Source organism: Neoarius graeffei, chromosome 22 (genome assembly GCF_027579695.1).
Source record: "Neoarius graeffei isolate fNeoGra1 chromosome 22, fNeoGra1.pri, whole genome shotgun sequence".
Classification (NCBI taxonomy): domain Eukaryota; kingdom Metazoa; phylum Chordata; class Actinopteri; order Siluriformes; family Ariidae; genus Neoarius; species Neoarius graeffei.
This window is the reverse complement of record NC_083590.1, coordinates 27,434,083-27,578,261: the sequence shown is the minus strand read 5'-3', so window position 1 is coordinate 27,578,261 and position 144,179 is coordinate 27,434,083. Positions and strand designations below refer to the sequence as shown.

At 42.3% G+C, this 144,179-nt stretch overlaps 1 protein-coding gene across 3 annotated transcripts; it reads left to right on the top strand.

Moving 5' to 3' along the window:
- Positions 1-67,500: 67,500 nt before the first annotated feature.
- Positions 67,501-138,869, top strand: kpna6 (karyopherin alpha 6 (importin alpha 7)). 3 transcript variants are annotated; one of them, XM_060904701.1, is made up of 15 exons: positions 67,501-67,599; positions 82,503-82,636; positions 95,033-95,128; positions 95,292-95,391; positions 98,374-98,468; positions 98,561-98,692; positions 111,545-111,633; positions 111,757-111,856; positions 118,748-118,911; positions 119,025-119,103; positions 119,195-119,320; positions 119,459-119,586; positions 121,644-121,822; positions 132,674-132,792; positions 138,510-138,869. In XM_060904701.1, the coding sequence occupies exons 1-15, from the start codon at positions 67,596-67,598 to the stop codon at positions 138,540-138,542; spliced, it is 1,578 nt and encodes a 525-aa protein (XP_060760684.1). In that variant the 5' UTR covers positions 67,501-67,595; the 3' UTR covers positions 138,543-138,869. The 3 variants fall into 3 exon arrangements, with proteins under 3 accessions (XP_060760684.1, XP_060760683.1, XP_060760682.1); XM_060904700.1 differs by having other exon boundaries at positions 132,674-132,879; XM_060904699.1 differs by lacking the exon at positions 138,510-138,869 and having other exon boundaries at positions 132,674-133,378.
- Positions 138,870-144,179: the final 5,310 nt, after the last annotated feature.

Here is a 144,179-nt window from a genome sequence, read left to right as displayed (position 1 = left end):
CATAAAAACACAACTTGGTGGATTTTAAAGACCCTACAGAAATTCCAGTCTGAGACAAAAGGCCTTGCATCCAAAGAATAACTTTAGTACTTATCTCCAATAAAAATGTTCTTTATTTCATTTACTTTATCTCACATAATAACACTTCTGATCAACAACTCAATTGATCCAAATGTAAATTACAGTTTAAGACATAATTTAATAAATGTACTTCCAAAATAAACGCTGATATATGCTATACATTAATTTTCAGTCAAGCTCAATGGCATTTGGAAGAATTGAAACAAACGTCTTTCTTTGTATTTTCATGTAAATATACTTATTTGCTATATCAGATAAATGACATGCTATCAATTCATTAGTGATTTCAACCTCTCTAATTTGATGCCCCTTAACTTTATATATACCTGTATTTAATTGAAACGTTATTCGAGTAGATGTTAAACGTTGAAATATACAGTACAATTCTTTTTTACAGTTACATATATCATCTTCACATTCATTTTTACGGGCGGCATGGTGGTGTAGTGGTTAGCGCTGTCGGCTCACAGCAAGAAGGTCCTGGGTTCGAGCCCCGTGGCCGGCGAGGGCCTTTCTGTGTGGAGTTTGCATGTTCTCCCCGTGTCCGCGTGGGTTTCCTCCGGGTGCTCCGGTTTCCCCCACAGTCCAAAGACATGCAGGTTAGGTTAACTGAGTGTGAATGGTTGTCTGTGTCTATGTGTCAGCCCTGTGATGACCTGGCGACTTGTCCGGGGTGTACCCCGCCTTTCGCCCGTAGTCAGCTGGGATAGGCTCCAGCTTGCCTGCGACCCTGTAGAAGGATAAAGCGGCTAGAGATGATGAGATGAGATGAGATTCATTTTTACACACTGCAACCACTAACTGCAGGGTCCCAATCTGACCATCTCTTAAGTGAAAGCAGGAATTATTTCTTTCTTGTTTCTTATGCTTTAAATGTTCAGATACGAAATATAAACCATTCTCAAGAACCAATCGTTCTGTTGACTTTCTATAGGAATTCTATAAGATTTCTATTAAAACTCTATAACATTTCTATTAAAACTCTATAAAATTTCTATTAAAACTCTATAAAATTTCTATTAAAACACTATAAAATTTCTACAAAAAGTCTATAAAAATTCTATAAAATTTCATTTAGAAATTTTATAGAATTTTTATAGATTTTTTTTCTATAGAAATCTATAGAAAATTTTACCAAGGGACGTGTGACAAATAAAATCTTCTTCTTCTTCTTCTTCTGTATAGGGACTCTAAAAGCTCAGTCATGGTTGATGGTGAGATGTGTGACTACTGGAGTTCTACAAGGGGATACTTTGGCACCCTTCTTGTTTGTCTTAAGCAGAGCAAGATAGAAGATCATGGCTTCACCTTACTATAGCACCTAGAAGATCCAAGCCCAACTTAGAAGTGAAGCTTGGTGACATGGAATACATAGATGACATTGTGCTGCTCGAAAATAAATAATATCCAAGATGCACAAGAACAATGAGATTCACTTGCCATTTCAGCTAAGCAGGTTGGCCTAGTCATCAGTACAACTAAAACTGTGAGGTATTTAGCAAAAGTATCCACCGTAACCCAAAACTCCAAATCAATGGTGTGGAACTGCGCTTTGTTGATGATTTCAAGTACCTTGGTTTGTCTGTATCAAGCAGTCTGGCAGGTCAGAACAGTGGTGTAGTGGTTAGCACTTTTGCCTCACAGCAAGAAGGTTCTTGGTTTGAGCCCAGTGGCTGACAGGGGCCTTTCTGTGTAGAGTTTGCATGTTCTCCTTGTGTCTGCATGGATTTCCTCCAGGTGCTCCGGTTTCCCCCACAGTCCAAAGACATGCAGGTTAGATTAATTGGTGGCTCTAAATTGACTGTAGGTGTGAATGGTTATTTGTGTCAGCCCTGTGATGATCTGGCGACTTGTCCAGGGTGTACCCCGCCTCTCACCCATAGTCAGTTGGGATAGGCTCCAGCTTGCCCGCGACCCTGCACAGGATAAGTGGCTACAGATAATGGATGGAAAATTGTACATGGGGAAAGAACATTTATTTATTTATTCATTATTTCCTATTTTTTCTGCATTGTTCCTTGATTTCCATATTTTTTTCACGTGATTCATTTATTTTCATGTGTGTTTTTCCCTCAACATTTATTTATTTTTACATATATTTTTTCATGTGATTCCTTTTCATTTACTTTCACATGACTTTTTCTTCCATGATTAATTTATTTTAAAATGTGATATTTTATTCCATGATTATCATTTTTTATTTTATTTCATTTTATTTATGTATTTATTTTTGTTATTTTTAATACATAAATCCTTGATTTCTACATTTTTACACATGATTCATTTATATTTCCCATGAGACAGGTTTTTTTTTGTGCGTGTGTGAATTTTTTTCCACACATGACCTTTATTTTATTTTATTGATTTTGTCCACATGATTCATTTATTTTTATGTAATTTTTTTTTTGTCTGTATGAATCATTTATTTTCACATGATCACATGTGAACTGCCTGTGAATATTCCTGTATGGGATTGTATATGTGATTTCTGTACTGGATTGTGTTGGACCTTAGATAATACCTCCTACCTCTGATTCTGTTTACAGCTACAGATCCCACATGGTGACCTGTGTGTCTATTTTGTTGTTGAGAGGATGGGCTGTAGCTCGCAGAGTTTCCCTCAGTGTCAGTGCAGGCTTTTGATTAACACTGACAGGTTCATCTCAGCTCCTGTGGGCACACTGACCAAACAGCAAGAACAGCAGTACAGTCATTTTTATTCTCAGCTGTGCAGCCATGAAAATTCACTCGTTCCCTTCAAAACCCAAGCACATTTTCTAACAGTCATTTCGACGCATGGTATCCAGTCTACTTTAAGTGGTTTGCTTGAAAAGTTCTGTGTGTGATGTGTGACCTCATTATTCGAGCATGCATGGTTGATTACATTCAGCTTGTCAAATCAGGTTCTCTCTGGGCACGATGCTGAAAGGCAAATGAACTTAAGTGGAAGTAAAATTGCAGAGTCTTTGTATTGTATAGAGACCTAAATGTACTGCGAGTGACATGTTTTCTTGTTCCAAGGAAATTGTATCTGATCGCTAAGCACCAGTGGCTAGCGGGTGATGCCACTCTTCACACTGGCCTCCTTCCAGTATTGTTTTCAGCACTCAGTCTTTGACTTCCATTTATGTCTGGGAAGTGTGTATTACACACTGCGGTAGAAGAATGGTGTGTGTACCAGGGTAATTACATTACATTAGTAAACTAGTTAGCATACTAAAACATTTGCGTTGCTTTATAGCTAGCTTGCAAATAAATCATGATTTATGTTTCAGTGAGCCTGTAGCCACTGCAGCTGTAATAGTTTATATTTAGTAGTAATGTTTATGAGGTAGGTGGCATGGCAGTGTAGTGGTTAGCACTGTCGCCTCACAACAAGAAGGTCCGGGGTTCGAGCCCAGCAGCTGACGAGGGCCTTTCTGTGTGGAGTTTGCATGTTCTCCCCGTGCCAGCGTGGGTTTCCTTCAGGGTGCTCCGGTTTCCCCCAAAGACATGCAGGATAGGTTAATTGGTGGCTCTAAATTGACCATAGGTGTGAACGTGAGTGTGAATGGTTGTCTGTGTCTATGTGTCAGCCCTACGATGATCTGGTGACTTGTCCAGGGTGTACCCCGCCTCTCGCCCATAGTCAGCTGGGATAGGCTCCAGCTTGCCCATGACAGGATAAGCGGCTACAGAAAATGGATGGATGGATGTTTATGAGGTGCACCGTTTTGGTAAACGGTGGATAAAATTCATTACTTGCATCTCATCTCATCTCATTATCTCTAGCCGCTTTATCCTGTTCTACAGGGTTGCAGGCAAGCTGGAGCCTATCCCAGCTGACTACGGGCGAAAGGCGGGGTACACCCTGGACAAGTCACCAGGTCATCACAGGGCTGACACATAGACACAGACAACCATTCACACTCACATTCACACCTACGGTCAATTTAGAGTCACCAGTTAACCTAACCTGCATGTCTTTGGACTGTGGGGGAAACCGGAGCACCCGGAGGAAACCCACGCGGACACGGGGAGAACATGCAAACTCCGCACAGAAAGGCCCTCGCCGGCCACGGGGCTCGAACCCAGGACCTTCTTGCTGTAAGGCGACAGCGCTAACGACTACACCCCCGTGCCGCCCCCATTACTTGCATGTGATTCATTATTTTATTTCATGTCTACAGTTAAAATAAATGTTCAAAATGGAGCAAAGGGAGTCGTTCTTGGACCAAACAGAAACACGCATACACTCTTAGAAAATAAAGTATGTTATTGTACCTTTAGAGGTACAGTGGCTTGTCACTGGGGGCAGGACCCTCTTAGGTCCTTCTTTGTATCCTGCTTGGGAACACATATATATATATATATATATTACATTTAGCAGACACTCTTATCCAGAGATATGTACAGCATCACTTGCTCAACAGCACTTCAGCCATTCCAGGGAACTGAACTGCCAACCTTTTGGTCCCAATGCTGCTTCTCTAACCATTAGGCCACAGCTTCCCTATATAGATACCTATCTGGCCCTAAAAAGGTACACATAGTTACCTTGAAGTCCAATAATGAGCCCTAGCAGGTACATTAGTGTAGATTGTACCTTGGGGGATAGAAATGGACTCTTACTGTACCCCTGTTTCTGACAGTGTAGGAACATGCGGCAGCCACATGGTTCCTTTCTTTGATTTAGTTTATTAAGAAAATCCTAAATCCTTACAGCAGCTTCGGTTTTCTTTTCTCGGCTGACAGAAGTGGACGTGGTCTTCTCCTGTTGTAGCCCATCCACCTCAAGATTGCTTTTCTTTCTTGCACCATTCTGTGTAAACTCTAGAGACTTGTGTGTGAAAATACCAGGAGATCAGCAGTTATAGAAATACTCAAACCAGCCCATCTGGTACCAACAATTATGCCACAGTCAAAGTCACTGAGATCACGTTTTGGGTTTTGTTTTGGGGGTTTTTCTGATGGTTGATGTGAACACTACCCGGAGCTGCTGGCCGTATCTGCATGATTTTATGCATTGTGCAATATGCAGGAGATTTTTGCATGAATGTGTAGGTGTACAGGTGTTCCTAATAAAGTGCTCAGTGAGAGCACATGGGTATTTACTTTTGTATTTATGTTTGTCTTAGGAACATATTTCAGCTTTAAGCCTTTACTGAAATGTTTTGGTAAATACTGAATTTCATGTGTATATCAGCTTTTGACTGGTAATTACCAGTAATATAACTCAGCGGATATTAACAGACCGAAAATATGCTAAATGAATTCATAGTACCAATGTTTTTCAGCTTTCCATTTTCATTACATTACAACATTAGCTGCTGTACTAATTCACTCTTATGCAAGCTACTCACTTCTTTCCACATTTTTCTCGTTGCAGTTTACATTCCTCACCACACGACCTGATTTTTTTACCCTGACAAATTTGTCCTAGCAGGTTCCACATGGTGTAATTAAACGCAGTATAATGTGTATAAATCACATATCAAGCCTTAAAGGTAGACTACCTTTCAGATTTTACAAGTGAAGGTCATAAAAATAATTTTCCGCGACACCCATTATTTTTGTTTAGTGGACCGAAAGCTACTGAATTCAAATCACAGACTTCCAATTTTATTAGTTTTTTTTTTTTAATGGAACAATTAATGAATTTAGAGCCACGTGGCCCTAAAGTCTCTGCTATTTTTTCCTGCTTCACCATGACTCAATACAAGAGACTACGTCATGCATCACGTGGTGGGCTTTCCCTGTCTGCACAAGGCATTGTGGGATACAAATTTGAAACTGGAGAGGAAAATGAAGGACGCGAATGAAACATGGAAGATCGAAATGGAAAGTGAGAAGAAAAGACGTTATGTAATATACGAAGGAAAGGAAACGCAGGACCAAACTAATAAATATCGGCAGTCAGCGAGCACCTCGGTGTGATCAGCTGTTTGTTTAGCGACAGAATGATGGAACTGTCAGTGCACAAAGGTAAACCTGTAGATGGCAGTAATGCAACACTGTGGATGCCAGCTGCCATAAAACCCAAAAGAAGAAGGAAAAGAAGAAGCAGGTAAACCTGCGTATGCGCACACAGACTTCTTCTGTCTGCTTGACTGCGTGAAGCGAGTGATTTCATGCACATTATTTGTTTTAATCCCTTCAAATTAAATAACTTCCCAGCCACAGAATGGCCTGGTTTTTTTAGATCTTACAGAAATAAACATATATCACAATGACCAAATTTCAGATTCAACTAAATTTCACCAATTTTATGAAATTGAAAGGCCGTCTCGCTTTAAGAGTTGAATAGCAAAACTAGAAGGACACTCGGTAGAGTTCATACCTCCGCCAAGCCACATATTCGGATTTGCATCAAAATCTACTTAATTGTTCTTTGACCCATGGCTCACCTTTCCTCAAATTTTCATCAAAATCCGTTCACTACTTTTTGAGTTACGTTGGGAACAGACAAACAAACAAATGGAGGTGAAAACATAACGTCATCCAACAAAGTTGGCAGAGGTAAATATATGTTCTACAGTAATGACCATATATTAATATACCCCTTATTTTCACTGTTAATGAGCAACACCAACTTTTAAATTAACAGAGTAATATATTTTATTGGAGTTTGTGTCGAAGCTGAATGAGAACCTGCACTGGGTGGTAAGTGATGACCTTGATGCTCGATTCGTCTAATTATCAAGTGTCACAAACCAGCAGGCTGGTAATTAGCACCTTTAGTCTCTTATTCGGATTGTGTGTGTGTGTGGGTGTGGGTGTACTCCTCTCGCTACTAAGAGGCAGGAACATATTTTTCACCTGTGGTGAAAATTATAGAGCAATTCTTGAGCACTAAGAGAATTTGTACTTTTTTTCTCTCCAAATGGTATATGACAGAGAACCTACTGACTGAACTGCAGCAGATTCTGAAACAATAATGGTCTGTTTTGTCATTGTGATTCAGCTTAAATTTAAATCTAGATCTAGAGTGCGAACAGGATTCAACTACAGTTGTTTGGAGTATGGATGAGATGATAGATGATATACCTGTGTGAGGGTTTACCAACAAGGTGATTCCACGAGATACAAAGCGGCGGCCAAATTAATCCTGAATGGTCCTCCTCTTCTGATGCACTCAAAGAACTCAAGTGGCTGGACCAACCTCAATGAAGAGAACTCCATCACTGTGTCTACATGTATAACAAAGTGTCTGAAGATAAATGAATAAACTCCACTGAAACATACACTCACTGGCCATTCTATTAGGAACACCCATCCACCTGCTGTTTTATGCCGTTCTCTAATCAGCCGATCTGTTTACAGCAGCCCAATGTATAAAATCATGCAGATACAAATCAAGAGCTTCAGTTAATGTTCACTTCAAACATCAGACATTGTGATCTCAAAGTGTGACTTTCTTTGATTGTGGCATGGGTGTTGGTTTGAGCCAGATGGACTGGTTTACACACACTAGAGTTTACACAGAATGGTGCGAAAAACAAAAAACACTGAGTGAGCGACAGTTCTGTGGGTGGAAACAAACGCCTTGTTGATAAGAGAGGTCAGAGGAAAATGGACAGATTGGTTGGAGCTGCCAGGAAGGATATAATAACTCATAGCAACTCTTTACAACAGTGGTGAGCAAAAAAGCATCTCAGCATGCAACAGCAGAAGAACACATTGGGTTCCAGTCCTGCAGCCAAGAACAGGAATCTTAGAATCAAGAACAAGTTCCTATTAAAGTGTCCAGTGAGTGTATTCTAGAAAGTTCTTTCAGTCAATGATTTTATTGGCTGTTTATACTTTTTAATGTAAGCTGCAAAGTTCGCCTGTTTACAGAATAAAGCACTTGGGCTTGATCTGTTATAGGAAAATAAATCATGACATGGTGATGTAATGTGTCCCGAGGGCAAGCAGAGATACTGTTACGACATTAAAGTTGATTATTTTCATATAACTGTATGTCCTGAAGTGTTTTTTTTAATGCTACAGCAATTTGTTGATGATTACAATTTTTAAATAATTAATGAAAGAACGACATTTCTAGTTATGTTTAATGTTGTGGAACATCCACGAGAGAAGTTAGTTCCTGTTTTTGCTTATGTTATAGCAGCTGTAAATAGTGAGTCCCTGCACCAGCCTCTCTTTCTTTCTCTTCAAGTTAATAAGATGAGAGAGAGAGAGAACTTCTGTGTCTTGAATATTCTCCCCTGGTACAAGAGCTGATACTGGAGACTCCTTACATACAGTGGTGCTTGAAAGTTTGTGAACTCTTTAGAATTTTCTATATTTCTGCATAAATATGACCTAAAACATCATCAGATTTTCACACAAGTCCTAAAAATAGATAAAGAGAACCCAGTTAAACAAATGAGACAAAAATATTATACTTGGTCATTTATTTATTGAGGAAAATGATCCAATATTACATATCTGTGAGTGGCAAAAGTATGTGAACCTCTAGGATTAGCAGTTAATTTGAAGGTGAAATTAGAGTCAGGTGTTTTCAATCAATGGGATGACAATCAGGTGTGAGTGGGCACCCTGTTTTATTTAAAGAACAGGGATCTATCAAAGTCTGATCTTCACAACACATGTTTGTGGAAGTGTATCATGGCACAAACAAAGGAGATTTCTGAGGACCTCAGAAAAAGTGTTGTTGATGCTGATCAGGCTGGAAAAGGTCACAAAACCATCTCTAAAGTGTTTGGACTCCACCAATCCACAGTCAGACAGATTGTGTACAAATGGAGGAAATTCAAGACCATTGTTGCCCTCCCCAGGAGTGGTCAACCAACAAATATCACTCCATGAGCAAAGCGTGTAATAGTCGGCGAGGTCACAAAGGACCCCAGGGTAACTTCTGAGCAACTGAAGGCCTCTCTCACATTGGCTAATGTTAATGTTCATGAGTCCACCATCAGGAGAACACTGAACAACAATGCTGTGCATGGCAGGGTTGCAAGGACAAAGCCACTGCTCTCCAAAAAGAACATTGCTGCTCGTCTGCAGTTTGCTAAAGATCACGTGAACAAGCCAGAAGTCTATTGGAAAAATGTTTTGTGGACAGATGAGACCAAAATAGAACTTTTTGGTTTAAATGAGAAGCGTTATGTTTGGAGAAAGGAAAACACTGCATTCCAGCATAAGAACCTTATCCCATCTGTGAAACATGGTGGTGGTAGTATCATGGTTTGGGCCTGTTTTGCTGCATCTGGGCCAGGACGGCTTGCCATCATGGATGGAACAATGAATTCTGAATTATACCAGCAAATTCTAAAGGAAAATGTCAGGACATCTGTCCATGAACTGAATCTCAAGAGAAGGCGGGTCATGCAGCAAGACAATGACCCTAAGCACAAAAGTCATTCTACCAAAGAATGGTTAAAGAAGAATAAAGTTAATGTTTTGGAATGGCCAAATCAAAGTCCTGACCTTAATCCAATCAAAATGTTGTGGAAGGACCTGAAGCGAGCAGTTCATGTGAGGAAACCCACCAACATCCCAGAGTTGAAGCTGTTCTGTACAGAGGAACGGGCTAAAATTCCCCCAAGCCGGTGTGCAGGACTGATCAACAGTTACCGCAAACGTTTAGTTGCAGTTATTGCTGCACAAGGGGGTCACACCAGATACTGAAAGCAAAGGGTCACATACTTTTGCCACTCACAGATATGTAATATTGGATCATTTTCCTCAATAAATAAATGACCAAGTATAATATTTTTGTCTCATTTGTTTAACTGGGTTCTCTTCATCTACTTTTAGGACTTGCGTGAAAATCTGATGATGTTTTAGGTCACATTTATGCAGAAATATAGAAAATTCTCAAGGGTTCACAAACTTTCAAGCACCACTGTACATGTCACTAAATATTAAAAAGTCTCCCTACAGAAAGCTTCATCATATTTTGCTTGTTTTTATTAATTTGTTATTCGCCTTAGATTCTATAGCTTGTCCTCCACACCAGTCCCTGTGTATGTTCTTACTATAGAAACGATGACATATTCAAATGAGTGCATGAATATAAACTTATGATTTGCCTTACAGCCTGAGCTGCTGTTACACAGTAGAAAATTAATCAACACCTTCCAATCAGAGTTGTCATCACTGTGGTATAAAAATAAATGTGTACTGTATACACTGGGTCATGGGTCACTGGGTCTTGAATCTTGAATATTAATCACAGTTATCATCGCTTTCATTTTTAAATAAGTATCAGTCTTTTAAATATAATCCAGTGTGAATTTGTGTTGTGAGTCTCAGCACTAGGAAGCTTTTCCCTCATACATTTCTTTCATTTAGCCCCGAAGCAACAATACAAATGTGCCGCACGTGCACACACACACACACACAGGTGTGAGAGTGTTTGGTTTTGCCAGAGGCCTTCCACTAGATAAAAACGCTGCCTGACTCTTTAAATGGAGAAAGGAAATGGCTTGAAGGATGACATCTTCTTTATCTTTCCTCCACTTCCTGAGGCTTTCATACGCAGTGGTCATCATTCTTCATCTTATCAACTTTCTTCCTTCTCTTTTCTTCCTTTTACTCGCACTCTTTCACCCACTGAGTGTGAAGAATAGAGACATTAGGGGAATGTGGAATGTGACCACTAAATCATAACAGGTAAATAAGTAAATAAATAAATTATTCTATTCTATTCTATTATTTTTTATTCTAGGTAATTCTACTCTGTTCTCTTCTGCTGTATCCTATTCTATTCTCTTCTATTCTATCCTGTTCTATTCTCTTCTCTTCTCCTTTCTTGTCTTCTATTATATTATATTGTTCTATTCTATCCTGTTCTATTTTAACCTATTCTATTCTATTATACTCTGTCCTGTTCGATTCTATTCTATCCTGTTCTGTTCTCTTATCTCAGCTCATTATCTTTAGCTGCGTTATCCTGTTCTACAGGGTCGCAGGCAAGCTGGAGCCTATCCCAGCTGACTACAGGCGAAAGGCGGGGTACACCCTGGACAAGTCACCAGGTCATCACAGGGCTGACACATAGACACACAACCATTCACACTCACATTCACACCTACGGTCAATTTAGAGTCACCAGTTAGCCTAACCTGCATGTCTTTGGACTGTGGGGGAAACCGGAGCACCTGGAGGAAACCCACACGGACACAGGGAGAACATGCAAACTCCACACAGAAAGGCCCTCGCCGGCCACGGTGCTCGAACCCGGGCCTTCTTGCTGTGAGGCGACAGTGCTAACCACTACACCACCGTGCCGCCCCTGTTCTCTTATATTATATATATATATATATTATATTATGTTATATCCTTATCTCATCTCATTATCTCTAGCCGCTTTATCCTTCTACAGGGTCGCAGGCAAGCTGGAGCCTATCCCAGCTGACTACGGGCGAAAGGCGGGGTACACCCTGGACAAGTCGCCAGGTCATCACAGGGCTGACACATAGACACAGACAACCATTCACACCCACATTCACACCTACAGTCAATTTAGAGTCACCAGTTAACCTAACCTGCATGTCTTTGGACTGTGGGGGAAACCGGAGCACCCGGAGGAAACCCACGCGGACACGGGGAGAACATGCAAACTCCACACAGAAAGGCCCTCGCCGGCCACGGGGCTCGAACCCAGGACCTTCTTGCTGTGAGGCGACAGCACTAACCACTACACCACCGTGCCGCCCCTGTTCTCTTATATTATATATATATTATGTTATATCCTGTTCTATTCTATTCTATTCTGTCCTGTTCTATTTTATTCTATCCTGTTCTGTTCTATTTTATTCTGTTCTGTTCTATTCTATTCTACTGTATCCTATTCTATTCTCTTCAATCCTATTCTGTTCTTTTCTGTTCTATTGTATCCTGTTCCGTTCTCTTCTACTCTATTGTACTCTATCCTGTTCTATTTTATTCTATTCTGTTCTGTTCTCTTTTACTCTACTCTATCCTGTTCTATTCTATTCTCGTCTACCCTTCTCTATTCTATTCTATTCTATTCTATTCTATTCTACTCTTCTCTACCCTGTTCTGTTTTCTTCTGCACTGCCCTGGGTTGGGTTTCCCAAAAGCTTCTTAACGCTAAGAGCATCTTAATTAGGAGAGAGAGTATTCATTGTGATGCTCGCTCTACCATTTAATGATGATCTTTGCGCTATGATGCTTTTGGGAAACCCACCCCTGTTCTATTCTATTGTATTCTGTTACCACAAACATCTTGCGCTGTTGACTTGTACTATAAAACTTTTTTTATTGACCTTTAACGTTTTTTTTTTTTTTTTTTGCCTGACCCATTAAAACTGGACCTATGGAGATTCGTTGTTATTGTTGCTGTTTTATTCAGCAGGCCATAAATTGCCTGTATCCTATACTGTACAACAATCCCTGAGAATGTCATCTATTTAGCATGAATAGTTCAAAAATAAACACTAATGGAGCTTTGTAACTTTTTCGATAGCAACTGTTTTCACAGTAAAATTAAGACCACACCCTGTTTTTAAAGCCAAATACAATCCTGAAGTTTTGCACACTGTTTATTAGCAATAGTGACATTATTTCTATAAAGTATGAAGCAATTCTGAGATGGTCAGTTTTTAAAATCTGAAGATTTGTCTTAAATTGAATGTACCCTAAAATACATTGTTACTAAATTAAGCTATATTATAATTAAAATAATTAAAAATGATTCTGACCGGGGCGGCACGGTGGTGTAGTGGTTAGCGCTGTCGCCTCACAGCAAGAAGGTCCTGGGTTCGAGCCCAGCGGCCGGCGAGGGCCTTTCTGTGCGGAGTTTGCATGTTCTCCCTGTGTCCGTGTGGGTTTCCTCCGGGTGCTCCAGTTTCCCCCACAGTCCAAAGACATGCAGGTTAGGCTAACTGGTGACTCTAAATTGACCGTAGGTGTGAATGTGAGTGTGAATGGTTGTGTGTCTATGTGTCAGCCCTGTGATGACCTGGCGACTTGTCCAGAGTGTACCCTGCCTTTCGCCCGTAGTCAGCTGGGATAGGCTCCAGCTTGCCTGCGACCCTGTAGAAGGATAAAGCGGCTAGAGATAATGAGATGAGATGAGATGATTCTGACTGTAACCTTAACATGCAGATTTTTCACATACACATATACTGAGAGAGAGAGATTAAAGGGGAAAAGAGCAGGGCTTCACACACACACACATATTCTGGTTTGAAATTTGCACACCCAAAACTGACACATGTACCCAAACAGGTTGAGAAAGATTGTACTGAGAAAAGTCATTCTTTCTTCTTAGATATGTTCTTCACTTTTGATGATAGAAATGTCAGAGATTGTGTGTGTGTGTGTGTGTGTGTGTGTGTGTACAGTACGGTCAGGGCTTGGTATAAATGCACTAACAGGGCTAAGCCAGAGATGTTATAAGGAAGGAGACAAACCACCCTGAATAGAAATCTATGAGAAAAGTCCAGGAACCAGGAAATATATTAAGGGCAAGCACACAGTTACACGTATAATAGACGTATAGCCTGTGTGGAAAAAAAGAGTAATGTCACCAAATATTTAAGGCGGTTTTTAACAGATTTGACTGATGAGTCTATATATCATACGCTTCAAGGCGACACACTGGCCCCATATCTGTTCATCATTGTACCTGACTATTGCTTCAGGTCTGCAATCAGTGTGAAGAGGAGAGATTGGGATTCACAATCATACCTAGATAAAGCTGCAGAGTTGGTCCATTGAACATAACAGACCTCGATTTTGCAGACGATACTGCACTTTTGTCAGACACTGCTGCACAAGCGCAAGAACTGTTCAGGGGTGGGTTTCCCGAAAGCCTCTTAAGGCCAAGACTGTCTTTAATTACCTCCTAAGATCCATTGTCAAGCTAACGTGGTGTCTCCGAACAACATCGTAGCTCAAGTAGTCCTTTATTATGGCCCTTTTCCACTACCCTTTTTCAGCTCACTTCAGCTCGCGTCAGCTCACTTCAGCCCAACATGGCTCGCGTTTCGACTATCTCAAAACAGCATGACTCAGCTCGCTTCAGCCCTGCTTAGCACCCAAAACTCGCACGGTTTTGGAGTGGGGCTGAAGCGAGCCAAACCGAGCTGAGTGAGGCTGGGGGCGTGAGCAGACACTCCCCTGTGCACTGATTGGTGAGGAGGAGTGTCCTCACATGCCCACACACGCCCCGCGAGCACGCTGGGATCTGTAAACACCGTAAACCCGGAAGAAGAATAATTACGAATTACGAGAATTTCTGGAGCTTTATGCGCCTCGCCTCATATATACGCTCTTGCCAGTATCTGTTGGCATTGTCGGTGATAACAAGCCACAGCACCAAGACCAGCAACACTAACGACTCCATGTCCTCCATGTTTATTGTTTACTATCCGGGTCGTGAGACTACCGCTTAAAAGATCACTGATGTCACTGTTTGCGCCGCTTAACGACATCACGTGACGTCCACCCACTTTCGCTAACTCCACCCAATGTGTCCACCCACTTCCAGCCAGCACGGTTCAGCGCGGTGGTAGTCGAAATGCAACTCCAATAGCCCCACTCAGCTCGACTCAGCCCAACTCAGCACGGCACGGCTCCGCCCAACTCAGCCGCGTTTGTAGTGGAAAAGCGGCAATAGTTTGCTCTGAATTTACGAGAGACCCGGACCACTCGTTCAAAACAATGAGTGACTCACTCACAGCCAAATACACAGAATACGCATGCGCTTCCAAGGGACTCTCACAGTCAACGGGGGGAGACTGGTATTGAATCTGCTGCCGGTGTTCAATTATTTTTCTTGTACATTGCCAGTACATCAAGTTAATTATTAAATAATTATATGAAAAACATTATGAATATATTTCAATATGTTATGGAATCACGTATGGATATCATAATGTCACATTGATATCGCCACATTTCAACATTGTCAACTTGACACTGTGGATAACAGTTGAAATAATCCTGACTGTATGTTTGAGTAACAGTGAAATGAGCGGGCACAGGGAACACATTTACTTAGTTATTTAGTTTATTATTTGCTCATTCTTTCGTGTGAATATTTATTCATTTAATTAAAAAAATACGCTTGGAATAAAAAAAATATTGCCCAAAAATGTGAAATAGTTTCAATTATTAATTACTAGCAGACTACCTGGCATTGCCCAGGTTTTGCAAAATTCTGGGTTGCCCCCAGACTTTCATATCAAATTTGTTGAAGATCCGTCGAGAAATAGTGATGTTAAAGGGGAACTGAAGTCATTTTTAAACTTGATTTATTTCTTAATTAGCATGTGATTCAATGACATTTTCGCTTTTAGTAACCTTATATCGTGACTCGTATTGGCAACCAACTGCAATTAAATATTATACTTATCGGCCTATTCGGTTTTTAGCCGTGTTGAATTTAGTTCGTTTGGTCCACGGCAGGCGTCGCTTATCCGCGCGATCTTCACGAGACTTGTGCGAGACTTCGAAACGTGAAGTGTCAGCCAGGTGTCAGCGCCGCCATTTTGAAAACTTTTTTCCAAACGAAATATTGCACAAAAGTTAATTTAAATGACGATTACTGACGACTTTTTTCAAACTTTCCTGATTGCTATCAAAACAAACAAAACTTCCAGCTTGATTATGTCAGCATTCGAAAGAAGGCACACACGTCTTTTGACAACCCCTGTGTCCGAAATCATTCCCTACTCACTATATAGGGCACTATATAGTGAGGATGCCACTTTGTAGTGCTGTCCGAAACCTTAGTGAGGATTATTTACACCCTATATAGTGCACTCAAAGTATCCCACAATGCATCATGAAAAGTAGTGTACAACGATGGTCACTAGCCAAAGCAATATATCACATTATGCAATGCGGTCACGCTGAAAGAAATCAAATTAAAAGTCTCAAATTTGATTGAATAAAAGGCAGCGGCAAAGAAGAAAGTATTCAGCCTTGATTTAAATAGAACTGAAAGCTGCAGGTACTTTGTATTGATTAATGTGGGAAATACACTCAGTATAATATGGATTTATCACAAAAATACATGCATGTGTTTATTATTTTGAAAACCCACCAGCTGACTGATCTGGCACGTTTTAATTGTGCGACAGTAATGATGTAAATAACAGCACGACGGAGTAGTGTCAGAAAGCGTTTTTTCATTTTACCAATGAGCTCACTATAAAGTCCTGTATACAGTAATTCCCTATATAGGGAGTAGGGAGTAGTGAATGAGTGAGCGATTTCAGACACAGGGAACGTTGACAGATGTCGGTCACTTTGATTTCCGCTGTATGTTTTACTTCCGTCCTACGATGCCTCGCACAGGTCTCAATGAATCTCGTTTACGGCCATTGCTTTGACATATGGACTGATATATTACAGAGCTTATTTCAAACACTCATAACTTGCTCTAGCAGTGACAAAATAGCAATCAAAAATGCATTCCTATATTTAATAAAATTAGATAAATAGAATTTTGATAATAAAAAATTTGCCTTCAGTTCCCCTTTAACCCAAGACAAACAAAAATCCAAACATCTACCACCCAGGGGCCCACTGGGGGCCCAAATATGGAATTTCTGAGTTCTGCCAAATTGTGGCTATCTCCTGTACCTATGTGCCAAGTTTAGTGAAGATCTGTCGAGAGTTTGTGTTGATAAATGTAACGTCAAAGGCATTGAGGGAGGGGGTGGGTGGATGTTGTGCCCCCCAGGGACCTCTCTGGGGCCTGTATATGAATTTTGGTTATATCTGCAAAATTCTGGGTCATCCCCTGACCTACATGCTAAATTTCAATACAAACAAAAAACTTTGCTGCTTATTATATAGACTACATTATATATGTAATGCTTAATCACAACATGATATTTTAACATATTTTAAACATTTTATATTTAATTGGTTTTGGGGTTTTTTTTGGTAAAAAACGAATGCCATGTGCCTCGACTGGATTTAGCAACTACTCGTGCCTATATCGGGGACGTGCATTGCAAAGAAGTTCTTTGGAATGTTGCTATTAAGACTCTTTCTGACAAGTGAGTTTGGGAAAACCACAGACAGAGACAACGTTCATTGCTGAAGAGAGTCTCTCAACTCTCTCTTTAGCCTTAAAGGGCAATGTTATTGAGAAACCTTCCCCAGAAAGGTTCAGAATGCTACACTATGTGTGGGTCTACACATGAATGCCAAGAAAACTCAGCTTATGGCATACAACCAACCAAGTTGTGTCAAAATCCAAACAGTAGATGGCAGTTTTTTAAAGGAAGTAAATGACTTCAAATATTTGGGGTCATGGGTTCAGAGTACTGAACAAGATATCAAAGTTAGAAAAGCGTTGGCGTGGAAGGCATGCAACAAACTAAATAAAATATGGAAGTCTAACCTCCCAAGGCCTCTGAAAGTAAAGCTATTCCAAGCCACAGTCGAAAGCATGCTGCTATATGGTTGTGAGACCTGGACCATTACAAAGAAAATCAGGAAAGCCTTGGATGGGTGTTACACCAGAATGTTAAGAGCAGTTTTGAATGTGAGCTGGAAATCACATATGACCAACAAAGACCCATATGGTGACAGACCTCATCTCACAACTAAAATTGCTACCAGGAGATTGCTTTTGCAGGACATTGTAAAAGGGCAGAAGGGAGCGTGGTGTCAAAATTGGTTACATGGCAGCCTACACAAGGGAGAAGGGCGTCCCATGAAGACCTACATTGACCTACTACAGAATGACACCAGCTATGAGAGCCAGGAGATTGAAACCAGCATGCAGGACAGACGTTTTTGGAGAGCCACCATCAATGCCAGACAGCAAGAGTCGACGGAGTTCATTCATTCATTCTATACATGCAGTTTTTATATCCAAGTGGCCATTGAAGGTGCAGTTATGGCTCTCATCCCATTCATTTAAATAAGGTCCTGATCTTGTTACCCAGAAATAACTGCCGAGTGGCAAGACTTGCCTATAAGGACTTTGGCGAAGCTTCTTGTCTTTCAAAGTTAAAAAGACATTCATATAAGGTTCTCTTTTTTACATCCACATCAGATCATTTGATTAACGTTTTTTTAAAGTGGATTATTTTGGACTTTTGTCAAAACAAGCACCAAAAATGTTAACTTTACAGAATGGTATGAAGAAGTGAGGCTAAGGCTGATTTCTTTCTGGCCCAGACTGTAGATTCATGCAGCCTATCAGTTGCAGTCACATCATGTGATTACACAAAGTGACACACCCCCTAGACTTGATCTCCAACAAGTAATGATTGAGAAAGCGGAAGTAAAATACATTCATGCACATAATGAACATGAATGAGGTAGCTTATTTACTTTATTATATTTTTTCCCCCAAAATGCATTTGATGGAGAAACAGAAAGTTGACAGACTAAACGCACATTGTCCAATAAAAGTACAAATTACACAAGAGGCCAGAGATAGAAACTTTTTTTTTTTTACAGTAAAGTTTACAGCTTTTCTATTTGGCATTTGTATGTTTGGTATTTCGAAGAAATACGGCATGAATTCAGGACTTGAAACACTTAAAAAATTCATGAATCCAGTTGTCTATGTAAGGGAAAATGTACAGTGAGCCAGTCATTATTGCAAAATAAACCCCAACAGGGTGATGCAGGATCCCAACGGCTTCCTGTTAAAGAAATTAATAATTTGACACACAATATTGACTTTAAAATGATTTTATTGTTTCCACTAATGGTGTGGTCTGTAGCAATGGTTTGTTATACAGAAACAGCAGACCATAGAATGTCATGATTGACCAATCAGAATCGAGTATTCGACAAAGCCATGTAATAACTGTGTGTGTGTCTGTGTGTGTGTGTGTGTGTGTGTGTGTGTGTGTGTGTGTGTGTGTAATACATTGCCTGGCCAAGAAAAAAAGTCACCATTTGGATTTAAATAAGCAAATACATAAAAGCCTTTGATTGGATAATTACTGCAGTGATTAATGTGTTTCAACTGCAACAATTCTTTTAACCCAAACTGATGCAGTGAGTAGCTTCTCATTTCTTTAATAATCATATCGAAGATGTATCCTGTGCTCATGGAAAAGATGTTACTGTGTTTCAGAAGGGTTAAATTATTGGCCTGCATCAAGCAAAGAAAACAATTAAGGAGATTTGAGCTGAAATGACTGGAATTGGGTTAAGAACTGACCAACACATTATTAAAACCTGGAAGGATAGTGGGACAACATGTGTGAAAAAATGTGGTCAGAAAATAAAATCTTGACTGACCATGATCAGAGATCAGTTAAATGCTAAGTGAAGTTAAATCATTAAAAATTTGACGGTAGAGCTCACAGCTATGTTTAATAGTGAAATTAAGAACATTTCCACACTCACAATGTGATAAGAACTCACAGGATTGGAACTAAACAGCTGTGTGTCCATAAAAAAACTACTTGTTAGTGAGACTAATCAGGAGAAAAGGCTTCAGTTTGCTAGGGAGCAGAAAGATTGGACTCTGGAGCAATGGAAAAAGGTCATGTGGTCTGATGAGTCCAGATTGACCCTATTCTTGAGTGATGGGCGTGTCAAGATAAGAAGGGAAGCTCATGAAGCAATGCACCCATCATCCATAGTGTCCATTGTTCAAGCCTCTGGAGGCAGGGTTATGATCTGGGGTTGCTTCAGTTGGTCAGGTCGAGTCTCAGCAACGTTATGGGGCAATAAAATGAAGTCAGCTGACACCCTGAATGGACCGAATGACCAGGTTATCATCACATCAATGGATTTTTTTTTTCTTCCCTGATGGCACCAGCATAAAATTTGAGAGTGGTTCAGGAAGCATGAGGAATCATTTTCACACATGAATTGACCACCACAGAGTCCCAAACTTAACCCCATTGAGAATCTTTGGGATGCTGGAGAAGACTTTACAGAGTGGTTCAACTCTCCCATCGTCAATACAAGATCTCAGCAAAAAATGAATGCAACACTGGATGGAAATAAATGTTGTGACATTGTATAAGGTTGCTGAAACAATGCCACAGTGAATGTGCAACATAATCAAAGCTAAATGCAGTCCAAAGAAATATTAGTGTGTGACTATTTATTGGCCGAGCAGTGTGTTTTTCTCCACATCATTCTTATTATTCTATTCCTTATAATACATTGCTCAACCCCAACAGTTTTTCTGGTGAGCTATTGATAGATATTATTAACATTTAATAAAATTGTAAAAAAAAAAAAAAAGTCTGAATCAAGTCCTATTATTATTATTATTATTATTATCCATCCATTATCCATAACCGCTTATCCTGTGCAGGTTCGCGGGCAAGCTGGAGCCTATCCCAGCTGAGTATGAGCGAGAGGCAGGGTACACCCTGGACAAGTCACCAGATCATCGCAGGGCTGATACAGAGACAAACAACCATTCACACTCACATTCACACCTACGCTCAATTTAGAGTCACCAGTTAACCTAACCTGCATGTCTTTGGACTGTGGGAGAAACCGGAGCACCCGGAGGAAACCCACGCGGACACGGGGAGAACATGCAAACTCCACACAGAAAGGCCTTCGCCGGCCACAGGGCTCGAACCCAGAACCTTCTTGCTGTGAGGCGACAGTGCTAACCACTACACCACCCTATTACTTTTTTTTATTATTAAATTAGCTAAAAGGAATAATAATAATTCGAAAAAACTAATACAACTTTGACTAATTCTTAACTAAGTGCATAGTCACAAAATTAGTAGTGGATGTTTTTCTAAAGGCTTCCCAGTTAGTATTAGGTGTTAAGATGTCACAATGAGCGTTAAATGTGATTTAGAAAAAAAAAATTTCCAGTTGTCCAATACATTACAATTTAATACAAGTCACTACAGCTTAAAATAGACAGGATTTTAAATTTTTTTCATTTAACCTTGAAGTTAAACAGAACAAATTCATGCTTGTGGCCTACTGTGGCAAATCTACATGAATGTGATTGAAACACAAACTGGAACAGGAGGGAAAAAATTACAACAAAAGTTGAATAGAAGACAAAAATAAGGACATCATAACATGAATGGAAACCCATAAATAAAAATTGATAAAAGAGCTCATTTAGAGCTTCATAAAATTGTTTTAAAAAGTATTGATTTATAAGTATAGCTGTGCAAAAAGTATTTGATAAATAATGAAATAAAAATAGCTGTTTGGACTCAGAACTGTGGACCTTTTTATAAAAGTGTGTGCGTGTGTGTGTGTGTGTGTGTGTGTGTGTGTGTGTGTGTGTGTGTGTGTGTGTAGGAAAATGAAAGACACTTTTGAGATTTCAGAATCTCGTTTATGGCTTCAAATTATTTATTTATTACTTTTTGCTTTTTATTGCCCACTGTTGGCTTGTCTATTTTTGAGTCAGCTCCACAAGGGGAACAAGGTCAATTTCAAAGGAAGAATCAGCTCTGGGACTTTTTTCCATGTTGTTGTGGTTGATGCTTATCATTTATTTATATATTTGTCTGTTTTCTTGTTCTCTGTCTGAAGGAAGTCTGAGTGCTGGATTTATATGTTTCCTCTTCCTGAGAGACCATGGTGGGTCAAGGCATGTCTCTCTTTTTCGTGTGTGTGTGTGTGTGTGTGTGTGTGTGTGTGTGTGTGAGAGAGAGAGAGAGAGAGAGAGAGAGAGAGAGAGAGAGAGAGAGAGAGATTGATTAAAGTTCCATCCACCTGTGAATGAAAAAAAGGAAATTACAAAGAAATTAAAATAATCTAAATGTCTTCATGGCTGACATGAGAAATGTGACCCAGCATCTAAATATATTTCTTCAAGTGTTTTTTGTTTGTTTGTTTGTTTGTTTGTTTGTTTGTTTGTTTGTTTTGTTTTATTTTTAGTTTAGTTTTACAGTCTTTGATGAATGTTCCTTGTTGAATTCTATTATACAGGGATATTTTTCCATGAAATTTAAGCTGAAATCATTGGCAGTAATGGATATAGCACATAGATGCAGATTATTTCATACGTGGATGCAGTGAGGCTGGAGGCCAGGTGTTAATACTCTTCCTGTTATACAACTAAGTGCAAACAGCCCTGATTCAAATACAGTGAAAAAAGCATGCTGTGTATTTCAGGTTACAGTCAACAAATTTGAGAGGCAAGCTGCTAAACTGATCCAGTCAAACTGGGACAAACAGTGCTGGAGTGATGCAGAAGTGTACGGTGTTCTGGATATTTGGAGCAAAGAAAGAAAGAGTAGGAAGAGGTGGTGGAGGAGGAGGTTTATGAGTAGGAGGAGTAGTACTAGAAGTGGGAGTAGAGGGAGAAGGAGAAGCAGGAGGAGGAGTACAAGGAGTAGTAGGAGGAGGAGGTGGAGTATTAGACATGGGAGGAGTGGGAGAAGGAGTGAGAGTAGGAGGATGGGGGAGGAGGAGGAGTACTAGGAGTGGGAGGAGCAGAAGGAGGAGGAGTACTAGGAGTGGGAGAAGGAGTGAGAGTAGGAGTAGGACGATGGGGAGGAGGAATAGGAATAGTCGGAGTAGTAGGAGGAGGAGGAATAGTAGGAGTAGCAGCAGAAGGATGAAGAGGAGGAGTAGCAGGAGCGAAGGAGGAAGAGGAGGAGGAGAAGTAGTAGAAGTGGGAGGAGAGGAGGAGGAAAAGTGGGAGGAGTGGGAGAAACAGTAGGAGGAGGAGTAGAATGATTGGGAGGAGTGAGAGTAGGAGGATGGGGAGGAGAAGGAGGAGGAGAACTAGGAATGGGAGAAGGAGTGGGAGGAGTAGGAGTAGTAGAAGTGTGAGGAGTGGAAGGAGTGAGAGGAGGAGGAGAACTAGGAGTGGGAGTAATAGGAGTGGGAGGAGTGAGAGGAGGAGGAGGGGGATGGGGAGGAGGAATAGGAATAGAGTAGTAGTAAGAGGAGGAGGAATAGTAGGAGTAGCAGGAGGAAAGGAGGAAGAGGAGGAGGAGAAGTAGTAGAAGTGGGAGGAGTGGGAGGAGGAGGAGTAGAAAGAGTGGGAGGAGGAGGAGTGGGAGAAGCAGTAGGAGTAGGAGTGGGAGGAGGAGTAGAAGGAGTGGAAGGAGTGAGAGTAGGAGAATGGGGATGAGGAGTAGAAGTACTAGGAGGAGGAGGTGGAGTACTAGGAGCGGGAGGAGTGAGAGTAGTAGGAGGAGGAGGAGTACTAGGAGTGGGAGTAGGAGAAGGAGGATAGGGCAGAGGAATAGGAATAGTCAGAATAGTAGGAAGAGGAGGACGATGTGGATGAAGAGGAAGAGGAGGAGAAGGAGGAGGAGTACTAGGAGTGGGAGGAGTAAGAGGATGAGGAAGAGGAGTACTAGGAGTGAGAGGAGTAGGAGGAGGAGTACTAGGAGTGGGAGGAGGAGGAAGAGGAGGAGTAGGAATGGGAGGAGTGGGAGTAAGAGGAGGAAGATGGGGAGGAAGAATAGGAATAGTTGGAGTAGTAGTAGTAGGAGGAGGAGAAGTAGTAGTAAAGTAGCAATATTTGAGTCCCAATGAGATGAACTAAAGGTGCCACCTTTTTTGGTGACAAAGAATGTAGACAGACACATAACCATCAGCTCACATCCATCTTAGCCTGATATTGCTGTGCTAGTATTTTGTAATACCTGGACCTTGGAAACACACACACACACACACACACACACAAACACTCTCACACACACACACACACACTCTCTCTCTCTCACACACACACACACACACTGCAGAGTCAGCACCAAATAGCAGGGCTTTTAAACTGTGTGGCAGAGTGCATTGGTAATTTCCATAAATACACCTGACTTTGCCCTTTCCGAGTATTAGAGGAATTTTCACTGTCTTATTAATGTTTATCCCCCAGAAATGCTAACATATACAAAACACAGCATTTAAAGTTCATTTCCATTTCGTCTCCTCCCAGCCTGTATCACAAACACGAATCACAAGCATATTACATCAGCGCGACTGCTGAAACGCAGGACATTTTTAATGCAGTAACTGTGAAGATTAACAGGAACGTGTCGCCCGTTTTACGTGTGTCTTCATGCATTCAAAGAAAAACACATTTTTCACACCTTACTGGGGATATATCATCAAAGCCTTATTGCACAAATTAGAAACACAAAATAATAATCTTCTTTTCAGCAGTTTCTTATTGCGTAATCTTTTGTTATTATTTAGTAGTTTCTTTTGGCATAATCTTTCATTTTAGGACGTTTTGCTGGTGTGAAATTTTTAGTGCAACCAGTTTCTTATTGTCAAACACATTTTAGTCATTTCTTTTGTGTAACTTTTCATCCATCCATCCATTATCTGTAACCACTTATCCTGTGCAGGGTCACGGGCAAGCTGGAGCCTATCCCAGCTGACTACGGGCGAAAGGCGGGGTACACCCTGGACAAGTCGCCAGGTCATCACAGGGCTGACACATAGACACAGACAACCATTCACACTCACACCTACGGTCAATTTAGAGTCACCAGTTAACCTAACCTGCATGTCTTTGGACTGTGGGGGAAACCGGAGCACCTGGAGGAAACCCACGCGGACATGGGGAGAACATGCAAACTCCGCACAGAAAGGCCCTCGCCGGCCACGGGGCTCGAACCCATCACCTTCTTGCTGTGAGGTGACAGCGCTAACCACTACACCACCGTGCCACCCTGTGTAACTTTTCATTTTAGCTATTTCTTTTTATGATTTTTTTATTTCAGCAACTTATTTTTTTTATTTTAGTAGTTTCTTATTGTAATCTTTTTCATTTACTTTAATCTCAAGCCCCACTATCTAATTAATATCACAGAAAAAAAAGAAATTACTGCAGAAAGTAGTGATATTACCGAATATGCATGCATTATTCAGAATGTACTGATAAACAGACGTATAAATGAACACGAGGCACATGGTCCTCTGCTGAATTTGTCCGCTGGTAGACGGTTGTGGCAGAGTTCCAGACCTACAGCAGATTTACATTTACCTTGATCTTCTGTATGAGATGTAAATGTCAGTTGCTCTGCTCTGTTCCATGTTTTGTACTGTTTGGTGTTCTCAGTCTGAACGATCTCAGGGCTGCTTGACCCTCTGTGCTGTAGTGTAGCTGCGCTCACTTTGTGTAGCACTTGCGCGAATATGAGTTCAGTTTAAAACTTAATTTCCTTCTCTCGGTCTTTTCAGTAGATCTACCAATTCATAAAGTTCATCATGACTCTATTAACTGGGGTCTTCAAGAAATTTTGGATTAATTTGTTCATTCCTTAGGCATGTTTTGTTGTTGCTCTTCTTCTTCTTCATTTTTAAATGAAAATTATACTGTAAAGGGCGGCACGGTGGTGTAGTGGTTAGCGCCGTTGCCTCACAGCAAGAAGGTCCGGGTTTGAGCCCCGTGGCCGGCGAGGGCCTTTCTGTGTGGAGTTTGCATGTTCTCCCCGTGTCCGCGTGGGTTTCCTCCGGGTGCTCCGGTTTCCCCCACAGTCCAAAGACATGCAGGTTAGGTTAACTGGTGACTCTAAATTGACCGTAGGTGTGAATGTGAGTGTGAATGGTTGTCTGTGTCTATGTGTCAGCCCTGTGATGACCTGGTGACTTGTCCAGGGTGTACCCCGCCTTTCGCCCGTAGTCAGCTGGGATAGGCTCCAGCTTGCCTGCGACCCTGTAGGACAGGATAAAGTGGCTAGAGATGATGAGATGAGATGAGATTATACTGTAAAATCATATGGGCACTAACATTCATTTGTTCTCAATAATATACTGCTTTAAAGAAAAATTACAGATGTTTTTCAATCTCATGGATGTTTCCTTGGTAGGACAGGTCCTTCCAAGTTGGGTCCTTCAGAGACTTTGCAAGGCTCCTTCCCAACATCCAGAGAAAGTGTAACATTTAGCGTAAAGTTTTAAACATTAGGTGTACAGATGTGCATCTTCTTCTTCTGTTGGGTTTATTGGCAGCTTGCAGTCATAGTGCATTACCACCAGACTGAGGTGTGAATACTTTTGGGAATATGAATGCTTTAATTTAAAATTTTAAAAAGAAAAAGAAAGAAAATTCATTTCTGTTTTGCAAGACCAGTCATTCTTAGAATAACAAAACAGTTTTAGTCGTGGATTGTGTCCCAGGCGCTAAACTCAGCAGACTATTGAATTACATTACATTACATTACAGGCAATTAGCAAACGTGCAACATACCTGAGCGACATACAACATACCCAGAGAAGCCTGGCAAGCAGTTGGGGTCAGGTGCCTTGCTCAAGGGCACTTCAGCCATTCCTACTGGTCCAGGGAATCAAACCAGTGACCTTTTGGTCCCAAAGCTGCTTTTCTAACCATTAAGCCATGCCTTCCCTTTTAATATAATATAATATATTTCAGATATAATATTTAATATACACCAACGTTTAGAGGGCGGCACGGTGGTGTAGTGCTGTCGCCTCACAGTAAGAAGGTCCTGGTTTCAAGCCCCGTGGCCGGCAAGGGCCTTTCTGTGTGGAGTTTGCATGTTGTCCGCGTGGGTTTCCTCCGGGTGCTCCGGTTTCCCCCACAGTCCAAAGACATGCAGGTTAGGTTAACTGGTGACTCTAAATTGACCGTAGGTGTGAATGTGGGTGTGAATGGTTGTCTGTGTCTATGTGTCAGCCCTGTGATGACCTGGCGACTTGTCCAGGGTGTACCCCGCCTTTCGCCCGTAGTCAGCTGGGATAGGCTCCAGCTTGCCTGCGACCCTGTAGAACAGGATAAAGCGGCTAGAGATAATGAGATGAGACCAACATTTAGGCACTTTAAAGCGAGACGGACTTTCGATCTCATAAAATCTGTGAAATTTAGTTCCCTCTGAAATTTGGTCACTGTGAAATATGTTGATTTCTGTAATTTCATCTCATCTCATTATCTCTAGCCTCTTTATCCTGTTCTACAGGGTTGCAGGCAAGCTGGAGCCTATCCCAGCTGACTACGGGTGAAAGGCGGGGTACACCCTGGACAAGTCGCCAGGTCATCACAGGGCTGACACATAGACACAGACAACCATTCACACTCACATTCACACCTACGGTCAATTTAGAGTCACCAGTTAACCTAACCTGCATGTCTTTGGACTGTGGGGGAAACCGGAGCACCCGGAGGAAACCCACGCAGACATGGGGAGAACATGCAAACTCCGCACAGAAAGGCCCTCGCCGGCCACAGGGCTCAAACCCAGACCTTCTTGCTGTGAGGCGACAGCGCTAACCACTGCACCACCGTGCCGCCCTGATTTCTGTAATATCTAAAAAAAAAAAACAGGCCATTCTGTGGCTGGGAAGTTATTTCATTTGAGGGGATTCCTGAGCAAATAATGTGCATGAAATCACCTCTTCGTGCAGTCAAGCAGACAGAGGAAGTCCGTGTGCGCATGCGGAGGTTTACTTTTTTCTTCTTCTTTTGGGTTTTACAGCAGCTGGCATCCACAGTGTTGCATTACTGCCATCTACAGGTGGAAGACTCCTGTGTCACTCTTTGACCGTGCACTGACAGTTCCATCATTCTGTCGCTAAACGAACAGCTGATCACACCGAGGTGCTCGCTGATTGCCAATATTTATTAGTTTGGTCCTGCGTTTCCTTTCCTTCGCAACATAACATCTTTTCTTCTCGCTTTCTGTTACTGTAGTCAGTCTTTCATGTTTCATTCAAACACTCGTGTCCTCGATTTTTCTCTCCTGTTCCAAATTTGTATCCCACAATGCCTTGCGCAAATGGCGAAAGCCCACCACATGATGCATGATGTAGTATCTTGAATTGGGTCATGGTAAACCCACGCGGACACGGGGAGAACATGCAAACTCCGCACAGAAAGGCCCTCGTCGGCCATGGGGCTCGAACCCGGACCTTCTTGCTGTGAGGTGACAGCACTAACCACTACACCACCGTGCTGCCCCATTCTGATATCTGAAAATGCAAAGTCTTACAAACTGTATTGAAATTCTAACCCAGCCTTTCTCAACCAGGGTGCCATGACACCCTGGGGTGCCGTCTGGCTTTGTTAGGGGTGCGGTCAAAAAATTATATATTCTAACATTGAAATAAATAAAATGAATTAAAATTCCAAAAAACAAGTTACACTAATGCAGATCATCGCCGCCTCATGCATCATCAAAATTTGTCTCACGGCCCCCTTTCCCATGTCACAACGTCACTGCCGGGGTCAGCGTATGGTCAGCGTGACTGCGTATATTTTATATGAGGGTGCCTTGAGAATTTGCATACTTCTGAAGGGTGCCGTGACTGAAAAAAGGTTGAGAAACACTGTTCTTACCAAATAAAGCAAAACAACTGGATTTCCCCAGTTTGTAAATTTCCATACAATGGGGTGACTGTCTAGAAATTTGTTCATGTTGTGGATTGAACCCAAATTCATGCATCAACTCATTGCTGAGCCACACTGAATGCTGAAATCCACATTGAACGACTTGCACGTTTAATATTTATGATTAACAAACAAGCCCAAATTTTATTTTCGAATAAATGTTCCAATTTTTTGTTACTATTTTCACTTTGTTTAATGGTTTCCTACAAGAAAATGGGCGCAGCCTTGCAAAACAGATTGTCAAGTCAAGTCAATTTAAAGACTTTAAACATATGAACTAATAAATTTATCCCTAATGACCGGCGAGTGGCCTAGTGGTTAGCATGGCTGCCTCTTGATCAAGAGATAGCGAGTTCTCCTCATGGCCGGGTCATACCAAAGACCATCATAAAAATGGTGCCTTCTGGCAAGGCATGCTGCAATACAGATGTGAGTGGGGAGTCAAACTCTCACTGTAACCCTAACTATGTAATATAAGTCAGAGGCTGAGGGCTATGAAATGGAGATCAGCGCTGCCAAATGTGCCATGAATGGTGCAGGAAGGACTTTGACTTTTGAATGAGCAAGCCTGAGGCAATGGTGGTGAAGAAAAACTCCCTCAGATGACATGAGGAAGAAACCTTGAGAGGATCCAGACTCAAAAGGGAACCCATCCTTATCTGGGTGATAACAGACAATGTGATTATAAATAACTTGCTTCTATAACAGTGTCCTATATAGTCAAAAAGCATAACTGTGTAACCAGGAAATTCATTATAGTTTTAACATGAAGTTTGTTTTGTTGACGTTATCAACTGTTCATTGATGGAGACTTGAGTGCAACACTGTTCATGACAATTGCAGTCCTAAAGTTATCATGGTGATTATAGCCCTCAGCCAACATCTCATCTCATCTCATTATCTCTAGCCGCTTTATCCTTCTACAGGGTCGCAGGCAAGCTGGAGCCTATCCCAGCTGACTACAGGCGAAGGCGGGGTACACCCTGGACAAGTCACCAGGTCATCACAGGGCTGACACATAGACACACACAACCATTCACACTCACATTCACACCTACGGTCAATTTAGAGTCACCAGTTAACCTAACCTGCATGTCTTTGGACTGTGGGGGAAACCGGAGCACCCAGAGGAAACCCACGCGGACACGGGGAGAACATGCAAACTCCACACAGAAAGGCCCTCGCCAGCCACGGGGCTCGAACCCGGACCTTCTTGCTGTGAGGCGACAGCGCTAACCACTACACCACCGTGCCGCCCCCTCAGCCAACATAGCAAAAGTATCCAGAGCCACCTTCTCAGCATGTCTTTCGACTGTCCATATGAGGCCGTCCTCCACAGGAGCGAAGTGATGAGACTCCAGCCAGAAGTAGGGCATCAGGATGGATCAGTCAGGTCCAAAGAGCAGAAGAGGTCAACATCACTGGTGTCTCAGGATCGACATGTAACTTGAAAGAGAGAGAAACACAGATTATCAGGTTGTCACCTAAAGGTTAAGAAGAGGTTACGTTTAATTTTTGGAAGTTTGTCAAAACAATGTGTAAATATAGTTTTTAACATTACGGTATTATCATGTATGTTCTTTAAAAATGACATACATTTAGAGACATAACATCACTTAACAATACAACCAAATTAATGTTATTTGCATTGCTACTTAGGTATATCATTTATATTTAACAATTATTCTCTGAAGGTGAAGTGAATATCGGTGAATAATAACCGAGTCAAAGTCAAGGTTATTATTCACCAGTATTCACTGAGCCTGAGGCAGATAACTGTTTTCGTATAAAAACACATATGGTTATTTAAAAAATAAATCGTATTTTAAAAAATAATTTATTTCAAACTTGAAAAGCGGCATGCAAATGTAATAAAGGCGCGGTGCAGATTTCTGTTACTTATCTATGCCACGTCACATAAAATACTTTGTTTTGAAATCGCTAAAATAAATCACAGTTCCACCTTCCCTTTGAATAGTTTTAGACCAAACTTCGTCGCATCTTTAATGCTTTCAGGAACAGCATTTTCTTTCATAATTTGTAATTCTTCCTCACTTATGGTGACAAAGTGATCGGCCGCCATTTTGCCGAGTCGCTCGAGGTGATTATCGAGAAATAGTCCGAATTTCTCGACCAAACAGCGCACGCGATTTTCTATAATCACCTCCATATTTATACTAATATTTAATACTGTACTGTTGTGATGTTGAATTGTAAATTTATCATACCATAAGTTTCCTCCAACCCCTCCCCCCCAAAAAAAAGTTTAAAATGAATCTCATCTCATCTCATCATCTCGAGCCGCTTTATCCTGTTCTACAGGGTCGCAGGCAAGCTGGAGCCTATCCCAGCTGACTACGGGCGAAAGGCGGGGTACACCCTGGACAAGTCGCCAGGTCATCACAGGGCTGACACATAGACACAGACAACCATTCACACTCACATTCACACCTACGGTCAATTTAGAGTCACCAGTTAACCTAACCTGCATGTCTTTGGACTGTGGGGGAAACCGGAGCACCCGGAGGAAACCCACGCGGACACGGGGAGAACATGCAAACTTCACACAGAAAGGCCCTCACCGGCAACGGGGCTCAAACCCGGACCTTCTTACTGTGAGGCAACAGTGCTAACCACTACACCACCGTGCCGCCCCTTTAAAATGAGTTGAAATGCTAAATGTATTGTGTCTGTTTGTCAATGAGCAAATCCATAATAGGACCTGAGGTTTTTATTATTTCTATCTATCTATCTATCTATCTATCTATCTATCTATCTATCTATCTATCTATCTATCTATCTATCTATTTATTTTTAAGTTTTCTAGTTGAAGGTTTAATCAAGGTCAGTGAATATATAAAAAGAGAAATACTTTTAGCACTGCTCAAGAACTTTTAAAATTCATATTTGTTTTGTAGCGGCTCTCATTATGATACTGGATCACATTAAAGCTAGACGGCCTTTTGATTTCACAAATCAGTGAAATTTAGTTCTCTCTGAAATTTGGTCATTGTGATATATGTTTATTTCTGTAATATCTCACAAAATATCAGGACATTCTGTGGCTGGGAAGTTATTTAATTTGAGGGGATTAAAGCAAATAATGTGCATGAAATCGCTCACTTCGCGCAGTCAAGCAGACAGAGGAAGTCCGTGTGCGCATGCGCAGGTTTACCTTTGTGTACTGACAATTACTGTACATCATTCTGTCGCTAAACGAACAGCTGATCACACCGAGGTGCTCGCTGACCGCCGATATTTATTAGCTTGGTTCTGCGTTCCGTTTCCTTCGCAACATAACGTCTTTTCTTCCCGCTTTCCGTTACTGTAGTCGGTCTTTCACGTTTCATTCACACACTCACATCCTCCATTTTTCTCTCCTGTTACAAATTTGTATCCCACAATGCCTTGTGCGAACGGGGAAAGCCCACTATGTCATGCATGATGTAATAGCTTGAATTGGGTCATGGTGAAGCAGGAAAAAATAGCGGAGAATTTAGGGCCACGTAGCCTTAAATTCATTAATTGTTCTATTTTTAAAAAAAATTATAAAATTGGAAGTCTGTGATTCGAATTCAGTAGCTTTTGGTCCACTAAACAAAAATAATTAGGTGTCAGGGAAAATTCTTTTTATGACCTGCACTTGAAAAATCTGAAAGGCGGTCTACCTTTAAGACCCATTTACTCTTTTATTTTTAATTATTTTTCACCCACAGTATCACTCAGAGGCAGCTCTTCGTCTGAGCTGTAGTGTCGTAAATTGCACATTTGATTAATATGTAAACAAACTGCCTTTAATCAAATGTAATATATCAATTAGTACTTTATATGAATTAATTAACTGAAGAGACAAACATTTTCTTTATAGCATGTTAACTGGTGGAGAAGAGAAACTAATTATATACGCAGCAGTAATACTTTTATGATTGTAATTACCAGCCATTTGTCAGAACCAATAAGTTCTTTAATAATCAAACCCATTATCAGGGGACTGTTTTACTGCTGTGCTGTTTCTTTTGGATTGTGGATAAAATAGTCAAAGCAGAAATGGTCCTGTGGACAGTAGATATGATGGAAAACAATTACCGATTGAGACACATCATTCTGCACACATTTACTGGGGTGCTTATAAATGTTAGAGTGATAAATTATATGAAGCGTTTCTATAAATGAGAATTTTTAATCCAGTTTGCAAGTTAATTGATCTGACTGATGTTAAAACAATATTCCATCATTGTGTGTTGAGTCTGAGTTTATCCATATTGACAGTAACACATAGAGGAATGTAATAAACAATACAATATCAGGGATTTGTCATTAGGACACAACTACAGTTAGAATTGTGTGTCTTAGAGAGGTACACTCACCGGCCACTTTATTAGTATCTAATCAGCCAATCCCTTGACAGCAGCACAGTGCATCAAATCATACAGATACAAATCAAGAGCTTCAGTTAATCCATCCATCCATCCATCCATCCATTATCCATAACCACTTCTCCTGTGCAGGGTCGCGGGCAAGCTGGAGCCTATCCCAGCTGACTACGGGTGAAAGGCGGGGTACACCCTGGACAAGTCGCCAGGTCATCACAGGGGTGACACATAGAGACAAACAACCATTCACACTCACATTCACACCTACGGTCAATTTAGAGTCACCAGTTAACCTAACCTGCATGTCTTTGGACTGTTGGGGAAACCAGAGCACCCGGAGGAAACCCACGCAGACACGGGGAGAACATGCAAACTCCGCACAGAAAGGCCCTCGCCGGCCACGGGGCTCGAACCCGGACCTTCTTGCTGTGAGGTGACAGTGCTAACCACTACACCACCGTGCCGCCACACTTCAGTTAATGTTCACTTCAAACATCAGAATAGGAAAAATCATGATCTCAAAGTACGACTTTCTTTCACTGTGGCATGGGTGTTGGTTTGAGCCAGATGGACTGGTTTGAGTATTTCAGAAACTGCAGATCTCCTGGGGTTTACACACACAACAAGAACAGTATACTCAAAATGGTGCGAAAAACAAAAAAGTTCTGTGGGTGGAAACAAACGCCTTGTTGATAAGAGAGGTCAAAGGAAAATGGTCAGATTGGTTCAAACCACCAGGAAGGATATAGTAACTCATAGCAACTCTTTACAATCGTGGTGAGCAGAAAAACATCTCAGCACGCAACAGTAGAAGAACACATTGGGTTCCAGTCCTGCAGCCAAGAACAGGAATCTTAGACTCAAGAACAAGTTCCTATTAAAGTGTCCGGTGAGTGTATGTATATGAACCGTATTTGGTTTTGATGTTAAATGTTAAAAGTGCGATATAAATAAACCTGAATAGAAATGAATTATGGATGAAGTCAGAATGTCAGGTTGATATTAATATTTCTCAGACAGCTACAGTAAATCATGTATTCTTATTTGTATTACATTGCTGCTGTATTCTCCAATCTGATTGGTCAAAAATTTTATCATTACTTTTCTATGATGGTGTGATGCAGAAAGTACAATTGTTCCAGCTATGAATGAGGCAAAGCACATAAACACATTTTATTATTATTATTATTACAACCCCGATTCGGGCGGCATGGTGGTGTAGTGGTTAGCGCTGTCGCCTCACAGCAAGAAGGTCCGGGTTCGAGCCCCGGGGCCGGCGAGGGCCTTTCTGTGTGGAGTTTGCATGTTCTCCCCGTGTCCGCGTGGGTTTCCTCCGGGTGCTCTGGTTTCCCCCACAGTCCAAAGACATGCAGGTTAAGTTAACTGGTGACTCTAAATTGACCGTAGGTGTGAATGTGAGTGTGAATGGTTGTCTGTGTCTATGTGTCAGCCCTGTGATGACCTGGCGACTTGTCCAGGGTGTACCCCGCCTTTCGCCCGTAGTCAGCTGGGATAGGCTCCAGCTTGCCTGTGACCCTGTAGAAGGATAAAGCGGCTAGAGATAATGAGATGAGATGAGACAACCCCGATTCCAAAAAAGTTGGGACAAAGTACAAATTGTAAATAAAAATGGAATGCAATAATTTACAAATCTCAAAAACTGATATTGTATTCACAATAGAACATAGACAACATATCAAATGTCGAAAGTGAGACATTTTGAAATTTCATGCCAAATATTGGCTCATTTGAAATTTCATGACTGCAACACATCTCAAAAAAGTCGGGACAGGGGCAATAAGAGACTGGAAAAGTTAAAGGTACAAAAAAGAAACAGCTGGAGGACCAAACTGCAACTCATTAGGTCAATTGGCAATAGGTCATTAACATGACTGGGTATAAAAAGAGCATCTTGGAGTGGCAGCGGCTCTCAGAAGTAAAGATGGGAAGAGGATCACCAATCCCCCTAATTCTGCGCCGACAAATAGTGGAGCAATATCAGAAAGGAGTTCGACAGTGTAAAATTGCAAAGAGTTTGAACATATCATCATCTACAGTGCATAATATCATCAAAAGATTCTGAGAATCTGGAAGAATCTCTGTGCGTAAGGGTCAAGGCCGGAAAACCATACTGGGTGCCCGTGATCTTCGGGCCCTTAGACGGCACTGCATCACATACAGGCATGCTTCTGTATTGGAAATCACAAAATGGGCTCAGGAATATTTCCAGAGAACATTATCTGTGAACACAATTCACCGTGCCATCCGCCGGTGCCAGCTAAATCTCTATAGTTCAAAGAAGAAGCCGTATCTAAACATGATCCAGAAGCGCAGACGTCTTCTCTGGGCCAAGGCTCATTTAAAATGGACTGTGGCAAAGTGGAAAACTGTTCTGTGGTCAGACGAATCAAAATTTGAAGTTCTTTATGGAAATCAGGGACGCCGTGTCATTCGGACTAAAGAGGAGAAGGACGACCCAAGTTGTTATCAGCGCTCAGTTCAGAAGCCTGCATCTCTGATGGTATGGGGTTGCATTAGTGCGTGTGGCATGGGCAGCTTACACATCTGGAAAGACACCATCAATGCTGAAAGGTATATCCAGGTTGTAGAGCAACATATGCTCCCATCCAGATGACGTCTCTTTCAGGGAAGACCTTGCATTTTCCAACATGACAATGTCAAACCACATACTGCATCAATTACATCATCATGGCTGCGTAGAAGAAGGGTCCGGGTATTGAACTGGCCAGCCTGCAGTCCAGATCTTTCACCCATAGAAAACATTTGGCGCATCATAAAACGGAAGATACGACAAAAAAGACCTAAGACAGTTGAGCAACTAGAATCCTACATTAGACAAGAATGGGTTAACATTCCTATCCCTAAACTTGAGCAACTTGTCTCCTCAGTCCCCAGACGTTTACAGACTGTTGTAAAGAGAAAAGGGGATGTCTCACAGTGGTAAACATGGCCTTGTCCCAACTTTTTTGAGATGTGTTGTTGTCATGAAATTTAAAATCACCTAATTTTTCTCTTTAAATGATACATTTTCTCAGTTTAAACATTTGATATGTCATCTATGTTCTATTCTGAATAAAATATGGAATTTTGAAACTTCCACATCATTGCATTCCGTTTTTATTTACAATTTGTACTTTGTCCCAACTTTTTTGGAATCGGGGTTGTATTATTATTATTATTATTATTATTATTATTTATAATTATTGACCAGTTTTCTGTAAGGAGACATTTATTTAACATTTATGGAAAGAGTCTCCAGTGTCAAAAAAAAAAAAATCAAATAGTCAACGAAGATAAAGCTGTAAATTTGTGGTTTCTGATTTGGGAAAGTTTTCAGGATGGAAGACTTTGTGGTTTTTTTTTTCTTTTGTGTAACATGACTATCTGTATTTAATTGACTTTAGACAAAAAAAAAAGCTGATTAAAGAATTACGGTTTATAGCCGTTATGATGCAAGTTCTAACAGGAACTTCTGTAATTTGTTTTTCAGACAGCCCACAACCTAACATGTTACTAGAAATGGATTAAAAAAAACATATGACGTGACATTATTAGAAAGAAATTATTAGCATTAGCACATATCTGTAATATAAGAGAAATAAAACACTTCAGGACTTCACGGAAAATAATGAACTTCTGAGAGTTAACAGCAACTCCGCTTTGTGTTGTTGATTATTTTTCTATTACAGCACACCCCATGGAGTTTTACTCCTTAAGTTAAAAAAAATGCCATTTCATTTTCATTAGATTTTCAACAAAAGGAATAAGAGCTGTTGAACTACTTTGGTAATTCACCCAGGGTTTTGGAACCTTCTGTGCATAGCAGCTAGCATACATTATTAACATCTGTAACAGCTGGAGAAATAAAGGTCTTGCGTTAGTGATGCAATGTTAATAAGAAAGTTTCGAGGCCTGAGGAAAGACATCTACCATTGTGGAATTTTATTACACCTGGTGCATTTCGGTGGGTCTGGAGATTAGACGAGGCTTGGGTGAGATCTAGAAGGTTGATTTAGTGCAGGAGTGAGTGTGTGTCTCTGGCCCAAGGGCTCACAGTCCGCTGGTCCAGGATAACTGTGAGGATTTATGAGCACAGCAAGCTGTCCACTGGAGCTTTCTTTAATAATGAGATGAGCTTGAGGGCTGAAGCCACCTCGTCCTCTCTCACTCTTATCAGCTCGTGGGCCTTGGGGCCCGGTGATAGGACAGAGCCGCATGTTCCTTTACAACGTTATTCCGTTCCCTCTGGAGGGATTTTCCATCATGCACTAATAGTAAGTGTGCCTGCTAGTATTATAATAGCCAAACAGAACTATGACATCTTTTTAGACCCGTCTGACAGCTCAGTTAATACAACAAACACTTTTTACTCTTTATGTTCTGCACTGAAGTGCATTTTCCCCAAAAGTCAAACAATATAATGTGATATTAAATATTACATTGCAATATTATTCGTAGAAACAGAGAGGCTAGTGAGAGAGCAATTGTTTATAGCTACTATAATGTAAGTAATAACAGGAAGTAAGTTAAAATATATGACATCATTAATTTGCCCCTCTCCCATCCCTGCTGGAGATCTTCAACCAGCGTTGCATCCGCAGAGCCTCCAGCATCATCAAGGACTCCTCGCATCCTTTCCATGGACTGTTTTCCCTCCTGCCATCAGGAAAAAGGTGCAGGAGCATCTGCACCAGGATCTCCAGGTTCCTCAACAGCTTTATCCCCAAGTCTATGAAGATCTTGAACACTCTTGCCCCCATCTCCACTCCACCAATGAACTTCTCTACTAGTGCAATCCAAACCTTTACACACCACACTGTTCACTTACACTCCGCAAGTGCAATTCTGGACTTTACACTTTACATTCCACATCACACACATTTTAGTATGCATAAAAAAAGAACTACTTCAATGAAAATTGCTGCTAAATATAAATGTGTATGTAAATGTGTATGCGAATGTGTGTGTGTGTGTGTGTGTGTGTGTGTGTGTGTGTGTGTGTGTGTGTGTGTTTCAGTCCTTATTTGGAACTAACTCTTTCCATATTTATTTATGTACATTGTTTAGGCTAGGAAGAACCAATTATTTTTGTTTAGTGGACTGAACGCTACTGAATTCGAATCGCAGACTTCCAATTTTATTCATTTTTTAAAATAGAACAATTAATGAATTTAGAGCCACATGGCCTTAAATTCTCTGCTATTTTTTCCTGCTTCACCATGACCCAATTCAAGATACTACATCATGCATGACGGGCAGCACGGTGGTGTAGTGGTTAGCGCTGTCGCCTCACAGCAAGAAGGTCCTGGGTTCGAGCCCCAGGGCCGGCGAGGGCCTTTCTGTGCGGAGTTTGCATGTTCTCCCCGTGTCCGCGTGGGTTTCCTCCGGGTGCTCCGGTTTCCCCCACAGTCCAAAGACATGCAAGTTAGGTTAACTGGTGACTCTAAATTAACCGTAGGTGTGAATGTGAGTGTGAATGGTTGTCTGTGTCTATGTGTCAGCCCTGTGATGACCTGGCGACTTGTCCAGGGTGTACCCCGCCTTTCGCCCGTAGTCAGCTGGGATAGGCTCCAGCTTGCCTGCGACCCTGTAGAACAGGATAAAGCGGCTACAGATAATGAGATGAGATGAGACATCATGCATGACATGGTGGGCTTTCCCTGTTCACACAAGGCATTGTGGGATACAAATTTGAAACAGGAGAGAACGATGGAGGACGTGAGTGTGCAAATGAAAAATGAAAGACTGACTACAATAACAGAAAGCGAGAAGAAAAGACGTTATGTTGTGACGGAAAGGAAACGCAGGACCAAACTAATAAATATCTGCGGTCAGTGAGCACCTCGGTGTGATCAGCTGTTCGTTTAGCGACAGAATGATGTAAATGTCGGTGCATGGTCAAAGGTAAACCTGTAGATGGCAGTAATGCAAGACCGTGGATGCCAGCTGCCGTAAAACCCAAAAGAAGAAGAAAAAGAAGACAATGAAGGTAAACCTGCGCTTGCACAGACACACGGACTTCCTCTGTCTGCTTGAAGGTGTGAAGCGAGCGATTTCAGGCACATTATTTGCACAGGAATCCCCTCAAATTAAATAACTTCCCAGCCACAGAATGGCCTGGGGTTTTTGTTTGTTTGTTTGGGATTTTTTTTTTAGATATTGCAGAAATAAACATATATCACAATGACCAAATTTCAAAGGGAACTAAATATCACCGATTTTATGAAATCGAAAGGCCATATGACTTCAGTGGCAAATTGCTGTGGTTATATGAAGAATGAAACATTTCAGGATGTGCTAACTCTAACAGTACCTCTACTTCACGTTGGGATGCTTCACTCCACCACATAGTTGATTGTTTTCCTATAACTGCATACCCTGTCAAGTTTTATTCCTTACTTAATGTACATGTAGTAAGGCTACAGTTTAGCCAGTTTAATTAACACCATAGACACTTTATCCCTTTGGAAAATGTTCCTTCACCGACAGCTACGAGCACATGGATTTCCTCTAAGATCATTTACAAATCTATTTCATCCAATGTGAATTAAGATGTGAGAAATGAGAGTGACTTTCTACACTATATTCATCAGGTACTGTCTGTGCACAATATTATGTCCTATTGATCCCAGGGAGTTTATCTATTACCATAGCTAAATGCTTTCCAATGCTTTGTCTCTCACTTTATTGAGTAGCATCTGATTTACATCTGGTGGTGTATAACAATGGAGTACAAGATGTTTGTTACTGTAGGTATGTATGTTTGGGAATATTTCTTCTTATATAAGCATTTCTTAAAAAAGGGAAATGACACTTTTTCTTAGTTACCAAATGCTGACTTTATTTCTGAAAAAAATATATTGAAAAGATGACAAAATTATCTTCAGGTCCATATAGTCAAGTCAAGTCAAGTCAACTTTATTGTCAAATATGCTATACATGCTCGACATACAGCACAGATGAAATATCAGTCCTCTCTGACCCACGGTGCAAACAGGCAATGCAATAAATAAAAATAGAATAATTGAAATAAACAATACAAACAGTATAAACACTCTAGATAAGAACTGGACATAGACTAAACACTCATAAATAAATAGAATAATTGAAATAAACAAACACAAACAGGATAAACACTCGATAAGAACTAGACATAGACTAAACACTCATAAAAATAGAATAATTGAAATAAGCAATACAAACAGTATAAACACTCTAGATAAGAAATGGACATAGACTAAACACTCATAATACACACACACACACGCACACATAAATTGAAGCAAATAAACAGTCAAGGGCACTTGAGGTATAGCAGGTAAATATGAGATAAGCAGAATAAACAATAAACTAATAGCTGTATAAACTAATATAATGGTTGAGTTTGTGATGGACCTTTAATAAAATAAAAGCTATCAAATGGGTTTCTACTAGTTTCTTTGCAAATGGTGGAGAGTGACAGTACAGAGGTTTAACTTTGCCAGGGATATAACACAATGCCACTATCTGTATCTGTTTAGTGCTCCAAATATCCATGTCCGTATTTGGATTTAAACCCAACATAAGCATAGGCTTAACAAGAAGAGTTTATTTTTTATTGAATATGAACACGACCGGTGGTGTAGTGGTTAGCACTCTCTCCTCACAGCAAGAAGGTCCTGGGTTCGAGCCCAGCGGCCGGCAAGGGCCCTTCTGTGTGGAGTTTGCATGTTCTCCCCGTGTCCGCATGGGTTTCCTCCGGGTGCTCCGGTTTCCCCCACAGTCCAAAGACATGCAGGTTAGGTTAACTGGTGACTCTAAATTGACCGTAGGTGTGAATGTGAGTGTGAATGGTTGGTTGTCTATGTGTCAGCCCTGTAATAACCTGGCGACTTGTCCAGGGTGTACCCCGCCTCTCGCCCGTAGTCAGCTGGGATAGGCTCCAGCTTGCCTGCGACCCTGTAGAACAAGATAAGCAGCTACAGATGATGGATGGATGGATGGATGGATCACTGTTGGTGAATTACAGTAAAAAGTAAAATCTTGGGGTTTTCAAGTCTCCAAAACTACCATCAGACGCCACCTCCATGCCAAAAGATTATTTGGAAGTTAATCCAGAAAAAAGCCTTTTCTATTAGTTAACATAAACATAATCACTTGAAGTTTGCGAAACACTACTACAACTTTAACTGGAACTGTGTTCTCTGGTCTGATGGAACAGAAATGGAGCTTTTTGGCAATAAACACTCAAGGTGGGGTTGGTGTAAAAAGGACGGCTATAATGAAAAGTACCTGATCCCAACTGTAAAACATGGTGGAAGTTCTGTGATGTTATGGAGCTGTTTTTCCTCCAAAGGCCCTGGAAACTTTGCTAGGGTACATGGCATCAGGGACTCCATGAAACACAAGGACATTTTAAATCAAAGTCTGGCTGCCTCTGCCAGGAAACTAAAACTGGGTCGTCATTGGATCTTCCAGCAGGACAATGATCCGATGTCCAAATCAACACAAAAATGTTTCACTGAGCACAGAATCAAGCTTCAGTCCTGGCCATCTCAGTCCCCTGACCTGAACCCCAGTGAAAACCTGTGGGTGAGATGAACAGGACAGAGAGAGAGAGAGAGAGAGAGAGAGAGAGCACAATACAGGGTCGAGGACCCTGGATGATCTGGAGAGATTGTGTAAAGAGGAACGGTCTCAGATGTCCTGCTCTGTATCTCCAACCTTATAAAATGTTATAGGAGAGACTCAGTGCTGTTTACTGGCAAAGGGGGTTGTGCAAAGTATTAAATGCAGGGATGCCAATAATAGTGGCACGTGTTTTTGTTGAAAATAATTATTTCTTGATGAGGATTTGTTTTTCTCTGAATAAATTTATTTCAATTAAACGTTGGATTTTTCTCATTATTATCAGCGTGAGATTAAGCAACTTTGCCAAAAGGTAAAGCAAGCCAGAGGTGACTTAATTAGGATAGTTACGACAGATTACTGAATGAATGAATGAATGAATGAATGAATGAATGTGGTCCTCATTTTTCCTGCAATCGTCATATCTGACCTCTCGCTCACCTCAAGATTGTAAAAACGTCCTGCTCATGCAACTTTTTTATTTTGTCTCTTGGGATCCCAGTCTCAATGCAAAAGTGTCTCCTATTTTAAAAAAGCATGCCAGTGTGGAACATTGTTCATTTCTAAATAATGTATTCATATCTCTAATGCTTACTTTGTGTTGTTTTGTCTCTGTGCACCAGTACTGAGGCAACAACTATGAAGTTGACAAACTGTCTGTTTTCATTTAAAATGATTGCATCTCAGATCTCAGAGGGTTAACCACAATATAGACAAATCAATGACAAGCTTCAGGAACAGTCTAGATTAAAATCCAATAAGAAGTACATAAAAAAAAAACCTCTGTAAACCTCAGAGACAAAGACTTATGGACAGATGAGATTGGTTCATATCACCCGAAAAAGAGAAAAGTGTGGACCTTGTGATCTAAAGACAGCCTCTTAATCTATGAAACACATACATGTCAACCCCTTTGGGCGTCCACCTGTAGTATCAGAGGAAGAAATCCATAAAATCAACATAAAATCCTTATAGCCTTCGAATCACACCAAACTTAATGAATAAGGAAATATAGCTTGCCTGAGAACTTCGTCCAGCATGTCGAAAATCGCCTAGCCCATGCCGATATTGCATATGGGCATGTCTATGATTCTTGACTTCGCCCCTCTGTTTATGTCGAAGATCCGCACCAAAACGGCCAGTCGCTTGTCCGTCTTTTTGTCATTGGATTCGTCGATCATCAAGGAAAATGGCGACGTCCGGCAGTGCTGGATGATCGGTAGTGTAGCTTCAGGGGCCAAGCTCTTTTTGATTATTTGCGTTGTTTTGGTGAGCCTACAGCTGATAGATTTCGCAATCATACTGTACGTGCAAATTCACGGCAACAGTTCTGTCAGGTGGTCCGCAACAGCTAGCGGCAAATTGTGCTGAGCAATAAAATTACAGATCATAACTTCTGCTCTTATTACACTTGTTGGTTGATCATCGGTCTTAGGCTTTGCAAACATCGTCATTTGCGGCTGATTCTGTTTCTGGTGCAAATTTCGCTGATGTAGTTTGGACCTCATGTGTTCCCTCACATCGTAAACTACAGACGCTGCAACTTTTATATCTCGCACACAAACTGTGCAGTGCGCGTACTCATTTTTCGCCTGAACAATGACACCATTAGTCTCCTTCTATTCAGGAAGATACCGCCCGCCGTATCTCATTTTCTTTCTCGGTGTTCCCATTCTTTCACTCAGCAGACACTATTCAAAATCTCTCAGGTGTAAACAATGAGAAAATCGTTCGAACAATGACCATTTGGCTCGTTTAAATGCAGATCGTGCGCATGACCGGAACGAGCGAAGTCTCACAGTCGCGATACTGCACGAGGCTTGAGGAATAAACATCCGGTTTCACATAGTCTGGGTTATCTGCCCCTGCATACACGCTGTTCTTTGTCTATAAATCGAGCTTTTGTATGTTTTTGCGACGATCAGCTGACGATGTTCAAGTAAGATACACAAAATAAATTTAGGTCAGAAAATACTGAAAATCCATAAGACTTTGTTTATACGCCCGTACGCCCTTGAAATGAGCTAAAATCCGTATAATTTCCAGACAATCCGTATAGGGTGACATGTATGGAAACATGATCATGTTCATGATCAAACATAATCAGGAACTGGTACATCAGCAGAAACTGGCACTTTGGTAGATTTTAAGAAATTCAAATGAAAAGAATTCAGGTTTTGATTTCATATCATACTTGTCACAGTACAAGTCACTCAATCGGAGAACATCATCAGTGTTCTCAAACTGAATTGCTGAACAAGAGCACATTACTTTTTGTTTAAATGAAACATTCAAAGATACGCTATTTTATTCATTGATATTCAGGACGCAGTTTATGCTGGTCAGGGTTGTAGTGGATCCAGAGCTTATCTCAGGTACACTGGGTATGGGGAGAGACTAGACCAGGGGTCATCAAACTACGGCTCGCGGGCCGACTCCGGCCCAACCACCCCCCTTTGACCAGCCCCCCAGCCCCTCTGCCCCCCACCACTTGAACCGGCCCTATGAGGCAATCCCTAAAAGTGGTCATGGCCTATTTTTTTAAATTGCTTTTTGGCAAATAATAACATGTCTGCATCTTGTATTTTGTTGATTTTATCCATTAAAATTGATATTTAGTTATAAAATGAACTATTCATATTTTCCGAATTTTCTCGCGATCAAGCAGTGACAGGCAGCGCACGTGCAGAGAACTGTCAGTGTTCAGGACAGCAAAATGGCTAGCAGTAAGCGAAAAGCTGACAGAGAGTGCAGAGTTTTTAAAGAACAGTGGACCACCGATTATTTTTTCGTTCAGTGTAAGGACCGTGCAGTTTGTCTTGTATGTAAAGAAAGTGTGTCGGTTTTCAAAGAATATAATCTGCGTCGTCACTACGAAACCCGCCACAAAGAGTATGCTAGTTTGCGAGGGCAAACAAGAGAAGACAGGATTCGGAGGATGAAATGCGGACTGGCTGCACAACAGAATGTATTCCTTCACCAAACCCAGATCAACCAGGCTGCTGTCCGGGTTAGCTATAAGGTAGCTCACCTACTAGCTACCCATGGAAAGCCGTTTACTGATGGGGACTTTGTTAAAGTATGCATGCTTGCTGTGGCTGAGGAGGTGTGTCCCGACAAGAAGGATGCGCTCAACGCGGTGAGTCTCTCCGCACCTACTATGACCAGGCGAGCTGAAGATTTGGGGGACAACGTGTATGACCAGCTGAATGAGAGAGCGTCAGAATTCGAGTTTTTTGCTTTGGCCATGGATGAGAGCAATGACGTGCAGGACACAGCACAACTGCTGTGATCTATTGATCTATTGCTCATATTATTATAATTTCACTGTTTTTTAAATGTATTTATTTTATAGGCCTATTTATTTGACCTTTATTAAGTGCCGCACACAATTATTATTAATAATATCAATAGGCCTACCTACAATTTATAATTTTCCACTCACCTTTGCCAGTGTCAATCACCTCAACTAGGCAGATGTTTCTTACCTTGACAGCTTTGATGTTATTTTTATTAGAAAATAAATAAATGGAATATCTGTGGTATTTCAAATTAAAACAAAGTGTGAAGACTCGATTACTACTTTTGCAAACCACTAGTAAAGATAAACAAACATGTGCCAGGAATCAAGGGTTGATATAGTAGTGGGGATATAGTAGTGGGGGATACAGTAGTGGGGGATATAGTAGTGGGGATATAGTAGTGGGGGATACAGTAGTGGGGCTATAGTAGTGGGGGATACAGTAGTGGGGATATAGTAGTGGGGGATATAGTAGTGGGGGATATAGTAGTGGGGAATATAGTAGTGGGGATACAGTAGTGGGGATATAGTAGTGGGGGATACAGTAGTGGGGATATAGTAGTGGGGGATATAGTAGTGGGGGATATAGTAGTGGGGAATATAGTAGTGGGGATACAGTAGTGGGGATACAGTAGCGGGGATATAGTAGCGTGGATATAGTAGTGGGGGATATAGTAGTGGGGGATATAGTAGTGGGGAATATAGTAGTGGGGATACAGTAGTGGGGATATAGTAGTGGGGGATATAGTAGCGTGGATATAGTAGTGGGGATATAGTAGTGGGGGATATAGTAGTGGAGGATATAGTAGGGGGGATATAGTAGTGGGGGATATAGTAGTGGGGATATAGTAGTGGGGATATAGTAGTGGGGATGGCTGTGCCAGGCTAGTAATCTCTACAACACAATGAGGCCTGCTGGTGGTCATATTTGTCTGGGTCATACAATTCTATGTTATATAGCTGACCTGACCCCGGCCCCCCATCACAGTCAGGAACGACAATGTGGCCCCCAGAGAAAAAAGTTTGGTGACCCCTGGACTAGACCCTCGATGAGATGACAATCGATTCCAGGGCATTATACACACACATGCACACCTAGGGGCAATTTAGCATAGCCCGTCCACCTACGAGCATGTTTTTGGTCGGAATCCTGAAAAACACCCATATGAACACAGGGAGGGCATTAGAAATTCCACACAGAACATCATTTGACTTCAGGATCGAACTGCAAACCCTGAACTCACAACACTACCTGCTGTGCTGCCCTATATTATTTTATCCAAAATCAAATTGTAGATATTCATGACAAGATTACACAGACCAAACATTGAGATATTCTGACTGATAGAATGAGTAAAAAATCTGATATCACAATAACTTGAAAGTCAGCAGATGTTACTCTATACTTGTATGGATTGTGATATTACCAAAAGATATTTTAAAACAGGGGCAACACAGTGGTGTAGTGGTTAGCACTGTTGCCTGACAGCAAAAAGGTCCGGGTTCGAGCCCAGTGGCCAACAGGGGCCTTTCTGTGTGGAGTTTGCATGTTCTTCCCGTGTCCGCGTGGGTTTCCTCCGGGTGCTCCGGTTTCCCCCACAGTCCAAAGACATGCAGGTTAGGTTAACTGGTGTCTCTAAATTGACCGTAGGTGTGAATGTGAGTGTGAATGGTTGTTTGTCTCTATGTGTCAGCCCTGTGATGACCTGGTGACTTCTCCAGGGTGTACCCTGCCTCTTGCCCATAGTCAGCTGGGATAGGCTCCAGCTTGCCTGTGACCCTGTACAGGATAAGTGGTTACAGATGATGGATGGATATTTTAAACATAATAGACTACTTTTTTTAATGTAAAAAATCAAGAAAAGGTGTGAAGTCACTAAGAGCTATACAGTAAAACTCAGGAGCCCCGATTCACTAAGATTATAAACAAGAATGCCAATTTCCTCTGAATTTGCACATGCAGATAGTGGGCATGTTGTGAGTGATTTACAAAGAAAGATTGTGCAAATGATGTCGCATGCAAAGAGGAAGGAGGACACAGGGTTTTTTTTGTTTGTTTGTTTTCATTGTGTTAATCGCCTTGAAAGCTCTGGCGAGTTTGGATCTCAAAAAGACAAACCAAAATATGGCACATGGGGTTTTTTTTTGTTTGGTTTAGTTTGGTTTGGTTTTTTTGGAGTTGTTTTCTTTTTTAAATTAAAGAAAGGCAAGTCGAAACATTGTTCAAAATACACTCACTGGCCACTTTAATAGGAACTTGTTCTTGATTCTAAGATTCCTGTTCTTGGCTGCAGGACTGGAACCCAATGTGTTCTTCTGCTGTTGCATGCTGAGATGCTTTTCTGCTCACCACGGTTGTAAAGAGTTGCTATGAGTTACTATATCCTTCCTGGCAGCTCCAACCAATCTGTCCATTTTCCTCTGACCTCTCATCAACAAGGCGTTTGTTTCCACCCACAGAACTGTCACTCACTCATTGTTTTGTTGTTGTTGTTTTTCACACCATTCTGTTGTGTGAAAACCCCAGGAAATCAGCAGGTTCTGAAATACTCAAACCAGTCCATCTGGCATCAAATCAACACCCATGCCACAGTGAAAGAAAGTCACACTTTGAGATCAAACTTTTTCCCATTCTGATGTTTGAAGTGAACATTAACTGAAGCTCTTGATTTGTATCTACATGATTTGATGCAGCGGCACGGTGGTGTAGTGGTTAGCACTGTCGCCTCACAGCAAGAAGTTCCTGGGTTCGAGCCCAGTGGTCAACGGGGGCCTTTCTGTGTGGAGTTTGCATGTTCTCCCCGTGTCTGCGTGGGTTTCCTCCGGGTGCTCCGGTTTCCCCCACAGTCCAAAGACATGCAGGTTAGGCTAATTGGTGGCTCTAAATTGACCATAGGTGTGAATGTGAGTGTGAATAGTTGTTTGTCTCTATGTGTCAGCCCTGTGATAACCTGGCGACTTGTCCAGGGTGTACCCCACCTCTCGCCCATAGTCAGCTTGCCTGCGACCCTGTAGAACAGGATAAGAGGCTACAGATAATGGATGGATGGATGGATGGATGGATGATTTGATGCATTGTGCTGCTGTCAAGGGATCAGCTGATTAAATAACGGCATAAAACAGCAGGTGGATGGGTATGCCTAATAAAATGGCCGGTGAGTGTATTCCAGACATGAATGTAAAGCAAACTGGTGCCAACTGTCATTGCAAATTTAACATGTGTCTATCAATTGTATTAATTTGCACTAACGAGTGACTTTCCGTCTTCGTAAATTACACTGCTGGTGCTAAACTATATTTGCCTCAACACCAGCCTGAATTTTTCAAAGGCAGAAATGCCCTAAATTGCATTTTCTCTAAGGAACGTGTGTGAAAGATTCAATCTTCTGTAATCCCTGTTTAGAATCAGCAAGCACATTTGGTTTATACACACTGAAATAGTTTGAAAATTATGAATTCGAACAGCTGTGAGTAAACAACCCTGGTGTAACATTTCAAGCAAACCCCAAAACCTTGCAAGACGATCCTCAGAACTTTCTAGAGGTTTTAAAAAGAGATGGAATTGGAAAACTTCAACCACGGCTAAAACCCCAGATGAGAGTATTAAAGACTGTCCGTCAAACATGAAGACTTGAGCTGGTGGTTGTGAGTTTCCAAGTGGTGCCTTATAAGCACCAAAACCCACATCATCCATTGGTGATAGTGCTTGTGTGTGAAAATTTTCCCTCTTGCTGTCACTCAGGAATTCTTCCCACTCTCTGCTATCTCTCTCACCACCTTGCCGACTCTGTACAGAGGCAGATAAAGAGAATGGGGAAAGTGTGGGGTGTGGATTGAATTTTATATTAGTTAATAAAGACATATCAGTGTCTTCTCGCTCACACGCTTCCTCTCAATGAATGTGCCTCCCATTTCTGCTATCTAACACTTACTTTATTAGTACAACACAGACATTGGCACTCAAGGGATCCTCTTACAGGTTTCCTGTGTGCTATCTAGTCGGGTCCTATTTTTGTATTTCTTCACGACTGTTCGTTAGCATGTGTGCGTCGAGATGAGGAGGAGTGCTGGCAGGGGCGCCGCCAGAAATTTTGGGCCCCATGAAAGATTAGAATTTTGGGCCCCCCAACTTTGCCCACCCTCGTCACAATTGCACTATTGTCATTATTTGACTTTTGATAGCCCATGGACCTTGAGTTTGTGACTTTGTTATTGCATTTTATGTATAAACCTACCAGGGACTAGATGAAAACTGGTCAGTGACTAATTCTGGTGCATTTACAATCACAAATGAAAATTCAAGATTTTGCCACATGCCTTCTTGTGCTAGAACAATTGGTACAAATGTTACCCCTAAAAGACAGGAAACATCTTATTATAAATTTATTTCAAAGTGACACTGAGTGACATTTCAATTTGATCAATTACGTACGTATTTCTTCATATGTTGTAACCTCTATCCCTCTTTTATGTGTGCTGCGCTTTCTCCAGCTCCTCAATTTGAAACCAATAGTTTAGAACGTGTGAACATTCCACACACGTAACCATGTCAAACACTTGACTGGTGTCCGTTATTAGCAACACTTTAATCTAGCAAACTGTATATGGCGCTCGCTCATTAAAAACTTCAGTTCTAAAGCATTTATGGGTTGTATTGCTGCTTACCTCCTTCTCCAAAGGGGGGTTCAGTGGTTTGGTAGGGCGGAGGTCCCCCTGAGGCTGAATCTGTGCATATTTAGGGCACCCCATTAGTTATGAAACTGGTTATTAGCACTAGTTATTAGCACCAGCATAATGTAATATTTCATCTTGTTTATCACACAAGTCAGTTCAGTTATTAAAATGGAAAAAATGTCACTGTACAAACTGTAAAAGTGTTCTCTTGATAGGCTAATCCAACCACGTTCATACTGTTCATTTACCATTCGCTAATATTTTGAACACACACGTGAGCGATAGCTACCTTTCTTTGGGAAAAACTGAGTGACCAGTTGCCTGCCTCTCCGGTCCCTCTCAGCTTTCAGCTGCCTTTCTTTACGTTTTTGACAGCCACTCTTCATATTTAGCGATCATAGACTGTACGCACTCCACTGCTGGCTGGCTGGCTGCTGCACCGCGACACAGCAGCAAGTAGCGTTGCACTGATCAGCACACAGATTTAACGCATCGCGCTTCTACCAGAACTGGACCGTACCATTTCGCAAAAGGGGGAGGCTTAAATGACAATATGTTGAAGAACTCAAGAAATAGACAACCTTGTTCAATTAGCTCATTTTACCAGATGGACTATTGCATTGTTGTTATTTCAAAAGTCTTATTAAAATCATTAAAAGCATATTATCAGCCCCTTAAAGGGCCCCATGGCAGTGCTGGGCCCCTAGAATTGTTCTAACCTTTCCACCCCTGGCGGCGCCCATGAGTGCTGGTATATCCTCAGAAGTGTTTCTAATGTTTACTGTACAATTATTTTCTCTGTGATCAGTTCTCACAGGCTAATTGGTTTGCTCATATGGATTCTTTGACTGACGGAGCTGTCAGGATAATCACATCTTGTCAGTCGGAAGCAGATTAGGTTAGGTTTTGTGAAAGAATAGGGTACACCATCAAATATATGATTAACCCTAGGTCTGAGTTAGCTAATTAATCCAATTGATGTGGATGCCAAAACTAATCTACAGTATACCAAGAGTTGTCTTTTTCCTTCAATCTAACAATGGCAGTTGAACAAAAAATAGCATTTCCATTCAAAACAAGCCTGACAAAGAACCACTGTTGGACCATTGAGCGAGGCCCTAAAGCAGGTTCTTGCTTAAAGGAACAGTTTGTATTATTGAGAGCCCCCTGCTGCTCTTGACAACAAAAAACAAGGATGAGACTTGCACGGGGTTGGAGTGCTTGATGATTGAGGACGTCATAGCTGAAAAGATCGCTGGATGGCTGTGGAGGGGTGAATGTGGTCTGCAAATGCTACTTGGACGCAAATCAGTGTCTCATTAACACGTACCGGGCTGCTTGGATGAGGTCGCAAGATCTGAAACACCCAGTGACCCCAGGTTACATCACTGATGATGTGTCCAAGTTAATCAGAAGATCTACAGTACTGTACAAAAATCTTTGGCACCCTATTTTTTTTCATACAAACTTTGTTATAGATTTCTATTTTATCTCATTCTCATTATCTCTAGCCGCTTTATCCTTCTACAGGGTCGCAGGCAAGCTGGAGCCTATCCCAGCTGACTACGGGCGAAAGGCGGGGTACACCCTGGACAAGTCGCCAGGTCATCACAGGGCTGACACATAGACACAGACAACCATTCACACCTACGGTCAATTTAGAGTCACCAGTTAACCTAACCTGCATGTCTTTGGACTGTGGGGGAAACCGGAGCACCCGGAGGAAACCCACGCGGACACGGGGAGAACATGCAAACTCCACACAGAAAGGCCCTCGCCGGCCCCGGGGCTCGAACCCAGGACCTTCTTGCTGTGAGGCGACAGCACGTTCGTTCTCCAGCAGAAAAAAAAAGTTTGTATCTGAGCAGCATATTCCATAAGAGAGCACTTTTCAGATTAAAAAAGAAAACATAATGAAGGCTGCTGGGTTTCGGTGCAAAATGAAGACGCGAGTGTGACAAAGTGTCCAGAAGAACTGTGGCTGGTTCTGGAAGATGCTCAATAAAACCTACAGCTCATTTCCGCATAAAACTGCACTCACTGGACCTCAGACTACTATTTTTTTTTAAAGCAAAGGGTCGTCTCACACCAAATATTGACTTTGTTTTATTTATTATGGCTTACTGCTTACTGTTTATAGTATTTTTTTCAATGTTGAAATATTTCATTTCATTATTTTTAAGCCATTTTTGGTCGACAGCATTTCTCTACATGTGCCGAAGACTTTTGTACAGTACTGTACGTAAACAGGTGGAACTGAGGAACTCTGTTAAAGCTGCATCAGAGTTCATTTCAAAGCTAGAAAAAAAATGGAAACAGAAGCCTAAAATGAACAAACTACTCATATCCAGTGCATATAAATATTCCATCCATCCATTATCTGTAGCCGCTTATCCTGTTCTACAGGGCAAGCTGGAGCCTATCCCAGCTGACTATAGGCGAGAGGCGGGCTACACCCTGGACAAGTCACCAGGTTATCGCAGGGCTGAGCATACAATTATTATTATTATTATTATAGGGGAAGATCATGGTGCCCTGCGATGATCTGACTCGTCCAGGGTGTACCCCGCCTCTGGCCCATAGTCAGCTGGGATAGGCTCCAGCTTGCCTGCAACCCTGCACAGGCTAAGCGGTTATAGATAATGAATGAATGGAAACCATGGTCGAATGGTTCAAGAAACAGCTTTAGGACCAAAAGATTGCTGGTTCGATTCCCTGAACCAGCAGGACTGACTCAAGTGCCCTTGAGCAAGGTACCTAACCCCCAACTGCTCTGGTGAGAGTGGTGGCATACCCTGTGTCTGATTAGTCAAAGAAAAACTGATGATGTGATCATCAGTTTGGGCAGGAACCTGACCATAACTTTAAAAAAAATTATTATAGGTCAATAAACATTTTGAAGGTGGGATGGTAGTGCACTGGTTCGCAATGTCACCTCACAGCAAGAAGGTTCTGGGTTCTGACCTGTCAGTTGACTGGAACCTTTCTGTGTAGAGTTTGTATGTTCTCCTCATGCCTGCGTGGGTTTCCTCCCACAGTCCAAAGACATGTGGATGAGGTCAACTGTCTTCTCTAAATTGCCCATAGGTGTGAATGAGAATGTGAGTGGCTGTCTGTCTTTCTGCATTAGCCCTGAAATAGACTGGTGACCTGTCCAGAGTGTATCCCACATCTCACAATATCAGCTGGGACTGGCTCCAGCTCACCCATTATCCACAATGTATAAGTGATGTAGAAGATGAATGAATGAATGAAACATTTTTTATTACAAGCTGCACTTTTAACACACCTCTTTCCCACCCCACATGAATGCTGATGTGCATAAACTCATCAGCCTAATGAATCCATGTAAATGGAAGTAATAGTAAGGCATAAAACATAAACAAAATATTAAATGTTAACCTATAATATTATTTAGTCTAGATACAGAGTCTAAGGATTTACTTTAATAAACAGAGGCATTTTTGTTGCAATACAGACATTTGCAGTCACTGATATTGCACAATACAGTCCTAGAATGAAATGCTCCTCCATTTAAGGTCTCAGACGTCAGTGTCTAGCATTGACAAATAGCTAAGCGCAGATCTTCCATTTAATAAAACTGCTGAGCTACTCAAGATCATGCCTGATGGGAATTTAAATTAGGAATCGCATAGAGACTGCTGCAAAAAAAATGTTTTATTCTGCAGTATCATTTCTTTCAAATATAAATACCTTATCATAGTCCATGCCTCACTTCTGTTCCAGCACACAACCATTTGTTTTCTACAATTACCAAAGCATGCACAATTACAGTACAAAGTGCTCGAACAGAAATTTCTTAGAAGCCAGAGTAGAGCAGGTGAAATCTGGTTGGAATGAGTTGGTGGTTGTAATTCTCTGAGCTTATACAATGGCGCCCCCCAGTGTATGTGTAACACAGCTTACCAAAGCCATCCATATGGCATGAACTACTATTTACTGCACTCCTCAACATGTTGCTTAATATTTCCAACTTTCACTACTCTTAACCAGGTGACGCTCTGTGTGTGTGTGTTAGTTAGTTAGTTGACTTTATTAGTACCCAAAGGTAGATTTGGTTTGCAGTCAAGTGATCTCTGCTCATACAAAACACCCAAACATCTTGGACACACATAACATACAAACATTCCACACTAAACACAAGACATAACATACAAGCATTTCACACTAAACACAAGACAACACCAAAAGTAGTGCATCCTATTTAAAAGACATGGTATCATATAGTTAAAATACCCTAGAAATGTGCCATCACAGTCCATGTTTAGAGGCTATTTTGTTAATTTCTCTAATAGCAGAGGGGACAAAGCTTCCTCTGAAGCGCTTTGTTTTACAGGCAGGTTGGCTGTATCTATAACCAGAGGGTAAGAGCTGAAATTCCTTATTTAATGGGTGGGAGCCATCTTGTAAAATGGATTCCGCTATCCTCTGCAGTTGCCTGTTGTATAAAGATTCAGGGCTAAGCTGTGGCTCTCCAATGAGTCTGCTAGACCATTTAACTATTTGATTAAGTGAGTTTTTGTTTTTCAAAGATAGGTTGTTAAACCAGCATACCAAACAGAAAGATAAAATAGATTCAATAAAAGCACGATAAAACAGAGTCAGTAGGGTTCGGTCAATGTGGAAGTAAGACAATTTCCTCAGACAATACATACGTTGGTTGGCCTTTTTAAAAACAGCTTCACAATTTGCCTCAAAAGTGAGTTTGTTATCGATGATAGTGCCAAGATATTTATATTTGTCCACTATCTCCACACTCTGACCATGTATTTCTGTGGGAATCTGAGTCTGGGGGTACTTCCTAAAATCAACAGTCATGTCCTTGGTCCTTGGTGTGTGTGTGTGTGTGTGTGTGGTGTGGTGTGATGTGATGCTTTGGATGGGTGTATCCCTGAATGACTGTATTCAGGGACAGTTGTTAGTGTTCCTTGGATAAGTAGTAGCGTTCCCAGGATAGGCAGTAGTGTTCTTGGGAGAGTCAGTAAAGTTTAGAGGATAGGCAGAAGTGTTCCCAGGATAAGCAGCAGTGTTCCTGAGATAGGCAGTAGTGTTCCCAGGATAGGCAGTCATGTTCCTGAGATAGGCAGTAGTGTTCCCAGGATAGGCAGTCGTGTTCCTGAGATAGGCAGTAGTGTTCCTGAGATAAACAGTAATGTTCCTGGGATAGGCAGTAGTGTTTATAGGATAGGCAGTATTGTTTATAGGATAGGCAGTAGTGTTCCTGGGATAGGCAGTAGTGTTCCTGAGATAAGCAGTAGTGTTGCTGGGATATGCAGTAGTGTTTATAGGATAGGCAGTAGTGTTCCTGAGATAGGCAGTAGTGTTCCCAGGATAAACAGTAGTGTTCCTGGGATAGGCAGTAGTGTTCCTGAGATAAGCAGTAGTGTTCCCTGGATAGGCAGTATTGTTTCTAAAATATGCAGTAGTGTTTCTAAGATAGGCAGTGATGTTTCTGGGATAGATATTATTGTTTTGGGGATAAGTAGTAATGTTACTGGGATAGACGGTAGTGTTTCTATGATAGGTGGTAGTGTGTCTGGGATAGATAGTAATGTTCCTGGGATAGACATTAGTGTTTCTGGGATAGATAGTAATGTTCCTGGGATAGGCAGTAGTGTTCCTGGGATAGATGCTAGTGTTTCTGGGATATATAGTCATGTTCCTGGGATAGGCAGTAGTGTTTCTGAGATAGGCACTAGTGTTTCTGGGATAGATAGTAATGTTCCTGGGATAGGCAGTACTGTTTCTGGGCTAGGTGCTAGTGTTTCTGGGATATATAGTAATGTTCCTGGGATAGGCAGTAGTGTTTCTGGGATAGGTGGTAGTGTTTCTAGATTAGATTAGATTAGATTAGATTAGATTAGATTAGATTAGATTAGATTAGATTAGATTAGATTAGATTAGATTAGATTAGATTAGATTAGATTAGATTAGATTAGATTAGATTAGATTAGATTAGATTAGATTAGATTAGATTAGATAAGGTAAGGTAAGGTAAGGTAAGGTAAGGTAAGGTAAGATTGAACTTTATTGATCTTTTTGGGAGGGTTCCCTCAGGGAAATTAAGATTCCAGCAGCATCATTACAGGATAAACAGAGAATAGAAAATAGAGAAAAAACTTCTAGCTAAATTAAATTAAGTATTTACATATACAAATATAAAAAGAATAAGATATAGGGAAGAGAGGAACGGAGGAAAAGGGGGGCAGCAGGACAGATATTGCACTTTATATTGCACATTATATTGCACATTGTCCAGTATTGCTTATTGTTAGGCTAGGCTACTGCTCCTTCCCATCCTCTGTCTTCCTGTTACCCCCCAGAGAGGAGTTGTACAGTCTGATGGCGTGAGGGACAAAGGAGTTTTTAAGTCTGTTCATCCTGCACTTGGGAAGGAGCATTCTGTCACTGAACAGACTCCTCTGGTTGCTGATGACGGTGTGCAGAGGGTGACTGGCATCATCCATGATGTTCAATAGTTTGTCCATAGTCCTCTTCTCTGCCACAGTCACCATAGAGTCCAGCTTCATGCCGACCACAGGGCCAGCCCGCCTGATCAGTTTGTCCAGTCTGGATGTGTCCTTCTTGGATGTGCTGCCCCCCCAGCACACCACGGTGTAAAACAGGACACTGGCGACCACAGACTGATAGAACATCCACAGGAGTTTCCTGCAGATGTTAAAGGACCGCAGCCTCCTAAGGAAGTATAGCCTGCTCTGTCCCTTCCTGTACAAGTGGTCGGTGTTGCAAGTCCAGTCCAGCTTGCTGTCCAGCCACAGCCCGAGGTACCTGTAGGAATCCACAGCCTCCACCTCGACTCCCTTGATCAGAACTGGTCGTGACCTTGGTCTGGACCTCCCAAAGTCAATGACCAGCTCCTTGGTCTTCAAGGTGTTGAGCTGCAGATGGTTCCTGTTGCACCACACAGCAAAGTCCCTCACCAGGCTCCTATACTCCTCCTCTCTGTCATCACTGGTACACCCAACAATGACTGTGTCACCAGCGAGCTTCTGAATGTGACACAGCTCCAAGTTGTAGCAGAAGTCCATGGTGTACAGCGTGAAGAGAGGAGGGGCCAGCACCGTGCCCTGGGGTGCTCCGGTGCTGCTAATCACAGTGTCAGACATGATGTCCTTCATCCTGACGTACTGCGGCCTGTCGGTGAGGTAGCTGGAGATCCAGGTGACCAGGCAGGGGTCCACTCGCATCCTGTTCAGTTTGTCCTGAAGCAAAAGGGGCTGGATGGTGTTGAAGGCACTCGAGAAGTCCAAGAAGAGGATCCTCACTGTGCCATTTCCCTTATCCAGATGCGAGTGGGCTCGGTGTAGCGGGTAGAGGATGGCGTCTTCCACACCAACACCTGCCCAGTATGCAAACTGCAGACAGTCCTGGGCATGTTGTACCTGAGGTCTGAGGAGGCTGAGGAAGAGCCGCTCCAATGTCTTCATCAGATGTGAAGTGAGTGCCACCGGTCGGAAGTCGTTCAGCTCGCTGGGCCAATTCGTTTTGGGAACTGGAACGATGCATGATGTCTTCCAGAGGGTGGGCACTCTCCCCAGCTGCAGGCTGAGGTTGAAGATACTTTGGAGTGGTTCACCCAGTTCAGCAGCGCAGGTCTTCAGTAGTTGAGGACACACCTTGTCTGGGCCTGCTACTTTCATGGGGTGAAGCTTCCTCAGTTGACCTCTGACCTGATCTGCAGTAATGCTTGGAGGAGTCTGTGTTGAGGTGGGGGAGGAGGGGGCTGCTGCGATGACTGGGGGGAGGTGTGTTGAGGGAAGAAGGAGAGATGGCTGCAGTGAGGGGGAGGGTGGGGAGGACGTGGGCTGGTTGAACCGGTTGAAGAAGTCATTCAACTCGTTCGCCTTCTCCACTGTCCTCTCAACGACTTTGGTCTTTGAATTGTGGCCTGTGATGGTTTTCACACCTTCCCAGACCTCCCTCATGCTGTTCTCCTTCAGCTTCTGCTCCACCTTTCTTCTGTAGCTGTCCTTAGCTTCCCTCACGCAGCGTTTCACCTCCTGCTGTGCTGCTTTCATTGCCTCCCTGTCCCTGCTCCTGAAGGCAGCCTTCTTCCTGTTGAGGACAGCTTTGACTTCCTGTGTTACCCATGGCTTGTTATTAGGGTAACACCATACAGTCTTAGTGGGGGAAACCACGTCTGCACAGAAGTTGAGATAATCCGTCAGGCAGCGTGTCAGCCCCTCTATGCCCTCACAGTGTGGGCTAAGCAGCACATCCCAGTCCGTGATGTCATAGCTGTCTCTGAGGGCATCTTCCATTTCAGGGGACCACCTCCTGATGGAGCTAGTTGTTGCAGACTGCCTTTGAACCAGGGGTTGTACTTCGGCTGTAAACAAACCAGGTTATGGTCAGACTTCCCTAGTGGGGGGAGGGGTGTGACTCTGTATGCATCCCTCACATTAGCATACAGCAAGTCAATTGTCCTGTTGTTCCTTGTTGGACAGTCCACAACCTGGTAAAAAGCAGCCAAAATAGAGTCCAAAGTACCGTGATTAAAGTCCCCAGAAATGATCATAAATGCCTCAGGGTGGTGTGTCTGGGATAGATAGTAATGTTCCTGGGATAGGCAGTAGTGTTTCTGGGATAAATTGTAATGTTCCTAGGATAGGCAGTTGTGTTTCTGGGATAGATAGTAATGTTCCTGGGATAGGCAGTAGTGTTTCTGGGATATGAGGTAGTGTTTCTGGGGTAGATAGTAATGTTCCTGGGATAGGCATTAGTGTTTCTGGGATAGATAATAATGTTCCTGGGATAGGCTGTAGTGTTTCTGAGAGAGGTGGTCATGTTTCTGGGATAGATAGTAATGTTCCTGGGATAGGCATGAGCGTTTCTGCGATAGGTGCTAGTGTTTCTGGGATAGATAGTAATGTTCCTGGGATGGGCAGTAGTGTTTCTGTGATAGGCAGTAATATTTTTGGGATAGATATTATTGTTTTTAGAATAAATGATAATGTGCCTGGGAAAGGCAGGAGTGTTTCTGGGATATGCCGTAGTGTTTCTGGGATATGTATAATTGTTTTGGGGATAGGTAGTAATGTTCCTGGGCTAGGCAGTAGTGTTCTGCGAAGATAGGCAGTATTGTTTCTGGGATAGGCTGTAGCATTCCCAGGTTGGCAGTAATGTTCCTGGGATAGGCAGGGTGTGTTAACAGGTTGGCAGTAGTGTTCCCAAGTAGGCAGTAGTGTTCTAGGAGTATGGGTAGGCAGTATTGTTTCTGACATTGGCAGTAATGTTCCTGGCATAGGCAGTAGTGTTGCCAGATTGGCAGTAGTGTTCCCAGGCTGGCAGTAGTGTTCCGGGGGTGTGGGGTAGAGAGTATTGTTTTTGACATTGGCAGCAATGTTCCTTTGATAGGCAGTAGTGTTCTGAGAGAAAGGCACTTGTGTTCTGAGAGAAAGGCAGTAGTGTTCTGAGAGAAAGGCAATAGTGTTCTGGGAGAAAGGCAGTGGTGTTCTGAGAGAAAGGCAGTAGTGTTCTGAGAGAAAGGCAGTAGTGTTCTGCAGTAGTGTTCTGAGAGAAAGGCAATGTGTTCTGGGAGAAATGCAGTAGTGTTCTCAGAGAAGCGCAGTAGTGTTCTGGGAGAAAGGTGGTAGTATTCTGCAGAAGTGTTCTGGGAGAAAGGCAGTGTGTTCTGGGAGAAAGGCAGTAGTGTTCTGGGAGACAGGCAGTAGTGTTCTGGGAGAAAGGTGGTAGTATTCTGCAGAAGTGTTCTGGGAGAAAGGCAGTGTGTTCTGGGAGAAACGCAGTAGTGTTCTGAGAGAAACGCAGTAGTGTTCTGGGAGAAAGGCAGTAGTGTTCTGAGAGAAAGGCAGTGTGTTCTGGGAGAAAGGCAGTAGTGTTCTGGGAGAAAGGGAGTAAGTAGTGTTCTGCAGTAGTGTTCTGAAAGAAAGGCAGTGTGTTCTGGGAGAAACGCAGTAGTGTTCTGCAGTAGTGTTCTGAAAGAAAGGCAGTGTGTTCTGAGAGAAACGCTGTAGTGTTCTGAGAGAAACGCAGTAGTGTTCTGGGAGAAAGGCAGGAGTGTTCTGAGAGAAAGGCAGTAGTGAGTGAAAGGCAGTAGTGTTCTGAGAGAAAGGCAGTAGTATTCTGGGAGAAAGGCAGTACTGTTCTGGGAGAAAGGCAGTAGTGTTCTGAGAGAAAGGCAGGAGTGTTCTGAGAGAAAGGCAGTAGTGAGTGAAAGGCAGTAGTGTTCTGAGAGAAAGGCAATAGTATTCTGGGAGAAAGGCAGTACTGTTCTGGGAGAAAGGCAGTAGTGTTCTGAGAGAAAGGCAGGAGTGTTCTGAGAGAAAGGCAGTAGTGTTCTGAGAGAAATGCAGTAGTGTTCTGAGAGAAACGCAGTAGTGTTCTGGGAGAAAGGTAGTAGAGTTCTGCAGAAGTGTTCTGGAAGAAAGGCAGTGTGTTCTGGGAGAAAGGCAGTGTGTTCTGGGAGAAAGGCAGTGGTATTCTGGGAGAAAGGCAGTAGTGTTCTGAGAGAAAGGCAGTAGTGTTCTGCAGTAGTGTTCTGAGAGAAAGGCAATAGTGTTCTGAGAGAAAGGCAGTAGTGTTCTGAGAGAAAGGCAGTGTGTTCTGAGAGAAAGGTAGTAGTGTTCTGCAGAAGTGTTCTGGGAGAAAGGCAGTGGTATTCTGGGAGAAAGGCAGTAGTGTCCTGGGAGAAAGGCAGTAGTGTTCTGAGAGAAAGGCAGTAGTGTTCTGCAGTAGTGTTCTGAGAGAAAGGCAGTGTGTTCTGGGAGAAAGGCAGTAGTATTCTGGGAGAAAGGCAGTAGTGTTCTGAGAGAAAGGCAGTAGTGTTCTGAAAGAAAGGCAATAGTGTTCTGGGAGAAAGGCAGTAGTGTTCTGGGAGAAAGGTAGTGTTCTGGGAGAAAGGTAATAGTGTTCTGGGAGAAAGGCAGTAGTGTTCTAAGAGAAAGGCAATCGTGTTCTGGGAAAAAGGCAGTAGTGTTCTGGGAGAAAGGCAGTAGTGTTCTGGGAGAAAGGCAGTAGTGTTCTGGGAGAAAGGCAGTAGTGTTCTGGGAGAAAGGTAATAGTGTTCTGAGAGAAAGGCAGTAGTGTTCTGAGAGAAAGGCAATCGTGTTCTGGGAAAAAGGCAGTAGTGTTCTGGGAGAAAGGCAGTAGTGTTCTGCAGTAGTGTTCTGAGAGAAAGGCAATAGTGTTCTGAGAGAAAGGCAGTAGTGTTCTGAGAGAAAGGCAGTGTGTTCTGAGAGAAAGGTAGTACTGTTCTGCAGAAGTGTTCTGGGAGAAAGGCAGTGTGTTCTGGGAGAAAGGCAGTAGTGTCCTGGGAGAAAGGCAGTAGTGTTCTGAGAGAAAGGCAGTAGTGTTCTGAGAGAAAGGCAGTAGTGTTCTGGGAGAAAGGCAGTATTGTTCTGAGATAAAGGCAGTAGTGTTCTGGGAGAAAGGCAGTGTTTTCTGGGAGAAAGACAGTAGTGTTCTGGGAGAAAGGCGGTAGTGTTCTGGGAGAAAGGCAGTAGTGTTCTGGGAGAAAGGCAGTAGTGTTCTGAAAGAAAGGCAATAGTGTTCTGGGAGAAAGGCAGTAGTGTTCTGGGAGAAAGGTAGTGTTCTGGGAGAAAGGTAATAGTGTTCTGGGAGAAAGGCAGTAGTGTTCTAAGAGAAAGGCAATCGTGTTCTGGGAAAAAGGCAGTAGTGTTCTGGGAGAAAGGCAGTAGTGTTCTGGGAGAAAGGCAGTAGTGTTCTGGGAGAAAGGCAGTAGTGTTCTGGGAGAAAGGTAATAGTGTTCTGAGAGAAAGGCAGTAGTGTTCTGAGAGAAAGGCAATCGTGTTCTGGGAAAAAGGCAGTAGTGTTCTGGGAGAAAGGCAGTAGTGTTCTGCAGTAGTGTTCTGAGAGAAAGGCAATAGTGTTCTGAGAGAAAGGCAGTAGTGTTCTGAGAGAAAGGCAGTGTGTTCTGAGAGAAAGGTAGTACTGTTCTGCAGAAGTGTTCTGGGAGAAAGGCAGTGTGTTCTGGGAGAAAGGCAGTAGTGTCCTGGGAGAAAGGCAGTAGTGTTCTGAGAGAAAGGCAGTAGTGTTCTGCAGTAGTGTTCTGAGAGAAAGGCAATAGTGTTCTGAGAGAAAGGCAGTGTGTTCTGAGAGAAAGGTAGTAGTGTTCTGCAGAAGTGTTCTGGGAGAAAGGCAGTGTGTTCTGGGAGAAAGGCAGTGTATTCTAGGAGAAAGGCAGTAGTGTTCTGAGAGAAAGGCAGTAGTGTTCTGAGAGAAAGGCAATAGTGTTCTGGGAGAAAGGTAGGAGTGTTCTGGGAGAAAGGCAGTAGTGTTCTGGGAGAAAGGCAGTATTGTTCTGTGATAAAAGCAGTAGTGTTCTGGGAGAAAGGAAGTAGTGATCTGAGAGAAAGGCAGTAGTGTTCTGAGAGAAAGGCAGTGTGTTCTGGGAGAAAGGCAGTAGTGTCCTGGGAGAAAGGCAGTAGTGTTCTGAGAGAAAGGCAGTAGTGTTCTGCAGTAGTGTTCTGAGAGAAAGGCAATAGTGTTCTGAGAGAAAGGCAGTAGTGTTCTGAGAGAAAGGCAGTGTGTTCTGAGAGAAAGGTAGTAGTGTTCTGCAGAAGTGTTCTGGGAGAAAGGCAGTGTATTCTGGGAGAAAGGCAGTAGTGTTCTGAGAGAAAGGCAGTAGTGTTCTGAGAGAAAGGCAGTAGTGTTCTGAGAGAAAGGCAATAGTGTTCTGGGAGAAAGGCAGGAGTGTTCTGGGAGAAAGGCAGTAGTGTTCTGGTAGAAAGGCATTAGTGTTCTGGGAGAAAGGCAGTATTGTTCTGTGATAAAAGCAGTAGTGTTCTGGGAGAAAGGAAGTAGTGTTCTGAGAGAAAGGCAGTAGTGTTCTGAGAGAAAGGCAGTGTGTTCTGGGAGAAACGCAGTAGTGCTCTGGGAGAAAGGTAGTAGTGTTCTGCAGAAGTGTTCTGGGAGAAAGGCAGTGTGTTCTGGGAGAAGGGCAGTAGTATTCTGGGAGAAGGGCAGTAGTATTCTGGGAGAAAGGCAGTAGTGTTCTGAGAGAAAGGCAGTAGTGTTCTGAAAGAAAGGCAATAGTGTTCTGGGAGAAAGGCAGTAGTGTTCTGGGAGAAAGGCAGTAGTGTTCTGGGAGAAAGGTAGTGTTCTGGGAGAAAGGTAATAGTGTTCTGGGAGAAAGGCAGTAGTGTTCTGGGAGAAAGGCAGTCGTGTTCTGGGAGAAAGGTAATAGTGTTCTGAGAGAAAGGCAGTAGTGTTCTGGGAGAAAGGCAGTAGTGTTCTGAGAGAAAGGCAGTAGTGTTCTGGGAGAAAGGCAGTAGTGTTCTGGGAGAAAGGCAGTAGTGTTCTGAGAGAAAGGCAGTAATGTTCTGGGAGAAAGGCAGTAGTGTTCTGGGAGAAAGGCAGTATTGTTCTGAGATAAAGGCAGTAGTGTTCTGGGAGAAAGGCAGTGTTTTCTGGGAGAAAGACAGTAGTGTTCTGGGAGAAAGGCGGTAGTGTTCTGGGAGAAAGGCAGTAGTGTTCTGGGAGAAAGGCAGTAGTGTTCTGGGAGAAAGGCAGTAGTGTTCTGGGAGAAAGGCAATCGTGTTCTGGGAAAAAGGCAGTAGTGTTCTGGGAGAAAGGCAATCATGTTCTGGGAGAAAGGCAGTCGTGTTCTGAGAGAAAGGCAATCATGTTCTGGGAGAAAGGCAGTAGTGTTCTGGGAGAAAGGCAGTAGTGTTCTGGGAGAAAGGCAGTAGTGTTCTGGGAGAAAGGCAATCGTGTTCTGGGAAAAAGGCAGTCGTGTTCTGAGAGAAAGGCAATCATGTTCTGGGAGAAAGGCAGTAGTGTTCTGGGATAAGTAGTGTGTCTGAGATAGGCAGTAACGTTGATTACAACTAAAATCAGACTATGCCTTACTTACTTACTTATCGCCTTGTTACTCACTGGCGGAACATAGACCATCGACCACAAGCCTCCATCTTTTTTTGATTTAGGGCAGCTTTCTCCAATTTCGCCCAACTTAGACCTTCATTCCTCATCTCTGTCTCTACAGTCCTCCTCTAAGTGTTCCTGGGTCTACCACGCCGGCGCTTACCAGACGGGTTCCATGTTAGTGCCTGCCTGGTAATGTGGTCTTTCTGCTTCCTAAGCGTGTGCCCAATCCATGTCCACTTCCTTCTGCTAATTAGCCTCCCCACTGGTTCCTGGTCGGTCATCCTCCATAGGTCCTCATTGCTGATCTTTTCTGGCCACCATATCCTAAGAATCATTCTCAGACACCTATTGATGAATGCTTGAACTTTTCCGACCATGGCTTTGGTGGTCCGCCACGTTTCTGATCCATAAAGCAGTACTGACTTGACATTGGAGTTAAAAATACATAGCTTTGTTGTTGTCAAAATTTCTCTGGCTTTCCATACCTTGTGCAAGATGTTAAAAGCTGTTCTGGCTTTCCCGATTCTGGCTTTGACATCATCCTCAGTGCCTCCGCTTGTACTAACTATGCTTCCCAGATAAGTAAAAGTTGGAACTTCCTCTATAGTTCCTTTCTCCAGCAGTAGAGGGTCCTTGTTGCTGTTGTTAATCCTAATAAACTTTGTCTTATCCTTACAGACATATAACCCCAGTCTTTTGCTGTCTCCTCCAAGCACTTGTTCTTCTCTTTCATCTGACTACGACTATGTGACAGTAGGGTGATGTCATCAGCATAGTCAAGGTTGTCGAGCTGATTCCACAGAGTCCACTGTATGCCATTTGTCCTTCCTACAGTGCATTCCCTCATTATCCAATCCACAGCTACCAAAAATAAGAAGGGGGATAATAAACAACCCTGCCGAACACCTGTATTTACTTGAAACTTATCTGTTAATTTACCCTCATGTATAACCCTACAGGACATCCCATTGTATGTGTTCCTAATAAGCCTGATGAATTTTTCTGGAATTCCGTAATGCCTCAATAAGTTCCACAAAGTCTCTCTGTCAAGGCTGTCAAAAGCCTTCTGGAAGTCAATAAACGCTACATACAAGGATGAGTTCCACTCCATTGACTGCTCGATTATAATTCTGAGTGTTGCTATTTGGTCAATACATGATCTTTCCTTTCTGAAGCCTGTTTGATGATCTCTGAGCTTCTTATCCACCGCATCTTTCAAACGTTCCAACATTATCCTGTTTAGTACTTTACTGGGCACTGATAGTAACATAATACCTCTATGATTGCCACATACACTTTGATTGCCATTCTTGGGTACCTTAACAAGATAGCCTTCCTTCCAATCATCTGGGACCTCTTCCTCCTCCCAAATCTTTTCTATTAAATGCCCCAGCATTAGCGATGATGTGTCTGCTGCAGCTTTCAGGGCTTCTCCTGGAATTTCATCTGGACCAGCTGCCTTCCTATTTTTCAGTGCCAAGATGGCCCTTCGCACTTCCTGTCTGGTTGGTGTATCACAGTTTACCGGGCGTGGGCTTTCTGCAGGTAGTATCTCTGCAGCGTCTTCAGGAGCGGGTCTATTTAATAACTCCTCAAAATGTTCGGCCCATCTTTTGAGCTGATCCTCCTTATTTGTCAGCATATTTCCGTTTTTGTCTCACACTAGCCCACTATCCTGTTTGTATTTTCCAGCTAGTTTCTTGGTGGTGTCATAGAGCTCCTTCATGTTTTTTTGTGTCGCTGCCTCCTGTGCATGCTTGGCAAGATCCTCGATGTATCTCCTCTTATCCTGTCGTATACAACTTTTAACTTCTTTATGGCACTCCAAATATTGCTGTTGGGCCTGGGACTTCGCTGCTCTTGTGTGACTTCTATTAAGTGTGTCTTTCTTCATCTTTCTATCCCCAGTCTTCTTCAATGTTTCTGATGTTATCCAAGGTTTGTCATGTCGTTTCTTCTTTCCAACAATCTCTTCACAAGATTTGTTCCATACCTGTTTGATGTTTTTCCAGTCTCTTTATGATGTTACTGTCGTCGTCTTCTTCGTCATCCTGTGAATCCTGTAGCGCTTGAAACCTGTTTCGCAAAGTTACTCGGAAGGCATCTGCATACTGTAGTCTTTCTCCTGCAGTAGTCAGACGTTGTACTTGGTCCTGGTGTTTGCTGTCAGTTCGCATCTTTTGAGCTTAAACCTTAATTTCGCCACCACTAAGTGATGATCTGATCCTGCATCTGCTCCCCTTTTCACTCTAACATCCAGCATTGTTCTCCGAAATTTACTGTTGATTCCAATATGATCTATCTGGTTTTCTGTTCTGTGGTCAGGGGACACCCATGTAGCCTTGTGGACGTCTTTATGGGGAAAAATGGACCCACCGATCACTATTCTGTTATCCGTGCAAAGGTCTGCAAACAATTCCCCATTCTCGTTAATCTGTCCAAGCCCATGCTTACCCATTATCTCCTCATACCCTATGTTGTTGGAACCAATTTTGGCGTTAAAGTCTCCCATGAGTACTGTAATTTCTCTCTCCCTCTTCTGGTCTAAAATGTCCTGCAATCTATTATAGAAATCTTCCTTTGCCGTATCCTCGGCATCGTTTGTCGGGGCGTAGCACTGCACAACCCTTAACTTGATCCTATGATGTTTAGTCTTGAACTGAGCTGTGATGATTCTGGAACTGATTGGTTCCCAGCTGGTAAGGGCTTTCTGTGCCTCTCTAGATAACATAAATCCTACCCCCTCTGTATGGTGTGCATTCTCCTTCATATGGACAGAGTATAGAATTAGCTCCCCCGATGCAAGCCTCGTTTGTCCCGCTTTAGTTCATTGTGTTTCACTCAGACCAAGCACCTGCAAATTATACTCTCTCATCTCCTTAGCGAATGTAATTGCTTTACCTCCTTCATACATTGTTCTTACATTCCACGTTCCTATCCTGGTGATCGTCTTTGGTGATAGAAGACTCAGCAGTGTAGATTCCTTTCGGCTTTGTCTACCCTGTGTCATGGTTGCCCTTCCAAAAGAAGGCTCCTCCATCCCATCTTCGAATCGATTTATTCTTCTAGTCGATGTTTCAGTAATCAAAATTATACCACTGAGTGGGGGATTGGCCCGCCCAGCTTCACCAGAGCCCCTTTAGCCAGCGCGTTTCAGAGTTATTCCAGACCGGCCTTCATGGTAACGGCCCGGGTAAAGAACCACCCATCATACTTCACCCGGCCTGGCAAACCCTTACTTTGCCTGTTTCCGTCTCCCACGACAAGGACGAGGGGTTGGACTTTGGGAGACCAGACTATGTCTATATCTCATCTCATCTCATTATCTCTAGCCACTTTATCCTGTTGTACAGGGTCGCAGGCAAGCTGGAGCCTATCCCAGCTGACTATGGGCAAAAGGCGGGGTACACCCTGGACAAGTCGCCAGGTCATCACAGGGCTGACGCATAGACACAGACAACCATTCACACTCACATTCACACCTACGGTCAATTTAGAGTCACCAGTTAACCTAACCTGCATGTCTTTGGACTGTGGGGGAAACCGGAGCACCCGGAGGAAACCCACGCGGACATGGGGAGAACATGCAAACTCCGCACAGAAAGGCCCTTGCCGGCCACGGGGCTCGAACCCGGACCTTCTTGCTGTGAGGCGACAGCGCTAACCACTACACCACCGTGCCGCCCCATGTCTATATCTGTTAATTCTTTTTTTTTTTTACTGCACATTTTTACACAAGATTATGACTTGCACTTTTATTTTTTCGACCCAAATTGATTTTAGTTAAATGTACAGTCCGGAATGATTCACATTCCTCTCACATCACCTTAAGAATGTTTACTAATTTATTGGAACAGTTGTCGGGCGGCACGGTGGTGTAGTGGTTAGCGCTGTCGCCTCACAGCAAGAAGGTCCGGGTTCGAGCCCCGTGGCCGGCGAGGGCCTTTCTGTGCGGAGTTTGCATGTTCTGCCCGTGTCTGCGTGGGTTTCCTCCGGGTGCTCCGGTTTCCCCCACAGTCCAAAGACATGCAGGTTAGGTTAACTGGTGACTCTAAATTGACCGTAGGTGTGAATGTGAGTGTGAATGGTTGTCTGTGTCTATGTGTCAGCCCTGTGATGACCTGGCGACTTGTCCAGGGTGTACCCCGCCTCTCGCCCGTAGTCAGCTGGGATAGGCTCCAGCTTGCCTGCGACCCTGTAGAACAGGATAAAGCGGCTACAGATAATGAGATGAGATGAGTTGTCAAACGTAATTAGACTGCGCATGCGCAAAGTCGTTCTCGCTGTTACTCGTTTCGTTAAGTTCGTCCTTTCGGGCGCTCCGTAGTTCTCCGACATATTGTTTGTTAGGAGCGAGTTCTTGAGGAGCCTGAGGGAGCGAAGATAATTTCCTTTCGATCACCACAGGGTGTTAAAACTACTTACTTTGTAAAGCAGCACGATGGGTAAGTTAACCTATGATCTGGTTTTACACACGTTTGGGTGATTTTTATGGTTTGTAGACCTGAAGCTGACAGATAGCTAGCGCCGTTTAGCCGCCTCATTAGCAGCTACGGTTACTGCGAGCTAGCTAGCGCAGTTCGGTGGAACATCAAATGCCTCTGTGGTGGACATGAAGTCCACTATGTCGCGCGTGAAAGCTATCATTTTTTTCTTAACCTAGTGTCCCTATGTAGGGAGGAAAGGTGTTGTTTGGAATTCAGCCTCAGTGTTGTTTGTGTAGCGAGTTAGCGTCATACTGGAGATTTTTGTAAGGACGCGTGTTTTTGTTTTTTTTTTTTTTTATTATTTTTAATCCTACGGTTACTTTAGTAATTTAATGTCAAACTGTTTGCGGTCAGAATGCAAAATAATTATACGAAATCACAAGTTAATTGCCTAAATATTTGAATAGTTAGCATTGTTCCTAAATTGTTACTTAATTTAATAGTAAACATTCCTGCTATTCTTTACATTACATAACATTACATTCAGGGATTAACCTGAATCAGCAACAGGCAAAGTCTGTGTGATGAATGAAGCTGGTTTTGTGAGAAGAGAAAGTGGCTGATGCATGCTTTAAAAATGTCCCCATATGACGTCATTGCTAATCTGCGTATGAATTGAGTCTTGATTGCGTAACAACACATGAGTATTTTTCTGAAGACACTTAATAGATTATAGCTTGATCTTATGCTGATTTCACGTGGTGATTAGTCATCGTGATGACCATCGCTGACCCCTGCTCTTCTAGTTTCATCAGGGTTTTTTTTTTTTTTAAATGAAGTTGATAAAAGGTCTGAAGAGTCACTAAGTCCAGAAATACCGTTACCTGGTACTCTCATCTCATCTCATTATCTCTAGCCGCTGTATCCTGTTCTACAGGGTCGCAGGCAAGCTGGAGCCTATCCCAGCTGACTACGGGTGAGTCGCCAGGTCATCACAGGGCTGACACGTAGACACAGACAACCATTCACACTCACATTCACACCTACGCTCAATTTAGGCTACGTTTACATTAGACCGTATCTGTCTCGTTTTCTTCGCGGATGCACTGTCCGTTTACATTAAACCGCCGGGAAACGGGAATCCGCCAGCGTCCACGTATTCAATCCGGATCGTGTCAGCTCCGGTGCTGTGTAAACATTGAGAATACACGGATACGCTGTGCTGATCTCTAGCCGGCGTCGTCACTGGACAACGTCACTGTGACATCCACCTTCCTGATTCGCTGGCGTTGGTCATGTGACGCGACTGCTGAAAAACGGCGCGGACTTCCGCCTTGTATCACCTTTCATTAAAGAGTATAAAAGTATGAAAATACTGCAAATACTGATGCAAATACTGCCCATTGTGTACTTATGATTGTCTTTAGGCTTGCCATCCTTCCACTTGCAAGTGGTAAGTGATATGCGCTGGGATCACACACACAGCGGCTCAGTCCCGAATCGTGGCTTGTTCACTTCACTTGCGCGCTCTGTGAGCTGCGCAGGGCCGGAGTGCGCACCCTCCAGAGGGCACTCGCTGTTCAGGGCGGAGTGATTTGGAGCGCAGGATGCCTGCGGAGCCGGGCGTATCCATGTATTGGCGTTGCTGTGTGCACACTAATCGTTTTAAAAATGTTAATCTGATGATCCGCTGATACGGTCTAATGTAAACATGGGCTTAGAGTCACCAGTTAACCTAACCTGCATGTGTTTGGACTGTGGGGGAAACCGGAGCACCCGGAGGAAACCCACGCGGACACGGGGAGAACATGCAAACTCCACACAGAAAGGCCCTCGCCAGCCACGGGGCTCGAACCCAGGACCTTCTTGCTGTGAGGCGACAGCGCTAACCACTACACCACCGTGCCGCCCTCACCTGGTATTAACCGGGATCAAACTACACAATATTTTTCTTTCCTGATGGTCATCATGTCTGATTTGATTAGACAATCATAGTGCCATAAATTCTTGCCGTGTCTTGGTCAGGAGACTGGCACCACTACGAGTTTTGATCCTGACCAATCATCATTCACATCGTCGGGGAGGAGGGTTAAGAAATTGCCAATCAAGGAGCATGTCCGAAAGAGCTATTGAACTAGGTGATGAGAGAGAATTCTCGTACGCTAGACTTCTCATCCCAGATGCCATATCGCTGCTGTTTACTTGTATTGCACTCTGACAATACAATTTTTAGCGGCGCTCCATAAACTCTGCTAACCCATCGAGTTGATTTTTCATGGAGACACAGGGATCCCAGCCGTGTACGTCCATCCAGCCGTCCCCGCCCCTCGTGATTCTGATTGGCTGTTTGATTTTGGCGTGAACTAGAAGTGTGAGTGCGCCTGCATAACTTGTTTTTGTCTACAGATAATTTCATATTTATCAGGTTTTTCCACGAGAACAGCTCAAACAGCGCAACACAATCATCATTTTTCCAAACTTCTTTTAAAAAGATGTCGGAACAAGTTCAGCAAGGAGAGAAAGATGAAGTCAAAACTGGGAAAATAGTTTTGAACGAGGAAGAAAAGGAAAGATGACGTGAAGGAGCGAGAGAAAGGTGAAGAAATCTTTCATAAGAAAAGTGACAAGCTGAAAGAGAGAGAAAACGTGTAAAAAATGAATTAATAGAAATGATGAGTTGTAGGAATTTAATTTAATACAACCCCGATTCCAAAAAAGTTGGGACAAAGTACAAATTGTAAATAAAAACGGAATGCAATAATTTACAAATCTCAAAAACTGATATTGTATTCACAATAGAACATAGACAACATATCAAATGTCGAAAGTGAGACATTTTGAAACTTCATGCCAAATATTGGCTCATTTGAAATTTCATGACAGCAACACATCTCAAAAAAGTTGGGACAGGGGCAATAAGAGGCTGGAAAAGTTAAAGGTGCAAAAAAGGAGCAGCTGGAGGACCAAATTGCAACTCATTAGGTCAATTGGCAATAGGTCATTAACATGACTGGGTATATAAAGAGCATCTTGGGCTACGTTTACACTAGACCGTATCTGTCTCGTTTTCTTCGCGGATGCACTGTCCGTTTACATTAACCCCCCTGAAAAAGCGGGGAAACGGGAATCCGCCAGCGTCCACGTATTCAATCTAGATCGTATCAGCTCCGGTGCTGTGTAAACATTGAGAATACGCGGATACGCTGTGCTGAGCTCTAGCTGGCGTCTCATTGGACAACGTCACTGTGACATCCACCTTCCTGATTCGCCGGCGTTGGTCATGTGACGCGACTGCTGAAAAACGGCGCAGACTTCCGCCTTGTATCACCTTTCATTAAAGAGTATAAAAGTATGAAAATACTGCAAATACTGATGCAAATACTGCCCATTGTGTAGTTATGATTGTCTTTAGGCTTGCCATCCTTCCACTTGCAAGTAATAAGTGATATGCGCTGGGATCTCACACACAGCGGCTCAGTCCCGAATCGTGGCTTGTTCACTTCACTCGCGCGCTCTGTGAGCTGCGCAGGGCCGGAGTGCACACCCTCCAGAGGGCACTCGCTGTTCAGGGCGGAGTGATTTGGAGCGCAGGATGCCTGCGGAGCCGAGCGTATCCGCGTATTGGTGTTGCTGTGTGCACGGCTAACGGTTTTAGTGTAAACGCGAATCGTTTTAAGAACGTTAATCTGATGATCTGCTGATTCGACGTAATGTAAACGTAGCCTTGGAGTGGCAGCGGCTCTCAGAAGTAAAGATGGGAAGAGGATCACCAATCCCCCTAATTCTGCGCCAATAAATAGTGGAGCAATATCAGAAAGGAGTTCGACAGTGTAAAATTGCAAAGAGTTTGAACATATCATCATCTACAGTGCATAATATCATCAAAAGATTCAGAGAATCTGGAAGAATCTCTGTGCGTAAGGGTCAAGGCCGGAAAACCATACTGGGTGCCCGTGATCTTCGGGCCCTTAGATGGCACTGCATCACATACAGGCATGCTTCTGTATTGGAAATCACAAAATGGGCTCAGGAATACTTCCAGAGAACATTATCTGTGAACATAATTCACCGTGCCATCCGCCGTTGCCAGCTAAAACTCTGTAGTTCAAAGAAGAAGCCGTATCTAAACATGATCCAGAAGCGCAGACGTCTTCTCTGGGCCAAGGCTCATTTAAAATGGACTGTGGCAAAGTGGAAAACTGTTCTGTGGTCAGCCGAATCAAAATTTGAAGTTCTTTATGGAAATCAGGGACGCCGTGTCATTCGGACTAAAGAGGAGAAGGACGACCCAAGTTGTTGTCAGCGCTCAGTTCAGAAGCCTGCATCTCTGATGGTATGGGGTTGCATTGGTGCGTGTGGCATGGGCAGCTTACACATCTGGAAAGACACCATCAATGCTGAAAGGTATATCCAGGTTCTAGAGCAACATATGCTCCCATCCAGACGACGTCTCTTTCAGGGAAGACCTTGCATTTTCCAACATGACAATGCCAAACCACATACTGCATCAATTACAGCATCATGGCTGCGTAGAAGAAGGGTCCGGGTACTGAACTGGCCAGCCTGCAGTCCAGATCTTTCACCCATAGAAAACATTTGGCGCATCATAAAACGGAAGATACGACAAAAAAGACCTAAGACAGTTGAGCAACTAGAATCCTACATTAGACAAGAATGGGTTAACATTCCTATCCCTAAACTTGAGCAACTTGTCTCCTCAGTCCCCAGATGTTTACAGACTGTTGTAAAGAGAAAAGGGGATGTCTCACAGTGGTAAACATGGCCTTGTCCCAACTTTTTTGAGATGTGTCGTTGTCATGAAATTTAATCACCTAATTTTTCTCTTTAAATGATACATTTTCTCAGTTTAAACATTTGATATGTCATCTATGTTCTATTCTGAATAAAATATGGAATTTTGAAACTTCCACATCATTGCATTCCGTTTTTATTTACAATTTGTACTTTGTCCCAACTTTTTTGGAATTGGGGTTGTAACAATGTTTGATTTTGAAATCGCTGCGAAATCCTTTGGGATCTGATAAGTTGACCTGAATCCACTCGGTGTTTTCATGAATCGTGTCTTTTTTTTTTTTTTTTTATTTCAAAACATTTTGTTATAAATCCGTAAAGCACATTAGTTTATAGTAATAAGAATAATATGCATGTGAGTTTGGAGAAATTTTTCTCGTGATGAAATTGACATAAGTACATCTGTCGCGTGCGTGTGTGTTTTCATTTGAATGGAAGCTCCGCTATTAGGTGGGACCTCATTTTTATATTCTTCAGGTCTGACGATGGAAATTTGTTGCCTATAACTAAATTGTGTCAAAATCAGGCTGCGCTCATGTAGTCTGATCCTGGCATAAGTTGTCGTCTCTGAAACGCCATGTCAGCAGTTGTTCTCGTCGTGCCAGCTTTTCAGTCTGTGGTCGTGTGTGAGGGTTTTTTTTTTTTTTTTTTTAAATAAAAGCTCATCAGTTGTTCGAAAGTGAAACCACTTGACTGGTCAAATGACCAGTTGTTTTGTGTTAGTGTATATTCTGGACCAATTTATTTATTTTTATTTTTTTTTATATGAAAGTATGTCCCTTTACACACTCATCCAGAAGGGGATTTTGCACAAGGCCATCTGTCTACAGCAGAAAAAAATAAAATAAAACGCGTCTGGAAAAATCCCGAGGGAGTCTGGAGCCAGATTCGTGACGTCACCTGTGGAAGCGCCAGCAGTCTGAGAGAGCTTTGCACGGTTTCAGTGCACAGCCTGTGTAGACCAAGCGCTCCCATTTCTCTCTCATTGTCCGGTCTTTTGGGAAACGATGAGTACTAATCCCATCAAGATTGGTGTTGCTACACCCTCCTACGATACATCTGTTAACCATTTTAATAATTACGCGATAACGTTGAAGAAATTTGCAGAAAACCAGCAGGTCATTTTCTCATAAACAAACCAGCGCTGACGTAGGATTCAGAGGGAGGCGTCCCGCACACGACGTCACGAAAATCAACGTTTGCCGGGAAATCCAAATGCCAAGTTTTTTCACAGGTGGACCAATTCGCCTCAAATGGCTTGATTTCAACTGAATTTTTCTGGAAGGTTAAATTGCGCAAAATGTGACAGATATTTGACCAAAGTTTAATATAAAATAGGAGAATTACATTGATCTCGCTCCTGAATTTACCCGTGATATGCACTTTAATGTTTCACAAAGAAACAGACAACAGCGTGCAGGTCCACGATGAGGCTTCGCTCTTGCTTCATGTCTACCTAAAGGGAGCGATGCGGCAGCGCTGTAGTCCTTCAACTTTCATGCTAATATCACCAAGACGTGATCCCTTGCGCTCCACCCCACCTTTGATTTATCCTGTAGTTAATCCTCTTAGACCTTTTGTTGAGGAATAAAACACAAGGGGGGGGTGCTGTTGTAGGAAAATAATCAGTGGTACAGTAGCGCAATGCAACCATGATACTAACTAGAACAGTATGTAAACCTATTGTAGCTGGCACTACTGTCGAGAGAATTAATCAACAACTGTTGACAATCAGATTTGAGAAATTAACAGAATTGTAATAACTTGTTTACCCAGAGAGAGAGAGAGAGAGAGAGAGAGACGGATGTTTAGCTTTTCTTGTATCTGAGTCTGTTTTAAGAGCCTGACTTCAGCGGCATGGCTCCGGTGACTGAAGCCGACGCCACGCTGCTATTTTCGAGGTGCATGTGATTGTGTAACTGTAACGCTGCACTCGCTGAGCTCTTGCTTTACTGGTAAACTAAATCTGTAACGTGGAAAACCTTTTGACCCGTCTCTGTCTCTTAGGAAGGTGACTCAGCAGTCGAGTTACCAGCCGTACTTAACAGGAACGTGCTGAGTCATGATAGTCTTTAGCCACGGAGTATAGTGAGGATTATGGACAGGTCCAGAAATATTGGCACTCTTGATAATGCATGGTGGGGAAAATGTTTGTTTTTTGGAGCTCGTTTGCACGAAGTACTTTTTTCCAAATTTTAAAAAACAAGAACGTTTTGGCAAATCATAATCCGTGGCATTCCTAGTAATGTTTATCAAACCAAATGTTTCCCCCCCCCCCATTTAAGTTCATGTGATGCGCTGAGAATATTTTAAGCGGTCATCCATGGCTTCCTGTTTCATGTGACGGTCCAAAGTCATTCAGTAAAATGGTGAAGTGTGTTGAACTTCTTAAGTAAGGCAGTTGCTATAAAACGCTCGACACACCTGATGGGCTCGTGCTCCGAGGCAGTGATTTAGAAAGTTAAACTGCTCCGTTGTCATGAATCTGCCTGGAAGAGAGAACGCAGACACCACGTCGAAAGAGGAAGATGGAGCAGATATACCGAGACTGTCTGTCTGAAAGGTGACTCGGTCCGGTTGCAGTCTGAGAAAGCGAGTCGATCCTGAATCAATCCCACTGCAGGAAGTGAATCGGGCATGGTGTGTGTTGGGCTGGATTGCAGGGCACGGGTTGTTTTTTGTGTGTGGATACTCAATGCAAAAACTGAGCCAAAGTACAGCAGAAATGTGATGTTTTCAATGATGGGGGAGGGAAAATTAAAGCTGGATGTAGACGCACAGAACTAGTCAGTAAAACGAATCATGTATTGAGTGCCAGCACCATTTTGTCTTTTTTTTTTTTTTTTTTCCCCCCCTTCTATGGTTAAACCTTTTTTGTGCCTCCTGCCTCATATAGACGCAGAGCCACTATGTCGTCGTGTTATAAGAATTAGTGAGTGTAACAATCGTGCATGTGCATACAGGTGTTCTTATTAAAATGGCCAGTGAGCGTATAGAGATCTTGCAGTCACGTGACCGGAAAGTACACAACCGCCATCTTGTCGGTCAAAAACACAGCTGCATACTGCTGCACTCGTGTACAGAATGGATCAATTTCAACCGACGGACTACACGGCTCATTTTTCTAATGAACAGATAACTAGATATATGTCTAAAATAAACAATCTACAGATTTGTGACCCTTATGGATTACCGGACGGAGTTTTCACGACCGGATTTTGAACTGCCAGCGGAATACCCGGACGTGTATAATTACCTCATTAACTTTCCCTCGCTGTTCAGTGGTGAAGCACTGCGTGCTTATAAATCTCTGGACAGTTTTCTTTACAGAAATTAAGGATTTGTCAGCGACTCAGATGTGGCATCTTGTAAACAAGAATCCTCATTGGACGGGTAAGTCACTTAAGTATTGAGTATAGCACTGACCAGCCGATTATAGAATAGAATAAGGTAATTCCAGCTGTAATTCCAAATCGTCCGTCTTGTTTACATGGATCTGGCGTTGGAGAGGTAGAGGCTTAGCAGTGGAGGTTTGAGTGGCTGTTTTCTGAGCTTAGTCAACAGGCCGGCTCTGCCTGTAGCCTCGCTTTTGCTTCTGCTCTCGACGCCGCCTCCTTCGCTTTGCTTCCGATAACAATCCACGGAGACCCCGCTGGTCTCGCTATCTTGTCCGGAATGTTGTGCATGCGATGGGAACCGCTACAAACCGTCATTTTCTGCTGGAAACCAATGTCCAAAGTCCATAACGTTGTAGTGGATATTGAAGTCCGGTACAGACGAACAACACGCAAAAATACACACAAACATAAACGTGCACAGGTAGAGAGAGCTTGTAGCCGCAGCTGTTGTAGTAGAATTGTATATAGTAGGGTTTTCCAGAAGAAAAGGTAGAAGTAAAAGCAGAAGTAGAAGTAGAAGGCGGAAATATGGCGTTTGACCGACAAGATGGCGTCTGTCACAATCTGGATCGGCTGTGACGTCACATGCAAGTGCTCCATACAATTCGGTTCACCGTTCTAAATAAATGGACTAGACTAAAGAAATCGCTTTCAGACATGTTCATGCTTATTACCGAGGGAACGTGCGTTCTGGTTTGCATATTCTGGACCTTTTTTTTTTTGTTTGTTTGTCCCTTTACACACTCGTCCAGAAGGGTAATTTTGCACAAGGCCATCTGTCTACAGCAGAAAAAAATAAAATAAAACGCATCTGGAAAAATCCCAAGGGAGTCTGGAGCCAGATTCGTGACGTCACCTGCGGAAGCGCCAGCAGGCTGCGCGAGCTTTGCACGGTTTCAGTGCACAGCCTGTGTAGACCAAGCGCTCCCATTTCTCTCTCATTGTCCGGTCTTTTGGGAAACGATGAGTACTAATCCCATCAAGATTGGTGTTGCTACACCCTCCTACGATACATCTGTTAACCATTTTAATAATTACGTGATAACGTTGAAGAAATTTGCAGAAAACCACCAGGTCGTTTTCTCATAAACCAGCGCTGACGCAGGATTCAGAGGGAGGCGTCCCGCACGCGACGTCACGAAAATCAACGTTTGCTGGGAAATCCAAATGCCAAGTTTTTTCAGAGGCGGACCAATTCGCCTCAAATGGCTTGATTTCAACTGAATTTTTCTGGTATTGCGCAAGGTAAAAAAAATTGTGCAAAATGTGACGGATATTTGACAAGTTTAATATAAAATAGGTGAATTACATTGATCTCGCTCCTGAATTTACCCATGATGTGCACTTTAAAATGTACTCCAGGTCGTCCCCATTTCCTCGCCTTCTTCAGTCAGCGGTCCCATGTGTGATGGAGATGTGACGCACTTCCGAGTTGTTACAGGAAGTTGTCAAAAAGGGTATTGAGCAGGGCTCGACATTAACGGTTATCCGCTTGTCCGGGACAAGTGATCCTTTGTGTCTGACAAGTTCATCGTCTCAGTTACTTGTCCGATCGGACAAGTGCCAAAATACTCGGGTTACATATCAAATTTATCAGTTTATTCACATGATTTCTGAAGCATCTCACTCGACATATTGTTTTGATGAATCGCCGGAAGTTTCTATTCGGAAAGAGCGATGTGCACATGCGCAATATTCCGCTTGCGAAACCGGCCAATACCGCTTTGTGTATTTGAGCTGAAAAGTAAACGGTCGTTTAACAGACCCTCCAGGATTTCGCGATGTTGCGATTTGCAACTTCAACGCAAATTCAACCAATCCCTGCGAATTCAGGGCGGTGTTGCAATTATATCCAATCACCGCAACTTTTCCGCAAATTTGACCAATCGTTGACGTTGTCTTGAGGTGATGTCAACAAACTACCTTCCACCTTACTTCCGTGTATACGTTCAAGAGAAGCAGCATGTGCGAGTCAGTGTTTATGTAGGTTTAAATTCTGTTACTGAAAGTGTTATGTTTACAGTGAAGCACTGTGTGCACTTTATTTTTTTTACTTAATACAAGAAATTAATGGATGCCAACATTTTTGCCAAAATGGTATTTTATTTTCCATTGTTTAGGCAGCTTCAGCATCATACTGTGAGATTCTGTTCAAACGGTTTTTTTTTTTTCTTCTATGAAGCCTGAGCCATTTATTTAATTAGTTTATAATTATTGTTTAATTTAGTCTTCAGGAGAGACTGCCTGCACACAGTACTAGTATTAATAGTTTTTTTTTTTTCTTACATGAAAGCTGAGGCATTTATATTATATTTTAAGGTAACTTCATGTTGTGCTGTGAGGTTCTCTGCACTTTAACTTTTGAACCAACAGGTGCATTTGGATAAGTAAAGCCTATTTTTCTGCATTTTTGTAGTCCTGGTAATCTTTTATATTGGTAAAGTTGTTTATAGGACCATTTCTCAGTGTCTTGTTTTTTTAATCAATAGTTTTTCGGTAATAATATTTAACATATCACTCAATTTTAATCACAAAAAGAGAAAATCGCAACAATTTCTCGCAACTTTCACTTCCTCCCGCAATGTAATCGCAACAAAAACCTAAACACCGCAACTTTCATCGCAACCATTAAATACCATACAGGAGCCACAATGAATAATTAAACAATTAATCAGTGGAGGAGATATATTCCAAGTTGATAATTTAAAAATGAAAATACTGTATAATTTTAATTTTCTGGTTTTCAATTTCTCAAATTAATGATTGAGTCCAATTTTTTTCTGCAGTGACTAGATTGTTAAAGTAATTCTGGTGAAATTAGTTTATTACAAATAGTTTTTTTTTTTTTTTTTTTTTAAATTTTTCTTCGGACAAGTCAACTTAACTTCACATTCGGACAAGTACATTTCCTTTCAACTTGCCCGACAGGACAAGTGGTTTCAAAAGTTAATGTAGAGCCCTGTTGAGGCCACTGAGCTCTAGCGCCAGGCTATTTCTGGTAAATTAGAGTTTGGGTCATGGCGACAGCGTGTGTATGTCAGCCTCGGTTTGGAGGTTTCAGTTTTGAAAACTGTAAGGTGAGGGTAGAATAATGTAAAGAACAGACACTTGGTATATTTTACTACTTGTTAATTTTTGGATTACGTTTCATTTTTGTGGCTGCTGCCTCATAGTTAATACACATGCTATATTTACTGTATGGACATGGGATCAGAAAACTCTCTTTTATTTATAAGCAGTAGCCACATGGACACACAGGGTACCCTATTTATTTATTTATTTATTTTTCCCTTCCCCTCATATGAAACATTCAAGACTGGTCTAAAGACATAATTAATTATGAACATTACATTTTATTACGACATGACTATTGTAACGTTCTTACGATTTGAATACTAATCTTCGTTTTGAGTAATTTTGTTTTCATAACTTTTTTTTTTTTTTAATACATGCGGATGCTAATATACGTCTGCTTTTGTTAGTTTTTGTTCATATCGTTTTGTTAGAGCATTGAGACGCTGAATTGCTTTGAAACTTATGTATTTAATAGAGCTTTGTTTACTGTTTTTACACTTGTGTATTTCTGACCAGTTAAAAGTTGACGGCCTTTCAATTTCATAATACCGGTGAAATTTAGTCCCCTCTAAAAATTTGGTCATTGTGATGTACGTTTATTTGTGGGGTTTTTTTTTGTTTTTTTTTTAATTATAAAAACCCCACCCAGGCCATTCTGTGGTTGGGAAGTTATTTAATTTGAGAGGATTCCTGAGCAAATAACGTGCATGAAATCGCTCGCGTCGAGCAGACAGAGGAAGTCTGTATGCTGCGCATGCACAGGTTTACCTTTGAGCGTGCACTGACCGTTCCATCGTTCCGTCGCTAAACGAACAGCTGATCACACCGAGGTGCTCGCTGACTGCCGATATTTATTAGTTTGGTCCTGCGTTTCCTTTCCTTCGTATATAACATAACGACTTTTCTTCTCACTTTCCGTTACTGTAGTCAGTTTTTCACGTTTATTTCGCACACTCGCACCCTCCATTTTTACCTCGCCCGGGACGGAGTCCGCCAGGGGGCGAGGTATTGTTTTCGGTGGTGTGGTTTTTTTTTTGTTTTTGTTTTTTTGTTTTTTTGTTTTTTGTTAATTATGTTCCAGGAAAATGGCTGGACTAGTCTTGATGAAACTTTCAGGACAGATGGGCATTGGTATCAAATAGAATCTCCAACATTTTGGGGGTCATCCAGTCAAGGTCAAGGTTTTTGTGACTACTGCTTCATATAGAGGCGGTAGCCACTGGGTGGTCATGGTGTCGGAGTGTAACAATCGTGCAGTATGGTGTGTTCTGATTGGCTGAGAGCAGCAGAGAATCAGAACCATGTTTATTGGCCAAGTATGTTCTCACGCAAGGTCAAGGTCACCCAAAAGGTCAAAATCGTGTTTTGTTTTTGTCCCCCCTCCCCCCTTCTTCCCGCTATATCTTCCTTCATGTTCATCATAAGTGCGACTGGGTGAGGTTTGTTTTGCCTGGCAACACTTGTTCTCATTCAAATTTGTATCTCACAATGCCTTGCGCAAACGGCGAAAGCCCACCACGTGATGCATGATGTAGGATCTTGAATTGGGTCATGGTGAAGCAGGAAAAAATAATGGAGTATTTAGGGCCACGTGGCCTTAAGTTCACTAATTGTTCTATTTGAAAAAAAAACAAATAAAATTGGAAGTCTGTGATTCGAATTCAGTAGCTTTCGGTCCATTAAACAAAAAAAAAATTGGGTTTTGGGGAAGATTCTTATGACTTGCACTTGAAAAATCTGAAAGGCGGTCTAGCTTTAATGAAAAATTTAGGAGTGCTTCAATTTACATTTATATTTCTTGTATTTGGCAGAAGCTTTATCCAGTGACGTGAACTGAAGGGTGCATTTGCATTAATCTCATTTATATAACTGAGCAGTCGAGGGTTGATGGTTTGGCTCAAGGGCCCCAACAGTTACAACTTGGCGATGCTGGAATTTGAACAACTTATGACTTTCCCATCTGTATTCTGGTGTTTACTGCGAGCTGGCTAGTGGTTCACGTGCCCACCTTTCAACCAGGAGGTTGTGAGTTCTACTTGCAGCCAGGTCATGCCAAACACAGTAAAAAAAAATGGTACCTACTGCCATCTGGTGATGCACACCACAATACAGATGCTAGTAGGGAGCCAAACTCTCGCGGTTACCAAAGGACTTGCCAGGGGTTTTTCTAGAAAAATTTAGTACAAGGGCGCCCACCATGGCGAGAGAGTGACGCGACCGGGGGGGTGCCGGTTGTCTGTCCGTCCGTCCCCCCGCGAAGCCTTTGAAAAATTGAGGCTACAGTGGGACATTCTGAGGCTATCTGACAGGGAAATTGTAACAAATTGTCAACATTGAAAAAAAAGTAATCATCTTCTGCCCCGGACAGTCTTTGGCTTTCTTCCGCTTCGTGCCGAGGGATGACATCTTTAAATGCCCAAGTGTCAACAAAAACAACTCGCGAACTACTTCTGTCAAAAGCTCCTGCGCCGGTGGGTGAAAGGTCATTCAGTCTCGAGAAATCTCGCTCTACAAGTCAGCTGACCTTGTATGTAACCCATGTCAAATCTTGCGAGAGCAGCCGCGACAAGTAAACAACTAAACAACATGGCGCCTCAGTCTGGAAAACGCCAATTCGGATTGTTTTTGCACCGTCTGGCGGTGTATCTACTATGATTGGAGTAATTATAACGTATTTGATGATCAGACACATTGTCACGTGGTGTTGCTGGGATGTTTTCACGGAGAAAAGATCGTTTTGAGAAAGATTGCATGTTGTGCAGTAGCATACAAGTGCATGGCCTAAGTGTGACTTGGGGTTCAATTGGCATTTTGGTAAGAGGGCACAGCGCCCCTGTTCCCCGGTTTAGACGAAAGCCTGACTTGCCCTCACCCCACTGTAACCGTAGTTATATAATAAGCGAGAGGCCGAGGGCTGCGGAAACAGAGATTGGTGCTGCCCAGTGTTCCTTGTGACGTGGGAATACACTTCCAGGCCGGTTCATGACATTTTAAAATTTGAAGTTATTCACCTGTGACACAAGAACATCAGGTGCGTAATGGGTCCGTCCCCCCATCATCGTTAATGCCTGGCAATGACGAGATGCCGCTTTTACCCAGACCTGAAAACTGGACTTCAGTGGCTTCGATCTAATCATATCCGAGATGGTGTCTGTGTCCTTTAAACAGACTCCACCTAGATGACGCGTCTCGCAGTGGTGTGTGTGAAGTTCACAATAGAGCTGTTGTATCAGACTGAGCTCGTTCGGACCGGGTTTCCAGACTATTACTGCTAAACACTCTCTTCACACCGCTCTCGAGAGTGCTGATAAAGGATTGTTGTTCGTCCTGTAGTAGCCATTGACGTACGGGTCGACATCGCTCGCACAGCGTGTGCGTCTGTGAACAGTTACTGCTTTCGTAAGCAAAATCTCCCCGTGCGACTGATGCCCCTCTTCTGCTCCAGTTCCATTCCTGATTTAATGTTATTCAAGCATTATTAGAGTTTATAAAATGGTTACTTTCGCAGTTATAAACCCTGTTTAAAAAGCCCTTTCTTTTTTTCGATCATGTCAGGAAGGTGGGGGGGGGGGTGTTTTTTTTTTTTTTTTTTTTTTTTTGGAGATTCAGGTCACATTTCTCTCTTCTGTTCGTCAGAGCCGTCAGCAAGTCCTGCGAAGGATAACTACAGGATGAACCGCTACAAGAACAAAGCCCTTAACGTGGAGGAGATGCGCCGGAGACGAGAAGAGGAAGGCATTCAGCTGAGGAAACAGAAAAGAGAACAGCAGGTAATGCACTCGTTAGCCTTGTTTTAGACGAGAACAAGAAGCAGATCCCGTCCTGTACGTGGGTTACTCTCGGGGTTTAATTCCATACAGAGCAGGGCAATTCCATGTAAATGTCAACCTCACCATGCAAAAATAAAGCAACATGTAATGCATCAAAACCACTCCCAGAGATCTCACCTAGGCCTGTATTTTACAGATGTGAATAAGTTGAACCAATTTGTAACCAAACTAATACGTCACTGTCAGTCTTTCTTTCTTATAATGTAAACCCCAAGCTAAAATCAACTTTGATCATGTACAATTCTATATTATTGCCACAAGCCACAGAAATGTATGCTAAAATCCACAAAACAGCAAAACAATAGCCATCCTAAATATTATTTAAGAACTTTGATAGTTTTAGCTGATATTTAGAGAGTTTTTCAAAGGGTTATGGTGGTTAAATTGCTGATTTTCTAAACATATGCCATGTCTATTTCATACGCGTCACATCCATAACGGAATTTCGTCACATCCATAACGCTGACTTTTCCTTCCGAAACTCTGCATGAAATACAAAATATTTTAAACAAAGATTTTTTAATATTCACCTTGGACCCCTCTATCAAACGGATATCTCCATTTCGACATTAGGTTTACAATTTCACAGAGTTTGATAAAAATGTACAGTCACCCAAGAAAAGTGATATACTTTTTCTGTCACATCCATAACGCATCTTTTATTGGCATTTTCTGGCATGCCCTAGATGTACTATGGGAATTGTTCTTGTTCTATCACTTCTCCAGTATGGTACAGCCTTAAAATATGCAACACCTGTTTAAATACTGGGAGACAATAAAACATGCACTGGGTCATTTGTTGCCATTTTGAGTTCAAGTGTCACGTCCATAACGCTGGAATTGCTCAGCAGCAGTTTTTTTCACCCTGAGAAGAATTCAGCACAAAACGTGTCATGTTTAAGTCCTCAGGATGTGAAAGTGGCCTGTTATCTGTGGTGTCATGTTTATATGGATATGATTGTAGAATATAACACTTTATACAACGACGGTGGTCTTCAAACTTTTTGTAGCCAGGCACTGCTTTAACTCTTAAAGCAGATACGCAGAACCTTTTATTTTTTTAAATACATTTCTGAATGGATAGTATCTCCATCCTTGACTCTTGTATGCTGCATGAATGTGAAACGAATAAAACATTTTTAGAGATAAAATCGGCCGCAAAGTTGGCATTTGAGCTGAACAAGCCAGCCGAGTGCGTGACGTCACAGCGGGAACCGATGCCATAGACCAAAGCCAGACTTGACAGGCGAGACTGGTTGTAATGGCCTGTTCGTTCAGATTTACTGGAGATTCTTCAGATTCCTCAGATAGTAATACATCTGACTGTGATAGTCCTGAAATCGGAGTGTGTGTACATGCTACCGCTATCCACGAAGAACCATATCAGTTCAAACCATCGGAAAGTGAATCCGATAGTAACATGGAGGCCTCCACGTTATGAAATAAAGCTAGAGAACAAAGCCGTCTAGAGAACTGGAAGGAATTGAACTGAGAGTCTCATGTGACTCTCATTAAAACAGGATGGGTGTTATAACTTATGCAACATACATAAACATGCATGCGTTTTCACTGATAAAACCTAGAAGGCTAATTAAATAATCAGAAACTGAGAATCACATTCTGAAGCAAATTAAATAATCTCATACCGGTAACTTAAACACACAATACAAGTTACACATATTAATCTAAATGCAGGTAAACAACGTGGTGTTTTTGTGATGTACCCAAATGAGAGTCGGAGCTTATCCGTCTGTGTTCTCACTTCTTGAAGGCCAACCTTGTGGCCGGTCGTTTTGAAACAATCTGACTTTCAGTTCTTCGTTTATTCACTGCTTCTACGTAAGGGCAAGATGTTGCTGCTGAGGCGAGCATATCCAGCAGAGAAATCTGATGACTGGGCCACTCATTCTCCATACGGAGTACTCCGCCATTACTGCTCCGCTCACACTCTGGAAGACCTGGTGCAACTGAACTTGCTTTCCTTTTCTTGTTTTCTTTTCCTTTAATTGTTGGTACTGCACCCTCTTTCAATACGGGCTTATAGTCAACACTCCTCAACAGATCAGAGGTCTCGTACGAGTCTTCAGTAAAATGTGCAGAGCAGAGGAGAGACCGCTTCATAGGCGCCCAATGTGCCCGTGAACTTCTCGCAAAACGCGTCCAAATCTTTGCAGTTTGAACATTCTTGGGCCATGAATGCAACGTAAATCCACCTTCTGTCGTGTTGCTGCACCGCCAGCAACACATCTCCGTGGCATGGCAATAAACTAGCTCAAAATGGAGGATTGGAGTTGCAGTCAGCTCTGTGTTTTAGCGTAGCGGAAATAGCGACGAGACCGATAGACTTCCTGCTGTGACGTTACGGACGTCAAGGTCATTCACTCAGACCGCGACTTTAATCGTAAAAATTACTATATTAGATTTATTGTTTACGCTTAAAACTATTCCTGTGCCATTCTTGAGGTCTCAAGGCATTTATAAACGAAAAGTGAGGCCATGACTCTGCGTATACGCTTTAAATAAATTCTACAGACGCCTCAACATGGATTTATTTCGTGAGCATTATTTAGATTTTTCAGATTATTTATTTTGGAGCCGTAGAGAACTCATTAGGTCTGAGTTGACTTTGGTGCTTGGACACCAAAATGTAAGAACGTTTTGATAATGTGCTGTGTTTTCCTTGACCATTATACAACCCCTTAGCCTGGCAAGCCAGACTAAATGTGAATATTTAGTCTGGCCTCGATCCATAGACATTTCCGAAGCGGGTAGGAGGAACAAACCGCTGTCTTTCAAACTGTCTGTGCGTATAGGCCAACGCTCTGACCAATCAGCGCAACAGTGACTGTGACGTAGTCAGAGCGACAGAAAGCAGTGGGGGAGGCCTTGAAATTAATTAATTTTTCAAAATGCGTATTAATTAATAAACAGGTTCTAGATATTAAGAAGTTTGGAGATAATGACCACAAGTTTGGAGTCTGTACCACATACACATTTTTTTCCAAGTGTTTTTCAAGGGTTTGCTTAAACTGTTTGAGAGTTTTTATTTAGTGGTGTTTGGTGAAATAATTTCCCTTAAATTTAAAATAACGGGAAAATAAGAAACAATCAAAAAGTAATGTTTCAAAGCTGTTTAATTCTTCATACTGCACAAACTAGCCCCATCCTTTTGGCTACGAGCGGAGCCAGCTGGTAGATCAGACTTTTGCCATAGCCGGTCGGCAAAACAGCGAAAACGTCCTTCTTGAAAAGGAATGAGCGGAGAGCCTCTTCCTGCTCATGTTTCAATGAAAACTCCAAGTCTAATTCTTCTAAAACTGATTCCAAAGCGGAGTCAAACGAGCGCTGTTCACTAGCCGCAGCCATCTTTCCTGTTGCGCTTTCTCCAGCGTCGCGCAGCTTTGTCGTCACTCATGCAAAAGCCCGCCCAAAGAATCCAAACAAAAACCTTGTGTTGTGATTGGCGGGCACGATTTGATGCCCAGGGTGTTTTTGTTTATGTGGTGCGAGGCTAGACCCATTCGCTAGGCAAAAAATATTTTTGGCCGCTAGGGTCTAGTTTACTAGGCTAACAACCCCTGGCAAAAAGTATGGAATCACCAGTCTTGGATGAGCACTCATTCAGACATTTTATTCTATAGAACAAACTGAGATCACAAACATGATACAATAATAGTCATTCCAAAGTGCAACTTCTTGGCCTTCAGAAACACTAAAATAAACGAAGAAAATACATTGTGATAGTCAGCAAATGTTACTTTTATAGACCAAGCACAGGGGAAAAAATATGGAATCACTCAATTTTCAGGTAGAAAGTAAGGACTCGCCCAGTCAATTTCCTTTCCCTAAATTGACACCTGCCTCAGATTAGATCTGCTCGTTAGTCTGCAGTTAGAAACAGCGCAGTTATCACACCTTGGAGGGCTGCTGGACCAAGTGGATTGGCAAGAATCATGGCTCCAACAAGAGAGATGTCTCTTGAAACAAAAGAGAGGATTGTCAAACTTCTTAAAGAAGGTAACTCTTCACGCATGGTTGCCAAAGATGTGGGCTGCTCACAGTCAGCTGTATCTAAGATATGGACCAAGTACAAACAGCATGGGAAGGTTTTAAAGCCAAGCGTACTGGTAGACCAAGGAAGACATCAAAGCGTCAAGACAAAAAACTTAAGGCCATATGTCTTGAAAACCGAAAAAGTACAACAAAACAAATGAAGCATAAATGGGAGGAAGCTGGAGTCGATGTACAAGTATGTGACCGAACCGTGAGAAATCGCCTAAAGGAAATGGGATTTTCATATAGGAAAGCTAAAAGAAAACCATCATTGACACCTAAACAGAAAAGAACAAGACTACAATGGGCTAAGGAGAAGCAATCATGGACTGTGGATGACTGGATGAAGGTTATCTTCAGTGATGAATCACGAATCTGCATTGGACAAGGTGATGATGCTGGAACTTTTGTTTGGTGCCGTTCCAGTGAGATTTATGAAGAGGACTGCCTGAAGAAAACATCCAAATTTCCACAATCCTTGATGATATGGGGCTGCATGTCAGGCAAAGGCACTGGGGAGATGGCTGTGGTTACTTCAATAAATGCACAGGTTTACATTGACATTTTGGACAGTTTTCTTATCCCTTCAATTGAAAAGATGTTTGGGGATGATGAAATAATTTTCCAAGATGACACTGCATCGTGCCATAGAGCAAAAACTGTGAAAGCATTCCTTGGTGAAAGACACATCCAGTCAATGTCATGGCCTGCAAACAGTCCAGATCTCAACCCAATAGCGATCTTACAGTCACGTGACCGGAAAGTACACAGCCGCCATCTTGTCGGTAAAAAACACAGCTGAATACTGCTGCACTCGTGTACAGAATGGATCAATTTCAACCGACAGACTACACGGCTCATTTTTCTAATGAACACATAACTAGATATATGTCTAAAATAAACGATCTACAGATTAGTGACCCTTATGGCTTACCGGACGGAGTTTTCACGACCGTGTCAGTGGATTTTGAACTGCCAGCGGAATACCCGGACGTGTATAATTACCTCATTAACTTTCCCTCACTGTTCAGGGGTGAAGCACTGCGTGCTTATAAATCTCTGGACAGTTATCTTTACAGAAATTCAGGATTTGTCAGCGACTCAGATGTGGCATCTTGTAAACAAGAAAATAACAATCCTCATTGGACGAGTAAGTCACTTAAGTATTGAGTATAGCACTGACCAGCCGATTATAGAATAAGGTAATTCCAAATCGTCCGTCTTGTTTACACGGATCTGGCGTTGGAGAGGTAGCGGCTTAGAAGTGGAGGTTTGAGTGGCCGTTTTCTGAGCTTAGTCAACAGGCCGGCTCTGCCTGCAGCCTCGCTTTTGCTTCCGCTCCCGGCGCCGCCTCCTTCGCTTTGCTTCCGATAACAATCCACGGAGACCCCGCTGGTCTCGCTATCTCGTCCGGAATGTTGTGCATGCGATGGAAATTGCTACAAACCGTCATTTTCTGCTGGAAACCAATGTCCAGTAAGTCCATACAGTTGTAGTGGATATTGAAGTCCGGTACAGACGAACAACACGCAAAAATACACATTAAAAACCGTGCACAGGTAGGGAGAGCTTGTAGCTGCAGCCGTTGTAGTAGAATTGTATATAGTAGGGTTTTCCAGAAGAAAAGGCAGAAGTAGAAGGTGGAAATATGGCGTTTGACCGACAAGATGGCGTCTGTCACAATCTGGATCGGCTGTGACGTCACATGCAAGTGCTCCATAGAAAACTTGTGGTGGAAATTGAAAAAAATGGTCCACGACAAGGCTCCGGCCTGCAAAATTGATCTGGCAACTGCAATCAAAGAGAGTTGGCACCAGATTGATGAAGAATACTGTTTGTCACTCAAGTCCATGCCTAAGAGACTGCAAGCCGTTATAAAAGCCAGAGGTGGTGCAACTGTTTTTCATGATTCCATTTTTTTTTTTTCCGTCTGCTTGGTCTATAAAAGTAACATTTACTGACTTCCACAATGCTTTTTTTATTCATTTCTTTTAGTGTTTCTGAAGGCCAAGAAGTTGCACTTTGGAATGACTTTATTATTGTATCATGTTTGTGATCTGAGTTTGTTCTACAGAATAAAACGTGTGAATGAGTGCTCATCCAAGACTGGTGATTCCATACTTTTTGCCAGGGGTTGTATTACACAAGAAGCGTTCATTTTGGGAGTCGAGTTGGGAGCGTTTTAATGTCTTGGAAGGTCGTTAATATGCACGCTGTGAGGGAACGGGAGATAATTCAGCTTGTAATTTTTTTTCAGCAGAAGACTGAGGAAAACGCTGATATGGCCGAGCCGGATGGAAATAGTCACAGAGGTGCAGGAACTTTACAAAAACGGGGAATTATCCCAGGACTCTGTGTAAACTTCATCCCAACCAGATAGGGCTTGCTTTCTTCCTCCCCCAAGCACTCTGTCCTCCGTTTTTATTTTCTTCGCTCATCCTCCAAATTGCAGAGCTTGACTGGGAGATTTAAAAAAAAAAAAACCCTCTGCAAGGGCGTAGCTAGGATTTTTCGAGGGGGGGGGTGTCACGCATTGACTGGCAGCCTGAGTACATTATGTAACACAAAATAATTCCCATTGCTAGTTTTAGGCAGTTTAGAAACCGGCTCTTCCATTACTGCTGTTTCTTCCACGTTTTCTTGATGCCATGTTCTAGAAGCGACACTAAAACTTGGTTTCGAAGCCACAAAATGCAACTTTGATGGAAAAAATATATATAATAAATTACTTGCCTCTCTTCACGTCGAAAGAAGGAGGAAAGCTTTGCTTGTTTTGACATGGTGAATTATTAACACAAGGAAATACTCGTAATTCACAACTAAAAAGACTGCAGCTACACTGGCAGCTTGACCATGCTTTCTAGTGCGATCGTGGTGCGCTTGTGCAGAACTGTATCAGTCCTTGGCTCTGCACCTGAAGGCACGCCTCGGGCTGTGCATGCCTAATGAGCTCCGGCATGTGCGCCGTTAACAGAACACTTGTCTTTAATCAATGAACTATGTTTGGGCTATTTAAGGACCGCGCCCATGCAAGAACGATGCGAAGTATTGCACCACGTCTAGTGTGCCTTACTGAGCCTCGTTCCCTGCCCCTGTTCTTGTTGACCTCCTGGTTTTTCGACTCCTGTTTCTCGTCCCTTGATCTTGTATAGTTTTGCCTCCGATATTCTGTCCGGGCCTCGATTGACCTCCTGCCTGTTTCCTCGATTACGACTGTTTGCCTATTTCACACACTTTATGCTCTTATCGCTTCTTCTTTTGGCTGCTCCCGATTTGGGGTCGCGACAGCGGATCTTTCATCTCCATTGCTCCCTGTCTTCCACATCCTTCTCTACCACACCTGCCCCTTTCATGTCCTCTCTCACCACATCCATGTATCTCCTCTTTGGCCTTCCTCGTTTTCATGTGCCTGGCAGCTCCATCCTCAACATTCTCCTTCCCACATGCTCTGCATCTCTTCTCAGGATGTGCCCGTACCATCTCAGTCTCATCTCTCTTAGCTTCATTCCCAAGCTCTCCACATGTGCTGTCCCTCTGATGTGCTCGTTCCTTATCCTGTCCAACCTCCCATCGCAAACCTTAACATCCTCAAATCCGCCACCTCCAACTTTGCCTCCTGTCTCTTCGTTAAGGCTATGGTCTCCAATCCGTACATCACAGCTGGTCTCACTACTGTCTTATACATCTTACACTTTTGCTGGGACTTTCCTATCACAAATGACTCCCGAAATCCTTCTCCAACTGTTCCACCCTGCCTGCGCTCTCTTCCTCACCTCACTATCGCAGCCCCCATTTTCCTGCACAGTCGACCCCAGGTACTTGAATTCACCAACTTTCTTTACGTCTACTCCTTGCATCTTCACTACACTCTCATCCCCATTCTCCCCATTTTTAATGCACATGTATTCTGTTTTGCTCCTGCTCACCTTCATTCCTCTTCGTTCCAATGCATCCCTCCATCTCTCCAAACCCAACTCAACCTCCTTTCTACTTTCACCACATATCACAATATCATCCGCGAACATCATGTTCCATGGTGACTCTTGCCTCACTTCGTCCGTCAAGCTATCCATCACTATGGCAAACAAAGGATTCAAAGCAGATCCTTGATGGAGTCCCACCTTCACCTTGAACCATTCAGTCGTTCCAACTGCACACATCACTGCTGTTTCACTGTTCTCATACATGTCTTGCACCGCTCTAATATACGTCTCATTCACTCCACTCTTTCTCATACAATACCATATCTCATCTCTCGGCACTCTATCGTACGCCTTCTCCAGGTCTACAAACACACAATGTAGCTTTCTCTGGCCTTCCCGTTAACATTCTTGGAGCAATAATTGCATCCGACGTGCTCTTCCTTGGCATAAACCCGTACTGCTGTTCACAGATTGCTACCTCTCTTCTCAATCTCACCTCCAATACCCTTTCCTATAGCTTCATGGTGTGGTTCGTCAGTTTTATTCCTCTGTAATTACTGCAGCTCTGTACATCTCCCTTATTCTTGTATATTGGGACTAGCACACTCTTTCTCCATTCATTTGGCATTTTCTCATTCTCTAGGATCTTATTAAACAATCTCGTTAGGAACTCCACAGCCGTCTCACCCAAACACCCTCCAAGCCTCAATCGGGATACCATCCGGTCCGACTGCTTTCCCAGTCTTCGTTCTTTTCATGGCTGCCCTCACCTCATCCTTACTAACCAACTCTGCTTCCTGATTTGCTGTTTCCAACGAATCTGACCTTTTCTCTTTTGGATTCTCCTCATTTAATAAATCCTCAAAGTACTCTTTCTTTCCACCTTCTTAATACACTCTGTTTATGCTCATATCACGCTGCGTATTATTTAACACATCTGCACCTACGTCCGCCTCTCTGGAATCAATTTTGTGCCAAAATGTTCATACAATACTTTTGAAATATCAAACAAAAATGACAAATCAAAATACAAAGTCAATTTTTTTTTAGACTGGCAAACAAATTATTCGTGTAATCGTGCAAAATCCCAGTTTATTACTCTTCAGAAACCTTTTATTTTTGTTCCGTGTCTTTCTCAGTTTTGCTTGACGTCATTTATTTTGGTTGCGATTCCAGATTTCTCGTTTGCGCTCCCTGACTTTTTGCTTGCAGTTTTGGCACAAACTTCAGGGTTTTTTCTAGAAAAATTTAGTGCAAGGGAGCGAAGCGGGGGGGGATGGTGCCGGTTGTTGTCCCCCCTGTGCAAAGCCTTTTGAAAAATGCTCCAATGGGACATTCTGAGGCTATCTGAGAGGGAAATTGTAACACATTGTCTGTCAGCATTGAAAAAGAAGTAATCTTCTGCCCCGGACAGTCTTTGGCTTTCTTCCGCTTCGTGCTGCGGGATGACATCTTTAAATGCCCAAGTGTCAACAAAAACAACTCGCGAACTACTTCTGTCAAAAGCTCCCGCGCCGGTGGGTGAAAGGTCATTCAGTCTTGAGAACTCTCGCTCTACAAGTCAGCTGACCTTGTATGTAACCCATGTCAAATCTCGCGAGAGCAGCCGCGACAAGTAAACAACTAAACAACATGGCGCCTCAGTCTGGAAAACGCCAATTCGGATTGTTTTTGCACCGTCTGGCGGTGTATCTACTATGATTGGAATATTTTTGGAGCAATTATAACGTATTTGATGATCAGACACATTGTCATGTAGTGTTGCTGGGATGTTTTCACGGAGTCGGTAAGGGGGCGCACGCCGAGAGTAAGAGGGCGCAGTGCCCCTGTTCCCCCGTTTAGACGAAAGCCTGAACTTCGTGTGGGTGGGCTGTCCAGGAACGCATTCCCATTGGCTAACTTGTTTGACTGACAGCTATGCTCAGCCATTCCCTACTCGGATTCTGGCGGACTGTTTGACGAGTGACCGATCCATTGACGGTAAACAAGGATCGAGTGGACTTCAGTGGCGACTATGATATTGAAGTTACACTTCGTTGAATTAATTCAGTATCATAGTCGCCACTGAAGTCCACTCGATCCTTGTTTACCGTCAATGGATCGGTCACTCGTCAAACAGTCCGCCAGAATCCGAGTAGGGAATGGCTGAGCATAGCTGTCAGTCAAACAAGTTACCCAATGGGAATGCGTTCCTGGACAGCCCACCCACACGTGAAGTTTGTGCCGAAACTGCAAGCAAAAAGTCAGGGAGCGCAAACGAGAGCTGGAATCGCAACCAAAATAAATTACATCAAACAAAACTGAGAAAGACGCGGAACAAAAATAAGGTTTCTGAAGAGTAATAGACTGATATTTTGCACGATTACACGAATAATTTGTTTGCCAGTCTAAAAAAATTGACTTTTTGTATTTTGATTTGTCATTTTTGTTTGATATTTCAAAAGTATTGTATGAACATTTTGGCACAAAATTGATTCCATCCGCCTCTCCCACACACTCTGACAAACTGGGTTTTCACGCCCAAACCACAGGAAGTCATGGTTATAGAAACCTTAATGAGGCTGAGGTGGTGATCTAGTTTAAAAAAAAAAAAAAAAAAAATTAGGAAAATTACACTGGGCGCTTTTTATGCCTCCGCCAGTGTAAGGTGCAGGAGGCGTTATGTTTTCGGGTTGTCCGTGCGTCCGTCCCGAAACTTTGTGAACGCGATATCTCAAAGGCTAATGAAAGGAATTTCACCAAACATGAACTGATTAGATTTTGAGATCAAAAGGTCGAAGATCAAGGTCACTGTGAGGTCAGATGTCTGTCCGAAAACCTTGTGAACACACTATCTCCAAGGCTGATACAAGTAATTTCACCAGGTCACGATTACGGTGAGGTCAAATGTCCATCCCCAAATCACAACTTAAGGCATGTAGTCTACCGGGCGGAGGAATCCCCATCAACACCGTTGGCGTCGAGTTCTATCTAGTTCTCATATTTTTATGCTGCTATTGAAAAAAAAAAATGTATGGTCCGACAAAGGGTCACGGGCACCCCAGGACACACACACCCAGCTATGCCCCTGCTCTGACTCTTCGAAAGTAAAGATGTTAAACACTTTTTTTTTTTTTTTTTTTTTTTTTTTTAAATCTCCCAGTCAAGCTCTGCAATTGGGGATGAGCGAGAAAAATAAAAATGGGGGACCGAGTACTTAGGGGAGGGGAGAAAGGAAAAAAAATGATTTAAACAATGTTGAACGTCTTTACTTTGGAAGAGCCAGAGGGTTTGTTTTTTTTCCCTCCTCCCCCTTTCTCCTCCTTTAAAAGAGCAGTGAAATCAACCCCGCCTTGCAGCCACTTCCCATAAGATTACATCTGAAGGTGTGTGCTGATTGACTGGAGGAGGGGGGAGGAAACATTGTGAAGGTACTCGAAGTCTGCAGGTGTAACATCTCGCTGTATGTTCATGTATGCCACGATATCACCTTTTACTGTTCTCAATAAATGCAGATCGTCATACTTGAGAAAGTTCGTCGACTTTGATTCGTTTGCGTCTTTATCGAAGGTGAGCCGGAGATGCAAATCCATCACCTTTATAGCGCAGAGTAAACTTTTGGCCCTTTTCCACTACCCTTTTTCAGCTCACTTCAGCCCGACACGGCTCGCGTTTTCGACTATCTCAAAACAGCACGACTCGGCTTGCTTCAGCCCTGCTTAGCACCCAAAACTCGCACGGTTTTGGAGTGGGGCTGAAGCGAGCCAAACCGAGCTGAGTGAGGCTGGGGGCGTGAGCAGACACTCCCCTGTGCACTGATTGGTGAGGAGGAGTGTCCTCACATGCCCACACACACCCCGCGAGCACGCTGGGATCTGTAAACACCGTAAACCCGGAAGAATAATTACGAATTACGAGAATTTCTGGAGCCTTATGCGCCTCGCCTCATCTATACGCTCTTGCCAGTATCTGTTGGCGTTGTTGGCGACAACAAGCCACAGCACCGAGACCAGCAACACTAACGACTCCATGTCCTCCATGTTTATTGTTTACTCTCCGGGTCGTGAGACTACCGCTTAAAAGGTCACTGATGTCACTGTTTGCGCCGCTTAACGACATCATGTGACGTCCACCCACTTTCGCTAACTCCACCCAATGTGTCCACCCACTTCCAGCCAGCACGGTTCAGCGCGGTGGTAGTCGAAATGCAACTCCAACAGCCCCGCTCAGCTCGACTCAGCCCAACTCAGCATGGCACGGCTCAGCCCAACTCCGCCACGTTTGTAGTGGAAAAGCGGCATTTCTCTCTGATCCTGCACGATCAGCCACCCTGGTATGTTGCACCGCAGTTCACCCTGCTGCCTCTCTGTGCTTTCTGCAGCTGTTTAAGAGGAGAAATGTGGAGCTGCTGAATGAGGAAGGAGGAATGTTTGACAGCCCTCTCATGGACGCTTATGTCAGCTCCAGCACGGCACCGGTGAGTCCGATACATGACCCGCATAACGTCTCTTAATCATGAGCAGGACTGTTTTATAGCTACTATTGCTGCTGTTTTAAGATTCATTGTGGAGCACAAATGAACGTATCAGCATGTCCTGTGCTGATTATCCCCCCCCTCCCCCTTTCTCCCGCCTTTTCAGGAAGGAGTCATAACGAGAGACATGGTGGAAATGCTCTTCTCAGACGATCCTGAACTGCTACTGGTTACCACTCAGAAATTCAGAAAACTACTGTCCAAAGGTATCCAAGACGCACATTATTAGTTAAGACCGAGGTTGAAGTCTCGCTTCTGATTGGTCAGAAGGTGTTGATTTTAGTTTTCTAGAACAGCAGTTCGAGCAGTAGTGCTGGCCAGAATGAAAAGAAATCGTAGGTTTATATGAACGCACTTGTTCGGATATTATTTTCTATAGTACCTTCCTGTTCAGTCTTGCATGGTGGATATTTAAGTTATTCCATGAAATCGAGCCATACGTGAGCTGATAGCCGATGAGGTGCATAGCACGGAGTTGGCTATAAGCCATGTACGATGAGCTTGAGTAGAATAACTTTTAAAAAAAAAAAAAATTCTATCCACATTCACTGGATTTTGAGAAACAGAGCATCTTTTTGTGTTTTGCAAATTCAATCAATAAAAACTTTTATATAAAACGTCTGACAATTTCCGCTTAGGCGAGCGACTTAAAAACCAATCGATGGCTGCGTGACTTGACTTTAGTGGGGTTGTGTGGGGTTTTTTTTTTTTTTTTGCATTAGAAAGTGCCATCTTGCTGTCGTGGTGAGGTATAGAATAGCTTTAGACGTTTATTTAATTCTTCTTTGGACATTTCAGTTCTGTAATTTTCAAACTTCTTTTGAGCCAGTCTAAAAAAATTTTTTAAAAATTCAACAAATTTTAATGCATAAAGATGAATGTAAATGACCTGGCAAAATGACAGTAGCAATTTGTGAAAAATACGATGATGGTTCTTGAAAAATAAGATGCGTTCTTAACATCAATATATATTGTTTACCAGCTGGGAGGTCCGTATGGTGAAATACCGTGACCGAGGTCTTGAAAGTTCTGGGCCGAGGTCAATATTCAAGGCCGAGGTCACCGTATTTCACCATATGGACCGACCTTAAGCTGGTAAATATATTTATTTTTTTCTTTACCAAATTCTAACAGAAAACGAGAGCGCCCGAAAGGGAAAACCGAGCCGAGCCGCCATTTTGAATCCTCATTCACGGCTGTAATGCAAATGGCTTCCTCCTCGGTATACAAGTGCACTTCCATGGCAGGAAAAAAACTATATTTTGCTGCCTATGTAGTCCCCTATTTATACAAATAGGAGTCATTCAGGATTCAGCCATGTTTTTGCTCGGTGTTAGCAAGTTAGAGGTTTTTAGCTTTCTCCTGAAATGTTTATTTCTTCTTCCTCAGGGGAGTAAAACTCGCTTTCGCTGTGAACACTGTCGTTATCGCTATCCATGCTGTAAAATTAATGCTAGTCTCCTGAGAAATGCTGGCAAAAATTTATAAGATTTTTGATAATCTTGTAAATAAATCTTATTTAAAAAAAAAAGATAAGTGTTGACACAAAATGCTACCATGTTTGTTGTGAACGAGCGAGTCGCCAGAGGTCTGTAACTGGGGTCTGTATCGTAGGATACGGACCTGCTCCCCAGCCAATCGGAGCGCAGGGTTTGATGTAAACTGCACTGGGAAAAAAAAAAATTATATATATATATTTTTTATTATTTCATCCTTGGTTGGTTCAGCAACATGCACCACCATTTTGTTTTTCTCTACTCACAATATATGAGCTGATGTATATTGCCGACTCCTGGCCTAGTAGTAGAGTAGCCAATCAGAGCGCCCGATTGCTCATATCCAGTGACTGTGGATAGAATAACCCACATAATCCAAGCCCAACAATGAGCAGATTTTGTAAATGTGTTTTCTATTTAACACACATCCTTGTAATTGGTGAAGTTTTCTGTTGGGAGACCTTTTTGGAAGGAGTCTCCGGTGTCGGGGCTTTAGAACAGTCAGAGGGAAAGCTGTAACTTAAGTTTTCTGCAACAGGAAAGTCTTCAGGACCTTCTGCTTTCATGGGTTCTTGTTAACATAGGACAAGCTGAAATCATTCTTTCTTTAAAGCAAGACGGCCTTTCGATTTCATAAAATCAGTGAAATTTAGTTCCCTCTGAAATTTGGTCATTATGAGACATTTATTTCCGTAATATCTTAAAATATCAGGCCATTCTGTGGCTGGGAAATTATTTAATTTGAGGGGTTTCCTGAGCAAATAATGTGCATGAAATCCCTTGCTTCGCACAGTCAAGCAGACAGAGGAAGTCGGTGTGCGCATGAGCAGGTTTATCTTTTGGATTTTACAGCAGCTGGTATCCAATGCTGCATTACTGCCATCTACAGGTTTACCTTTGAGCGTGCACTGACCGTTCCGTCATTCTGTCACTAAACGAACAGCTGATCACACCGAAGTGCTCGCTGACCGCTGATATTTATTAGTTTGGTCCTGCGTTTCCTTTCCTTCATATGTATAACTGTCTTTTCTCGCTTTCTTTCCGTTACTGTAGTCAGTCTTTCACGTTTCATTCACACACTTGCATCCTCCATTTTTCTCTCCAGTTTCAAATCTGTATCCCACAATGCCTTGCGCGAACGCCGAAAGCCCACCACGTGATGCATGACGTAGTATGTTGTATTGCATCATGGTGAAGCAGGAAAAAATGGCAGCGAATTTAGGGCCACATGGCTCTAAATTCATTAATTGTTCTATTTTAAAAAATAAAATTGGAAGTCTGCGATTTGAATTCGGTAGCTTTTTGTCCACTAAACAAAGATAATCGGGTGTCGGGGGGAAATTCTTCTTATGATCTACACTTAATCTGAAAGGCAGTCTAGCTTTAACTTTGTGATGCAAGTGATACCGTGGATGTTCCATAATAGTGAATGTAACACTAAATGGGGGGGGACCACAAACTTGTTTTTGGATAAATAAAAAAGGATGTGCTTTTGTAAGAAAAAAAATTGCACATGACACGACTTCGTCACTGGATTTTTTTTTTTTTCCCCCTTTCTTTCTCCCCTCCTTGTAACGGGCTTTTTTTTTTTAATATAATATGCCTCTTGTTTCTCATTTTTTGCCTCCTGGTCTTGCTTGTTCTAATGCGCATGCCAAAATAAGTAAGCAATTCCTGGTTGTTCTCACGCAGAGCCAAACCCACCCATCGATGAGGTTATCAGCACTCCAGGAGTCGTAAACCGATTTGTAGAGTTCCTTGAAAAAAGCACTGATTGCACGTTGCAGGTAAAACTGACCGTTAGTGCAAATCCCATACATAATCCTCTTCTCCTTAAGGTGTCTTTAGTCATGGTGTTAAAATCTGTGTTTATGTACAGTTTGAAGCGGCATGGGCATTGACCAACATCGCCTCTGGAACATCTCAACAGACTAAATTTGTGATCGAAGCGGGTGCCGTGCCAGTGTTCATCCAGCTGCTCAACTCCGAGTACGAGGACGTCCAAGAACAGGTACGGAGTTGGTAAACTGAGGATGAAGGCAGCAGCGTTTCTGTAGTGTGCTCGCTCTCGGTGTATTCATGGGTTAGTTCGATGTGCTCCAGTGAAGCTGCATGAGCAAAATTAATTCTCTTAATCATATTGAAATGAGTTGCAAATTAGGTTTGGTCCAAATACAAAACCTAAAGCGTGGGAATAAATTTCTCTTGGGTTCTGTCCAACGTTTAATTAATGTTTTAAAGGTTTTGCTCACTCGCCAGTCACTTTAATCATGTGGCAGTGCATAACATCATGCTGATACAACCATGTCATTAATAATACCAGTCAAGTTTGGACGCGTCTTCTCCAGTAGTTTTTCTTTATCCTTATTAAGTCACTTCACGTCTTAAAGTAATGATCAGCGTCGTGTCTCTTTTACTTGGGCTACATCCACACGACAACGGCAATGAGGGTTGTTTTTTTTTTTTTTTTTTAATATCGCGTCCACATGGGCAACGGATCAGTAAAATATCAGGTTCATATGGCAACGCAACGCTTGCTGAAAACGATGCAATACACATGCCACACCTCTACGTGCGCTGTAAGACGGTCCCTTCGGAGACACCAGAACAATAGAAGTAGGACGCATGCACATAAACCCCTTCTTCTGTAGCATCAGCCACATAAAGTTTTGATTATTAGTCAGTAGTGTAAAATAGTATCTATTGTCTAAGACACTTATTTATATTTCATATTAAAATGTCTATGTAAATTAATACATAGAAAGCCTGGCCAGGCGCTGAACGTTCTTCTGCCTTCACTTTAAGAGAAATTCAGGGCGAGCATGAGCCTAGATTCTTCACTGTCACACGCGCACACCTTCTCACTCCCTTTAAATCACATGCTCGTTTTTTGAATGGAGACGCGGAAAGAGGAATGAACGGGGGTAGATGGAAGCCGGTACGCCAACATTCTGATATCCTCCAGAATTCTTTAATGGTCCGGAATAAATTGAATGCTACACGTTGATGGATTACTTTGTTCTTCTACGCCCTTTTTGAGGAATGTATTGTCGGACTTAAACCAACATCTGAAGAGGTGAGATCGCTCCTTTTTTTTTTTTTTTTTTTCCTTTTTCCCCTATTTTTGCTGGCAGGATTGTCATGTGGTTGTGATGTCATCGTAAACAAATCCGTTCTACTCATCCAGACGACTTCACAATGGCACCGCTGCCAGATTTTTCCACTCTGGAACCTGTTCTCAAAAGATTTGGTTTTGGGGCACCCAAAACGCCGGTGCCGTGTGGACGCCAGGCCGAAACGATAAACAATTTTATCAGATTCACCTGAATCCGTTGCCGTGTGGACAGGGCCTTAGTTGAGCGGTTCTTGACACACATGGATTACTCCTAGTTGTGGAATAGGGCTATTAACTCTTGACCCCTTAAAGCAGTTGCTACAGCCACCCTTGTATACGTATATACTGTTTATCCTTAGAACATATTTACAAGGAAAAAAAAGTCTAAAGTCAAGGTTTTGTTCATATCAGTTTTCTCCTTCATTATGTTGAAACAATCATGACACCTCATACATTTTTGAAAAGAGGGCATGATGCCGAATACAAAAATCACTCGGTTATGTTTCAACATTCACCAACTCTCAGGTCGTGTCTGAAAGGTGAGGAATACCTGTGTGAAAACCAATCTTCACATTTTACATGATGAATTCATGTCAAATGGTGTACAATAAATGACTACTGCAACTTTACAAAGATGCTTTATATGACGTTCAGTTATCTTTTCAAAATTCATACATTTTATCATATTCACCTGGGATACCTGTAAAGGGTAAAACACACATGTAGAGGCAAATTCAGAGTCGTCAAATGTCATTATGGTGCATACACGCCGGCGTCATATGTCATCATTATGATATGGGATATACACGGGGTCGTCATTAAGGGGTAAAGAGTTAAAGGAGACCTGAAGGCTATTTTATTTTTTTTAAATCAGAATTCTATTTCTCATTTTATTAGGGCCCGAGCCCTATGGGCGAAGGCCCTATTGTTCTTGTAAGAGTTCACTATTCTTCTTCTTCTTCTTCCGTCGTCGTCTTCTTTATTTTTCTCCGCTGTTGGGCCATTTTCGGGGCGCTTGCCATGGGCGAAAACGCACGAAATTTGGCACCAGTTCCGAGAATTGCCACCGCTACTCAGAACCAGAAGCCCAAACTTGGCCGGGGCTCAGGGCCTCTATAGCGCCCCCTAAGTCGTTGTGATTTTGGCCTCCCGCATTAAGGTGCCTGGGTGCCATGTAGTTTGTAGTAGTGGTATGCCATTCGGTACGCATATGTATCTCACTAAGCCGGACAAAAATGTAATGCCAATGCATTAGCCACGCCCAACAGGAAGTGAGGTAGTTTCACTTTTGTGCGAAATGCATGGCCACGAAGACGGCGCAACTCCTCCTAGACCGTTCATAGGAATGTCACCAAAATTGATACCCATCATCTACAGACATGGCTGACAAAAGTTACTAAATACGTTTCACGTCGGATAAACCGTTCAGAAGTTATACGTCAATCAATTTTCACTTCACAATTTTACATGCTAAAAAATTCATAAATCTTCTACTTGCTCAAAACTGCTCATACTTCACACGCTAATCACTCATTGGGCTTCTGACATGGTACCCAATTTCTGTGATATTTCGCCACTGGGGGCGCTATTTTTGGGCAAAAAATCCAATCTTTCCTCAAATTTGGTCAAACTTCACGGCCACCCTCTTACTACCTCCCATGTCATGTATACCACATTTTGGGAATTTTCGTCCATGGGGGGCGCTGTTTTTGGCCGACGCAATTTCTCCAAAATGGGTTTTTGGTTAATAATTCCATAATGCTTTTCCTTCACTCCACTACCTTGTGATAGAACGTTGCTGTTGTAGACACTTATTTTTCCAACTCATAATCGCTCATGTACAGCATAGCGCCACCTACTGACATGGGAAAAACCAAAAAATTTATTCTTCAAAAATCTATATCTCATCTTCTATTTACTCAATTTTCATCACACTTCATACGCAAACTCTTCATAGCTCACCTGACATACACGCCAAATTTTGTGCACTTTCGCCCCTGGGGGTGCTGGTTATGGCAGAAATGATATTGCAGCTTCTGATTTGTCAACCTTGGCAAGCAAACTCTTTTCAAGACCCTTATTGAGGCGCTTGCCATGGTCGACAACGCACGAAGTGCGAGACCCTATTGTTGCCATGTGTCCAATTCTGTGCTTTGTCGCCATTGCGGGAGTAATGTCTCTTGCCGCAGATGCTGTGGAAGGTTTTTCGCAGGGACGCATGCCCCCGCCCCCCTTGGCCGCTGGCGCGAGGGCCCGTCGAGGCCGCTTGCGGCTTTAATTCTTCCGTCTTCTTCTTCTTCCGTCTTCTTCTTCTTCTTTATTTTTCTCCGCTGTTGGGCCATTTTCGGGGCGCTTGCCATGGGCGAAAACGCACGAAATTTGGCACCAGTTCCGAGAATTGCCACCGCTACTCAGAACCAGAAGCCCAAACTTGGCCGGGGCTCCGGGCCTCTATAGCGCCCCCTAAGTCGTTGTGATTTTGGCCTCCCGCATTAAGGTGCCTGGGTGCCATGTAGTTTGTAGTAGTGGCATGCCATTTGGTACGCATATGTATCTCACTAAGCCGGACAAAAATGTAATGCCAATGCATTAGCCACGCCCAACAGGAAGTGAGGTAATTTCACTTTTGTGCGAAATGCATGGCCACGAAGACGGCGCAACTCCTCCTAGACCGTTCATAGGAACGTCACCAAAATTGCTAGTCATCATCTACAGACATGGCTGACAAAAGTTACTAAATACGTTTCACGTAGGGTAAACCGTTCAGAAGTTATACGTCAATCATTTTTCAATGCAGAATTTTACATGCTTAAAAATTCATAAATCTTCTAATTGCTCAACACTGCTCATACTTCACACGCAAATCACTCATTGGGCTTCTGACATGTGACCCAATTTCTGTGATGTTTCGCCACTGGGGGCGCTATTTTTGGGCAAAAAATCCAATCTTTCCTCAAATTTGGTCAAACTTCACGGCCACCCTCTTACTACCTCCCATGTCATGTATACCACATTTTGGGAATTTTCGTCCATGGGGGGCGCTGTTTTTGGCCAACGCAATTGCTCCAAAACGGGTTTTTGGTAAATAATTCCATAATGCTTTTCCTTCACACCACTACCTTGTGATTGTACGTTGCTGTTGTAGACACTTATTTTTCCAACTCATAATCGCTCATGTGCAGCATAGCGCCACCTACTGACATGGGAAAAACCAAAAAATTTATTCTTCAAAAATCTATATCTCATCTTCTATTTACTCAATTGTCATCAAACTTCATACGCAAACTCTTCATAGCTCACCTGACATCTACACCAAATTTTGTGCACTTTCGCCCCTGGGGGTGCTGGTTATGGCAGAAATGATATTGCAGCTTCTGATCTGTCAAACTTGCCAAGCAAACTCTTTACAAGACCCTTATTGGGGCGCTTGCCATGGTCGACAATGCACGAAATTTGGCGCCTTTTTCTTAGACTGCCACCGCTACTGAGAACCAGAAGCCCAGATCCAGGCGGGCCTCAGGGCCTCTATAGCGCCCCCTCACTCGTTGTGATTTTGGCCTCCCGCATTAAGGTGCCTGGTTGCCATGTAGTTTGTAGTAGTGGCATGCCATTCGGTACGCATATGTATCTCACTAAGCCGGACAAAAATGTAATGCCAATGCATTAGCCACGCCCAACAGGAAGTGAGGTAATTTCACTTTTGTGCGAAATGCATGGCCACGAACACGGCGCAACTCCTCCTAGACCGTTCATAGGAATGTCACCAAAATTGATACACATGATCTACAGACATGGCTGACAAAAGTTTCTGAATACGTTTCACGTAGCATAAACCGTTCAGAAGTTATACGTCAATCAATTTTCACTGGAAAATTTTACATCCTTAAAAATTCATAAATCTTCTAATTGCTCAAAACTGCTCATACTTCACACGCAAATCACTCATTGGGCTTCTGACATGTTACCCAATTTTTGTGATATTTCGCCACTGGGGGCGCTATTTTTGGGCAAAAAATCCAATCTTTCCTCAAATTTGGTCAAACTTCATGGCCACCCTCTTACTACCTCCCATGTCATGTATACCACATTTTGGGAATTTTCGTCCATGGGGGGCGCTGTTTTTGGCCGACGCAATTGCTCCAAAATGGGTTTTTGGTAAATAATTCCATAATGCTTTTCCTTCACACCACTACCTTGTGGTAATGTCTCTTGCCGAAGAAGCTGTGGAAGGTATTTCGCGGGGACGCATGCCCCCGCCCCCCTTGGCCGCTGGCGCGAGGGCCCGTCGAGGCCGCTTGCGGCTTTAATTAAATATTGGAATGCATTTTTGATCGCTATTTTGTCGCTGCTATATCAAGTTCTGAGTGTTTGAAATGCGCTATGTAATATCAGTCCATATGTCAAAGCGATGGCCGTAAACAAGATTCGCTGAGACCTGTGCGAGACATAGTAGGACGAAAGTAAAACGTACAGCGGAAATCAGTCACCAACATTGTCAAAAGACATGCGCGCCATCTTTCAAATGCTGACGTAATCAAGCCGGAAGAAGTTTTGTTTGCTATCAAAACAATCAGGAAAGTTTGAAAAAAGTAGGCAGTCATTGTCATTTAATCTTGGTTTTTGTGCAATACTTCGTTTGGAAAACAGTTTTCAAAATGGCGACACTGACACTTGATGTTTTGAAGTCTCGTGAAGATCGTGTGGATAAGCAACGCCTGCTGTGGACCAAACGAACTAAATTCAACATGGCTAAAAAAAACGAATAGGCAGATAAGTATCATATTTAATTGCAATTAGTTGCCAATACGCGTCACGATATAAGGTTACTAAAACCGAAAATGTAATTGAATAACACATTAATAAATAAAGCAAGTTTAAAAATGACTTCAGTTCTCCTTTAAAATAAGGATAAGTTATTTACTACTTCCTAATCCTTTCCGAACATTATGGTGTTACTGCCTTGTGGCTACGCTATTCTGTTTGACTGATTTATTCCGAACAGTAAAGATATTTATTTAAAAAAAATGCAATAATCAAAATCAATCAAAAAAAGACCTTTTTTATCCCACAATGGGGAAAATATAATTTTTTTTTTTTTTTTTTTAAAGATATTTTTTTGGGCTTTTTGCACCTTTATTGGATAGGACAGTGTAGAGACAGGAAATGAGCGGGAGAGAGACGGGAAGGGATCGGGAAATGACCTCGGGCCGGAATCGAACCCGGGTCGCCCACATTCATGGTATGGCGCCTTAACCACCTGAGCCACGACGCCCCCATAATTTTTTTTATATATATATATATATATATATATATATATATATATATATATATATATATATATATATATATAAATATATAAATTTTTATTTATTTTTTTTTAATATATACCCAAGATGAATACTAAAAAGAGGAATTATGAAGTAGATGAAACACACTTGTTGCACATATCAGGTACTCATAATTGCGAAAGAGAGAAAAAAGTAAAACAATGCAACAGCTATTGACAGACATACAGATGTGAGTCTTCTGTGATTGTGGTAAAACAGGCCAAATCGCCAGGTCCACAAAAAAAAAAAGCTGGCTCCGCCACAAATAGCACTTTAGTACGATAATGTTTTATTTACAGTGCACCCAACATACAGGCAAACATGCAAAAGTTGCCAAGAGCGGTGAAAAGCTATATTGTAGATTATATAATACAAAAAACTTTAATAAATTACAAATAATAATTAAAGACGTAGGAGAAATAGCACTTCCACAAAATATGGAACTTTTAGAGCCACAGTCTACATTACCCTTGCTGTCCCCTCTCACTCTCCCATACACTGAATGAGGATCCCCTTTTAGGCCCTCAGCCCCTCCCCTGGGTCATACCAACCCTGCACATTAATCAATTATTGTCACAAAAGGCATAATGGATTACATGTGCAGCAATAATCTCACATTCATATAAACACTGCACATTACCATAAAAACTATTGCACTTTTGCTCATCTAGCATGTATAAATAACACATTCACTGAAACCCCCCCCCTTCCCATAGTATAGTCCAATCCCATGATGCATTGCGCAGGCCAGACGCTACTAAAGTAGCCCCAAGTTTGAACTGCTCGGTTTGGCTCTCATTTCCCTGCATTGGAATTACGCGGACCATTCAAACAACCCACCAGACACGCCAAACACAAAATACAAGAAGACACAGAGCGCTCAAAGAGAAGTACAAACAACATTCAACAACGACCGTTTTATCGTGTATGGCATAGCAAATTGTTTAAAAGTACGAACCACTAAAGATGAAGGCAATGTGTGTGTGCATGCATGCATGTGTGCCTGTATGTTACTCTCCGCTACTAACTTTAGGTGTGCACCCCCACTGTCGTAGCCGTGATATTATTGTTTAATGAAAGTAGCGTGTAAACAGGAAAACAACAAGCGTGTGTTATGTGCTTAATGAAACAATAGGCAGCGCTACAGATGCCGCTCGTGAACGGAGACAGAGGCCTCCGTCACAGTCTGCGGTAGCAGTCCTTCACACACTTGGTAGAGCTCTGCAGTCCAGTGAGCAAGTCCTGTAGGGGCTGGGAGTCGTTCTCAATCATAGATGACAGCTTAGCCATCATCATCATCCTCCGCCTCCTCCCACCCACTGGCTCCAGGGGGCAGCCCAGCACAGAGCTTGCTCTCCCAGTAAACCACGCCATGGAAGATGGCTGACGCAAAAAGACCAGAGTCTCCACAGCAGATACAGCCCGCTCTGACCATTTACTGTTTGACCTTAAATGCATTAAGAAGGCAAGAAATCCCACTAATCACCTTTTGACGAGCCACCTGTTAATTGCAAAGCGTTCTGGGTGACTACCTCATGAAGCTGGTTAAGATGATGCCAGTAGTGTGTAAAGTGTCAAGGTAAACGGTGGCTGCTTAAGTTCTTCAAAAAATATTGTGGGTTTTTTTTTTTTATTTTTAATTTAAACACTTTCTTGTTGACTACATTAACATATGAACTATGTGTGGAATTTTCATAGTTTTGGTGTCTTCAGTATCGTTCTAGGATGTAGAAAATAGTCAAAATACAGAAAAATCTATGAGGAGGTGTCCAAACTTTTGACTGGTACTGTGTGAGAGAGAGATGACTCTGACTCAGATACAGGAGAGATGTTTTAGAACAGACTGGTATGGTTTGAGTGAGTATTTTCAGAAACTGCTGATTACCTGGGATTTTTTTTTTTTTTTTTTTCCCCACCGGCAACAGTCTTGAGATGATGCAAAATGGTGCGAAACCCCCCCCAGCTGCAGCTCTGGTGAATGAGATCAGAGGAGAGTGGCCAGACTGTTGAAGGCTACAGTAACTCAAAAAAAGCATCTCAGAACGCAGAAAGCATCGTATCTTGAGGTGCAACGGCAGAAAACCGCATCGGTTCAATATATTGTGCGTTCTGAGATGCTTTTCTGCTGTTATGTACAGTATTGGGATGCAATTCGGTGGTTGTTGCTTTTGTTTTGATTGTTTACGTGCAAATCCGTTTGTTATGGCTGTGATCAGCCTGTTCACGATTGCACGTCTAGAACATACCAGAGTAACTCGGACTGTTTGGGATTTTGCAGCGGATTGCTGACTGCGCTGAATTGCGTATGATGCAATGCCGGTCTTTCCAGTCCTGTCTGGGAAGTTCGGCAGACTATATAAACGCAGCCAGGTGAAGTCCACGCCTTTTGTGTTTTGAGGTCCCGGGAAGGAGCTGGGATTTCCTCTTGGGTGTGGTCTCCATGACGGTGTTTTCAAAAATTCGGATGTCATCCTGATGACCACATCTTTGTGAGATCCGCGGACTTGAAACCTGCTGTCAACAAAACGCATGCGGGATCATTTTTCAGACTCTCTGCTTCAGGATATTTCATGGACTCTGGCTGACCACCTTCATTGGATTCTTTGCTTTAGGATCTCTCATGGACTCGCCACACACCAGTGTAATCTGTGGTTGGTAGAAGAGAGCAACTGGACTTGCTTGAAAAGTCTTGAAGACGTTTCGCCTCTCATCCGAAAGGCATCCTCAGTTCTGCCTGTCTAATAGGGAGTATCAAGTATTTATCCTCTCATGGATCATCATAGAATCCGAATCAGAATGCTGATGGCTGCATTGTAGGTGGCTGATAAAAGATGTCTTCGACACCCACCTCTGTTCAGTGATGGTCGTTCCAGGTTGACAAATGAACGATCCTCTCTGGCTAAGATGTCTGCCAGTTTTCTGGAAGTCCTCTCATACTCCCGCACCAGTTGAAGGGATCTCATCCCAAAGTGCGTAGAAACATATCAGTGAAGATACTCGGTCATCTAGGTACATCAGGGGTGGGCAATTATTTTTTCCATAGGGCCACATGAGAAACAAATTTTGTGGAGGGCCGGACCATAAGGCTGAACTAAATTCTGCATAATTAATTGTATTTCTTTATATAAAGCAATAAATATCATTGTTTTTACAAGCTGCTAAGACTGGTAAGAGTATGGAAAAAACGAGGTTGCCTTACAAAAAATGTCATTTAGTCAAATCAAATTTCCCAAAACAATGGTTAACAAAATGTGAACGTTTGTACCTTTTTTTTTTTTTTTTTTTTTCAAGTCACATTCACCCCAAAACACAATAAAGACATCAAAATATTGTCTTTCTACTCCAAATATCAAACAAGATACATCATCTTATAATAATAATGCCCACATTTGTAGTCTAATCACCTCATTTGGTGTTTTTTATTTGTTCAGTGAGAGAAATCTAGTCTTTGTTGGTCTTTAATGAGTGCATCAGAGTCAGGTTGAATGTCTGAGGTGGAGATGCGAAACACAGCTGACAGATGATCATCAGTCCATTCGGTGTAGGAATCAGATCTACAGATCGGCTCGGGCTCCGGCGCCTGCTGGTGACGTCACACTATGTGATTGGCTGGACCGTTTGAAGGATGACGTACGAGTTTGTGGTTGGTCTGGACAAATTACAGAAGTAGTTATCGCGGGATTAGGTTTCATGGGATTTCATGTCATGTTCATGTCGTGCGCATTGCGTTTTTGTTGAACACAACTTCAAAATAAAAGCAATGCACATTCAGTCCATGCATGAGGTAAAATTAGAAAATGCGTTTATTTTGTAACTTCTAATTAACCTTACGCGGGCCGGTCAGAATGAACCAAAGGGCCGGATGTGGCCCGCAGGCTGGAAAATGCCCAGGTCTGAGGTACATAGTACCTGAGGAAGCCTTTCGGATGAGAGGCGAAACTTCAAGACTTTTCAAGCAAGTCCAATCGCTCTCTTCTACCAACCACAGATTACTATGTACCTGGATGACTGAGTATCTTCACAGATATGTTTCTACGCACTTTGGGATGAGTTCCCTTCGACTGGTGCGGGAGTATGAGAGGACTTCCAGAAAACTGGCAGACATCTTAGCCAGAGAGGATCGTTCATTTTTGTCAACCTGGAACGACCATCACTGAACAGAGGTGGGTGTCATCGGCCACCTACAATGCAGCCATCAGCATTCTGATTCGGATTCTATGATGATCCATGAGAGGATAAATACTGGATACTCCCTATTAGACAGACAGAACTGAGGATGCCTTTCGGACGAGAGGCGAAACGTCTTCAAGACTTTTCAAGCAAGTCCAGTTGCTCTCTTCTACCAACCACAGATTACTATGTACCTGGATGACTGAGTATCTTCACAGATACACACCAGTGTGTTTTTTGGTAGCGCTGTTTGGATGTTGTCTCTTGTGTGGTATTTTTATTTTATTCATTTTCTGGAAGCTTTTTTTTTTATTTAATGAATCCACAAGCTGTGTTGCGTGTCTACAAGCCAAAATATAGAACACTGCTCACCATGGTTGTAAAGAGTACCTATTATTATCCCCCGCTGGCCGAAAGGCCCAAAGGGGGATTATGTCGTGGCAATGTCCGTCCGTCCCAGGAAGGGTGCTCACCTTCTGAAATCGACTCCTCTCACAATTTATGGAGGAATTTCAAGGAACTTGACAGGATTCTTTGTCAGTAATGCGCACGTTGTAATTCAGTTGCATTTTACCAGAGTTATGGCAGAGTTGCCAGCGGGGGATATTGTGCTCTCAGACCACTCTTGTTTGAATTCTCAGTTCTGATTGGTCAGAAGGTGTTGGTTTTCTGTAACAGTTGCTCTGACAGTTTGACTGCAAGATAAATTGCAGGTTCATGGTTGTGCACTCGGGTATAATACTTTTTTATTGTATGAAGTTTTATTGGAAAATGCCGAACCTTGGTGTGGTAACGGTATCAACACCTTTTTATTGTTGATCATTTTCCTGTTACAGCACATCCCATATTGTAGTTTTATATATAGTATTGCTATCAGTAGGCAGATCAGAGACTCGCTGGCCGTGCTGTGAAAATTATGCATGCCGACGCTTATCTAAGTTTCCAAATCTGTCACTGCTTAACTCTTAGTATTCGTCTTATCATCTCTAGCCACTTTATCCTGTTCTACAGGGTCGCAGGCAAGCTGGAGCCTATCCCAGCTGACTACGGGCGAAAGGCGGGGTACACCCTGGACAAGTTGCCAGGTCATCACAGGGCTGCACATAGACACAGACAACCATTCACACTCACATTCACACCTACGGTCAATTTAGAGTCACCAGTTAACCTAACCTGCATGTCTTTAGACTGTGGGGGAAACCGGAGCACCCGGAGGAAACCCACGCGGACACGGGGAGAACATGCAAACTCCACACAGAAAGGCCCTCGCCGGCCACGGGGCTCGAACCCGGACCTTCTTGCTGTGAGGCAACAGCGCTAACCACTACACCACCATGCCGCCCCCTCTTAGTATTCACTACAGAAAATATTCATCATTTAAAGAGTGTATAATTTCTGCTTTCCAAAGAAATTAATCAGGTTAAGATCTGTTTAGTAATTTGGGAGTAACAGCAGGTTGAAGTTGGTACAACAGAGTAAAAAAACTCTGCTCACAGGACGTCTGCCAGTGCTTTTTGCGTCATAGGAAAGGTGTCGGTGTCTCTCTCTCTCTCTCTCTCTCGATTGGTTTCCGACTGGATTACTTGTGAATATCAGTCAGAGCTTTTATAGGGATGTTCTCTCGCTCTCACTGTTTCTGATGTATCCAGCAAAATTTTTTCATCTGCTAGTTTTGATGTTATGATTCACAGTAGACTTTGAAGTGAGTTATCGTAGCTTTACCTACTTTTTTTTTTTTTCAAATCAAACCGATTTCATGTAAATAACCATTTTGGAATATAAATGTGGATGTTTTGAGGAAAAATATTGATCCTGGTAGTTGGAATAAGACTTTTAAAAACCGGAAGTCAGAATTGTCCATTTCAATTCAATTAATTGGAATTGTTTATTGGATGTGGATCACATGGATTTTTTGTTTCTTTTTCCTTCAAGGTTCACCTTGAAATCTGTGAATATCGTTTATATTCTTTAACATACACTATTAGGCCCTACTTTTGAGAAATACAGTGCACAAAGATGGTATTAGAAATAATCTTTTACTTTTTTGAGTGTCCAGATTTATACATTTTCATAAATAGCAATTTTTTTTACTAATTTTTAAAATTTTGTGTTCGGTATACAACCATCCATGTTCTTGCCAATTTCCATGTAAATATTTTTGAAAAATAAAAATTATTTGGGTTGAATTTTAATTTTCATCTGATTATACCTACGATCAGCATTCAAATGAGTGTGTTTTTTGTTTTTTCAGGCGGTGTGGGCATTGGGGAATATTGCAGGAGACAGTGCCATGTGCAGAGACTTCGTACTGAACTGTAATATCCTTCCTCCACTGTTAACGTGAGCGCTGTTGCACGGCACCACAGTGAAAACATTTTGAACATTCAGTTTTACATGTTTGGTTTTGCCTGATGCCCGTTTCTCTGAATGACGGTACGGTTCGTCATTGTGCTCCACATTCAGGCTGCTGACCAAATCTGCTCGTCTCACAATGACCAGGAATGCTGTGTGGGCGTTGTCCAACCTCTGCAGAGGCAAAACTCCACCCCCTGATTTTGAAAAGGTTTGTCTTTTGAGCTTAGTCTGCTCCTCATCACGTCATAAAGAACAGCCTGTCCCACGCTACGCTTGCTTTACTCTCCGTTTCAGAATGGCGTTAATAAGTAACTGTGTGTGTCAGTCTGCGCACACTTCCTGCTGTTCTCTTCCTTGTTTTGTCCAGTTGGGCGTGACATGGTTTAGGAGATGGAGAGATTTTTCTCAGTCCTGTGCCTGCCAGCCTGCATTCCACAACCCTGAGTTCCAGAGAGTTGGACAAAATGTTCAGCAGGGGATTAGTTCAGAACCTTTTTTTTTTTTTTCATCAAATAAATCCACCCTGAATAACTTGCATAGTAATCATTATATAGGAACATGAGACCTTCAGTGGTGAGATTTATTTTTATTTTATAATAAATGCTTGCTTTGAGGGTTTTTTTTTTTTTTGGTTTGTTTCCCCTCCAACATGGTCTCTCTCTACTTCAGTTCAGTTCTCTACCTAGATTGTGGCCCGAATACCTGCTGATAGTAGTGCAGTCAGATTTGGCTCTTATTTCATGATAGACTGGTACTAAAATTAAAAAAAGTGCTTATTTAAGGAGTTAGACATTTTTGAGACAAAGTCGGCAAACAGTCTTATTTTGTCAATTTGGGTGTGCCGAATTCAAATCTGCAATATGCCGAGCTCTATCTGACCTCTGTTGACCTCTAGAGGTCATTGAACTTTGGGCCTGTAAACGTCTCAGCTGAACCCAGTTTCTCAGCTTTCTAAGGAATGAAATGTACTAAAATGATTAATGAAGTTAGCAAATGGCCTTGTTTGTTAAATGTTTGTGTGCTGAATTCATTTTTCATTTGTAAAACGACATATGACCTCTGATAACCTCAAGGTCATTAAACTTGGCCTATAGGCCTATGCATTTAACAGCATTTTTAAACTGACTTTACTCCCCCAAAAAGAATATGAACAGACAAAAAACAAATAGAAAGGAACAAATACAACATTAAATGCCAGTCCATGTACATGTGACTTACTTTTCACAATGAGAATGCCTAGGCGATCACCTTACATAACATTGCATTACATTTAGTGGTTATTGTTTATACAAAGCTACTGAAAAAAGGACCGATTCAGCAGCATACAAAATGTGGGGGTATACAGGTTAATCAGGGTTAGTATATATGAAAGTTTTTTTCTTTGTTTGTTTTTTGTAAAGGCTTTACCCCGTTTAAAACAAAAAACAAAGAAAAAAACTCTCATGTATACTAACCCTGATTAACCTGTATAGACCCTTTTCAGTCACGTGACCTTCGTAAATGCGACCACCATTTTGGACATGTAGCGGACTTCGGCTCGAATTGGTTTGAATGCAAGGAGGGCGACAAACGGAGAACATTACAAGAAAAAGGAGCGAGATGCAGAAAACACCTTCGCTATCCAGCGACGTAGGGCATTTACAGGGCGAGCAGAGGGAGAAATAACAGTAACGACACATTAGCAACGCCGTACAGAAATAACGGTTTATGGCACAGACCCTTTTGGTTCTCGCTCATCTAGCTGCTACAATGACTGATTAGACTGCAACAGTAATACCTAACACACATTTAAGTATCCGTCGTAAAGACGTGAAACTCGTCGAGTGACGAGTGTGTTCATTGATAAGCTAACACAATCTAAAAGTAGACATACCATCACACTGCCCTGGCGCTGTGTACAGTTTCCCTTCTATGGTTTGTGCACTCACTATTTGCCATTACTTTCTCCAACCGTTGTTAGAGATTACAGGGAACGGCCTGGATTTAAGAAACAAATACATGTTCCTCTTATTTTGAACACTTATTTATAGGCAGTGCTTAATTTGTAAAGTGGGAGGTCCCGGAGCGCAGAGGATGAGGGGCTCTGGAGCGGAAAAAAAGAGGAGAGGGGAGGGGGGCGCGGCGCTGCGCTTCTGGGCATGTTTTGTAATAACACTGCAAATTAAGTTCATCTGCAGATATTTTGTGGATGTCGTTTCATGAGAGAAATCACCAACAAGACAGATATCAAAATCAGACATTAACACTAAATAAACTTGCATTTTTTTGTGTTATTATTATTATTATTTATTTATTTTTTGGTTACATAGTCAAGAGGTGTCGGCTCACCGGATCCAGTGTAAATAGCTGCCGGAGCCAACGCCCGAGGTTCCGGAGCGCGCTCCGGCTTGCTCCCCCTCAAATTAAGCGCTGTTTGTAGGACACTGCCTCTGATCTGTCCTACAGTCTACCAACAGCAAAGGAACACAACGCTAGCTAATAGCTACTACAGAAGAACAGAGGTTACAATGGGTTATTTTAGCCTATTTGGTTACACACTCGCCGCCACAGAATGTTAACAGCAATGTAATGCCTTTTCTGGCTAATTTTATTCGTCTTACCTCCAACAAAGTGGTCACTACACAAGCGTTGGTGTGCTGCTATCCATCTTCTCCGTCGGTCAGCATCTACCGGGATCTGCTAAAATGATAACCCTTGCCTTGTTTGTTGATGGTTACTACATCCAGGTGCACAATATAGTGGCATGATGGAAGTCTTGCTGAAAATAAACACTTTCTTTGCTGCCGTTTCTCAATGTTGGCTGTGGTAAACTACTGGTAGTACACGTCCAAAATGGCGGCCGCGTTTGTCGTGACGTCACGTGAAAAGGGTCCATACCCTGTATGCCCCCACATTTTGTATGCTGCTGAATCTGTCCTTTTTTCAGTAGCTTTGTATAAACAATAACCGCTAAATGTAATGCAATGTTATGTAAGGTGATCGCCTCCGCATTCTCATTGTGAAAAGTAAGTCACATGTACATGGACTGGCATTTAATGTTGTATTTGTTCCTTTCTATTTGTTTTTTGTCTGTTCATATTCTTTTTGGGGGAGTAAAGTCAGTTTAAAAATGCCGTTAAATGCATAGGCCTATAGAGATCTTGCAGTCACGTGACCGGAAAGTACACAACCGCCATCTTGTCGGTCAAAAACACCGCTGAATACTGCTGCACTCGTGTACAGAATGGATCGATTTCAACCGACGGACTACACGGCTTATTTTTCTAATGAACAGATAACTAGATATATGTCTAAAATAAACGATCTACAGATTTGTGACCCTTATGGCTTACCGGACGGAGTTTTCACGACCGGATTTTGAACTGCCAGCGGAATACCCGGACGTGTATAATTACCTCATTAACTTTCCCTCACTGTTCAGTGGTGAAGCACTGCGTGCTTATAAATCTCTGGACAGTTATCTTTACAGAAATTCAGGATTTGTCAGCGACTCAGATGTGGCATCTTGTAAACAAGAATCCTCATTCGACGGGTAAGTCACTTAAGTATTGAGTATAACACTGACCAGCCGATTATAGAATAGAATAAGGTAATTCCAGCTGTAATTCCAAATCGTCTGTCTTGTTTACATGGATCTGGCGTTGGAGAGGTAGAGGCTTAGCAGTGGAGGTTTGAGTGGCTGCTTTCTGAGCTTAGTCAACAGGCCGGCTCTGCCTGTAGCCTCGCTTTTGCTTCCGCTCCCGGCGCTGCCTCCTTCACTTTGCTTCCGAAAGCAATCCACGGAGACCCCGCTGGTCTCGCTATCTCGTCTGGAATGGTGGTGGGTTTTTTTTTTTCTCTTCTTCCTCGTCCGGAATGTTGTGCATGCGATGGAAATCGCTACAAACCGTCATTTTCTGCTGGAAACCAATGTCCAGTAAGTCCATACGGTTGTAGTGGATATTGAAGTCTGGTACAGACGAACAACACGCAAAAATACACACAAAAACCATAAAAACCGTGCACAGGTAGGGAGAGCTTGTAGCCACAGCCGTTGTAGTAGAATTGTATATAGTAGGTTTTTCCAGAAGAAAAGGTAGAGGTAGAAGGCGGAATATGGCGTTTGACCGACAAGATGGCGTCTGTCACAATCTGGATCGGCTGTGACGTCACATGCAAGTGCTCCATAGGCCAAGTTTAATGACCTTGAGGTTATCAGAGGTCATATGTCGTTTTACAAATGAAAAATGAATTCAGCACCCAAACATTTAACAAACAAGGCCATTTGCTAACTTCATTAATCATTTTAGTACATTTCATTCCTTAGAAAGCTGAGAAACTGGGTTCAGCTGAGACGTTTACAGCCCCAAAGTTCAATGACCTCTACAGGTCAACAGAGGTCAGATAGAGCTCGGCATATTGCAGATTTGAATTCGGCACACCCAAATTGACAAAATAAGACTTTTTGAGACAAAGTCGGCAAACATGCCTTTGGGTGTGTCAATTCTGGATTTTGGTACCAGTCTCTGACTGATTTTAAGGAGAGTGATGCAGCAGCGCTTTAGTACTTCGGTTTGTCCAAATCTCTCGCGGAGTACATTTACATGCACACTATTTTTAACAATTATTCACTGAAGGCAAAGTGAATATCGGTGAAGGATTAACCTAGAGGAAGTCGATATTCAGAGCCTGAGGTGGATAATTGTTTAAGTACAAATACGCAGGTGATTTGAGGGATTTTTTTTTTTTTTTTAAATAAAGATGTCTTTATTTAAAACTTCAAAAGCGACATGCAAATGTAATCACCAGTGCATGCAGACTTGTCACATAAAATACTTAGTTTTGAAATGGATAAAATAAATCACAATTCCACCTTACCTTTGAGTAGTTTTAGACCAAACTTTGTAGCATCTTTAGTGCTTTTTGTTTTAGAAACACATTTTCTTTCTTCATTTGTAATTCTTCCGCACTTATGGTGACTGTGATCGGCCACCATTTTGCCGAGTCGCTCGAGGTGATTGGTTGAGAGATTCTGATTATTTCTGGATAATCAGTGCATGCGATTTCCTATGATCACCTCCGTATTTATACTAATCTGTTATTATTCCGAAATTGACGGTATTCGTTATTTTATAGGTAGTCATGGAACCACCATATTCCATCTGGATATTCTGAATTTAGCATTTTCCGATTTAAGACGTGGAATATGCTGATGTTAAGGTTTTAAGAGCGATCTTTGAACATGTATTATTCCGAATGCACTGTATACGTGTCTGGGGTTTTTACAGCCTCTTGCCTGTTTATGGTTGGCTCTGTGCGTTGTACACAAACCAACATGGGGGTGGGTTTTTTTTTTTGTTAGTTTGCATGGCTGCATGTAAACAAGAATATTAGTAAAATATTTAGGATTATTCTGACATGCTGTATATGCCGGCTAATTAAATATCTGCTCTCGAATCCACATGAAGTATTTTGTGTAAACATTTCCTAAACATGACACTTTTTTTTTTTTTTGCTTTTTAAAGGTAGACAGCCTTTCACATTTTTCAAGTTTAGGTCTTAAAGAATTTTCCCTGACGCACAATAACACTCTACTGGACCAAAAGCTACTGAATTCGAATCATAGACTTCCAATTTTATTAGGTTTTTTAAATAGAACAATTAATATATTTAGGGCCACATGTCCTTAAATTCTCCGCTATTTTTTTTCCTGCTTCACCATGACCCAATACAAGATACTACGCCATGCATGATGTGGTGGGCTTTCGCTGTTTGCAAGGCATTGTGGGATAAAAATATGAAACGGGAGAGGATGATGGAGGATGCGAATGAAACGTGAAAGACCGACTACAGTAACGGAAAGCGAGGAGAAGAAATGTTGTTTACCAGCTGGGAGGTCCGTATCGTGAAATACCGTGACCGAGGTCTTGAAAGTACTGAGCGAGGCCCTCTGGGTCGAGTTCAGTATTCAAGGCCGAGGTCACGGTATTTCACCATACGGACCGACCTTAAGCTGGTAAATGTTTTTTTTTTTTTTCTTTACCAAATTCTAACAGAAAACGAGAGCGCCCGAAAGGGAAAACCGAGCCGAGCCGCCATTTTGAATTCTCATTCACGGCTGTAATGCAAATTGCTTCCTCCTCAGTGTACAAGTGCACTTCCACGGCAGGAAAATTACATTTTGCCGCCTGTGTAGTCCCCTATTTATACAAATAGTCATTCAGCCATGTTTTTGCTCGGCATTAGCAAGTTAGATGTTTTTAGCTTTCTCCTGAGATGTGTTCTTTTATTTCTTCTTCCTCAGGGTAGTAAAACTCGCTTTCACTGTGAACACTGTCGTTATCGCTATCCATGCTGTAAAATTAATGCTATTCTCCTGAGAAATGCTGGCAAATTTACAAGATTTTTGATAATTTTATAAGTCTTATAAAAAAAGATAAATGTTGACAATAAATGTTATGTTTGTTGTGAATGAGCGAGTCGTCAGAGGTCCGTAACTGAGGTCCGCATCGTAGGATACGGACCCGCTCGCCAGCCAATCAGAGTGCAGGATTTGATGGAAAACGCACCATGAAAAAAAAAGACGTTATGTTACATATGAAGGAAAGGAAACGCAGGACCAAACTAATAAATATCGGCGTCAGCGAGCACCTCGGTGTGATCAGCTGTTCGTTTAGAGACGGAATGATGGAACTGTCAGTGCATGCTCAAAGTAAACCTGCGCATGCACAGCACATGGACTTCCTCCGTCTGTCTGACTGCGCAAAGCGAGCGATTTCATGCATGTTTGCTCGGGAATCCCTTCAAATTGAATAACTTCCCAGCCACAGACTGGCCTGATGCTTTGAGAGATATTACAGAAATAAACATATCACAATGACCAAATTTCAGAGGGAACTAAATTTCACCGATTTTTATGAAATCGAAAGGCCATCTCGCTTTAAACCTCGAACATTCGCAACCCAGGAGAATTTGGTTTGCTAAAAATATCCAGTTTGTTTGCGCAACAGGGGAATTTGTTTGAGTTTCATGGTAGTTGGATGAGACCACCAGCTCAACACATCCCAGCTGTACAAGCTTTCCATTCTGAAATGTCTCTTGGGCTTTGTTTGCGCTGCAGGTGTCTCAGTGCCTGCCCGTACTGTCCCGCCTGCTGTTCAGCAGCGATCCCGATCTCTTGGCTGACGCTTGCTGGGCTCTGTCCTACCTCTCGGACGGACCCAATGAGAAAATCCAGGCAGTGATCGACTCCGGAGTCTGCAGACGGCTCGTAGAACTGCTCATGTGAGTCTTGATTGCGTCTTAATTTTGCGTTCTTGCAGTACAAATCTATATGACAGGACGCGACGTGATGTTCTGCGCTTTTTTTTTTTTTTTTTCCCCTTGTAATTTTCCAGGCACTCCGATTATAAAGTGGCGTCTCCGGCATTGAGAGCCGTTGGGAACATCGTCACTGGAGATGATATTCAAACGCAGGTGAGTGTGAATGTTTTGTTGGTGGGAAGTGTAACTGATGAAATGAAATTTTGTCTGGTGTTGGTTTGACTCCTCCCCCGCTTTGTTAAAGGTGGTACTGAACTGCTCGGCTCTCCCATGCCTCCTTCACCTGCTTAGCAGTGCAAAGGAATCCATCAGGAAGGAAGCCTGCTGGACCATTTCCAACATCACAGCAGGAAACCGAGCTCAGATACAGGTACGCGCACCTCCCCGCATCTGGGGTGCACATGGGTTATTTTTAAATTACACACACACACACACACACACCACCCAAACAGAGTGGACTATAGAACAGTTCTCATTAATCAGTACATCACGTGTTGCCTTTCTTTAGACGGTCATCGACGCGAACATCTTCCCCGTGCTGATCGAAATCCTCCAGAAAGCTGAGTTTCGCACCAGGAAAGAAGCCGCATGGGCCATAACTAACGCCACATCAGGAGGCACGCCTGAGCAAATCCGGTAAAAAAAAAAAAAAAATTTGAGGACGTACACTTGGATAGCTTCGTCTGACTCTTTATTTCTCTCTCTTACCCAATCATGTGTTTTAGCACAAGGTCCCGGTTACAAAATTAGCCAGCCCCATTCTTTCCCAGGGTTTTTTTTTTTTTTTTGGTCTTGTTTATCCGCTGAAATGAGGCACGAGGGCTGCGACAGCGAGTCCTTGCTTAGGATCCGATTACAAGAACGAAATTTAAGCCTGCAGCACTTTTCCCTAAGTGCAGTAAATGCATTTCAGTCTCGTAGTGTCCCCTGGCTGCTTGGTTATCCGTCCAGATTACATGGACCATGTGTTGCAAAAGTCAGAGGCTTTTGATTTCTCAAAACCTGCTTGAAATGATTTCAGTCCTGTGCATGGATGTAGATATTCTTGAAAGGAGAATTTTCCCGCTGCCCAAAAGCCAGCCGGGGGTCAGTACGCCAGGGCCTCTGCCTTTGGCTGCCACCCAATCCATAGTGCACCGGACCCTTATGGTACCTCCTGCGGGTGGTGGGTCCACAGGAGAGTGGTTCCGTGTTGCTCATTCGGGCCGGGCCCTGCGGATATCAGCCCGACCACCAGGTGTTCGCCGACGAGCCTCTCCCCCAGGCTTGGCTCCAAATCCCTGGTCCGGGCGAGTGTACTCGGATACCTGTTTTTTCTTTCATAAGGGTCCTTTTTGAACCGCTCTTCATCTGACTGCTCATCTAGGACCTGTTTGCCTTGGGAGACCCCGACCGGGGCAATTGCTCCGACAACACGGCTCCTAGAATCCCTGAGGCACTCAAACCTCTCTACCACGTTAAGGTGGTGATTCAAGGAGGGGTAAGAAGCTTGGTCGTTCGAGAGAGACTGAGTAGAACCGCTGCTCCTCCACATCAAAAGAAGTCAGTTGAGGTGGTTCGGGCACCTTGTTAGATGCCCCCGGACACCTCCTGAGGGAGGTTTTCTGGGCATGCCCCACCAGGAGGAGACCCTGGGGCAGACCCAGGACATGCTGGAGAAGTTACATCTCTCTCAGCTGGCCTGGGAACGCCTTGGTATTTCTCCAGAAGAGCTGGTGGAGGTGGCCGGGGAGAGGGAAGTCTGGGCTGCTCTGCTTAGGCTGCTACCCCCACTACCCAGATCCGGATAAGCAGTAGAAGATGGGTGAATTTTCCTGCTGCGTTCAAAAAGAGAATCTCAACACAAACAGCATTTATGGAGAAATTCTCTTCATCTCTGCTAATAACGTTGTATATCAAACAGTTCAGGGATAACATTGTGTGTGTGTGTGTTGCAGTGGTGAACCGTTACTATTAGAGCTGGGACTTGAGCTCAGCCAAAACTTAGCCAGACACCAAAAAAGCAACAGGGCAAAGGATTTTGCAAGGGATTTGCGGCAGGCTGCCAGGTCGCATCGTTGTGTGTAGCTGTCTGTTGATTTTAAAAGTAACTCTGTAAATTACACAGGAGAATGAATACTTAAGTGAAAAATACGTGTGTGTGGGGGGGGGAAGAAGAGTCTGGAGACAGGAATCCTAGTTTCTCGGTCGTTAGCCTGTGCTACTTGCGCTCACTGGCTTGACTGCTTTGTTAGCATTCGCTAACACTACTGATGAACGCTACACCGGCTGGAAGGTGACTTCACTGCAGTTTTTAAATTTAATGCCACCTCACCTTCAGCGTTTGTGTGGATTGGAGAACAAAACCATGCGTTTTCTAAAATGTGTACATGAGGACTGGGCCTTTACACGCACGTCAGTAGTGTTTCATTTCCAAATAACAGTCGGCTCAAATCAGCTTCACTGTAACTTTAATAACTAGACTTGATAACGGACCATGTTTAGATGAGGATGTCACTCTCGGCATCTTTGATAATTCGGCCATTCTAATCTGTCCCAAATTATATGACTTATTACTGGACCTCCTCGCAAGACCAGTGCATCTCAGAGTTAAAACCACTTTCCCCCCTCCCCCTCTCTCCAGTAAATGAATCTTCAAATATATTTGCTGTCATTGCACTTCCATTCCTCACTCCTTCTGTTTTTCTCTGTAGGTATCTGGTGAACCTGGGCTGCATTAAGCCCCTGTGTGATCTGTTGACTGTGATGGACTCGAAGATCGTGCAGGTCGCTCTCAACGGACTGGAGAACATTCTGAGACTGGGAGAGCAGGAGGCCAAGCAGAACTGCAGTGGCCTCAACCCTTACTGCAGCCTTATAGAGGAGGCCTATGGTAACGTGTTCTCATTAGCATTAAATACGTGGTAGCCTACTGCAGGGGTCACCAAACTTTTTTCACTGGGGGCCACATTGTCGTTCCTGACTGTGATGGGGGGCCGGGGTCGGGTCAGCTATATCACATAGAATTGTATGACCCAGACAAATATGACCACCAGCAGGCCTCATTGTGTAGTAGAGATTACTAGCCTGGCACGGCCATCCCCACTACTATATCCCCACACTACTATATCCCCACACCTATATATCCCCACACCTATATATCCCCACACTACTATATCCCCACACTACTATATCCCCACACCTATATATCCCCACACCTATATATCCCCACACCTATATATCCCCACACCTATATATCCCCACACTACTATATCCCCACACTACTATATCCCCACACTACTATATCCCCACACTACTATATCCCCCCACTACTATATCCCCACACTACTATATCCCCACACTACTATATCCACACTACTATATCCCCCACTACTATATTAACACTTGATTCCTGGCACATATTTGTTTATCTTTACTAGTGGTTTGCAAAAGTAGTAATTGAGTCTTCACACTTTGTTTTAATTTGAAATACCACAGATATTCCATTTATTTGTTTTCTAATAAAAATAACATCAAAGCTGTCAAGGTAAGAAACATCTGCCTATTTGAGGTGATTGACACTGGCAAAGATGAGTGGAAAATTATAAATTGTAGGTACGCCTGTTGATATTATTAATAATATAAATAATAATTGTATGCAGCACTTAATAAAGGTCAAATAAATAGGCCTATAAAATAAATACATTTTAAAAAACAGTGAAATTATAATAATATGAGCAATAGATCAATAGATCACAGCAGTTGTGCCGTGTCCTGCACGTCATTGCTCTCATCCATGACGAAAGCAAAAAACTCAAATTCTGACGCTCTCTCATTCAGCTGGTCATACACGTTGTCCCCCAAATCTTCGGTTCGCCTGGTCATAGTAGGTGCGGAGAGACTCACCGCATTGAGCGCATCCTTCTTGTCGGGACACACCTCCTCGGCCACAGCAAGCATGCATACTTTAACAAAGTCCCCATCAGTAAACAGCTTTCCATGGGTAGCTAGTAGGTGAGCTACCTTATAGCTAGCTCGGACAGCAGCCTGGTTGATCTGGGTTTGGCGAAGGAATACATTCTGTTGTGCAGCCAGTCCGCATTTCATCCTCCGAATCCTGTCTTCTCTTGTTTGCCCTCGCAAACTAACATACTCTTTGTGGCGGGTTTCGTAGTGACGACGCAGATTATATTCTTTGAAAACCGACACACTTTCTTTACATACAAGACAAACTGCACGGTCCTTACACTCATAGTTCGAATTACGTGGGATCCAATGGGAGCTGAGCTCCCATTCCCTCAGGCTCCCATGAAAGAAGCAAACTTAATTTTCTGTGGAAGTCTCTCAAATACGTCATATATCGCCATAATAAGCTTGAATAGCCTATATCACCATATAAATAAAACTCATTTCATTTCCGATCACCATGCAGCCATAACTTTGTATTGAACGTGTTATTAAACCGCAACATGTACGACTGTACTTCACCACCACACCACTATGCGCGCAAACCGAAATTTGCAGCCTGCGAAATCGAATGTGAAGTTAAGTCCGAAGAAGACTTGTCCTCTAGCTCACAACGATCTTCCTTTGTTTTACAATATATATAATTATATATATATATATATATATATATATATATATATATATATATATACAATATATAATTTGTTTAAATATATATATATATATATATATATATATATATATATATATATATATATGCAACACCGTGTGGGTGCGTGCATGCGCGCGCCTGTGTGTGAAAGCTGTGCACTGCAGTGCGCAAAAGTGCGCTGGTCCAGGAGAGCGAGTATGCATTGCTTTTTTTTTTTTTTTAAATAGAGACCCCCATAGGGTCAAATTTATAATTCGAACCCTGCTTACACTGAACGAAAAAATAATCGGTGGTCCACTGTTCTTTAAAAACTCTGCACTCTCTGTCAGCTTTTCGCTGACCGCTCGCCATTTTGCTGTCCTGAACACTGACAGTTCTCTGCGCGTGCGCTGCCTGTCACTGCTTGATCGCGAGCATATGACGAAAATTCGGAAAATATGAATAGTTCATTTTATAACTAAATATCAATTTAATTGATAAAATCAACAAAATACAAGATGCAGACATGTTATTATTTGCCGAAAAGCAATTTAAAAAAATAGGCCATGACCACTTTTGGGGATTGCCTCATAGGGCCGGTTCAAGTGATGGGGGGCAGAGGGGCTGAGGGCCGGTCAAAGGGGGGTGGCGGGCCGGATCTGGCCCGCGGGCCGTAGTTTGGTGACCCCTGGCCTACTGTGTAAAACACGCATCACAGACTGTTATCTGATTACAGACTGACTCGGGCTGGTGTCTGTTTCGCTACAGTACATAACGATCCAGTAACTTGGATCAACCCTTGACGCTCTGTGTGTAGTGAAGACAGTAGCGAAGTTTACGTCTTTCGGCAGACTGAGTTTATAAAACTGACTCTTTATCCAAAATGTTTGTAGGAAGATGGCCGAGGTAAGATTGGAAAGTGAAGTATATCATGTTGGGAGGGGGATATTTGGGGTATTTCGCTGTCAGACGCTAGCCAATCATGGGCGTTTGTGAGCTCATGTATGTGGAAGAGTGAAGATGGCGGGAGTTATGTGATTTCTGGGCGCGTTATGCTGCACTGAGATGTAGCATTTAAGAGCAGTTTGAAAAGATGCAGTGGCTGCGTTCACGTGTCTCCAAGGAAGCACGTGTTGGCCTTCATCCTCATTTCATTTGCTAGCTGTTGTGCAAGAAAGAACTGGTGAATGAATGGGAATTGGTAAATGACCAAACTGAGAGAGTCGGGGGGGGGGGGAATGCTGTGAGTTCTTTTAATTAAATAAGTGAAGAGTTTGGTTCCAAAATGCAATAAACGCCAAATTTTGAAAAATTGAAACTCCCACCCCCAAACCATCAGCAGTTATGGTATCTTATTCGTACCATATCCAGTTTTCACCAAAACACGATATCTGCCATTGATTTCCACACTGCATTACGGCCTTTCATTCCAAAACGCAACAAGCGCCATCGCCAGTTTTTCTCAAAAACAGACACATCCATTTGGCCAATCAGAGGCCACCATTGGCGTGAAGTATTCTAAGATGGCTGTGCCCATGAAATAGGAACTCGCTTCGGTACTTCTCACATTTATTGGACAATTCCACTCTGATTTACGAAGAAATTGGATAAAATCGGTCATGAAGGAACACGGTTAAATGCACTTGAAATAGAAAGGGATATGGAGCGTTTTGTGGGAAAATGCCGTGGCGTAGATATGCAGCGACTTGACAATTACTTGGTTCAGTTAAAAGCTGTTAATTAGTTCGGGATTTCATTTTGGAACTTATCATTAAGGAGCTAGTCAATACATTTTAAAACAGGGTGCAGTGGTTTCCCTTTTATCACTTCCTGTAGTCAGAAAAAGTGATTTTTCTCAAAATAGTGGAATTGGATCTACAGCGTTTTGGAACCCAAGTGTTTATACAGGAGGCTTTCATCATGGTGTTTTTCAGAGAGGTCCTGCACATATATAATCATATCTATCTAATAAAAATTTGTACAAATAAAAACTAAGAGCAAAAATTTCTAAAATAATATAAAATGTCTCATATACAGTGGTGCTTGAAAGTTTGTGAACCCTTTAGAATTTCTATATTTCTGCATAAATATGACCTAAAACATCATCAGATTTTCACACAAGTCCTAAAAGTAGATAAAGAGAACCCAGTTAAACAAATGAGACAAAAATATTATACTTGGTCATTTTATTTATTGAGGAAAATGATCCAATATTACATATCTGAGAGTGGCAAAAGTATGTGAACCTCTAGGATTAGCAGTTAATTTGAAGGTGAAATTAGTGTCAGGTGTTTTCAATCAATGGGATGACAATCAGGTGTGAGTGGGCACCCTGTTTTATTTAAAGAACAGGGATCTATCAAAGTCTGAGCTTCACAACACATGTTTGTGGAAGTGTATCATGGCACGAACAAAGGAGATTTCTGAGGCCCTCAAAAAGCGTTGTTGATGCTCATCAGGCTGGAAAAGGTTACAAAACCATCTCTAAAGAGTTTGGACTCCGCCAATCCACAGTCAGACAGATTGTGTACAAATGGAGGAAATTCAAGACCATTGTTACCCTCCCCAGGAGTGGTCGACCAACAAAGATCACTCCAAGAGCAAGGCGTGTAATAGTCGGCGAGGTCACAAAGGACCCCAGGGTAACTTCTAAGCAACTGAAGGCCTCTCTCACATTGGTTAATGTTCATGAGTCCACCATCAGGAGAACACTGAACAACAATGGTGTGCATGGCAGGGTTACAAGGAGAAAGCCACTGCTCTCCAAAAAGAACATTGCTGCTCATCTGCAGTTTGCTAAAGATCACGTGGGCAAGCCAGAAGTCTATTGGAAAAATGTTTTGTGGACGGATGAGACCAAAACATAACTTTTTGGTTGAAATGAGAAGCGTTATGTTTGGAGAAAGGAAAACACTGCATTCCAGCATAAGAACCTTATCCCATCTGTGAAACATGGTGGTGGTAGTATCATGGTTTGGGCCTGTTTTGCTGCGTCTGGGCCAGGACGGCTTGCCATCATTGATGGAACAATGAATTCTGAATTATACCAGCGAATTCTAAAGGAAAATGTCAGGACATCTGTCCATGAACTGAATCTCAAGAGAAGGGGGGTCATGCAGCAAGACAACAACCCTAAGCACGCAAGTCGTTCTACCAAAGAATGGTTAAAGAAGAATAAAGTTAATGTTTTGGAATGGCCAAGTCAAAGTCCTGACCTTAATCCAATGGAAATGTTGTGGAAGGACCTGAAGCGAGCAGTTCATGTGAGGAAACCCACCAACATCCCAGAGTTGAAGCTGTTCTGTATGGAGGAACGGGCTAAAATTCCTCCAAGCCGGTGTGCAGGACTGATCAACAGTTACCGCAAACGTTTAGTTGCAGTTATTGCTGCACAAGGGGGTCACACCAGATACTGAAAGCAAAGGTTCACATACTTTTGCCACTCACAGATATGTAATATTGGATCATTTTCCTCAATAAATAAATGACCCAGTATAATATTTTTGTCTCATTTGTTTAACTGGGTTCTCTTTATCTACTTTTAGGACTTGTGTGAAAATCTGATGATGTTTTAGGTCATATTTATGCAGAAACGTAGAAAATTCTAAAGGGTTCACAAACTTTTTCAAGCACCACTGTAAACATGTATGAAAAAAATTAAAGGATGTATGCAGAACCTTTTTTATTTTTAAATAAATTTGAGTGGATAGTACCACCCTTGACTCATGTATGCTGCTTAAATGGGAATAAAAAAATATTCTTGAGTTAAAATCGACCGCAAAGTTGGCATTGGAGCTGCCCCGCTGAGCCAGCCAGCCCTGAGTGCGTGACGTCACAGCGGGAACCGGTTTTAAGGCCGAGGCCTTTGACAGCTATAGACCAAAGTCATATAAATAAAAATTTACGGTGAAAGTAAGAAATATCGTTACCGTCTTGCTCAACTAAGACTGATTTGACTTCATTGATTGCGGGTTGACTCTCATTAAAACAGGATGGGTGTTATAACTTATGCAACATACATGTACATGCATGCATTTTCACTGATAAAACGTAAAAGGCTCATTAAATAATCAGATGAACTGAGACAATCACATTCTGAAGCAAATTAAATAATCTCATACCGCTAACTTAAACACAATACAAGTTACATGTATTCATCTAAATGCAGGTAAACGTGTTTTTGTTGTTTTGTATCCAAATGAGAGTCGGAGCTTACGCGTCTGTGTTCTCGCTTCTTGAAGGCTGACCTTGTGGCCGATTTTGTTTTGAAACAATCTGACTTTCAGTTGTTCGTTCAGTTCTCTGTTCATTCGCTTCTTCCACGTAAGGGCGAGATGGCAGCAATATCCAGTTTAGAAATCAGACGGCTGCTCCACTAAAACCTGGGATGGAATGTCACTGGTTTTAGCAACAACCGCGGGGAGGTCCCTGCCTGAGCGATATGTTCCGTCCCGGGTTTTACCAACAACCCTCTGCTCACACTCCGGGAGGTCTGGTGCAACTGAAGTCACTTTTCTTGTTTCATTTTTCTTTAATTATTGGTACTGCACCCTCTTTCAGTACGGGCTTATAGCCGACGCTCCTCAACAGATCAGAGGTCTCGTACGAGTCTTCAGTAAAATGTGCAGAGCAGAGGAGAGACCACTTCATAGCCGTCCAATGTGCCCGTGAACTTCTCGCAAAACGCGTCCAAATCTTTGCAGTTTGAACATTCTTGGGCCATGAACACAACGTAAATCCACCTTCTGTCGTGTTGCTGCACTGCCAGCAACACATCTCCGTGGCATGGCGATAAATTAGCTCAAAATGGAGGATCGGAGTTGCAGTCAGCTCTGTGTTAGTGTAGCGGAAATGGCGATGAGACGTTACGGACGTCAAGGTCATTCACTCAGACCGCGACCTATATAAATCACTTTAATCGTAAAAATTATTAGATTAGATTAGATTGATTGTTAACGCTTAAAACTATTCCTGTGCCATTCTTGAGGTCTCAAGGCGTTTATAAACAAAAAGTGAGGCCATGGTTCTGCGTATACGCTTTCAACTCATCTTGGAAACTATTTGAAATCAAGGCTAGATGCTGGTCTTACAATAATATCTAAATTATTCCAGTCAGCAGCCGCATGAATTATAAAATGCTGTTAGTACACGCAAGTGTAAATCCTGACGGTGGCGTGTATAATTATGTATACTATCATTCCTAGTAAAATCAAAGCCTATCATATTAAGGCATTTTTATATAGTGATGGCGACGGCAGAGGTTAGCTAGACGTTTCCATTTTAACTCCTTAAGAGCTTGAGCGTCAGAAAAGTACTTGGGTTGGTCTAAAATGGATCTTGCAGGATTATTTTGTAATATTTGAAGATGTTGCAGGAGTCATTTATTTTTATCCCCCCATACGAAAGCGGTAATATAAATAAGGCTAGTAGGTGCTTAACACGGCGCAGCACGCCAAGCCTCTGGCAGACTTTTGTGCTTCGGGCACCTGTATGACCAGACCAGGTCATTTTCGTTTAGTGTAACATCTGAATATTTAAGATTCTTCGCGCTCAAGTAGCTGACCATGGTGGAATACACAGGGTGTTTCCAAAAAAATTTATATTTCAGTCTAATAACGTTGCCGATTCTCGTTCAATTGACCTCAAATTTTAACAGCATGTGTGGAAACGGGTCATTCACTGGAAAAGACGTCTTGTGCATTGGTACGCTCGAGCAAGACTGTGCAGCGTGCATTTATGAGAGAATTCTGGAAAAAATCCACCAGCTCAGGGCTCGACATTAACAGTAGCCCGATTGCCCGGGGCAACCATTCAATAGATTCGGACAACCAGACTCTCTCAAACGCTTGCCCGATCGGGCAACTACCCAAATCTGTCAACTTGCGTAAAAAACAATGTTTATTCATTCATATGATGATAATTCCATCACGATTTGCGATTGTTTGACTCTGAAAGACCGCGTCCATGTTATCATTACGGGATGTTCGACAACTGGCGGAATTCACATTTGCACATCGCGGGCTTGCAATGCAGTTTCCCATTGCGAATAATTATCGCATAGTGCATATTCAGTGTTCTATTGGTATGTCCTTCACTACATGACTAGGACTACGTTCAGACTGCACCCTGAAATGACCCATATCCGGTTTTTTTCCCCATATGCGACCTGTATCCGATTTGTTATTGACAATCTGAACGACACGGATCCGATTTTTTTCACATGCGACCCAGGCCGCTTGGATATGTGGTCCTAATTCCGATGCATATCCGTTATTTTCACATGCGACTGCAGTCTGACCAGACAGGTCACATTCATGCGACCTACACGTCATCAACAAGAGACAAACGTCACTATTCTGCGTTGGCTAATCCCGCCTCTTTGGTGGAAAACAACTTTTGTACAGTTTTCAGAATTTAAATAGACTTTTATAGAACTGATCAAGCTAATGGTGGATTTGGTAGGGACCTGGATGTTGATCTGTTAGCCTGATTAAATAAAACAGTTTCTATAACTGATTTATAACTTAAACCATCCTGTATTACAAGATTATAAGATTGTTCTGGAAATTTCCAGTAATTTGACACCTTCGGTCTCATTAGTCTGCTGCCCACATTAATCAGATTATTGTGCGAGTTCAGCCGCCGCCACAAAAACCACATCGCCAGGTCTCGCCTCATCTCCATGCTTTACTTGCAAACTTGAAGAGTGCGCTTTTTTTTTTTACGTATTACGTAGATGTGCTTATTACGTGTCAATTTGCGCATGCGGGACACTTTTGGGTCGTTTTCCGTTCATATTGGAGATCTCATACAAGTCTCATATAATTGGTAATGTGAACGGCCTAACAAAAAAAATCCGATTTCACAACAAATCGGATATGGGTCATTTCAGGTTGCAGTCTGAACGTAGTGTAATTACCACATTACTCACACGGGGCGCTAGTGTCAATGCTTGTTGATACAGACAGCGTCTGAGAAGGTTGAGTAATAAATAAAAAAAAAAAAAACGTTAAAGTCACAAACTTTGGCATTATGTCTGGTTTGGAGAAATTTGGTTTTAAAATAAATACGAATGATAAGAAAATCAACAAAATAAGCTTTGAAGAGGCATTAGTAGAGCATGTGTGTTTGTGGCATACACTACTGTTCAAAAGTTTGGGGTCACCCAGACAATTTTGTGTTTTCCATGAAAAGTCACACTTTTATTTCCCACCATAAGTTGTAAAATGAATAGAAAATATAGTTGAGACATTTTTCTGGCCATTTTGAGCATTTAATCGACCCCACAAATGTGACGCTCCAGAAACTCAATCTGCTCAAAGGAAGGTCAGTTTTATAGCTTCTCTAAAGAGCTAAACTGTTTTCAGCTGTGCTAACATGATTGTACAAGGGTTTTCTAATCATCCATTAGCCTTCTGAGGCAATGAGCAAACACATTGTACCATTAGAACACTGGAGTGAGAGTTGCTGGAAATGGGCCTCTATACACCTATGGAGATATTGCACCAAAAACCAGACATTTGCAGCTAGAATAGTCATTTACCACATTAGCAATGTATAGAGTGGATTTCTGATTAGTTTAAAGTGAGCTTCATTGAAAAGAACAGTGCTTTTCTTTCAAAAATAAGGACATTTCAAAGACTACGTTCAGACTGCACCCTGAAACGACCCATATCCGTTTTTTTTTTTTTTTGCCCATATGTGACCCTGTATCCGATTTGTTATTGGCAATCTGAACGACACAGATCCAATTTTTTTCACATGCGACCCAGGCCGCTTGGATATGTGGTCCTAATTCCGATGCATATCCGTTATTTTCACATGCGACTGCAGTCTGACCGGACAGGTCGCATTCATACGACCTACACGTCATCAACAAGAGACAAACGTCACTATTCTGCGTTGGCTAATCCCGCCTCTTTGGTGGAAACTTGAAGAGTGCGCTTTTATTTTTTTTATTATTTTTTTTTTAAACGTATTACGTAGATGTGCTTATTACGTGTCAATTTGCGCATGCGGGACACTTTTGGGTCGTTTTCCGTTCATATTGGAGATCGCATACAAGTCTCATATAATTGGTAATGTGAACGGCCTAACAAAAAAATCGGATTTCACAACAAATCGGATATGGGTCGTTTCAGGTTGCAGTCTGAATGTAGTGAAAGTGACCCCAAACTTTTGAACCGTAGTGTATTCAAAGGAAAAAAGTATGTAATATTTGGGCAACCATGTTCTGAGTTCGGGCAACCGGATTTCTACAAATGGTTGCCCATTCGGGCAACCATGTCTCAAAGTTAACGTCGAGCCCTGCAGCTGCAGTGCAGATTTGGACACTGCACAAAAAGTTCAAACAGGAAGGCTGTGTGTCTCTCAGGCAGCGCACGTGTTGAAAATTTGTGAAATCGTTCATGGAATCCACTTTTTTTTTTTTTTTTTTTTTTTTAATTTTGAGGAATAAATTTTATATTGATCAACATTAAGCCTGTTCAGTTTCATTCGCTGAGACTATGTAGTTTTTGGGATATTTACATCTGAAATATCAAATTTTTCGAAACACCCTGTATTACTAAAAGAGCTAAGCTTGCCTGTCCGACCGAATATTAAAAATTTACATTTGTCTCTAAAGTCGAAAGTTGATCATTTAAACCAGTTGCGTCATCTCATCTCGTTATCTCTAGCCGCTTTATCCTGTTCTACAGGGTCGCAGGCAAGCTGGAGCCTATCCCAGCTGACTACGGGCGAAAGGCGGGGTACACCCTGGACAAGTCGCCAGGTTATCACAGGGCTGACACATAGACACAGACAACCATTCACACTCACATTCACACCTACGGTCAATTTAGAGTCACCAGTTAACCTAACCTGCATGTCTTTGGACTGTGGGGGAAACCGGAGCACCCGGAGGAAACCCACGCGGACACGGGGAGAACATGCAAACTCCACACAGAAAGGCCCTCGCCGGCCCCGGGGCTCGAACCCGGACCTTCTTGCTGTGAGGCGACAGCGCTAACCACTACACCACCGTGCCGCCCCCACTTGCGTAATCAGCATTTGTAATTGCTCTTTCTAACTTTTGCCATGCGAAATACAATCCCACGTGTCCACCTGTTAAAGGATCACGTTCTGCCTTGTTTTTCTCCTCTTCAGGCCTGGACAAGATCGAGTTCCTTCAGAGCCACGAGAACCAGGAGATCTACCAGAAGGCCTTCGATCTCATCGAGCACTACTTCGGCGTGGAAGAAGACGACGCCAGTCTAGCTCCGCAGGTGGACGAGAACCAGCAGCAGTACCTTTTCCCTCAGCAGGAGGCCCCCATGGAGGGCTTCCAGCTCTAATCAACCTCCCAACACTCGGTTAGACTCCCTCCGATGCGTCCAGGTCCTTCCCGTGCCCGTAACCTGTACTGCAGGCCGTATCCCACGTGCCCTCGGCACATTAATCTTGACAGACTGAGAGGAAGCGCGCTGCTTGCAGATGAACTTTACCACTGTTTTCACTCATGCGAGACTTCAGGAGCTTGGTTTTTAGTTCGTTTTATTCTGTCTTCAGTTTAGTGCCACTTATACATAGGATCTGGGTTAATAATAATAATAATAATAATAATAATAATAAATCCTTTTCTAGTCTAAAACTACCTTCCTGGGCACACATTCCCAACACAATCTCATAAACCTGTTTTTTTTTTTTTTTTTTCTTTTCTGCTTCATTAACCTTGGTTTATTTTATTTAATTTTTTTCCCTCCCTGCACGTGCAGGCCGTTTTTGGAAAATGATGCGCTTTTGATGGTTTTTGGCAAGTTGTAATTGAACGATACACTTTTCAGAGGCTTTGACACTTTAAATAGTGCTGTTTGGATTTTTTTTTCTTCTTCTTCTTTCCTCTGTTTCTTCGTCTCTAATTTTTGGTTTGGAAATTCTTCCTGCAGTGCTGAAACTGATATCCAGGCTAGTGGTATTTGAAAGGCAGAATAATTAGTGGTGTGCAGTGTTCTGAATACCAATAGATTTTGCAATCCCGTTCGATTTATTAATTTAAAGAAGAGGAGTGTATAGTGTAGGGCTGGGGTTTCATCAGGCTTTAGAACGAAATTGAAATTTGGCTCGTCTCTGTATGTGTGTGTGGGGGGGGCAGTTCTGTACCAACACACCCGTTCTGCTTTCCTTTTAAGTAGTTTGGGGTTCGGTTCATTTTTTTTTTTTTTTGCGCTGTAATTGCAGCCTGGTGTCAGTAGGTGGCGCAGACTGTGTTAAGGTCTTTTCCGAGTCGCGCCTTTGCACTTGCACGGCGTTAGATCATCATCAGTGTCGGTGTATCCATTGCCAGGTTTTCGATTCTGTCACTCCGTGATTACCGTTCCCCAGCTGCGCTTGTCCTTACACTCGTGTTGCTTGGGATTTAGTGTTTTTGTTTAGTATTATTTCCACTTGCTGGCGATTTTAATAAAGATGGCAAGGGATGCGTAAACAAAGAAGGAAAAAAAAAAAAAACTAGCCTGTAGGTGAAAAATTTATAAATATATGTATATTGTACACACACGAATATCTCTATCATTGCACACAACAACATGAAGGAGGAAACAGCTTCTAGAACAACTCTGATTTCCTGCTAATGCACGTTCGTATGTTTAATATGAATGTGTTCTGGGACTCTCGGTACTGCACAGAGGCCCAAATGCGACGTCCTGTCTTCTTTTCGTGCAGCTCGGACGATTCGAATCTAAATTTTGAGTTCCGGAAGCGTTTTTCTCCTCCATGTACACTACACTGACTCGTGCATGCGTGTGCGTGTGTGCATGCGCGCGTATCTGGGTAAAGGTCGAGACCGATGAGGAACGAGACGGTGACTGACGGATGTTCTGTGAAGTGGCGGGCGGGAAGTTTAGATCGCGATCTGGTAGCTTTAATCAGTCCTGGTGTTGGGGGTGAAACTTTATAGTATATAGTTAGACGAGTATGTGCTCTACGTACGTGTGTGTATATACCTGTATAACACATTTATGTCGTCCACTTTTGGTGTAATGCATGATCAGCATCGAGGACGGTGCATCCATGAGTTTTTGGTCAAGCTGAGCTTTTTTTTTTTTTTTTTTTTCTTTCTTCCTTCCTTCCCGAAATTGTGCGTGAACCTTAATTCTCCTGAACAGTGCTATCACTCAGCCGAGAAGATCCGATTCATGAAATGAACTGGAAATTTCAGATCCGTTTGCATTTTCATGCCAATTCTGTTTATATATTACACAATCCTGAGGCTTGTTTCATCAGTGTACAGAGCGAATCTTCTGGTGAACGATGGCATTCCATGGAGGTTCATGTTGGAGCGCGAGCGCTGTTTTGCTAGCTGAAAAGTTGACTACAGTTAAAGGAAACGGTTTAAACCGTTCGCGCTGTCGTGTCCCGTAGCGGTTCAGATCAGCTTGTGCGTAGCGTGTGAAAACGTTAGCCGTTTCCCGTAACATGGCATAAACATTTTACACGCAAGTTTAGTTTCAGCGCTCGACTTGAAGGAAAAATCCACCCTGAGTGACTTTTTTTTTTTTTTAATAGATTTATTTGATCTTCAGGAAGTTAGTTTACATTTGTCATTGATGCACTAGCGTTTTCACAGATTCCTACTCATGCCATTCGACGACTGCTGCTGATCGTGGTGCAGTCTGAGTTAAATCTCGACAATGATTTGATCTGCACATCTGTCCCACCTCCTCATCTGGACACACCAGATCAACTTCCATCACGTTGCCGTTTTTGATCATTAACTCAGCGTTTACCGTCTATGACGTTGAACATGCTGGAAAACGATGTGTGAGATGAAGCTCTTGCTCTTTCGTTTGTCAGAGCGAGAACTTTTTTTTTTTTCACACCTATTATGACACTCTTTCACGCCCGTCAGTCCAGTCTGAATCGTTTTAGCTTGTTTTCTCATTACATGCAGTTAAACCAACCAAAAAAAACTGAGGGGTGTGTAGGCGTGAAGACACATTTGACTTTCACTAGTCAGAAATGCATCAATGGAGAACGTGAGCAAGCTCTTTACCAGGTCTGTAGACATGATGACTCGCCTGAGCTTGGACAGCATCGAGCCATGCTTTTTTTTTTTTTTTTTTTTAAATTACGAGGAAACGATGACTAGTTTAATAGATTTTGCATCTTCGCTGTGTTTTTTTTTCTTCAACACCGCGAAAGGGTTCGATCCAAACCAGACAAAACGCTGCATGTGTGAAGGCGTCAGTGACTCACTATGACCTCGGTGCAAGCCACACCCCCAAAATCTCACAGGAATTTAAAAAAAAAAAAATTAGCACCAGAATTACTTAACACATCACAAGTAGTTTAAAACGTGTTTCAGGGTGGACTTTTCCTTTAAGTGCAAGTTTTTATGATCTAAAATGGTTGAAGCTCTTCAATCCCTTGCTTTGATGAACAGCACAATTTATCCACGGAGATCAAGTAAGGTTTAGTTGACCGTAAATGCCGATACTAGATTAAACGGAGCTTTGTGTGCATTTTTTTTTTTTTTTTTTTTGGTTAAATGCCGCTTGACCAGATTGCGTTGCACTTGAAGGGATTCTGCAGCTGTGTGTACACGTGTAGATAAAGGGGTTACTGGGGAAAATAGGTTGTTATTATTAAGCGTATACGTGACTCTTCTCTGTCCGAGACTCTTGCTGGAGGGGGCGGGGCTAATCAGTGGCTCATGACACAAAGAATTATTCAAATTTTTTTTTTTTTTGTACAAAAAAAATGCAAATGCACTCCTTTTCACAAAAGTGCCAATCAGACCAACGAAGACTGGTGGCTGATGTATATCGATTCGTCTGATTAAAATTTTTTTTTTCCTCATTTCTTTATTTACTTGAATGTGCACGTATTTGTGCAGATGTTGCTGCTCTATTTTCATATCTTATAGTAATCACATGAAGCGGTTACATTATCTTGAGTAGTTTCTGTAGACATGTGACGGTCTGCTGTTTGTACACCAAATTGGTAAACTTAAAAAAAAATTTAAATGCTAATTTAATTTAAATTATGCTGGACTAATTTTTTTTTTTTCCTTTTTTTTTTAAATCAAGGGGTTCGTTTTTGTTTATTTGCTTTGATGGCACCCTTTTCATACTGGGATCCAGATATCATAGGAGAAATGTCCTTTTCCTGCAGCGCTGTCTTTATGATGCTTACATTTATACAGTTCTGTAAAACCTCTAATTCTACAGCAGTGTATAAGCAATCAGGTCTCAATCGCTGCAAATTTCGATCGAAACAGGTTTAACTTTCAGGGAAAGAACGCAGGTGGAGCAGTCGCCTGCAGCAGCCGCTCAAAAATCCGTCACGTGCAGGGATTATACCAAGCTTCGGTTCAGGCTGAAGCATGTCCTAGAGAGAGATTATCAGATCAGGGCTTCAGAAATCGAATACAAGTCGCATTTCAAATCAGAAAATTATGCAGACCTGTTGTGGACAAGTTGTTTATCGGCACAATTTCCTGATGCTCTCCCTGATTAAACACTGACTTCCAAGAAGTGCAAAAATTGCTAAAGGCCACATGTACAGCCGAGGCTTTCTGGTCTTCCGTCCTAGATCTTGTAGATGATTTACTCTTTATCTTCGAGACTTTTTGTCTCCTCCAAATCTGCAGCCTAATGCTTGGCTCTATCGATAAAAATGAGTTTAAAAAAATAAATTAAAAGGCAAACTCGTATGTTTACAATGCTACATGTTTATACATAACTGTCAATCCAGTCATCTTGCCCTGGTGGAGTTTTGTGTCCTGGTCCTGTAATTTTTTTTTTTTTTTTAACGTATTTATAAATTTCTTTTCCTCCTTTTGCCAACTACTTCCCATCTCATACTGTGACTGACTTGACTTTACCGACCGTTTGAATGAATGAACGACACACATGAAAACCATGAACATGTACATTAACAATACTGTACAAATGTTTTAAAGAGATTTAAAAGGTTTGTTCAGAATGGGAATAACATGCAAAAAAGAATAAAGAAAAACAAATATTGCACTGTCTGAGCTGTTTGTTCACTTTTTTTTTTTTTTTTTTTTTTGGTCGTTGTAATATTTTAACACATCATAACTCCTTTCTATCTTGTCAGATTGTCTTGAAAGCCAGCATGCATCTGGAACATAAAATGGGGGCCCACAGGGTGATTAGGGGGCCAAGAATCGCTAATTATCCGTGTAAAGAGATGTCGCCCCGTGGGGGGGGAGGAGGGACGCAGTATATTTTCAATAAAGTCTTTAAGGCACTTGTCGAAGGTAGAAACTTGTGTACACACACACCATATCTTACAGAAACCACTCGATTCTTCGGGGTGTGGAGGTTTTAGGTTTAGTTAAGATCTTCATACTAGCAATAAAAGCAATGTTTCTTGCTATACTTGGTGGGGGAGTTTGTTGTGAAATTTTTTTTTTAATGTTTACATCTAAACTGAACAAAAAAGCATCATTTTATTTATTTTTAAATTATTCACTCATGCTCCAGTTTCTACCCCATGTGCTTTCCCATGCTGTTTCAACACATCTGCGCTTTCCAGCACAGGAGAACAAACCGCTCCTTTAATTACTTTTTAATGATTTGTTCCATTATAGTTGCAGGGTGGTTTTTTTTTTTTTTTTTTTTTTTGTTCTTCCTTTGTGCAGTCAATACCGCTAACTATGGACTTTTTTTTTTTTTTTTTGGCCGGGGGACACGTACCGGTATCTCATAAGTATGATTCTCATTATGACTTTGTATCGAATAATTGCGATACTGTCATGGCGTTATAATAATGGCTTACTAATTCATATTGTCTGATTATGACTTAATATCTAATTGAGTGTGTCATAATGACTTGGTATCTCAAAATAATGAAATACGAGAACTTGAGTCATAAAGTTCTCGTATTTCATTGAGATAGCTGGTCATATTTGAGATACCAAGTCATAATTGAGAAACTCTTATTTAATCATTTATCCGTAACCGTTTATCCTGTACAGGGTCGCAGGCAAGCTGGAGCCTATCCCACCTGATTATGGGCGAAAGGTGGGGTACACCTTGGACAAGTCACCAGGTCATCACAGGGCTGATGCATAGAGACGAACAACCATTCACATTCACACCTACGGTCAATTTAGAGTCACCAGTTAACCTAACCTGCATGTCTTTGGACTGTGGGGGAAACCGGAGCACCCAGAGGAAACCTACGGGGAGAACATGCAAACTCCACACAGAAAGGCCCTCGCCGGCCACGGGGCTCGAACCCAGAACCTTCTTGCTGTGAGGCGACAGTGCTAACCACTACACCACCGTGCCGCCCTGATGTTAATTATATACATGTATAATGTTCGCGAAGTCAAACAAACACTGATTGTCTTTTAATATGAAATAAAATCTTTCTCCATTTATCTTGATGGAAAGTGAAGCAGCATCTGTCAAGCTGGAAAACTGAATCAAGATGAGCGCACCAGTGAAAAGTTTACTGATATTACTGTATGGAGGAAAAAGGGCTTCCAGCAGGAGGTAGTTAATATTAGAGTTCAAAACACTGACACAACTGTCATCCTGGAGTCATAAAATGACTAAAGATTGGTGTGTGTGTGTGTGTGTGTGTGTGTGTATATAAAACATGGTATTAGTAATAAATACCAGTGTCACACTGCCAGATGTCCCCAGGACCTTCTTGGAAAGATGATGGAGGTCCTGAATCATAAGGATGTGTATCCATGCTGGGGGGAAAAAAAAAAACCTGCTTTGTTTAACTAGTAACCAGCTGCAATAACGCACACCAAACTGGTAGACCACTTTTTAAAAGCTGGTATTTGCTGATAGTAAAGAAACATTATATACACACACACAGTGGTGCTTGAAAGTTTGTGAACCCTTTAGAATTTTCTATATTTCTGCATAAATATGACCTAAAACATCAGATTTTCACGCAAGTCCTAAAAGTAGATGAAGAGAACCCAGTTAAACAAATGGGACAAAAATATTATACTGGGTCATTTATTTATTGAGGGAAATGATCCAATATTACATATCTGTGAGTGGCAAAAGTATGTGAACCTTTGCTTTCAGTATCTGGTGTGACCCCCTTGTGCAACAATAACTGCAACTAAATGTTTGCGGTAACTGTTGATCAGTCCTGCACACCGGCTTGGAGGAATTTTAGCCCGTTCCTCCATACAGAACAGCTTCAACTCTGGGATGTTGGTGGGTTTCCTCACATGAACTGCTCGCTTCAGGTCCTTCCACAACATTTAGATTAGATTAAGGTCAGGACTTTGACTTGGCCATTCCAAAACATTAACTTTATTCTTCTTTAGCCATTCTTTGGTAGAATGGCTTGTGTGCTTAGGGTCGTTGTCTTGCTGCATGACCCACCTTCTCTTGAGATTCAGTTCATGGACAGATGTCCTGACATTTTCCTGTAGAATTTGTTGGTATAATTCGGAATTCATTGTTCCATTAATGATGGCAAGCCGTCCTGGCCCAGATGCAGCAAAACAGGCCCAAACCATGATACTACCACCACCATGTTTCACAGATGGGATCAGGTTCTTATGCTGGAATGCAATGTTTTCCTTTCTCCAAACATAACGCTTCTCATTTAAACCAAAAAGTTCAATTTTGGTCTCATCCATCAACAAAACATTTTTCCAATAGCCTTCTGGAGTGTCCACGTGATCTTTAGCAAACTGCAGACGAGCAGCAATGTTCTTTTTGGAGAGCAGTGGCTTTCTCCTTGCAACCCTGCCATGCACACCATTGTTGTTCAGTGTTCTCCTGATGGTGGACTCATGAACATTAACATTAGCTAATGTGAGAGAGGCCTTCAGTTGCTTAGAAGTTACCCTGGGGTCCTTTGTGACCTCGCAGACTATTACATGCCTTGCTCTTGGAGTGATCTCTGTTGGTCGACCACTCCTGAGGAGGGTAACAATGGTCTTGAATTTCCTCCATTTGTACACAATCTGTCTGATTGTGGATTGGTGGAGTCCAAACTCTTTAGAGATGGCTTTGTAACCTTTTCCAGCCTGATGAGCATCAACGCTTTTTCTGAGGTCCTCAGAAATCTCCTTTGTTCGTGCCATGATACACTTCCACAAACATGTGTTGTGAAGATCAGACTTTGATAGATCCCTGTTCTTTAAATAAAACAGGGTGCCCACTCACACCTGATTGTCATCCCATTGATTGAAAACACCTGACTCTAATTTCACCTTCAAATTAACTGCTAATCCTAGAGGTTCACATACTTTTGCCACTCACAGATGTAATATTGGGTCATTTTCCTCAATAAATAAATGAGCAAGTATAATATTTTTGTCTCATTTGTTTAACTGGGTTCTCTTTATCTACTTTTAGGACTTGTGTGAAAAGCTGATGATGTTTTAGGTCATATTTATGCAGAAATATAGAAAATTCTAAAGGGTTCACAAACTTTCATGCACCATTTTGTGTGTGTGTGTGTGTGTGTGTGTATCTACAGTTAGGCCCATAAATATTTGGACAGAGGCAACATTTTTCTAATTTTGGTTCTGTACATTACCACAATGAATTTTGAACAAAACAATTCAGATGCAGTTGAAGTTCAGACTTTCAGCTTTAATTCAGTGGGTTGAACAAAATGATTGCATAAAAATGTGAGGAACTAAAGCATTTTTTAAACACAATCCCTTCATTTCAGGGGCTCAAAAGTAATTGGACAAATTAAGTAATTGTAAATAAAATGTTAATTTTTGGCGGCACGGTGGTGTAGTGGTTAGCGCTGTCGCCTCACAGCAAGAAGGTCCTGGGTTCGAGCCCCAGGGCCGGCGAGGGCCTTTCTGTGTGGAGTTTGCATGTTCTCCCCGTGTCCGCGTGGGTTTCCTCCGGGTGCTCCGGTTTCCCCCACAGTCCAAAGACATGCAGGTTAGGTTAACTGGTGACTCTAAATTGACCATAGGTGTGAATGGTTGTCTGTGTCTATGTGTCAGCCCTGTGATGACCTGGCGACTTGTCCAGGGTGTACCCCGCCTTTCGCCCGTAGTCAGCTGGGATAGGCTCCAGCTTGCCTGCGACCCTGTAGAAGGATAAAGCGGCTAGAGATAATGAGATGAGATGTTAATTTTTAATACATAGTTGAAAACCCTTTGTTGGCAATGACTGCCTGAAGTCTTGAACTCATGGACATCACCAGACGCTGTGGTTCCTCCTTTTTAATGCCCTGCCAGGCCTTTACTACAGCGGTTTTCAGTTGCTGTTTGTTTGTGGGCCTTTCTGTCTGAAGTTTAGTCTTTAACAAGTGAAATGCATGCTCAAATGGGTTGAGATCAGGTGACTGACTTGGCCATTCAAGAATATTCCACTTCTTTGCTTTAATAAACTCCTGGGTTGCTTTGGCTTTATGTTTTGGGTCATTGTCCATCTGTATTATGAAACGCCGACCAATCAGTTTGGCTGCATTTGAGCACACAGTATGTCTCTGAATACCTCAGAATTCATCCGGCTGCTTCTGTCCTGTGTCACATCAATAAACACTAATGACCCAGTGCCACTGGCAGCCATGCATGCCCAAGCCATCACACTGCCTCCGCCGTGTTTTACAGATGATGTGGTATGCTTTGGATCATGAGCTGTACCACGCCTTTGCCATACTTTTTTCTTTCCATCATTCTGGTAGAGGTTGATCTTGGTTTCATCTGTCCAAAGAATGTTCTTCCAGAACTGTGCTGGCTTTTTTAGATATTTTTTTTAGCAAAGTCCAATCTAGCCTTTTTATTCTTGAGGCTTATGAGTGGCTTGCACCGTGCAGTGAACCCTCTGTATTTACTTTCATACAGTCTTCTCTTTTATGGTAGATTTGGATATTGAAATGCCTACCTCCTGGAGAGTGTTGTTCACTTGGTTGGCTGTTGTGAAGGGATTTCTCTTCACCATGGAAATTATTCTGCGATCGTCCACCACTGTTGTCTTCTGTGGGCATCCAGGTCTTTTTGCATTGATGAGTTCACCAGTGCTTTCTTTCTTTCTCAGGATGTACCAAACTGTAGATTTTGCCACTCTTAATATTGTATCAATTTCTCGGATGGGTTTTTTCTGTTTTCGCAGCTTAAGGATGGCTTGTTTCACCTGCATGGAGAGCTCCTTTGACTACATGTTTTCTTCACAGCAAAATCTTCCAAATGCAAGCACCACACCTCAAATCAACTCCAGGTCTTTTATCTGCTTAATTGAGAATGACATGACGAAGGAATTGCCCACACCTGCCCATGAAATAGCCTTTGAGTCAATTGTCCAATTACTTTTGGTCCCTTTAAAAACAGGGTGGCACATGTTAAGGAGCTGAAACTCCTAAACCCTTCATCCAGTTTTAATGTGGATCCCCTCAAATGAAAGCTGAAAGTCTGGACTTTATGTCCATGTCCATTATATAACTATAACCTGAATATGTTTCAGTAAACAGGTAAAAAAAGAAAATTTGTGTCAGTGTCCAAATATATATGTATCTATCTATCTATACACACACACACACACACACACACACAATACTTAAATAAAAGTCAAATATATAGATATCAATTACTGACTATTTTAGTCAGGTAATAAGGGAGGTGGAAAATAACTACCAGCTGCTAAAGATCTCCATAACTTATGGCAAATATAGAAAACATGTTTAACATTTGTTGGAGTCTCTGGTGTCGGTGCTTTCAATAATTTTTCCGCCATGAGAGAGCCTTCAGGACAGAGGAACTTGTGCTTTCTGGTTTCTCAGTAACATGACAAGCTGTGATTTTTTTTTTATTTTTAACTTCAACAGTGAGGGAAAAAGAGAAATGCTTAGGAGAGAAAGGCTGTTTATAGCTTCTATAATGTAATTGATATCAGGAACTAACTTGTCTCACAGGCATGCCACAACTTTAAACATAACGTCATTTATTAATAAATTAGAAATTGTAATCGTCAACAATTTTGTTTTTATTCCTGGTAAAAGGAATGAAATTCTTCAGAATGTACTGTTATAGGAAAACGACGCTTTACGGAGAGCTGCACTACATCACCTTGCTGTTGATTATTTTCCAGTATCAACATGCTCTGTTGTGTTTTATTCCATATGTAACTTTACTTGTGATTGAGATATACAGTACATATCCAAAAGTATGTGGACCATCCATATGTGGTTCTTCCCCAAAATGTTCCCACAACGTTGGAACAACATGCTGTAAATGTATAGAATGTCTTCGTATGCTGTAGTATTACAGTTTCCCTTCTCTGGAAGCAACAGGCCCAAAGCTTTTCCATCATGGCAATGCTCCCGTGCACAAAGCAAGCTTGGTTTGGTCAGGTTGGAGTGGAAGAATTTGGGTGTCCTGTATAGAACCATGACCTCAACCCGACTGAACACCATTGGGATGAATTAGAACATGGACTACACCCCAGGCCCAACATCTCACCCAACATCAGTGCCTGTTGTGCTAATGCTCTTGTGACTGAATAATCACAAATCCCTACAGACACACTCCAAAATCTAGTGGAAAGACTTTGCAGAAGTTTTTAGTTAGTTTAGTTTAATTCCTTGACTGATGTCGTAGGGGTGCCATGCTGGAGAGGGCAATCAGTGACCTCCAATGTTCTCAGTCTTCCGCCAATCGCAGCAGTATGTTGGGGGCTTGTCTGGACCACTCCTT

Excerpts from the sequence above, each read along its gene's own strand:
- kpna6 (XM_060904700.1), top strand. Across the intron at positions 119,104-119,194 it reads GAGATGATATTCAAACGCAG|GTGGTACTGAACTGCTCGGC; the intron begins GTGAGTGTGAAT and ends GCTTTGTTAAAG. Across the intron at positions 119,321-119,458 it reads GAAACCGAGCTCAGATACAG|ACGGTCATCGACGCGAACAT; the intron begins GTACGCGCACCT and ends GCCTTTCTTTAG.